Raw genomic sequence first — 136318 nt, 5'->3', positions numbered from 1 at the left:
GGATCTCCACAAGCACCTCAAAATAAAGATGTCACCTTCTTCCTCCAAACCTGTTTCTCCTCCACTGTTACTTAGTAAATGGCACCATCCACCACCCAGTTGTTCATGGATGTTACCCCTGGTTTCCCCTTCCCCTCCAAGCCCCTCACCCCCATCCAGCCAATCAGTAGGGTTCCACTAATTCTACTATGTTGGGTCAAATTGTGTCCCCCTCTCCCCAAAACATATATCCATGTCCTAAACTCCCAGTGCTTTGAATGTGACTTTATTTGGAAACAGGCTCTTTGCAGATACGATCAAAACTGTCCCAAGATGAAAGCATCCTGGACTTTGGATGGGCCCTAGATCCAATGAGTGGGCTCCTTATGTGAGAAAGGAGAGGAGGATGAAGAGGGAGATGTGAGATGCAGGCACGGGGAGACGGCCAGTGAAGATGGAGAGGTACCAGAGTTGTGAGGCTACAAGCCAGGGAACAGCAAGCATTACCAACCCTGTGGCTGACACCTTGCTTTCAGACTTCTCGCTGTGAAAGAATGAATTTCTGTTGTTTTACTCCCCAAGTTTGTAGTAACTTGTTATGGTAGTCCCAGGAAACTGACACATCCACCTTCCAAGTATCTTGAAATCCACCCACATTTCCCCATTATCATTATCCACATCTAGTTCAGGCTGTGAATACAACCTTCTGCCTTGTCTCCAGACTGCTAGTCTCAGCCCATCTTTCTAAAATGCAGGAATTTTACTCCACTGTTGACAATCTGTGAGTGGGTTTGCCAGTGACTTCTGGATTAAGTCTAATCCAGAAGTACAGGATCTATAGTTTACTGCTTACTTGTGTAGCCTTATTTCTCACCTCTTTTCATCCTCACCCTTAATTCTATGCTCCAGGCCCAGTAATAATTTCTTATATTTATGGGATACTCTGTGACAGACACTGTTCTAAGAGCTAAACCTCACAACAGCCCTACAAGATAAGAAGCGGGCTTCTTTCAATGTCTCTGTCTCCCTTACTCTGCCTCTGGGACTCTGAGCATGCTGTTCTCTGCCCACAACACTCTCCCTTTCTCTTCTCTTGCTTTTTGTCCCCTCTCCTCATAATTCACACCTCTATGTAAGGTCTCAGCTTATTCAGCACTTCCTCCATGAAGCAGTCCTTGATCTTCCTAAATCTGGGTTACTTGTCCCACCTCCATTGTCCATATTCCTATTATACCCTCTACTTCCCCTATTGTAATATAAAGTATTAAAATTGTCTATTTACTGGTGTCTTAGCCTGTTTAGGCTGCTATAACAAAACATCACAGACTGAGTAACTTATAAACGATAAAAATTTGTGGCTAGCAGTTCTGCAGGCTGAAAGTCTGGTATCTGGGTGCCAGCATGGTCAGGTGAGGATCCCCTTGCGGGCTGCAGACTTCTCACTGCATCCTCATATGATAGGAGGGGTAAGTAAACTCTCTCTGGGGCCTCTTTTACAAGGGCACCAATCCCATTCATGACCCGGTCATCTCCCAAATGTCCCACTTCCTCATACCATCACCTTGGTATGGATTTGGGCCAGGATTTCAACATATGCATTTTGGAGGAACACAAACATTCATCCCATTCAACAGGCCTATAGCTCAGACTATTATGTTTCCTGTGCAATGAGGCTGTTCAATCTCTTACCATTGTAACCCCAAATCCAGAATCTAGCACAGTGCCTGGCACATAAGAGATGTTCAATCAACATATTTGAGTAAATCAAAGAGGCTTTAATAAAGGCTGTGAGTAGCTTATGTTGCTACTGACATCGGGTAGGAAAAAAATGCACCCCTAGACCTGGTTGCCAAATGTCCCCTTCTTCAGAAATTTGTGCCTCCTGTGCCTTTGCTTAGACCAGTTCTGAAACACTCTTTTCAAAGGAATTTCCTAGACTCGTGAGGCCAGTTAATCCTCACTTCCCTATCACACTTGGTACCTGTCAGACAAAAGGCTCTCCAGGCAGCTGTCCGCTCCCGTTCCACTCCATTCTCCCAAACCTTTCCTTTTCCTGCTCTTGTCCTTTGCTCTGTGTCCTCTGGAACGCCCGTCCGATCATCTATTCAAAGCAATCTCACCCACATTTTCATCTTTGTAAGGAAGTACTCCTTCCACAGCCTGGCCTTAAACAGAAACTTGGTTTCCTTTTAGGAAACTATTCCCTTCCAGCGTGGGTGGAGGTCGTTAATCTGTCTTAGCCACATGGAGAACCTCGGAAATACAATTTCAGAATTATACTGTTCAACCATCTACCTGTCTATTCCTGCTGCTTATGTCATCTACTCAGTAACTAGTTATTCTTTCCCACAGTTAATGGCCTTTTTTTCTGTGTGAGTCCCACCATCATCTGGGATAACGTTTGTCCATTTGGACAGCCCTATCTTCTGTTTCCTTGAATCCTCTCAATCTGATGACCTTTAACATACTACACTTGGTCTATTCTGTGACTATACTTAGCTTTTTCACCAGGAACTGCTCTACTTCTTAAATCCTAAAGGTCAGTATCTTACACTCCTTCAGTTTATTAATCTTCTTGCTAAAAGTCCTGTTTTGCTGCTTTTCTTTTATCAGCTCAGGTGCGTGGCCCAGCTTTTCACGAGCCAACTTTTCACAAATATCCTCAGTCTAAGACCCTTGTTTACCTGGCTCAAATCCAGCCTGGGAACAATACAATCATTTACTTTTCATCCTTGTACCCAGGCTTAAGAGAACTTGTCTGGGCTAGAACTCTTCTGGCCAGAACTATCAATTCATGATGGTTTAGAGACAAGGGGACTCTAATGGAGCTACCAGAGTAGCTCATGTAACCAAACCAGAGGAAGGGCAAGAGAGCAGTCAGGGCTCTGGGTGGGACGGCTGCAACCAGAGACTCCTGCTGCTGGGAGTCATGCTGGCTTGTCGGCTTCTCACGGCAAGAAATAGACCCAAGCATCATATCTGATGCTTCCCATCCCTAGAAAGTTACTAACTTTTCCTTCTTATGCTAGTTCAGCAAATCCCAAGGGAGGGCTCTGAGCCAGCTTAGGTCAGGCGTCCACTCACAGGCCAATCACTTATAACTAGACAAGATACTCGAGTCGGTAGCCTCCATTAGAACTAGATGACAGAGTCAGGGAAGGAACCGCTTTCCACAAGGAAAGGGTAGAGGACCCACAATATAAAAGATGGCCATCTCAGAACTCCTAGAGATATATTAACTGATGCCACTGTGAACGTGTAATGCCAACTTCAGAAGGACTCTCAGAACTGTCTGGTAAGTCTGCTTGTCCCTAAGGACTTTGCTGAATCTCCCCTGTTCTTACACTTCCTCAAAATAGAATTTGAGTTGTTCTGTAATCACACTGGATTAATTTTTCTGAACCCTGTTATGTAATCCATTTGGCCCTGGAGGTTTTACTTAGTTATCAAATTTGATCATTTCTAAGCATTGGTTATTACATAACAGAACAATTAGGGTTGTCTAAAAGGATTTGAAAACAATTGTAAAGATGTTTTGGAAAGATCCTATAACCATGACTTGCTTGAAAAATTTCACTGGACCTCAGCTACGGCCTCTGAATCTCTCACAACTACTACATTCAAAAAAAAAAAAAGTGATGTGGGAGCCTTGGAGAATACAGACACCCCACCTGCTGGCACTAGTCCTTAGCAAGCACTGGATTTCCAATAGGCTGTATGCGCCACAGCCCGTGGCATGGCTACTACGAACAGGAGTCTTATCATCTAAACACCGGGCTTAGAGTAGCACTTACATTGCTGTGCTGTGCTTAGTCACTCAGTCATGTCTGACTCTTTGAGACCCCAAGGACAGTAGCCCAACAGGCTCTTCTGTCCATGGGATTCTCCAGGCAAGAATACTGGAGTGGGTCGCCATGACCTCCTCCAGGGGATCTTCCCGACCCAGAGATCAATCCCAAGTTCCCACACTGCAGGCAGATTCTTCACCTCCTGAGCCACCAGGTGATTTAATTCCAACCCATGACATATTTGTTTTTTGGCAAATGCTAAAAAGCATTAGCTTTTTCTTTTATAATTCATCTAATTTCTAACCTCACATGAACTGTTAAGACGTCAAAGCTGTTAAGTTCCAGCAGTAAGGTTCCTACAGCCCAAAATCCAAGGGGGAAAATGACCAGTAATTTCCTTCAAGCAGCTTCTGGCTTCTTCCTCTGGTTCTGAGCCATCTTTTAACCTACAACTTGTTTGAAGTGGATTGGTCATCCTGTATGGTGACCTTTCTCGTGGCAAGTTAATACATTTAACCTGGCAGTCAAATTTATTCAGCAGTTTGTGTAAACTGATTTCTCAGACCTTCCTCACCAGTGGACAAAGTTTTAAAACTAAGTTCCTGAACCTGTGCTTAGCTGCCTATTAGGCCCAACCCTGCTGTCTACCATTAGACACCATTAATTAAGCAATCCACTAGCTGGTCATATGCAAACTCATAACCAATACAGGTCATGTGGAAATCATTCCTTTTTTTTTTTTGGGTCTATGTCTCTTACAGATTTTGATGATGAAAACTGTTCCTTTGCTAATCAAATTAGGGGCATATATAATGTCTTCACAATTATTACATTTGCAGGTGAGATAAAACTCATTCACTTGGTAAATACTCAGTGAGCATTTCCTATATGCAAGGCTTTATGGTTGGTGTAGTGAGGGACATAAGAAAGTAAAATACATGGTCCCAGGTCCCAATCCAATTGGAATAAAAAATCTTTATAAATAAAAACATCAAATAATCAAGAACTAAATAACAGTTTGAGCTGACGCAAACATCAGATATTCTGATGTGAGTAGAAAGGACAGCAAAACTGAATTTCTAGGAGGGGAGCATCACTGTGGGTTAACATGGTCAGGGACACATCACAGAGAAAGTGAGACATATGCTATACTTGGAAAGGAATAGGAATTGCATGGTGAATTCCATGCCAGAAGAATGGAATGGGCAAAAGCTCTAACTTTAAAGGTTGGTGTGAGTTAGTTTGGCTGGAAGGGAGTTGTGGGAAATCAGATTGCAAAGGTAAGAGGAAGCGAGACTATGCTTGTTGCCAATGACAGATGTTGTATGCAACTGTCAAAATTCCGCTTATATATATATATAATATATATTTCATCTTAAATGTCCCTGTCGTATCAAAAGTACCCATTCTAATGCTAAGACCACAAGCCTGGGACATGGTGGAATACAGTTATCATGGCAACGATACTCTGTTTTTAATGTCAGTGAGGGACTTAGTAAAAAGCTCACATGGCTCCAAATGTATTTAAATGTCCAATGGGTGCTCCCTTTGGAATCCTAGCACAATCCTCAAGAAGGCTAATAATGGAATTAATTATGACTTTCCTGTTTATTGCAATATACTGAGTAACAACCAGGCATTTAGTATACACTTTGGGGGATTTAAAAGATGAATAAATGTGATTTCTGCCCTTCAAGAGCTTACAATAGTATAAAAATAAGATAAACAGTCAAAAAAGTTTAACACTACATATAAAGATGAATAAAAGAAAGATGATATGTGCTAAGAAAGATTAGGGAAGAAATTCTACTTGGCTGAGAAAAAGATAGGCAGAATTTGCTCAGTTGGTAACTGAGGAAAGAACATTTCAGCAAGAGTGAGAAGTATGAAAAGACTTGACGTGGGAAAGCACAGGGAATTTTTGCAGAACTGTGAATAATCCATTTGCTGACTTATCTGTTCATACATTAACAGAAAGCAGATTTCTAGTTTTTTAATTATGATGTGCTGATTTCCACTTGGGTAAGACACTGCACAACAATTGAAGTGGCCTATTCTTTCAACTTTCAAAGTTAGTATTTTTAACAAGCCTCCAGTGTGGTCCTCTTGACCACATGATGAGTAAAACTAAACCTGAGACTTTCATGAGCAACAATGAAAGAGCACACGAGGCACAATATTAATATAGATTAATATCATCTTATTGGCGTATCGTTGCTCATGTGCACCCACGGTTGATTCATGTCGATGGAAGGCAAAAACCACAATACATAAAGTAATTATCCTCCAATTAAAATAAATTAATCAAAAAATATATAGATTAATATTAGACCATTTTGATCAGAAAGTTTCATTTAAATGCCTGAAAAACAGAAGGGTTTTTTCTAGAGCACCTCTAGGGGATTATCACTCAACACTAAAAAGGAATTAGCCACTGATACATGCAACACCACAGATGATTCTCAAAATAATTATGACGAATGGAGGAAACCCTATTTTAAAAAGTAAATACTGCATGATGATCTTTTACATAAAACTCTAGAAAATGCAGACTGACCTACAGACATAGAAAGTTGAGGCTGGGAGCTGGGACGGATGGGAGGGAAGGATTATAGACAGGCCTGAGGAAACTTTCTGGGGTAGTGGGTATGTTCATTGTGATGATGATTCATGGGTGTGCACATGTGTCAGTGGTACATTTTAAATATGAGGAGTTTACTATATGTAAACTATACTTCAATAAAACTGTTTTTAAAAATACACCTCCCTTTGAGGACCATCAACTTCATCTTTTATACCATTCTATATCAAATCTGAGTAAATGGTTAGTGTAATGTTTTAGTAAGATCTATGTATGTGTGTGTTTTAATTTCCAGACCAGATAAGATAATCATGAGAAAAAGGACAAAGGCACTTAAATGATTAGGTATTAACTATTAAATAATTAAATACCTTGCATAAGGTACAATGGTCTACAACATTTATTTCTATAGACTGAAACTGCTCAACTTTATTAGGGAATTAATGCTAGGGAATATTTAAATTCAGAATATAAGTAAATAATGGAATAAACAGTCCAGTTATTACCTCATGCAATAACGTAAAACCAGGCCATTCACTGACAGAAAATTTGATCAACTTCTTCACTTAAGACGCAAAGACAACATTGCCATCTAGCTGTTGAATACTGAGTATACTGCTGAAACATTCTTGACAGTGTTCAATTTCTCTTTCATATAGCTACTTAAGAAACATACAGAAGGCCCCAACCAATTAGATTTCCTTCCTAAGGGTGTGAATGTGACTACCACGATGTGGCTTATGCTGCCCCACTATGGATAAGGCGGGTAGGTGACTGTGTCTCCTCTGACCACCTCATGCTCAAGGCTCTCCTGGGAAAAATTTTATTAAGTACTTTTTGTGTTTAAGGCACTTGACATACAAGGTTCCATTATCTCCAAGATGTATATATAACTCGGAAGTGTTAAGTAAACTGGCTAAGAAGCTTTCAGGATTCAGACCCAAGTGTGTATGAGTCCATGCTTTTTCCACTGTATCATCTGTTCAGTTCAGTCATTCAGTCGTGTCCAACTCTTTGCGACCCCATGGACTGCAGCATGCCAGGCTTCCCTGCCCATCACCAACTCCCAGAGTTTACCCAAACTCATGTCCATTGAGTCAGTGATGCCGTCTAACCATTTCATCCTCTGTGGTCCCCTTCTCCTGCCTTCAATCTTTCCAAGCATCAGGGTCTTTTCCAATGAGTCAGTTCTTCGCATCAGGTGGCCAAAGTATTGGAGTTTCAGCTTCAGCATCAGTCCTTCCAGTGGAATATTCAGGACTGTCCTTTAGGACTGACTGGTTTGATTCCCTTGTAGTCCAAGGGACTCTCAAGAGTCTTCTCCAACACCACAGTTCAAAAGCATCAATTTTTTGGCTCTCAGCTTACTTTATGGTTCAACTCTCACATCCATACATGACTACTGGACCACAGCTTTGACTAGACAGAGCTTTGTTGGCAAAGTAATGTCTCTGCTTTTTAATACGCTGTCTAGGTTGGTCATACCTTTTCTTCCAAGAAGCAAGCATCTTTCAAATTCGTGGCTGCAGTCACTATCTGTAGTGATTTTGGAGCCCAAGAAAATAGTCTGTCACTGTTTCCAGTGTTTCTCCCAATTATTTTCCATGAAGTAATGGGACTGGATGCCATGATCTTAGTTTTTTGAATGGTAAGTTTTAAGCCAGCTTTTTCACTCTCCCCTTTCACTTTCATCAAAAGCTTCTTTAGTTCCTCTTGACTTTCTGCCATAATGGTGGTGTTATCTTCATATCTGAGATTATTGATATTTCTCCCAGCAATTTTGATTCCAGTTTGTACTTCACCCAGCCTGGCATTTTGCATGATGTACTCTGCATATAAGTTAAATAAACAAGGTAACAATATACAGCCTTGATGCACTCCTTTCCCAATGTGGAACCAGTCAGTTACTCCATGTCTGGTTCTAACTGCTGTTTCTTGACCTGCCTACAGGTTTCTCAGGAGATAGGTAAGATGATGGCCTGGTATTCCCATTTCTTTAAAAATTTTCCACAGGTTTGTTGTGATCCACAAAGTCAAAGGCTTTGGCATAGACAATGAAGCAGAAGTAGATGTTTTTTTGGAGCTCTTGCTTTTTCTATGATCCAACGGATGTTGGCATCACTGTATCATACTCTCTCCAAAAGACTGGTGAATGAAATCTTTTTCAAAAGCAGGAAAATAGGGAATTGCATATTATGTAAAGCACAGATACTGATCCTTATACTAAAGAGGGTACAGTCCTATAGAAAAAGTCCAGGGGTCCTGTCCTCTAGAAGATAGCGTGCTGCACGCCAGCCAGAGTGTGGCAAATCCATGGTGGCTTGTTTTAAAACATAAGCAAGTCCAGCAGAGACTAGGCCAAATACTTTCATACTTAACTTTCTGCAGAGTGACCCCTGCAAAGCAGCAGCAATCACCACCACACCACACTCCTACAAAGATAAGGCTAAACACTCCCTGGGACCCTCAGTTAACCAGTTTTGTCCAAAACAACTGGATAAAAAGCTGAGAAACTATAGTTCCATCCCAACTTTTCATTCCTGGTCACTGCTCAAAAGGTAGCCTCCTCACCATCCATCAGCTTCCTATCATTTCTTATCTCCTGACTGCTGCGTACCTGATTGCATGCCCTCTTGACCGCTCATCTCCACCATTCCCACAAAACCCTCCCTTGGCCCTTGGTGTGGGCCTTGGCAACCTACTCTGCAATAAGTAAACTCACCTGTATCTTTACAGCCTTTTTTGAAGACTCTATTTCCTCAACTTCTTTCTCAAAGATACTGTTTCCTTGGCAGTTTCCCCAAGCTGTATGTTCCACAAAGCTCAGAATTGGTATTGCCCTTCTTTGTCCCATAGTCCCTTCTAAAGCATTTCACTTTTCTATAAAAAAAAACTTTCAGTCTTTTGAAGTTTATTCCATCTAATTTTGCTATTCTTTGCCTTGCTTTTGTCCTTCACATCTTAATCTCCAGGTCATTCTCCAGAAAAACATTATACCTGGATTATTTTATTTCTTTAAACTTCAATTCACTGCATGAAACATTTCCTATTTCCATATTTGTGTGGATGGTCTGTTGAACAGCCAAACATCACAGATCAAGGGGTACTTCAACCTCATTCCGTGGGCCGCAGTCTCTGCTTTGCTATGGAGTAGCTCTGAGTGATTTCAGTACCCTAATCCTTCCATCCAAAGTGTCCTCAGTATGCCTGATCCACAAGCTCATCAAGACCTTCATTCCTAAAATACTGCCTTTACTTCCAGGTTATTCTTCATTCCACTTCCTTCCATAACTGGCTTTTATTTGATGCTTCCAATCCCCCTCCATATGCTTCCTTACCTGCTCTCTTCCAATATTTATATTTATAGAACATCGCTGTATTTTGCTGGGCACCAGTGCCCTCAACGCGCTTCCCTTCAACCCTCATCTATCTTCTCTGTACCTCATCCAACTCACAGTTCTCGGTCAGTCCTGTAACATGCCTAGTTCTATGAGCCATTCAGCTAAGGTACTAGAAACAATCAGAAAACTACTATACTTTCATGATTTTCAAAATCAGTTCAGTGGTTAACACTGTTCTTTAATGTTTTTGTCTTTAGTCAGCTGTTTATTCCAAATCATCCCCATCTTCTTTTCAAACCCCTCCCTGGCTTCACTTCCCACTATTCTGTGGAAACTGATTTTGCAAAGTTTGTGAAGGGCTTCCTAACTACAAAATGTAACAAACATTAGAATTGTGAGTTTATGCTCCTTTCATGAGTGGTAATATTTCCTCTCATTTTACTCAGGAAGAGTCACTCTTTGGTTTGAAGTATAATATTGTAGTTGGTGTGAAAGGACAAAATAGACTCAGTTATCTCAGTTTTTAATCATAATACTTTAGCAAGACAGCCTGACAATCTCTAATAATCAATACATCTATAACTTACAGCTCTTGGTCAGGTTACTATGGGTATCTTAGTAACTGCAGTTGTTTCTTTCATTGCATGTAAGTTAAGGAACAAAGGGTGAATTGGTAAATGATCTTAAGGGATAAAGGAGGAACTGGTAAATGATCTTAAACATTGATCTTCACTATCTTAAAAATTCACTTCCCACTGAGTGGAAATCCAAACATAAAAAGGGGTTGTGGGGGAAAGAAGGTTAAGTTTGAAACAAAGCAGTGTCAACGTAAAATATGTTGTATATAGCAAAAAGGATAAACAAATACTGAACAAAAATGCATAGTTTAGAAAATACCCATTTTTTAAAATGGCAGCAACTCTTTCTTCTAAGGCGGTTCTAAATAGCCAAGGCATTTAACCTCAGTAATAGCTCTTTAAGCAAAATAATGTGATCGAGGAATACTGTGTAGTTTATAGTTTGCCTTCAAACGAAAACCTGGGCTCAAGTTCTGCTCTAACATCTAGTTTCGTGAACTTGAACACCTAGTTTATAATGGGAGAAGGAACACGAGGAAAGATGCACACAGGTTCATTGAACCAGCTTTCTACTACGAGCTGGATACTTTAGCCAGTCGTGTAACATCTCTGAGACATGTATCTCCATCCGTGAAGGAAGGAAAGTAACACCGACACATGAGCACTTTGCTCTCCAAGGCCAAACCTGCCTGCCACTCCAGTTACTTCCTGACTTTTGTATTTCAATGCTCTGTGAGGAAAAGGGTGGAAGAAGACCAGTTTTCACTCCAATCCCAAAGGACAATGCCCAAGAATGTTCAAACTACCATACAATGGCGTTCATTTCACACGCTAGCAAGGTCATGCTCAAAATTCTTCAAGCTGGGCTTCAGAATTATGTGAACCAAGAACTTCTGGGTTTAGAAAAGGCAGGGGAACCAGAGGTCAAATTGCCAACACTGGGTGGATCAGAGAAAGCAAGGGAATTCCAGAAAAACATCTATTTCTGCTTCATTGACTATGTGAAAGCCTTTGACTGTGTGGTCACAACAAACTGGAAAATTCTTAAAGAGAGGAGAATACCAGACCACCTTACCTGTCTCCTGAGAAACCTGTAGGCAAGTCAAGAAGCAACAGTGAGAACTGGACATGGAACAACTGATTGGTTCAAAATTGGGAAAGGAGTACATCAGGGCTATATATTGTCACCCTGCTTATATAACTTCTATGCAGAGTACATCATGTGAAATGCCAGGCTGGATGAAGCAGAAGCTGGAATCAAGACTGCCAGGAGAAATATCAACAACCTCAGAAACACAGATGATACCACGCTAATGGCAGAAAGCAACGAACTAAAGAGCCTCTTGATAAGGGTGAGAGAGTGAGAAAGCTGGCTTAGAACTCAACATTCAAAAACCTAAGATCATGGCATCTGGTCTCATCACTTCATGGCAAGTGGAGAAAAAGTGAGAACAGTGACAGATTTTATTTCTTTGGGCTCCAAATCACTGGTGACTGCAGACCTGAAATTAAAAGATGCCTGCTCCTCTGAAGGAAAGCTATGACAATCCTAGACAGTGTATCAAAGACATCATTTTGCCAACAAAGGTCTGTATATTCAAAGCTATGGTTTTTTCAGTAGTCATGTATGGATGTGAGTTGGACCATAAAGGCTGAGCAGCAAAGAATTGATGCTTTCGAATTGTGGTGCTGGAGACTTTTGAGAGTCCCTTGGACTGCAAGGAGATCAAACCAGTCCATCCTAAAGGAGATCAACACTGAATATTCATTGGAAGGACTGATGCTGAAGCTCCAATCCTTTGGCCACCTGATGCGAAGAGCTAACTCACTGGAAAAGACCCTGATGCTGGGAAAGACTGAGGGCAGGAGAAGCAGGCAACAGAGGTTGAGATGGTTAGATGGCATCACCAACTCAATGGACATGAGTTTGAGCAAACTCTGGGGAGATAGAGAAGCACAAGGAAGTCTGGCACGTTACAGTCCATGGAGTGGTAGAGTTGGACGTGACTTAGCAACTCAATAATAAATGAGTACTTTGGAAATAAAAAAGGGCAATAATGTTTTAGATATTACTTGAGTCTCTTTTCTTCTGGAAATTTGTTACACATCCTCCAACTGGGTCTTCCGTGCTGTTTGGGCTTGTCTCTAGCTGTGGCAAGCACGCACTTTTCATTGCGGTGGGTTTTCTTGTTGCAGAGCACAGGCTCTAGGGCTCGTTGGCTTCAGTCGTTGTGGTTCCCAGGTTGTAGAGCACGGACGGGTCAATAGTTGTAGAGCCTGGCTTAGGTGCTCCACAGTATGTGAGATCTTCCCGGACCAGGGACTGAAGCCATGTCTCCTGCATTGGCAGGGGAACTCTTTACCACTGAACCACCAGGGAAGCCCCCTCATCACTCTTAATACATCAGTAGAAGTACTCTTAACCTTCTGGGAAACTAAAGCAGCGTTTGACTATAGGTTTTTTCCCTCTACTTTCTGAGTTAGTATTATCTTAGTATATTTTTGTCCACCCACTTTTATCAGTAGGGAATTAAAAAAATTTTTTTTAACTTTCTAAAAAAGTATCCTACCCAAATGAACAAAAACACCTAATGTTAACATTTTGCCATATTTATCTCAAACATGTTTCTTAAGAAATAAAAGCTATAGGACCCTCACCTTCCCAACATGACTCTCCCTTGTTTAAAGAGAACCACTGTCCCAAATCTGGACAGCGGTTCTGGACAGTTTAAAATTCCCAAACCTGTTTTTAAACTTTTACTTTATGTGAATATTCACATAAACCATACTTAGTAATATCTGGCTTAAAAAATTTAGAAGAAATTTTAAAATTTCTACATACAAGAAATATAATGCCATTTAACTTCCTTTTTGCTTTTGGATCATTACTGTTTTGGAGAGCAATTCTTGATTCACTTAATGCTAGCTTATTTAACTGTAGAGCATTTAATTAAATGAATATACCACAATTTATTCATTTATGTTACATTTTATTTCCAAGTTTCACTATTATAAACAATACTGCAATGAACATCCTTGCACGTATCTCTGGCAAATGTGTGGGAATGTTTACAGGGCATATCTCTATATATCTACAGACACAGAGATCTATATCAAGAGTTAGATCTATAGATACAGGTATCCTATCAGAATAGCTGGTTTATGCACATTTCATTTTAGTAAATGAATATTGCCCTCATAATGATTATACCAATCTATACACTCAAAGACAGGATACCTGTGAGTTCCTCTGTTGTTTTTCAACATCTTGGCCAACGTGTGATATTCAGACTTATTCTAAAATGTTACCAACTAGATGGATGTGAATTATCACATCTTGATTTTGAACTTATTGACCCCAATCCTTGAAAACCTTTGCTTCCTCAAAACTATTATTTTTAAATTCTAGCTTCTTGACCACTAGGTTCTTTTACTAGCTTCTCTTCCTCTACCCCCTTTTCTTATTCTCTTTGAGCAGTTTTGTCAAGTCATACCACTCATAGCTCACTCTTCAAGTCACTTCTCTTGTAAGTTTCAGACTCATACACCTAGCTGCCCACTACACATTATGTCACATGCCTAAAATTCATGTCTGAAAAGACCTCTTTCTTTTCCCCTCAATTTCTTCTTCTCAATTCTTGACTTGTTTAATGATAATGTTAAAGATAGCTGTTTTCTGCCGAAACCCTGGGCATCACTGCTAACTTCCACTTGTTGCTGATGGAGGTCCTATCTGCCTAACATTTCTTGTATTCTTGGCTCGCTTCTTCACGTTAATACTTAACTGTTGCTGTCCTCTCTTCTTTCCAGTTGTTATATTGATCTGAAGCAAGACATATCTGGGCCTGAACACCTATTTTTCTCACTCACAAGCTATGTGACCAGAGGAAAATTATGATTCTCAAGCTGTTAAATGGGAACAATACCTGCCTCATATTTTTTTAAGGTTTAAATGAGCTAACCAGTACAAAATGCTTACTACATAGCCTGGCACAGAGTAGAACTCAGGAGTATTAGCTCAGCTTGAGTCTTCTGATTAGCCTTGGTGCCTCCAATCTCACTCCCTATTCCCACCATCACATTGCTAGTGGAATTTTCTCAAATACTTATCATCTTTCCCTAATTCTTCAATAACTGACCTCTGCTTACACAAAGCCAAATCTAGTCTTTCAGCAGGCCACCTAAGTATCGCTAATTTGAGCTCCAGCCTTATTTCCCAGATTCTGTTTATACTATTTTTCAGTCCCTGAACACATGACCTTGTTTCATGTATCTGAACCTTTAGGCACATGCTATCTTTTGTCTGTATATGAAATTCATCATTATCTTTCCAAGCTCAAGGAACATTCACTGTTAAGCTTTTCCCAGTTTATCCAAACAGAATTGATTACTAATTCCTAGGGGTTTATATATTGCTGCTGTGATCATTTCTTGATTTGCCCGTCTCCTTCACTAGCCTGCGAAAACTGTGAGAGCAACGGCCATGTCATATATCCCCAGTATGAAGCATAGTTTCTGGAGGTGGTAGGTATTTACTAACTACTGAATGGATGAAAGGAAAGACACTGGGACTGGTCTTATTTTGTATCTTCTAAATAATTATAAAAGCAGCATCAAGAAATCTGCCACGTTTACTAACACTAGTAAAAGTTTCCATGAATGTCAGAATGATGGGAGGATGGAGGTGTTACTGGTGGTTGTCTCTAGTGTACGAAAAGGCAAAATAATCTAAAGTGCTAGAAGATGTAAAGTAAAACACAAGGGAAAAAAAAGCATAATTTGAGCCATTAATATCTACTAAAAGATTATAATTTCCTGAGTATACTGGTCCAGTGTACTACAGGAAACAAACAGAGATAATCAAATAGAATGCTGACAAGTAAACAGAAGAGAACATCCTTTTGCAAATACTACTACTTAAAATGAATGTAATGCCTATGAATATTTATAATAAATCCTTATGTGTCAGGCTTTCTGATAACCACTTATATACAATATATTACTTAGTCCTTCCAACAACTATATGAACTAGGAATTCCTAGTATCTTGCCTAAGATACCTGAGCCAGGATTTAAACTTGGTTCTGTCTGATCTAAAAACTTAAGGTGAAGGAAAACCATCCATGTCTATAAACACAAAAATGGCAATGAACAGTATTAGCTTATCTCATTCATCAAAATCTTTAACCAATCAAGAATAAAGTAGATACACATAAGGGCTGGTCTATAAAACAATTCCTATTTCATTATAGAAAACTACTAGGTTGGATAAATTTGGGAGAACTATTCAGAATATTATTTCAACAGCTCTCATAAGCTAGTTTTTAATTTGATATATGACTCTGTAGCACATAAACCTCCTTACCAGGTTCTATACCAATAAGCCATATTTTAATTCTGTCACAGAATCAGGGTTCCTCTCATACCTGAGATTTGTAATAGAAATTCATTCATTTATAGAAATGCAGGGACTTGCCCAGTGGTCCAGGGATTAAGAATCTACCTTTCAATGCAGAGGACAGAGTTTTGATCCCTGGTCAGGGAACTAAGATCCCACACACTGCAGGGCAACTAAGACTGCACACCACAACTAGAGGGCCCACACACTAAAACTACTGAGCCAGCACACTCCAGAGCCCGTGCTCCACAACAAGGGAAGCCTGCATGCCGCAACTAGAGAAAGCCCACTGCCAAGACAAAGACCCAGTGCAGCCAACATTTAAAAATTAAAATAAAAATTTTTTAAAGTTAACTTTCAAGTAAAAGAAAGAAGGAAAACGTAGTCCTTTATGGAAGGAAAAAAAAAAACCCTACATATTTGATTGGAGGTTTAGGTATGTATATTAGGAGTGTATGAATTCTCAGGGAATAATACCACCATCTATCCTTATTTAAACGACTTTGTGCTTTGCTCTGGTATTCATCCATTAGAAAACTCAATCATGCATCTACAGGGATTATTGCTTAAATGAAACCAAGTTACCAGGACATGCAACAAAACTATGTAGAAGTGATTTTTTTTTCCCTTCTTTGAATACCAGCATCTCAGAACAGGAAGATCTCCTGTAGTAGGAAATGGCAACCCAATGCAGTATTCTTGACTGGAAAATCCCATGGACAGAGGAGCCTGGTGGGCTACAGTCCATGGGATCTCAAACAATCAGTCACTACTGAGCGACTAAGTGTATACACACACATCTCAGGTAGAACAGCAGAATGGGGAAAAAGCATGGGCTTTCAAAATAACCCACAAGGTTTCTGACAATTTTTTGACAGAAAGTTCAAATACAAATTCTTCCCCTTAATGTAAGATACTATGAAATATTTTGAACTTCCTCAAAAAAAAAAAAAAAAAAAACAGTATACCTTAAGAATCACTGGGGTAGTCTTGAAAGAAAGAAAATAAAAGACCAATGTCCAGGCCTGGCTCCAGGTAATTTAAATCAGAACTTCAAAGGTGGGCTTGGCCACTGGGATTTGTGGCTTTCAAACAATCCCCCTGGGATTCTAATATACAACCAGGATTAAGTTTTAAAAGATTCAATTGCCAGTCCTAAGCAGATAAGATCAACTAGACCACAATTCCAGTTGTGATGAACACTAGCTATCTATAGGTCAAGTGTCTAGAAATAACCACTGCAGATCTCCACCTAGTGTCTCCTTACTTGTAATGATTAAAAGTGGAGATACTACGACCCATGGGGTCACAGAGTCAGACATGACTGAGCAACTGAACTAACTATGATGCAGGAAACAGAGCCTTAAGGTTAAGTGGTTTGTGTTACCAATCTCCCTACACTGTTTGAAAGAAAGAAAAACTACTGAGGGGCAATCTTTGAAATAACTTAATTCCACTGGACGTGACTGTTACCTGGCTGGTTGGTTGGTTGCTAAAGACATGAAGGATGAGAAGATTCACTGTGAACTAATGACACAATGAGGCAACTGAGAAAGAGGATGGTCCTTCAGTTATCTGCTTCCTACAAGGCCAGTCACAACCACTCCTCTGACAAACTATAGGAAGAAAACAAAAAATTAGATGTGAGAAATTCATTCAACATAAAAATAAAATAAAATGGATCTGTGGTATTCTGAGGAAATCTCTGAAGACCAACAGACAGGGCCAAAGGGAAGAAAAATGGGACTATTCTAAATCAATATATTAAAAAAAATCTTTAAGCCTGTGCAAATGACCTGAAAGTTAATAGTGCTTTATTGCTACTTTCTACTATCTGTAGGCCAATATTCATAGCAAATTTCACAAAGATTTTAATATCAATTATATACTTAGTCACTACCCTAAAATGTACCCAATGTTAATTCTTAAGATTTCATACATTACATTAAAAATGGCTTTACATGAGTTTGAACCAAAGTATTAATCATTTAACATTGTAATTAGATATTTGTCTAAGAAACAAGCATCCTAGCAGGTCACAGAAAAATACTATGAGAAATGGAATGCGTCAGCTAACAGTAGGACTATTCAAAGGCAAATATTAATAGTTCAAAAGAAAGATGAGAAGTGGTTAGCTTAGTTACTCACTATTAAGAAACACCAAGAGTTTTAGAAGAATACTTAAGAAAACCCAGTACCTAGACCAGTTGTGATAAGGCATCAGGCGCTAGACAATGGACTTGATAAACTTGCAGATCAAAGTAAACAAATGGCAGGTTTATCAAAGCTCAATGCTAGAAAACTATGGTAGATTGGAAAGACAGCCAAAAATGGTATGGAGACTTAGACAATTCACAGGCAACTAAATATAGAAGGCAAATTTAATTAGTAGCTGAAAGCAGGCCATGGGATCCAGAATATATTAAAAAAATCTCTTCATTCCTATGTTGTTTCTGAAACTTTATACTTATTGAGGCCAAGTTGAGGATTCAAGCAATAGCAGAATTCTTTATAACACAGATAGGAAATTTCCCATCTTTTCATCACCATCAATTTTTTTTTTCAGTTAAAGAGAACTGTACCAGTTGTATGAAATAAAACAGACTCTTTAGACAGCAAAAAATATGTATTAAAAAAATGTAAGAACTATATTACAGTCTTATTAGATTGCCAAGTATTACTTTTGTTACAAGAAGCCTTGAAAAAAAGTGTATTCTATTTCTTGCACATAGAACCTTTACAAATAGCACTGAGGATTAAAATTCCAAGTTTATCTATAGTTGACAGTTCAGTAAATTCTAATTTAAATAGTACCAATTTTTCTTTCTTTGGCTATAATCCCAAGATGGCACCACTTCAAAGGCCAACTGGGTAAATCAAGACGCTGGACACCTCTCTCCTACAACACACTGTTCCCTTTCCTTCCGCCCTTTTTCCGTCACCACGAGGGAGGGTATGTCCTGATGGAGGCAGCAGTGTTAAATAGGCTGTGTAAGCTAAAGTATGTACCCAATAATCTGCTTTATCAAAGTGAGAGCATTCTTTTCTCCAGAACCTCCTGCACACTACCAACATCCCTCTAGTAGGAGCATACTGAAAGGTGAAAGTGCAATTCAACAAAGAATAACCTTTTCCAAAAATGTTTTATTGCTACAAGTTGTAAGATTTCCAACCATCAAAACTGGAACAGAACTTGAAAGGCTCAGCCCCCTGTGGGGCAGCACGGCCACTTCATGGGAGTTTTTCATGTAGATTTGGCAGTGGATTTAGCAGAGTTCAGATGACAGCAGGATGGTATCAAGAAACCTTGCCTGTAACTTAAGAGGTGGAGCACAAGGTAGAACAAGACTACCTTCCATTGGAAACGTCAGTCTTTCTTTGAACTCTCTTAGTAAGAGTAATTTCAAAGCTTAAGGCTGGTAATTATTAAGACAAATATATACATATCTTGTAAGAAAATCCAACACTTCACTTTCAAACTTTTCCCAAACAGATGCTACACGTGGTAGCTGAAATATTCCTAGAAATGGTGTACAAGAGACTTCCCTGGATTTATCACAACCTACCTGATCTAGACCGCATTTTTCTGGCCTCTTCTTACAGTCACAGCTTTCGTTTCACATAGAGCAATATATCGTGGAGTACAAACAACTCTGTGAAAAACAAGGGAGTGATAAAACCCACAGGAAAGCTATTCACTAGCATCGGGACTACTTTTAGTCATGCTATTAGATCACCTTTATTCTTGTGCATAACAAATCGGTACAGAGAAATGTTGAAAATGCTAAAAACTCAACTATCGAATTAAAGCTGAGGAAAACTAACCTGCTAGTCAGATTTTAGTTTTTAAATGAGAAATGACAAGAGTAGTAAATATAAAGAAAAACAAAAAGAACTTTACTTCTCCTATGTTAATACAGGTCAAGGGACCCTTTCTTTTCAAAAGGGTTGATAACACCAGTTCTTAGCAATAAACATAAGGCACTTGTTTAGATTACAACATCACTGCATTTCCCCCCCTCCCTTTTTTCCTAACCCTGTTTTCCCCCACAGCATCATTTGGAATAGAGTGAATGAGGCAAATGTGAGATGATCCAGTTCATACTATCCAGGGTAAGATAGCACAGTACAATGTTTTAGGGGTGATGTCTGGACATAAAATGAACCTATGTCAGTATCCTCTGAGACCAGACAATGTATCCACTATCAAGTAAACCTGAAAGAAAATAAAATATTTATTTAATAGTTCCAGTAAAATTGGGTTGGAATACAATATACATGTTAGGAATTTAGCTCCTCATGGGTGGCCTCTGCATCAAGAGTTCTTAGTACTTATGAATATTCATTCTAAAACAATCTACATCATTTGAACATTGTCAAGACAAATATAAGAATTTCATTTCAATATACAGTAGAGTTTAAACATAATTCACACACACACCCCCTATTTTATGGCTGGTGCCTCCTCCAAACACCTCATTAGTGGCAGAGGTAGCACTAGTGTTCTTTACCAACAATAAGAACTTCAGTTGCCACTCATAGGAGAAGTTGAAAAAAGTTTGTTTTTTTTTTTGCCATCTGTTAAGATGTTCCTGAGACAGGGCCAGTTAACAAACATAACAAAGCACTAGAGTCCAGTCTGTACTTGTCTTTACACCACTAAATTACTAGACTGGGATGTGGAATGCAGGTCATGTACTATGAAATGCTGAGTTTAGCACAATTGTTCAATCAGTAAAAGGATCATGTCTCCTGAAAATTCCCTTTAGAATATACTTTCTATAAACTAAAAGTACCACAAAAAGGTCAATTATATATACAATCGATTCATTTTACTTAATATCCTTATTTGCTGAGATCTTGCAAATGCAATGAGAATACAGAGCCTCTGGCTAGTTCTCAGTGTTTGGGTTTAAAATTTTAAGGCTCATTTTCTCAAACAAAATAGTAGTTCTCACTTTTCCTTTCAAATTACTAAATATTCATAGTACCTGCTGCCATCCTAGCGCTCAAGGAAATCTTAATGCAGGAACAGCACTATGCTTGCTTAATGGAATTTCCCTGACACCAACACTAAGTCCATTCCAAAAAGTTCCCATCTGAACTAGCCTTACAGCACATTACACTGCCTCTGGCTTGCACCTCTGTTTCCACCTGTGTATTTTCACAGAAGCCCAACACATATTAGTTGAAATATTCACACAACTGTTTTTCAAAACAATTTATTGCATCATATTTGGTACCTTATGTTTGACAACAAAAAGGAAATTACATCTGTAACTGCAGGAAAAAGAAGCTGGTCTGTTATTGAAAAAAAAAAAAGAAGAAAGAAAGAAAGAAATCTTGGGCCCTTTAAAAATTACAAAGTCTTGGGCTTGCCTGAAACAACTGAGCAAGAAATATATTCTTAGAAATGTAGGGCTTCAAGTATTACAAACCTGTGACACTGTGGAAAAATTCCAGAGGTATCTAAACTGCAGCACATTTTTTTCTGCATATCATGAACAAGGCCTGCTGAGGTTTTTAACTATTAGTCTCTTGATCAGTCATAGAATGGTAGTCAGGAGTTCTGCTCTTTAACTTCAAGCCATGGTAGATTTTCTTTTTTCACTCTTGGGTGAAAAGTTCATGCTTGCTAATTAGTTGGTGCCACATCACAGTGCATTTGGTTCTTGCATTACAGTTTTAACAAGTTTGGCCAAAACAATGCTGAAAGGTTTGCATTGTTATTTTAGTTCTTCAAGTTTTAGTTAGAATTGAGATTGTTCCAACTGGTTCCTTCAGTTAAAAACTGTGGTACAAGAACACCAAACTGATCATGTACAGTGAATTTTGGAAACACAACAAGCGTATTGAACACCCTCTAGGTTTTCTTATAATTCTGCTTGGTATCTATATGTCCCAGCTTCTACAACATCAAGCATCTGTTGTAGGCTTCTCTGTAAATAGTGATTCACATTGCATACTTCCTATGGTCATAATCAACCCCGTAACAAAATCAGTTAGATGCTAAAGCCCCAACAACTCTTTGTGCTCAGTGAAAGAATCCAGTGCTAAAACAGCATTTATGCTGTCTGAGATATAGTAAAATCTCACAAGACAAATTTAAAGTAATATTTCTGCCACACACCTGCTTTGTTAGCCATAACAGCCTCCAGATTTTATATAAATTAGTTTAAAAACATGGGTGGGTAGGTAGGAATAGGATAAGGTATCTTTTTTTAACCCCTCAATTTTAGCAGCTTTTAATTTTTTAAGAAACTGAACCTATATCCTGTAATATGTTAGATATTTTATATATACTTTTTCAGCAGGATAAAAAACGTAAAACACTATTTGAAGGCAAGAACATTTACTCTTCTCATTCTGTGTAAGTTAGAGCAATGCAGCAGGTGCGTGACAAAAATATTATACACTAGATATGGTCCAAAGTCATTCCGTTTGCTTGTTTAATGATGTTCAAATTTCATTGGCCAGTTCTTCAGTTTCTGCAGAACTATCTCCATTAACTGTGATCTTCATATCCTCTTCATATCCAGGAGGCATGAAAGCCAAAGCGTAAGGGAAAAGCTTGTGACAATTTGCTCTATAAACTTCAGCAGCTTCTTTACAGTCTCCTAGGCTACCATCACACAAGGCTTCTAATACCTCCATACATGTCTAGAGAAAGAAAAAAGGTCACATTATAATTTGCTTAAAAGAAAAAAAAACTTACTGTGAATTTATTGGACATTTCATTATCAAAAGGTTTCTAAAACAAGAGGCAAAATGTACATATTTAAGATACAGAAAAGTATTTATTCCCACTATGCATTCCATTAGAATTAGTTTCTTCAGAACTGCAAGCTTTACACAAAAGGATGGACATATTAACAGGGTCAGGACTAAGGTGAGATAAGCAAGGGGTGGGGTGCTACATCCAAAGACACTCAACTCTCAGCAAGTAACCTCTGGCAATGTTGCCTCAGCCTACCTGGCCCTGTGCATAAGTGTTGACATTTCCATGCCACTGTCAACGACTATACCTAAGTCTTTAAATTTTTTGGAGGCTCAGAGCCAGATGGCAAAATCAAACATTATTTTTTAACCTTCTATTCAAATTAAAGAGAAGCTTTACGGTATGTCCACTGATGAAGAAGGAAAGAGAGTCTCAGAAACACAAAGGATATACATCCAAGGCAAATTTTTCATGACTACTAATAATTCTTTCAACCAAACCCTTAAGTCGGTCTGCTTATATTTTTAAATGGTTCATGGTGACTTGGCATTTCTCATGCTTTCTTTCTTCACCTTTTCACTTGGAAAATACTACGAAGTTTCCAGATATAAGTAGCCCACAAACTTTGACTGTCTACAGGTACTAATCTAACTGAAAGTGGAAGTGTTAGTTGCTCTGTCCTATGCGACCCCATGGACTGTAGCCAATCAGGCTTCTCTGTCCATGGAATTTTCCAGGCAAGAAATACTGGAGTGGACAGTAGCCATTCCCTTCCCCAGGCATCTTGCTGTATATGTGTGCACACATATAATATCTTAAATAAATTTAAGATAAATTAAGTTTCTGAGATGGAGTTATAATAGTTTGGAGAAGAGTATGCATAAATAACAAAAAAATTAATTGGTGAAAATTATTCTGGGGAAAATAGAAACAAAGAGAGTCAAGTAACTCTTACAGAGAAATAATGAAAAACTCTTTACCTGGAGGTTTCTGTTAGTGAGGGATTCATCAAGTGTCGTTGCCAACTCTATAGCTCGCTTCTGACTAGAAGGATCTAAATAATATACCATTTTGGCAGCTAAATGAGAGGGAAAACGGCAATGTTTTATTTCAAGGTAACACCAGCATTTTATCTTCTATCCATTCAAATATAAAAAGCAAGATCTATGTGCACACAGTGTGGCACTTTACTAGAAAAATGGGAATAGCCATTTGAAATGCTGTTATCTGAAAAAACAAAAAACACAAACCTGATGGAGTAGACCAGAAGCAGTCTAACTCTCCAAACTAAGAGAATGGTTAAGGTAAGAGAGACTATGAAGAAACACCAATACTTCTAATAACATCTGTCTTTGTGTGGTGGGAGCATGGATAGCTCTCTTCTTTCTAGAAGGAACGTAATCTGGGATTGAGGAGAACACTCATGTGTCCGTGTGTTGTGATGGAGAGGCGTGTGGGAGACACCCAGCCCTGACAGGCATGAGCACACTGCTGAAGCACTGCCCGTGGTCCCATCAAGAATGGAGTCTGGCTCGATAGCACAGACTCTCGCCAGATGACCCCTGCTTGTAAGATGGTTTTCAGGTGCTCAGTACTGTCAAGTTTGACAGCTTATATAAGCATGAGAAATGAAAGATGGTTGCATCTAAGTGAATTTTAAGAGCATGCCAATGAGAGAAAAAAATAAAAAGAATGATTCTCCTTCAGTGTATATAATAGATAGCTAAATTCAGTTACACCTGCTTCTTTATAATGCCTATGCAGAACCAGGAGAAACTACTACCCTTGATTCATAGTAATGATTTTATCCAAAACATTTAAAAATATAAAGGAGGTTAAGCTGTCTGTTTCATACGATTAAAACGTGACATACACATTTGCCTCTGCCATACAAAAAGTGTGTAACCTGTCAATGACCCCCTGTAGTAAAAACTGAAGCTGTTTTAGAGGCTGAGATAAGGACAAAATAAACTGATTACCTGATAATCTATGTGGCAATGAATCAGAATTCCTTTTCAGAAAAGTTTCATTAAAGTTCTTTGGATTCGTTGCTCCAAAAAGACGATTCATTTCTTGTTTTAATACTGTTCTAACTGCATCAGGTAAATCTTTACTTTCACACACTGCTGAAGAAATTAAAAACAAACTGTTATTAGGCAGTTAGATATTGATACAATTTGTGGAATTAAGAAATTATCTACCTGATGAGGTCAATGAAACAAAGCAATTATATATACAAAGACGGGATAAACTTACTAATAATCCAACATTTAAAGAAAAGCTAATCTACATAAATTTAAAGAATGTGTTGCTTCAGCAGAATAATCTAATAATTTTCTAAAGGCTAGCAAATATAGTGCAGAAGATTAACAGAATTTCCCTCACCCTATCCCATATTCTTCTGTACCCAAGTAAACCATTACAAATTTATCAGTTAAAAAAAAAAGCCATGGATCTCTATATTCAGTGATTATGTGAACTGAGCTATCACTACGTAATAATTTCCAAACGACCACCAAAGCATTTTCCTGCAAGGAATACACTGTTGTCATCATATGCTTTGGCATTCAGAGATGGAAAAACTGACTCCCAGCCTCTCTGAGCTGAATCCTAGTTTGGTATGGAGAGATAGTCTGGAGCTTTGAGCCAGACTGACATGAGTATGATTTGAGCGTGGACAAATCATAACCTCTCTGAACCTATTCCTTGATCTGTAAAATTAAGGTGATATCTAACCCAGAAGGATCACAGTAAGAAAAAGCTACAAATAAAATGTTACTGTTTAGTCGCTAAGTTGTGGCTGGCTAGCCAGGCTCCTCTCTCCGTGGAATTTTCCAGGCAAGAATACTGAAGTGGATAGCCATTTCCCGCTCCAGGGGATGTTCCCGACAAAGGGATCAAACTATATCAAGCCCATGTCTCCTGCATTGGCAGGTGGATTCTTAGAGCTGAGTCATCTGGGAAGCCCCACAAGTAAAATAGCTAATGACATAACAGATATTCCATATACTGTAGGTACTATTTTTGTCACAGACTGAAGAAAACATAGATTTTCCTTATGATTAGAAACTAGTGTTGTGGCTTTCAAACTCTTGACTACAACCAAGTTTCTGTACTCTGATGAGCATGTTTCCTATAAACATAACTTATTATGGGAAGCGAAAGTTTCACAGAACACTGACTCTTACATTGTGCAGCATATTCTTGTATCTTATACTCTAATTTATTTCTATTTTAAGTTTTCAAATGCTTTCAAATGATAATGACCCACTCAACTTCTTTCATTTTCTCACTAATAGATCACTACTCTAAGTTTAAAAAACACTGAACTTTTGAATAGCAAAAATCCAAGTGAAATATTGTACATGTAGTTAGTAACTAAATAACTGATTGATATGTGCCCTTTGTTGGTTGAACAGCATTTCTTCTATCATTCTATAGAATTGGTTAACTCAAATAAGTGAGCTACTAATTAAAGAATTTAGCTTAATCTCCATTATGCCTGTATTTTCAACTTGGATTTGGCAAATTTATCAATATTTGTCTTGCGGGTGGGGAATGGGCTTAGGAGAAGAGTGAACTGGAAGGAGAAAATCTGTTAAAATAAGTTATAGCCAATTACAATGAATATTATGTCAACAAACAGGTATCTATAAAATTTGTTACTTCTAGTGGCCTCAAGTGGTTTGCCTGAAATGCTTTCAGGACACTTTATATATGCAGACAGGAAAATAATTTATGGCTCATAGCTGGAAACCATACTTTTCATGTTTTTCATCACTTTCATTAACTTGTTTTCCTCAGATTAAAAAAATCTCAGAAAAATCAAAACTGCTATTAAAAAAAATCCCATACAGTTAAAAATACATATATATGAATATATATGTCTTGTGTTTAGGATGTGTCAAAGAGGGAATATTTAAATAACTCCCGACATCGACTAATAGCTATTTCCCTTTTTCTGTATTAATAGTTTATATTAATAAAGCATTCATTTATTTAACAGATTAAAAAAGGAATGTTTCCAAAAACACTTCCTTACTAATTCACAAGTTGTTTCTGGTCAACTAACTCAGTTTTCTCCTCTAATCACTAATCACATAAACTGGAACTGCAATTTCCAGGAAGATATTAATTACAATCAGTCAACCAATCAATTCTGCTGTAGCAAAATTTAGAATGTCCTATGGAAGGAGTAGCCTCAAATGTCCCAGATTTATTAAATAATCTTTTATGGGTGAAGACTAATGGAGGCACAGGGAGTCAATCTAAACATTCTGTGACACTGATAAAAACTAACCAAAAATTACTGACGTCTCAAGAAAGTAAAAAATCTCAGACTATCTAACTGTCTTCCATGATACGTTAAACCTTTTCCAAGGGGCCTATGAGTTGAGTCCTGAGATACCCTAAAATTAAAACAATGTTTGGTTCATGTTATTGGCAGACTGAATAAGTTTAGTTATCACCAACAGTTAAAAGTCACATTAAAGTGGGGGCTGATTCTTAGCAAAAGGAGTTTCCCTGGGTTCCCAGACTAGCCAACATTTTTTTGTTAAAATTGCGGTAGAAAAGGATATTTTGTGTGAGATAATGATTACTTACTACTGGTTACAGTACAACCTACTGATTACTACTCAAAACAGCAAAATAAATAAATGACCATATTAATTAAGCAAGGTTTTTTTTGGAGGAAATACATAAGTACAGATGAGAAATAATCTGCAGAGAAAAGGAAAAAATGAGTTTGTACAAATGAGAGAGGAAAATAATGTTAAGATTCATTACAGATTAAGGTGACCAAAAACTACTAATTTTAAAAACATTTAAGGGAATATAAACATGTAAGCAGGTATCAAAACAAATGAATACCTAAAGTCCTATTTCTACTTAGAACTGACCAGAAATATAATTAAAATTGCCCTAAGTTCTACAACTTAAAAAAAAAAAAAAAAAAATGAAAACTTGGACGAGATACTCTCATTTGCATAATTAAAGGGGGAAGGGGACATCCTATATAGCAAATGACTTCATGGGGCGATTACTACTGACACTAGTGGTGTAACATTCTAAAGATTTGGAAGATGCTCATAACCATGCTAAAGTGAACATTCACTTAGAGAAGCTTCTACAACTGATAAAGGAAGTGTGGAGCCATTGTTTTTTCTTTTTCCTCCATAATTTCTGGAAAGGTGTTACTGTGAGGATTTCTTCATAAAGAAATTGCTACAATATAATTTAATATGACAAATGTGCTCCTGACAAGTTACTTCAAAATCAAGTATTTTTCTCAAGAACCAAGTATATTAATTAGTAAAAGGAACTCAGGGGGTTTACAGTAACAAAGATGCCTAAATTTAGTCAAAATAAGGATTACTTTGTAAATCTCTTCCTGACAATGATATCAGATGAATACCTGAAGCAATGACAATAGCTATCATTAACTCCACTCAATTAATTCTCACTTTTAATGTTAGGACCATTCTTTGTTCTTCTAAAGTTCATAAGCATTTTAATTTTCTGAAACAACTGTTACAAGAAAATGGTTGTATGTTCATTAAGCCACACATTCATTAGTATTTGCTTGTCACTTCCAATTTTTATTTCAAAGGAATATAACTCTAACTCCATTAACTTTATATGTACTGTTTTATTATCTTTCAGGAAAGAACTGACTGTATAAAAATGAATTGTGTATATATATTGAAAATAGCTTGAATGCATTTCATCCTAACTGAAAATGATTTATGGCTGTTATTTCCAGCCTTAACTTTTTGATTCACGATTTCAAAAATTTTTTTTCTTTAATACCAAAAAAAAAGACTAAAAAGAAACTTCCTTATTTTCACTAAATACAGCAATTACTTCTACTTTCTATAATATGACTACATTATTACTTTAGCTTCTCTAACAGGAAATCACTTTTTTGACAAGCATAAATATGATCTAAATAAGGCTTTACCTTTTATTTTTTTTTTACCTTTTCTTGTAAGTCAAAACAATGCTAATTTAGCATTTTCAAAAGAATGATTGGGATACCTAGTTTAATCTCATTATTTTTATATAATGCATGGATTCACATGGAACTGAGTACTTAGTAATGAGACAGCTAATAGTATTTTCAAATTCTGCAGACTGTTCTACTAAACGTTCAATTCTCCTTATCCAGTTACTTAAAAACCAAAACAAAAAAAAACACTACTTGACTATAGAAGTACTTTATTCTAAATTTAAAGCTCTGGTAGTAGAAAGAACAATATGAAGATCTGGGCTCTCATTCCTGTTTCTTTACTAATTATTGGTGTTATCTTAAATAAGTAATTTAGTGTTTTAGTGTCCTAGATTTCTCAACTATGAGGGGTAATTGGCATAATATTCCACCTTTCGTTTTCTAAAATTCTGTAGCTTTACTTCACATTAAAACTTACATATGGATCTTACTGACTAAACATTTGAAAAGGACAACAGTTTGTTTTAAAGTTACTTTTACCCTACATTTACTGACAAAAATTTTATGATTCAAATCATTTTGCTAGAGACAGGTAAACAAGATAATTTGTCAATTTCAAAGAGATTTTTAAATTTTAGAACAATTAACTACGTCACATAATGAAACACGATACAAAATTTCAACTTATTAACCTTTAAGAAACAGAAATAAAGATGATTCTCAAATATCTGGACTGAATGATTCTGTGTCAAAATCAGGTAATACTTCTAGCCTTAAAATAAAGACCTTCACCACAAAGAAAAGACTTTGTTTTTTCCCCAGGATAACTTAATACACAACAGCTTTAAAATGATTTGCGTTTATGATAAACTTGTATAAATCACTTATTCAGTCACTATCAGCTACTGTAGTCAAATACTTAAGTAACAGAAAATTAAAACATACCAGTACTAAAGAGTCGAATCATACATTCATGAAGCCAGGGATGACTAGAATCAATAGCAAATGCTCTCTTTACTGATTGTAGCATCAAAAGAAACTTTTCTATAAAAAGGAAAAAGATATATTTTGATCATTTAATAAAAAGAGATACCCTCCTTTAGAGGACTAATAGTATCTTACAATTAGAAAAACTCATTTAGAGTCAATCACATCTGGACAGCAACATATGACTGAAGCAATTGACTTCCTCAGGTTAGCAACATTAGCTAATATTTTCCACGCAACATTAAGAAAAATCGTTTTATTAAGTATAAAAAATTTAGATAGCACTCAACATTATTTGGACTAATGCCACATAAACAAAAAATTTTTGAAGCCATTTCACTTCTTAATCTCCTTTATGTAGTCAAATAAACAAATTTTTCCTATTACTTAGAAAACTTCATTGTTTATGCTTGAAAGTAACATTGTTTACACCTTTCTTGTGTTTTGCAACATGTGAAATCATTTCCCTTCCACCTCACTGTTCCTCTCCGGTCAATCCCTGGCTTCTCTTCCCCATCAAAGGTAGAGTATTGACCAAGGTTATGTTTTTAATCACCTTCTAATCTTTCCCAATGCTATCTCTTCCCACCCCATCCCCCAAGTTTTCCAAGCTTTAGTAGTGTCTCCACCTGATGGATGGAAAAGTGTGCCCAAATACTCACCACAATTCCAAGTCTCATCCACAGCCGTTTTTGTTAAGACTTCTCTAATACGGTACAATTCTCCAAATATCAAAATCTGAAACCCTAGGCTCCTCTGACAATTCATTTTCCCCTAACCCCTACATTCAGAAAGCTAACAATACGGCTATGTCCTTTATCATTGCCCATTTCAGGCTGTAGCAATAGACTCCAAATGCTGGAGAGTAATTGAGAGGTAGTAGGTAGCAAAGAAGCCAACTCCACAGGATTCAGACTGCCTTTCACTACTGAAAGCAGAACAGCTTTTCTATTTGACACTTCGGGGTTCCATGCAAAAATATTTGTTTAAAAAATATTTGTTTAAAAGAGAGCTGTGTTAACTATTAACAAAACTTTAAAATTATTGGACTATTTATTAAACTAATTTTCCAAATTACAACAGGAGCACTGTGGAAAATATAGAAGAAAGTATTTTAATCACTCAAACTCCATCAAGAGACAATCTCTTTATGTTTTGATCTATTTTCTTCTTAGCTAGTGTTCTATTTTACATACTCATATAAGTATCTTAATAGAGATTAAAATAAACTATAGTTACTTCTGAACCTTATTTTGAAACAAATGTTATATAGTAACCTTTCCCCAACATTTGATAATCATGATTTTTTGAAGGATACTCTACAGAGGTATCATTTTATTCTATCTCTTTTAGCAGGACAGTTACTGTTTGGAGCAGTAACTTTTGTCAGATGTTACTAACCAGTTTCTCTTTCCTTGAATACCTATCACCTTAGTGATACAATTTTTTTTTTTCAATGAACCATTTGGATTCAGTTCAGTTCAGTTCAGTCGCTCAGTCGTGTCCGACTCTTTGTGACCCCATGAATCGCAGCACACCAGGCCTCCCTGTCCATCACCAACTCCCGGAGTTTACTCAAACTCATGGCCATTGAGTCGGTGATGCCACCCAGCCATCTCATCCTCTGTCGTCCCCTTCTTCTTCTGCCCCCCCAATCCCTCCCAGCATCAGGGTCTTTTCCAATGAGTCAACTCTTCGCATGAGGTGGCCAAAGTACTGGAGTTTTAGCTTCAGCATCAGTCCTTCCAATGAACACCCAGGACTTATCTCCTTCAAGATGGACTGGTTGGATCTCCTTGCAGTCCAAGGGACTCTCAAGAGTCTTTTCCAACACCACAGTTCAAAAGCATCAATTCTTCGGCGCTCAGCTTTCTTCACAGTCCAACTCTCACATCCATACGTGACCACTGGAGAAACCATAGCCTTGACTAGATGGACCTTTGTTGGCAAAGTAATGTCTCTGCTTTTTAATATGCTATCTAGGTTGGTCATAACTTTCCTTCCAAGGAGTAAGCATCTTTTAATTTCATGGCTGCAATCACGATCTGCAGTGATTTTGGAGCCCCCCCAAAAATAAAGTCTGACACTGTTTCCACTGTCTCCCCATCTATTTCCCAAGAAGTGATGGGACCAGATGCCATGATCTTAGTTTTCTGAACGTTAAGCTTTAAGCCAACTTTTTCACTCTCCTCTTTCACTTTCATCAAGAGGCTTTTTAGTTCCTCTTCACTTTCTGCCATAAGGGTGGTGTCATCTGCATATCTGAGGTTATTGATATTTCTCCCGGCAATCTTAATTCCAGCTTGTGCTTCTTCCAGCCCAGCGTTTCTCATGATGTACTCGCATATAAGTTCAATAAGCAGGGTGACAATATACAGCCTTGACGTACTCCTTTTCCTATTTGGAACCAGTCTGTTGTTCCATGTCCAGTTCTAACTGGTGCTTCCTGACCTGCAGACAGGTTTCTCAAGAGGCAGGTCAGGGGGTCTGGTATTCCCATCTCCTTCAGAATTTTCCACAGTTTATTGTGATCCACACAGTCAAAGGCTTTGGCATAGTCAATAAAGCAGAAATAGACATTTTTCTGGAACTCTCTTGCTTTTTCGATGATCCAGCAGATACAGGCAATTTGATCTCTGGTTCCTCTGCCTTTTCTAAAACCAGCCTGAACATCTGGAAGTTCTCAGTTCACGTATTGCTGAAGGCTGGCTTGGAGAATTTTGAGCATTACCTTACTAGTGTGTGAGATGAGTGCAATTGTGCGGTAGTTTGAGCATTCTTTGGGATTGCCTTTCTTAGGGATCAGAATGAAAACAGACCTTTTTCAGTCCTGTGGCCACTGCTGAGTTTTCCAAATTTGCTGGCATATTGAGTGCAGCACTTTAACAGCATCATCTTTCAGGATTTGAAATAGCTCAATACCATAAAATCTTCTTAGTATCTACTACATTTAGCCTGTAAGAATTCTAAATGTAGCAACCAAAATCCTCCATCCAACCTTTACCTGGCTTAGGCAACAAAGGCAACCTCAACATTATTTATACACACTTGTTTTCTCTTAATAGATATTCTTCCATTCTATGCATCTTTTCTTTTAGAAGTATGGTCTGTTCTTCAAGATACACCTCAAACATCGCATCTTCTATCTGTAACAATAGCTATTGGTTGACATTATTTACTGCTTATTGTGTACCAGACACTATTCTAAGATCTCTGTGTATTATTTAGTTACTAAATTTTATCCACATATGAGCATGATAATCATTATATTTCACCTTAATTTTAGTTATATATTGTACATCTATTTTTTATTTTAATGCCCTAGGAGAGATCATGACATCACTTAACTTCCCCATAACATACTGTAAAAAGCAGGCATTTCTTTGTGAGGAAGCTGCACTTGCATTTGCCAAAATATCCTACAGTGGTGAGGTCATCAGAATTGGCAACTATATTCTGAGAAATAAAGTGATCAATTTTATCAGAGCCACTATTCCCTAATTGCCTACCTTTCCTAAAGTAAATCTCAAAGGCAAAAAGATGAGTTTCTATCTTGTTCTTCACCAAGTTCTTCAATGGCGTTAAAAATTTAATAGCTTCTTCCAATGGAGTTTCAACCTAACAAAAATAAGAGATATTATACAAATGGAAGCAAGATTTGTCGGGGGTGGGGGGGGGGATGTCAATTTTCTCTTTCTACTCATTAAAAATACTTTTTCAGTAAAAACCACTTACTAGTCAACCAGAAATACACTGCCATATTTTACCCTCCCACAACCTAAAGGAAGGGGATTCTAAACTCCTCATTCACTGAGATAATACATTATCTGTGGATAGAAACTATCCAACAAGTAAAGAAGAAGATAAAACAGAACCAGAACTAGGAAAAGAAAGACAGTAAGAGAAACAGGTAAGATAGCCAAGGGTGGGGGAAAAAAAAGAGAGAGAGAACGGATGTGGAACAGGATGACAAGGGCTAAGAACTATACAGAATATTATGGAATGAGTGAAAGTTGAGTATAATCAAGCTATTAAAAAATAGTACAATATCCACCCTGTGTTGCTTTGTTCCATTCCAAATTCTACAGAAATCCATATTTATTCAAATGCCATACTATAGGTGTGATGTCATTTGAAAAGTTGTATATTTATGGAATGCTGTCTCTATCATCCTTTGAGTACTGAAACAGGACTAGTCTCTGTAGACTGGGTCTGGGACAAGGCATGACACTATATTTGCACTCAGCACCTGGGTCGTTATACTTGCCCTCTCTCATCATTGAGGCAATAACAATGTACTCTCAGTGGAATTCAGATGTGCCATATCTGTCCAACATGACTCTGCCCATACAGTAATCTGTGGTTTCACAAATTTAGATTTAGGCCAAGGAAATTATTTAACAGCATTAAAAACAAAATCAAGTTAAACAGCAAGTGGTGTCTATAGGATTTACCCTGTACTAGTATGTAAAGTTGGAGAAGGCAGTGGCACCCCACTCCAGTACTCTGGCCTGGAAAATCCCATGGACGGAGGAGCCCGGTGGGCTGCAGTCCATGGGGTCGCACAGAGTCGGACACGACTGAAGCGATTTAGCAGCAGCAGCAGTAGCAGTATGTAAAGCACCCAGTCATTATTCAAGGATATAAACTCTAAACCAGAAATCGGTATGTGGCAGTATCACTACTGTGACAGTCAGAGATACCAAGAGACAGAGGAGAAAACAGGGGCCCTCATAAGTACACCTTTCTCACACTGGTGAATATTCTGCTTCTTATTCCCATGACTCTTTTTTTTTAATTAATTTATTTTTTATTGAAGGATAATTGCTTTACAGAATTTTGCTGTTTTCTGTCAAATTTCAACAACTCTATGCTTTAATGAGTTAGAATTTGTGGTATACAGGGGAGAAATGGTTACCAGGGAAAGTAGAGAACTGGAAACTGAAATTACCACCCAGCTATAGCAAGCTTTTCATTCCTTAAGAAGTACAGACTGAAGTGAAGGTCACTGCATTGACCAGGATAATTTACTGGAGAGAGACATGGCTGCTATCATTATAAAACAGAAACAAAAAAGGATATTGTGAAGTTGAATCATTACAAGCATTGGTGGTGGTGATGAAAGTCACTCAGTCATGTCCGACTCTTTGAGACCCCATGGACTATACAGTTCATGGAATTCTCCAGGCCAGAATACCAGAGTGGGTAGCCTTTCCCTTCTCCAGGGGATCTTTCCAACCCAGGGATCAAACCCAGGTCTCCCACATTGCAGGTGGATTCCTTACCAGCTGAGCCACAAGGGAAGCCCATTACAAGCACTACTGTGACTGAAATTGAGTATTTTAATTTAAAAAGAGAAAAGAGAGAAATTAATTCTGTCTGAAACTCTAGTAAATGAAAACATATGCCTCAAAGGAGATGTGGTTTTCTTGTCCCCACATGCCTCTCAAAGGTAAGACTCTGTCAAGTTAAATCTAAATGATAAAATAGTATGTACATAACCAAGACAAAGCTAACTGCATTCTACAGTTACATATATATAATGTAGTAGAGAGTGATATAAACAAAAGCATATAAATAGGGATGATGTTCTACAACCAGTGCTTTAAGATAAAACTACCCTTGAAAATCCCTGAAGTTAAGACACATAGATATAGCTATGAATATACAATATCACTAGTTTGAGTTGTACGTATGAAAACCATATATTTAAGTATCAAAATTGCAATCACTGTAGTAAGACAGTCACACTATGACAGGCACCTAAGAACTGAGACGGCAGTCAGGCCTCTCACATCTCAAACTCAGGTGGGGTCCTAATGTTCACTGAGCAAGTACTGGGTGGAACTGCCAGCATTATGTATACTCTCTTCTGCCTCTCTCATAAAAAACATCACATCCAACCTTGAAGATCTGAATTTGTGTAACTTAAATAGATGTAGAAAAGAATGACACTGTGTTGATGGCACTTAATGCCATTTAAGACAGTTATGAGGGCATTTTCTTCATATGCAATTTTTTAATTTATAAACTGACCTGAAATCTAATCCAAGTAAAATATGTGGTATAGGAGTTATCTCCTTAAATTCCCAACATAGTAACAAAAAGTGTAAAATTAGTTTAAAATTCAAAGTTTCAAAACTAAACACTACAGAGGGACCTCCCTGGCAGTGCAGTGTTAGACTTTCCTTCCAAGGCGGGGGTGCAGATTCAGTCCCTGCTCAGAGTTCAGATCCCACAGGCCTTGCAGCCAAAAGCCCAAAACATAAAACAGAAGCAATAATGTAACAAAGTCAATAAAGACTTTAAAAAATGGTCCACATAAAAAAAAAAAATCTTTAAAAATAACAACTAAAAACGACTGCCTCATGGTAAGTTGGATAAGCAAGCAATACATTCCATCAAGCTTTCAGATTTACACTCAGTTAACTCAATATTAAGTTAATAAACCTATTTTCCTTCTCTCTTTCTTAACTAGAATAACAGCTAATTTAACAATGCTTTTATTTAAATTATCTTGATCTGATGAACTAAATTTATCATTTACTACCTGGAAGAATGATGAAACATAAGATCACCAAAACAAAAAGAAACAAACAAAAAAACCAACTATAGATTACAGACCCAGAATTGGCAGGCAGCTTTTAAAACAGCCTGCGATGCCCCTCCCGATTATGACAGCTTGGTGTAAAATCTGGCCTTGCCACCACTTTGGGGTATGGGTGAGTGTGGATTCTATTAGATGCAGACATCTTGGATGCAGTCATCCTAAAAGAGAAAGGTATTATGTGCCTAACAGGTAAGAACAGTATACACTGAAGAGGAGTCCATGAGACTGGGTGCCTTCCACTAGGCTCCTTCCAAATAAAGGAGTCAAAAGTACTTTCTATAGTGCTTTTGCTGGGAGACTTTACAACCCTCTAGCTACAAATGACTAGACTATAACCTGACATCTGGGCCCAAAGCAGCTATCATAGACTAAACAAAGAAAATGAAACAGTGTATAAGGAGACTAAGTGCAAGAAATCTGCTATTCAGGGTACTCCTTATTAGACAGTAACTAAATACAAACAGATCCCCTCTTTAAACTATAAAGAAAGACATAAAGAGTTACAAGGAAAAAGGTCATTAAGTTATGAGACAGAGAGAAAAATGTAAAGAATGATAGCGGCAGGCAGTCAGTGATGGTGGTAAAAGTGGTAGTTAAGAAATAAGCGGAGGCATAAAGATGGAAGGCCCTGTAAAGTTGGCATTATCCCTAAGAACTCTGCAGTTCTCCATGGGGCCTGAAAGGTGAATTTTCTGTGCTTCTTCACATCCCTGTATAATCTTTCAATAAACTCTCAACAACAATAAAAAGGGATTATCTTTGTTTCTAGAAAGCACAAAATCATTTGTCAATACAGCTTTGTGAAATCCAAGCTACATTTATCAATGGTTCTTAAATAGCAATACTGCTATGAGATATTACTGTCCATCTGCTAGGATATAATTCTAAAAGTATTTTCGAACTCTACTCCTTAGGTATTACAATTTTCCTTAGTTATAAAGCAACCAATGACCAAGGAATTTTTAGTTACTAATAAGGCTAAAACTCAACTCTAGGTTTACTGTTTACTATATTGCTTTAACACAGTAAAGCATGCAGTTACTCGCACTTGGAGGAGGAGGGTGTCAAGGGTCAGAAGAAAACTGCATAGATATGTTACTGATCAAAATGATTTACATGACAACGAATGCCTTGGTTTCAGTCTAACAGTTAAAAATGGCAGATAAGATTTTTGGCTTGGGGAAAATATTTGAGGACTTTAAAGATATCAGGTACAAACAGTGAAGTACAATGTACTGTAAGTTGACAACACAAGTGAGAGAGACATACAGAACTCACTTTTTAAGAAGCTCAATTTAGACTATATAAAAACTTAAATGCTACCACTTTTAACAGACTATATTCTTTACACATACGTTTTCTTGAGTCCTAACATCTTGTCTAGTAGTGATTTTTCCTAGTCCCATTTTATAGTTAAGAAAACCATCAGAGAAATTAGACAAAGTGTCTAAGATACACAGTGACATATAAGAGCTAATTATGTGGTCCCAGATCAGAATGACTCAAAAGCCAAAACTTTCCAATATATCATACACAGTACTCAGAATCATTATTTCAAGTTTTAAATGTGACATACAATCAGAAAAGAGAGAAGTTAGAAGAGAAAGAGGAAAGAGAGAGAGGAAAGAAGGAAAACTAAAAATAAATCTCTTACTCTAAAATCTATCAGAATGGCTGAAAAAGACTCTATAAAGACAATAGCTGGTCATGAAATTTCACTCAGTTGTGCTAAATACTATTTTTAAGTACCTTGGCCAGTTTCTCCGGAATAAGTTCTTCTTTTGGACCTCCAATTTCCTCATCATCATCATCCTTCTTCTTTTTCTGATTTCTCTGCTGCTTTTCTTTTTCTGCATTTTTTTTCTCTTCCTCTATCTGGGCTTTCTTTTGAGCTCTTCTTTGTTTATTACGTAGCTTCTTTAGCTCTTTATCAGACATGTTTGCTGTAAGCAGTGTTAATAAAACCATCAATGTGTTAATCAGATTTATAATGATCAATTACTACTATGTATTAATATTCCCAAACTCCCATTAAAAATGTTTCATATTACACATGTTCATGTGCCTTTAATAATGCTGCATTTGTTAAAGAATATAAACATCTTAAAAAAATTTGTGAAACCAAGAGGAGACCTATTGTGACAACCACAGCAAAGCACAAAAGCATGAGCTCTTCCAGCAAAATTAAACTTCTTGCAGTTCTAAGAATGTAACAAGCAGTTTCAAATCCCTATGGCACTGTATTATGCTTTAGTTATGCCTTCTCTAATCCATCAAACAGTGCTGCCACCATGCCTAAAGTATTCTGCTTGTCATAATATTTTGTCTACACATCTGTTTCTCTTTTAGACTGTGAGTTCCTTGGTGGAAGAGACTTTTGTTTTACTCAAAATCTTCGTGCTGTCAAGGCCTAGCAGCATACCAAAACACACAGAAAACACTCAAATATTTGCTGAAGGAAGAATGAATAACTGTATAGTAAATTTAAAATGTGACATTAAAAATTAACAATTATTCTTTGAGGTACAAGCCACAGAACGTCTTAAATAAAGACTAGAAACCTCTGATAAACATGCTACAATACAGTGGGAAAATTGTATTGTGTAGACTTAAAGCAATAAATCTGAAAGCCACATGTTCAATAGGTATTTGAAAAACACTTGTTGATAATGAGAAATGAAAAAAGTCATTCTAAAATACTCTACCACTGTGGTGATTTTTAAATATGTTCACAAATTCTTCCCTTCAAAAAGTAAAGCCTATTTCCCCTTCCCTTGAATGTGAGCTATACTTAGTGACTAGATTCTAACTAATAGAATGTACTAGAAGTGAATATGCATGACATCCAAGATTAGGAAATACAAGCACTGTGGATTCCTCTTTGCTTTCCCTTGGATCACTCAGAGGAAGCCAGCTGTCATGCTGTAAAGAAACCCAAACCACCTCATGCAAACACCCATGTGGCCAAGAACAGGACTCTGGCCATGAATAAGCCATCCTGGAAGTAAATTCTCCAACCCAGGCCAATCCTTTGATGCCTTGGCTGATATCTTGACATCAAGAAGAGAAAGATGGGTAACAGAAACCTGTTATCAGAAAACTGATATCAATACAACATAGTTTTCAGTATGACTTTATAATAAGCTTTGGGCTTCCCTGGTGGCTCAGAAGTAAAGAGTCCACCTGCCAAAGCAGGAGATGCGGGTTCAATTCCTGGGATGGGAAGATCCCCCTAGAGAAGAAAATGGCAACACACTACAGTATTCTTGCCTTGAAAATCCCATGGACAGAGGAGCTGGGCAGGCTACAGTGCATGGGGTTGCAAACAGTCAGACACAACTTAGCAACTAAACAACAACAATAAATTTTAATATATGTGAGAACAAGACACCATGCCCACAACCCACCAAAATATTTTTTCAGAGCTCAGATCATGATTAAAGTGACATTTCATAGCACTTGTGTTTGTTTTTGTTTAATTTGTGGACAAAGACTTACAGACAAGTGCAAAAGTAAGTCCTCTTTTGCAACCCACAACTCATTGTTCAGTATGAGTTTTGATACAGATGAGAAGGAACATGATCCATAAAATGGGTGTGTACTGATGAGCATGAAGATTGCTTCCAGGGCTATAAAGTTAAATAAGCTTTTAAATTACCAGCTGTCTTGATCCTAGTACTCAGTTTTAATGTTGACATAAAACAAACAAAGATGGGCCCCTCTTTTTAGGCTTTTATCTTCGGAATACAGTGTCTGGAGTTTCCAAAGGTATTGGCATATCCCAATGATCTCTGTCAAGTTCTATGGTGTGATAACTTAGGAATTAATAACATTTGAACTTGATAAGCTTTTAGAAAACTAGACATCCCATCTCCTGACCCTAAACAGGAACCTATAGTGAACTGCTTGAGGAAACTGGATCTTAAAGGTTACAGGTGGCAAACTTTGAAGTGCACTCCACTGAAGATCAGAGAGGCCCAACTAAAACAGCTGTGGCATCACAGCTGTGGATTGAGCAGAGCTTTTTGTAGGGCTGCCTTGAAGATGACGACTTTGGAGGAACTATGGTGACTGGCAGTGGAAAGAATCAGGACGTGTGAAAATCCTTTAAAATTTATTGACTTAAATAACTTTGCCTATGTTATGAATAAAAAGAAACCTTTGTGCAGAAAGTCAGCATGTATTTCTGGCTCGAAGCTTCTCTTAAAAAAAAAAAAAAAAGTGACATTTCAAACATATGGATGACCTATTCAAATAAGCACTATTTCGAACTCAGCAGTGTTTTATTTGGGGATAAAAAAGCCACCCTTCACCTCCCATCACATATAAAAATTATCTCCAGATGATCACACAGCCGAATGTAAAAATAACAAAGCAAACATTACGAGAAAACAAAGAAGACATTTATAAATATGTTATACATTTTGAAGGAGAAAAGCCAAGACCCAGAAGCCACAACAGACTAAAATAGTTTTGCCTTAGAAAAATTAAAACTTTACATAATGAAAGATACCCATCATAAAGAAAGCTAAGACCTAAGCAATAGGAAGAAAACATCTGCAACACATAAATAAGGATTAAGGTCCTGAACACATACAGATCTCCTACAAACCAAGAAGTTTCAAAATAAAATAGGTCAATGATATGAACAGGCAATTCATGTAAGAAACCCAAAAGCAGGACTTCCCTGGTGGTCCAGTGATTAAGAATCTGCCTTGCAATGCAAGGGACTCGGGATACAGGGAACTAAGACCCCACATGCCTCAGAGCAACTGAGCCTGCAGGACACAACTACTGAGCTCTGCGTCACACTCCTGAGGACCCGCACTGTGCAGCGAAGAGCCTGTGCTACAACGGAGACCCAGAGCAGCCAGCTAAATAAATGATTACACACCAGATGTTTCCCCTAAGTAACAAACATGTGAAGGATGAACAATTTTCAATGTGAGCAATAAAATAAAAGACAATCTCAATAAACTGTTGGTGGCAACAAAAACTTTTATGGAAGGCTACGCAATTCTCATAATCTTTGACCTAGTTAATTGCCTCTCCTAACAATCCCTGCTAAATAAATATGTGCACAAAACAATGATGCCTTACAGGACATTTACTTTAGCACTGTAATGGGGACGAGGGAACCCTCATTCCCATTAACAAAATTTAAAATGTTGCAATTAAAAAAAATAAAATAAAATAAAATGTTGTAATTTTAGAACATCGGGAATGATATCATCCCATTTATAGGTTAAAAAAATAAAATGAACAAAACCACCACAAAAACCACCCTGTAACTGTGTAGAACACAGGTACATATGAAACTGAACATGGTAATTGTGCACAAAAGAAACTGAACACTTAATAGGGCTAGCCCTTTGAAAGGAGAAAACCTTCAGGCAGGAGAAAAGTGAAGAGGGAGTTTCACATTTGCTAGGTGTTTTTCTGAGCTGGTTTAACTTTGTATATCCAGAGTTAATTGTGTACTGGGACTTCCCTGGTGGTCCGGTGGTTAGTACTACACACTACCACTGCGGGGGGTATGGGTTCAACCCCTGGTTCCGGAGCTAAGATCTTACATGCCACATGTGTGGCAAAAAAAAAAAAAAGTTAATTGTATATTATTTGCAGAATTCGAAGAAGATGTGGAAGGCAGGAAGAGTAAATAGGAAAGTAAATAAGCAAAGCCAGAGGATCACTGATATCATCTTCAATTATAAACTGTCCTATAGATTCTCACTAGCATTTTCTTTCCAGCTGAAGCAGTAACAACAGAAATTTAAGTTGAAATTTGTGCAAGGGTTTCAATATGTGACCTTACAATCTTCTAAATTGTTCCTAGGTATTGTAAAATAACAAATTAATAAAAGGATCCAAAGATCTTAGCAGGAGGAAGAATACAGAAAGTAACCAACCATAACCTCAGAAGAGGAAGAAACTCAGGACTGAGGAAAAAAATTCTGACAGCTTTTATGCCCCAACTCCTGTAACATTTTTGCCCTCAATAAAGACACAAAATTTTTGGACAATTAATTTTTTATCTTTTTACATGCGTAGGTCACTTTTATTCTGAGATCCTTTCCCAAATAATTATTTTAAGGAAGACTTCTTCCTACACATCCTGATATCTTGCTATTAAAATGGCATGTTAAAAAATGGCTTGGTTTTAATTCTAACCTGGGTATTAATGTTCAAGCAATATTTATATTTTAGTATGTCATGGCTTGTGCTCAGTCGTGCCTCACTGTATTTGCAATCCCACGAACTGTAGCCCACCAAGCTCCTCTGTCTATGGGATTTTCCCAGCAAGAACACTGGAATAGGTTGCCATTTCCTCCTCCAGGGGATATTCTCAACCCAGGGATGAAACCCACATCTCCTGCATTGGCAGGCAGATTCTTTACCACGGAGCCACCATATTAAGTTAAAGCTGAAATCCAACTCCTTAAAAGCTAATGACCTATGGCTGATTCATGTTGATATTTGGCCAATAACAACAAAATTCTGTAAAACAATTATCCTTCCATTAAAAAATAAATTAATTAATATTAAAAAAAGGTAATGATCAGTTACAAATTTTTGCTTAACTTTTAAAGACAATAGTCAATAATATTTTTCTTTTGTTGCTCAGAGAAATTCACAAAACAGCCATCAGCATTTTCTAAAGCATGGATAACACTGTCCCACAACACGCAAATAGAAAGCTCAGGGAAGAGGCTTCCCTGGTGGCTCAGGGGTAAAGACTCTGCCTGCCAATGCAGGAGACACAGGTTCTATCCCTGATCTGAGATGACTCCACATGCCGTGAAGTGGCCAGACCCATGTCCCACAATTACTGGGTTTGTGCTCTACAGCCCCCATGCCGTAACTCCTGAAGCCTGTGAGCCCCAGAGCCCTGCTCCACAAGAGAAGCCACCCCAACAAGAAGCCCATGCAAAGCAACTAGAGAGAGTGGCCCCTCCTCTTCATAACTAGAGAAAAGCCCTTGCAGCAATGAAGACCCAGCACAGCTAAAAATTAAATTATTTTTTTAAAAATCATCTTTCAGAAAAAAAAAGCACAGGAAAAATCTGTTACACAAAAACATAAATATACATATACACACCACAGAAAAAAATAACTCTTTGAATATTATACCTGTATCAGCTTCATGTTCTTTATTCTCATCTGTAAGAGGGCTGTCATGAAGCTTCAAATAGATCTCTATGGCAATTCTTGCAGCCTTGAAGTAAAACGGATGCTGTCGAAGTACATCTTCTAGCTTTAGTAAGTCCACATATGATCTAAGGGTAATCTTCCTCATACAGTATGTATGAAAGTCAAACTGGTCATCAGTGATTTCTATAAAATGCTAACAAAATTATCTTTTTTATTATAGTGAAGTATAGCGACAGCAAAGAAGCTACAAAAATGAAAGGCTTGGAATTACTTGTTTCCAGGGCATGAAAATAAAAATCAGTAAAATTCTAAAATATTAAAAATTACAATAATTCTACTTAAATACTTTACATATCAATTAAGCAAATACAATAGGCCATTACCTAGCATAATTTGTGGCATACATTAGTGACTGAATTACTTGTTGAATGAAAGGAAACACAATGCTTTATTTTTTTCTAGTTATTTTATGTTTATTTGATGAATTCACATTTTAGAATATCAATAAATATCTTTTTTTCACAGAGATGCTTTAAAATATATTTATTCCCTCCTTAATCATATTTAAATAAAGCTACCATCATAAATCCAATAGAATTTATTAGCATACATAATGGTGTAGTGCAATACAGTAGATTTACATGTTAAACATTCAGCTTTTATATTTAAAACAATCTGCAAAGGATTTTAATATGTAGTATTTGTCAATTTTTCTGAGAATACAAATCTGAAATGTTGGTATGTGGGAGAGAAATAGTCAGGAAGTCAGTCAAGCAACCAGAAATTAACACATTTCAACTAACCTCTGGGATTCTCAACTTGTAGTAACAAAAGAAGCATGAATTTATATAAATTATATATATTAAAAAACATTTTAAAAACTGAAAGCCAACTACTAGTCATAGAAATGACTAAAAAGTGAAAGGACTAAGAAAAAAATAAATTTATCAGAAAATGAGAAATTATATAGGTTACAGAAGTACTGTGAAAAGGCTTCAAAGCTTGCATCTAATATTTATCAAGGGCATATGGCACCACCAATCAAACTCACAACCAAGGCATTTCTGGCATAGCTTAATGAGCTTTGTATGTATTAATGAAGAAGCAGCATCAATTTGAAAGAAACATCCAAAAATCAATGAAAACATAGCCAAGATACAAACTTTCCATTAAGTTTTATACATGAATTCTGACACTAAGAGTAGACAATGGAGAAGTCTGCTAAATATGTAATCTATATTATTTTTATTATAAACTCTGAAAAATGTGAATAGCGATTTTTAGCAATCATTTGTTATGCATTAGGAAGTGAGAGGAAAGAAAAAACTAAGAGGATTTCCCCAAACTGTCAATGGGTAACAGAATAAAAGGAGAAGCTTTTAGGCATGTGTTACTTACTCTCTCAATCTCATGGCATTTCTTAAGTGCTTCACCAAATTTATTCATTGCCTTATAAGCTTGGGCACATTCTGTCTGGAACCACATGCACTGCATTTCATTTAAGTTCTCGACCGCTGATGTTCCTTCCTATATGAAAAGCAGACATACTCAAAGACAATTTCTTACCAAATACGTTATTACACCATAGGATTTAATTGATTTGAATTTTCACAACAATTTTCTATTTTTTAAAACCATTCTCAGAGTAAGAGGGAACAGTTAATATGTGAAAGAAATTAGAATTATATTTCTAACCACTAAAAAACCCTCATAAATGATTTAATAAAAAAGATCTACATAATTTGGGATGGAAAGTAATATAACAAAGAGAACAGCAGCACATACTCAATTAACATGAGTATATTCACCCCTAAAAATTTCAACTGAACATATCTCAGTATAAATCAGAGTTGAAAAACCTACTGTACAAACATATTTGAAAAATGATGTGTGTGTGTGCTCAGTCATCTCCACCTCTTTTGTAACACCATGGGCTGTAGCCCACCAGTTCCTCTGTCCCCAGCATTTTCCAGGCAAGAATAACCGGAGTGGGTTGCTATTACCTACTCCAGGGGATCTTCCCAACCCAGGGACCAGAGCCTGGTCTCTTCCATTTTCTGCACTGGCAGGCACATTCTTTACCACCAGTGCCACCTGAGAAATGATGTTTTATAGTAATACTGATTTCAATTTCTTTTGATAAGGCAATTTAATTAAAATCTTGTCTTGATATTAAAAATATCAGAAGTAAACTTTGAAAAATAAACAAGTTATACACGTATTAACTTTTTATTTATAAGCAAACAAACAAACTAGCTCTACAAACCCTTGTAAACTTGGAGCACATTTCTTCAGCCTCTTTTATCAAATTGGCTTTTAGCATGTATTTTGCACACTTGGAGTTGATAAATCTGTCTGCTGTGTCCAAGGCCTGGGCCTCATCCATCCACCTTGCAGCTTCTTTAATATTCCCAGCATGCTAAAGTAAGAGGGCATAAAAACAAAATAAACCTGTCAGTATGCTAATTTTACTATGCAGGTAATTTCTTTCCTGTTCATAAATAACTAAGACACAAATGCTTCCAAAGGTAATCTTCTATCTCTTACAACCCTAATCAATGTAGATGCATACAATCTACTGTAAGTTCTGATACCTTTCTGGCTATGTAGTCTATGAGCTCTCTGACAGTAAAGATATGTTTTAAAAATTTTGTCTACTGTTATAACCTCATTGGCGACGCACTACAACAGTGCCTGGCATATAATGAACACTGAAAAATACTGGTGAATACTGAAAATTAATGGCTGAATCAAGGAAAATAATCAAAACCTTTAGTGAGAACAACATAATTCAATATAAAGGTCATAACAGGCAAAAGGATGGCCAAATTTCTATTCTAAGGAATCGTGGAAACATTACAATTAGGACCACTTGTGGACATTCCACAATGATCCTCATTCTTAATTCACCTAACTTAGTGCATTTGGCAAAGCCACAAAACTAATGAGCATTACCTGGCATTTTAAAAGTGGTTTAAAACATTACTTAATTTCATCCTTTTTTGGTAAATAAATGATTGGTTTAGAACTTCTTCCCCAAGAGCTTCTATTAGTAAATTTCATCTGTATTAAAATTTTTAAAATGATACTGGAACATATGACTAGAGATTCTCAAGCAAGACACAGGAATTGAAGACTCAGAGATAACATGTAGAATTCACAGTAGAAATCTCCAGTTTCATTTCATTAAGATTACCAGATACTGATACACGATCATATTCAGATGTTAAGAGAAACAAACATTTCACAGCAAATTTAATTACTTTTGATTATCGATCTCTGCTAGTTAAAATCAAGAAAATAACCAGATATGTATGTGTGAATGCATGAGAACATATATTATGAACAACCACATACATGAATAACCATGTGTATATTTGTATACATGTGTTGGTATATAGATATAAATAATTGAGCAAACCAGCATGACCATGAAAAGTCTAAAAAGCAATCAGACTGAGAAAGATACTATATTTGTTATTCCATGTGTTCTGAGCTATCCAATACATCATTTTTCTTAGAGCATTTACAATGTAACGTATGTTCTTAAAAATTTATGCCTCATTACCTCATAAGAAAAAAAGCAGAAAATATTTTTACCTTATAGATTTTAGCTTTCACAAGAAAGAGTTCTATCAACGTGGGTGTACTTTCAATAGCAGTATTTATGTATTCCAGAGCAATAGATGGCTGACCAATTTTATCATAATGTTGTGCCAAGTAGTACTGGACCCAAAGTAATGTGGTTGGTGGTTCCTCTTTTCCATCATCTTTAAAGAGTGGGGGAGGAGGTGGAGAAGAATTAGTCATTATCTGTATTAAAGAGACTAGCCACCTCAAAGTGGCTTTATCTTTATTAATAAGGAAAGTAGGTCAAATAGTGTTATTTATGCGTCTAGTTATGAAACTAGCTCTAAATGTATAAGATCTTTGACCAGCACCACACTACCTGCTCTGTATCATTATAGCTCCTAGCACAATGCCATGCTTATCATAAACATGGTAGATAAATGAGATCAAAGCTTTAACAAATTACCTAAAAAGAAAACTGGGGGGTGGGGGATAGAGAAAACAAATTGTACTAGAACTATGGTCAGGATGTTATGTATGAGGGGGGAAAATAAGAATAAAGAGAAAATTTCCATTAATGTAGGGTTAAAAAAAAAGAAAAAGAAAAAAAGAAAGGCATGATTGCTTAACTGGGTTTCTAATGTACCAAACTATACATAAATATACTTGTGATGTGGTTATTTTGAATGCTGCTGATAAGATTCTTACTATATCTTAATCTTATTTTGAATATGCAAAAATGTACACTTTGGGTTAAACTAAAAATTATACCAAAAAATGAGATAAGTAAAAATACTTATTCTGTATTTTAGTTCAGTTTTATTTTTATATACTCACAAGAAAATGTGTAAGTTAAATATACAACCCACACATTTAAAAATGCTTTTTAATACAAATTTCTAATTCTAAAGAACTGTTATTTGCTTTCAAAGAAAGCAACAGATTGCTTATTTTTATCCTAGTAGAAGTAGGATGGCTCAGTGGACAAACAATAGGAGTGGAACTCACCAACTCCCGATCTGATAGATCTGCAACTAAAGTGCTGCATATTCTTGGGCATGTCATTGAACCTCTTCCACATTTGTAAAATATGTAGGAAAATGCTGATAATCAAAGGAACATCATGATGATTAACCAATGAAACCATGGTAACGCCTTCTAAAAAGTACTATTAAAATTAATCTGAGACCTAGAAACAGTGATCAACTCAATAGCAATAAGCACCCCAGGTCCCAAACTGGGTTTTCCCACTGTAGGAAACAGGGCTCCTTGGGAAAAACAACTTATTACAGGTCTGTTATGGGCAAGTATACAAGATGAACTAGAATATTTCTTTATACAAAACTGCAAGGAAGCTATCAACTACTACCCTAGTACGTGAAGGCTGGAACCATTTGAAACTGCAATGATTTAAAACATCAAATATGTTTAAAGCCATGAATTCAAAATAATACCTTTATAACACCTTTGAAGGATGCTACTAATAGTCAATTCACTATTTTGAAATTCATTAGTTCAAACTGGTAACGAACAAAAAAGTAGGACAGGCAAAGGAGAAAAAGCAGCATTTATCTCGCTTTTTCTGTATAACCTGAAATGCTATATTAGCAGATATTAAATATTATAATATTACTAGTTTGTAATTTGTAACAGTTCATGTAACACATTTAATAAACACTTCATGCCTCCTGATCAAAGGACACACCACCACTTGTGGAATAATCTTGCTCATCTCTGTCTTTAAAACAAAAAGGGGGAAAAAAATAAAATTTCATCAAACCTGTAGACAGTCAGACCTGTCCATGTGAAGTTTCTGCAATGATGGAAATGTTCTAGATCTGCCCTGTCCAGTATGGTAGGCATTAGATTTACAAAGCTATTGAGGAGCACTTAGACTACCGTGACTAATTAAATTCATTTAATTAAAAAAAATTTAATAGCCCCATGTGACTAATGACTACCATACTAGACTATATAGCTCTATACTTAACTTACAATGTATAATAAATCCAGAGGACAGAGAAACAGCTTGTTAAGCAACAGCATATGGGTATATTCAGCAAAAACTAGACTAAAGAAAAACTAAACACACACACACACACACAAAACCGATTAATAAATAAACTGCAGGAAAAAAGAAAAAACAGAGGGGAAACTTACAGATTTATTAAAAAAAGTTAAAGAGACATATCAACAAAACTCAAAGTACAGATTTCATCTGGCTCTTCATTCAAATAAACTTCAGAAACAAAGAGAAAAAATATTTTTAAGGTACCTGGAAATGTAAGCATGGACATTTTCCTTTGATATTAAGGAAGCATTAATGTTCAAGTATGGTGATGCTATTATGGTTGTGATCTTTAGAATACTGAAATCTACGTGGATGAAATGATGTGATTTTGGGGATTTGTTTTCTAATAACAAGGGAGTAGAGGGAAACGGGTAAGAAATATAGATGAAATAAGTCTGCCATGAGGTAAAAATCACTTTAGTTGAGCGGTGGGTAAATGGAGGGTCATTATATTATTACATGTAGTTTTGGAGATGTTTTAAGTTCTACATAAAATTTTCAATAAGCTACTGTTATCATGTTCTTATCAAATATTTTCACATAATATACATATTAATGCATCTTAAAGGGAAAAATGTTTAAATATACTAAGCTTATTGACTAAATAATGAACAATACTGACCTTCTGATCAAGAATTTCATAATATAGTAAGATTTTTAAGACTCTTCTAAAACATAAAACTTGAGCACTTACCATTGGGGTTAAATAACCGGCAGCTTTTTAGAGAGGTTTCATAACCTACTACTAATTCTTCTATGATTGCCACCTACAGTACAAACACACAAGCACACTTTAGTAAAAAAAAAAAAAAAAAGAAAGAAAAATTATTATATAGTTACTATGCTTGTGCAAAGCATGTTATTTACTATTAGAGGGCTAAATAAATATTCTAATTCCCTCTCTCTTCTGATTCCACCCCTGGTCTCTCACATATACACCTTTTTATAAATCTCTTAACCTATGGATAAAAATTTAAGACTATACACTTTTGAAGGTGTGCTTTAAGGCAAAACTTTTTTTAAAAACTTACTGACAACTTTTCCTGCCATAAAATAAACGATCAAGCTGAACTAGAAATCAGGAACAGGCTGGACAAAAAGAGGTAATGTTATGGATGGTGTTTTTTTAATCTTGGTTCATTTTTATCTTAATTTACATAAATAATACCCACAGTTAATATCTGCACTTCAGGAATCAAGAATTAAATACTGTGTGAAAAGAGAAATTCCACCAGTAGATGACAGCATCAACTCTCAATTTCATCATCCGGGGAAACCATCAGGAAAACTGAAGCATGGGACAGCAGGTGGGTTTCTGAGATCTAGGAGGAGGAGTGGCTGGCCCAGTTCTGGTTTATCTTGAGTCATGACTATACTACTGACTCATGTCTTTTAAGAGATCTGTGAATACTTTTAATTTATAATTCCCTTCTTTGCTTAATCCATCTATAATGAGTTTATTACTATAGAAGCTCTCTTAAATAACCTCAACTTAACTGACTCAACACATTAACACCAGCTCTCTCCACTGTCTCAGAAAACTGCGGTCACAGCTAGGCTATTCTGAAATGCCCATGTTCTTCTGCTCCCATAAGGTGAGCTACATGCTTACGGAGAGTTTTGTTTTCCCAAGCCTGTTTGAATTAGTTGCATTCATTATCATCATTGCAAAATTTAATTCACTATTACATAAACTTAAGAAATGAGAACAAAACAAAGAACTATTAAGTTGAATGAATACTGTGGAAAGACTCAAAGATAAATTAGGTTGTTTTCTTTTTACCAATCTAGGTTTAAATAAGACAACCATAGAGGGAAAAGTCTAATAATATATATGATTCTACAATCAAGACTGCTTCACAAGTATCACGTTCTCACTCTGCCAAAACTAGAAGAAAAAGACCACATTTTATTAATGTGATTTAAGCAAGGAAAAAAAAAAGTGAAACAGTCACCACTGAGGCCCATATCCCAGACCTCTCAACCAAAGACTGGCAAGTAAGTGCCCTACTGTGCGCTGGCTTCCCTGGTGGCTCAGCTGGTAAAGGATCTGCCTGCAGTGCGGGAGACCTGGGTTCGATCCCTGGGTTGGGAAGATCCCCTGGAGAAGGGAAAGGCTACCCACTCCAGTATTCTGGCCTGGAGAATTCCACGGCCTGTGTAATCCATGGGGTGGCAAAGTCGGACACCAATCAGCGACTGACTTTCACTTACAGGCTTAGACTGTGCTTTAACTATTTAGTATGTTTAATCTGTTCCATCTTTGAAGTGCTGTGTTTTTTTTAATCTAGCCAACATGTCTTGATGTCACTGCACTTAAAATAATCTAAATTAAGATTATAACACACTTTAACAAGCATTTTGAATACTGTATACATAGCTGAAAGAGTAAACTGACTTACTGGGACATTAAACAAACTCTTCTGACAGAATTTTTTTTCTACCAACTAAAAAGGATAAAGATTACTAAGGTAAAACTTAGTTTAGTTTAAAAACAAAAAAATCATTTCTGGATTTCACCATGAGGAGGGAATAGAGTCAATACTGAAGAAATCACTACTGTACCAACTTTTCATACCTGCACTGATTTATTAAAAAGTACACACCAGAAAAAAAAGATAGAAAACAAATAGGTGGTAAATTATTCAGCTAAAGAGAGAAGACGATGAAAAGGAAATAAACAGAAAGCATTTAAACTTTAAGGGCTAGGAAGACTGTTAGCAGATTCACAAAGTGTGTACTATGTGCCTGTACTATGCAATTATCCAAATACTGTGCAAAGAAATCATAGTCAAAAAATAAAACAACCACTGTATTTTGCTTTACCTTTTCTTTATCTTTGTATAACGACCTCAAAGTATTGAAGACTGGTGGACAACCCTTACTGAAGTTCATCCTTAGGAACTTATCCAAACATTCTTTAAACGTCTCACCTTGGAAGAAAAAAATCTTGTTGACTTACATTTACCCAGATAATTTTAACACAGCATACCTTAAAATCTTAATATGCACACTCATATATTTAAAACCAAGGGCAGATATTGTATACCATACTATCATTTTCATTCCTTTGCAATTATTCTCACTTACCAGATAAAAAGTTTAACGGCAGTCTTCTTGGCACTAATCCCCTGGGGTATTTAGTCCAGGCCTCCTCATAAATTTTTAGTCGTTCTAACATATTAGCTGCAGACCAAAAAAAAATTTTTCCCTTATGTAATTGTACATTTTGCTAGAAAATTATAAATTTCTGAAAATATATAAAAATTACCATATTAAACAGAAAATTTGAACATGGGAAAAATCATTCATAATCTAACCACCTAAATATATCAACAATCATTTTGGAATAATTCCTTCTAAAATTTCCATATTTTAAACCTCTATTATATAAAATACATGATTTTCCTTATCCTGTTCTGCTTTAGGCGGCCTTTCAAAGTATGACTCCTCTACTTAGTTCTAAGAAAGGCTCGGTTATTATGTTTCCATAATGGCTTTTCTAATGTTCTCTTCAGCCTCTTCTCTAACGTCTCTCGTTTGATTTCTTTTGGAACTTTGATTTATTATCTATCCTCTATCTTGATTTTTTCATATTTCTTTTATATTTTCTTTTACTTTCAGGTGAGAACTTTCCTTGTTCAATCAATCTTCCACTTCACTAATTTTCCTCAGGTATTGCCTCTCATATTTAATCTATTGAAAATTTTAAGTCACATCAGTAAGTAGGTTTTGTCATTTCCCAGATTCCTATTAGGTCCTTTCTCATAACTGTTCACATTTCATCGCCTCTCTTCATCTTGGATTCTTCTGTGCTCTCTACTCTCCCTTTTGCTGGCACTAATATTTCCATGCTAGTGTTACTACAGAGAATGACATTCTTTGTTACAAGGTTTCTCTCACATTTATCAATGTACCAGGAATAGTTCACTATCAGTTGTGTAGGAAATTTTGCTTTAAATTGTATCATCCTGGATAAGGACTCTGCCTTTTTGCAGACAGCATATTTCGGGGACTTGTCCTCACAAGTGGGTCCCATTCATGCGAAAGAATGGTTGGGGGGAAGAGTCTCTGAACGAAGTTTATTTGTGTCCTTCTTCTCACATAGGAAAGAAACAGTGCTTCCCTTTCAGTCTGGTGACATTCACTTGCCCTGGCAGGTCACACTCTGTTTCCTTTAGGGAAACAGCTCCATTTCTATAAGTTAGCATTTTCCTTTCATATTTCTGACACTGCTATTCATTTGTGAACTTTTGAAACTTGTTTCCAAAACTCTTTTTACAACTATTTCTATGAATTTGTAGTAGAAGAGAGGTTTTAGAAAACACCTCGCCTGCCATATTAAATGGAAGTTCACAAATGTACTTTTGTATTCAGATTTTGAACCAATTCTTAACCAGTTTTGCTAGTCGGCATTTTCAATGAATTAACACAATGTATGTTAACAAAAGATGCAATTAAAGCTTAGAAAGTAAGTTTTAATCAGTGTTACCTGGCTTGAGTGCCTTTTCCAAGCCTTTGTAATAGGCCCAGTTTTCAGGATTTCTCTCTTGCAATCCTCTGTAAACATCAGCTGCATCTTCCAAACGACATAACTGTAACAGAAGTTCCCCTGATTAAAAAAAAAAAAAAAAAATTGAATTAACTAAGTATGTTTAACTTTTCCTCAAACTTTCTCCTAAAACCTCTTCAATATTGGGAGGTGGGTTCTCAACTCCCTTCAATGAGACTATTTACAACGTTACAGTATTCTCTCCTGTTTTTAAAAGTTCCTATGTAGAAATGTTATCCTCTTCACAGCCTCAATTTATTCAGGTGTATGTCTAACTCCAGGCTACTTTCTCAAATTCACTGAACACAGTCACTAAGCCATCATCTACTCAATTATTCCTGACAACATACAGACAATTACAAAATCTAAATCGATGCCCAGTCCGTTACCCTAACCTTATGATGTCTTACCCAGCTATGAAATGATTCTGCTCTAGCAGCCCAAATCACGGCCACATTGTGTCTCTTCCAACTACCGAGTTTACTCTCTTTTTCATCTACCAAATATATTTCCTGCTTTAAGCTTAATTGTCTTGACTTTCTTCCCATCTCACCAATCCTACCCTTCAATCTTAAGAGAAAAACTGTTCTGCTTCTTCAGGCCTTTCAGCAACCTTTAGGACGACACTGCTCGTCTTCCCTGGGCCAGTGTCATCCCTGAATGATATTAGCAGCCCCGAATATGATCACTAATCTCAAAGCCTAGGCTGCCTGGTTTACCAGTTTTACGGTCTGTGTGACCCCGTCACTCACCTGCTGCACACCTTCTCATAAACGCAGCTGCCAGATGGAGGCACTGGGGCACTGGTTTCACTAGAAACATGTCAGCTCCAAACTCACATAAGCCTCAAGCACTGCTCAAGAATCCTTTTTCCTACCTTAATGGGCTCCCATTCACCAAAGGTGGTATTTTCAAGCCAAGACTGCACTCTTGCACCTTTTTTTACTATCAGATAATAAAAATGAGCACTTACTGAGTGTGAAAATGACTTTTCAAACGTTTCACAAGCATTAACTAATTCAATTCTCAAAGCTCCATGAGATAGGCTACCATTATTTGTGTCATTTTAAAACAAAGAAAATAAGTAAATGTGTCAAGGGTCTTTCAGACAGTTAACTGTTACAGAGTCAGGATTTGGACCCAAGCAATTTGGCTAAAGTAACCCATATTCTTAATGTCTCTATCCTGAGTGGTTCTCACAAGGTGCATTTCTGTCATCCAGGAGACATTTAGCAATGCCAGAGGCATTTTCAGCGTCACAATAAGGGAAGCGGGTGCTACAGTATCTGATATACAGTATCTGATATAAGCTACCGATACTGCTAAATATTATGCAACATATCTCCAACATCTTGGTCCCAAAATGTCAACAATACCAAAGTTAACAGTCTGCTCCACACTGACCAAAAGACTACTTTACTAAAAACAAAATAATATCCTGCAACCTTTCTCCCATAGGCCACACCCATCCATATTTCCTTCTCATAATCTTTACCCACCTTTTCCTTGTAGAAGGAACTGATGGTATAACAATTAACAACGAAATTTTCTGCCTAACTATGCCACTCACCCACTCCAGGAAATTCCTAAATTATCCTGACCACCTATCACTAACATCAATGCCTTTATTACTGGAATGCCCAATGATTGATGATTCTACTTTTAGTTCCCTTCTATTCTCTTTATATTCCCTGTCCCCACCACTTGACTCACCATAGATATTCAAAACCTTTTGTGGAATGAACTGATAGCTCTGTTTCCTATTTCACTGGGAAAATGAAAGCAAGAACTCCCAAATTATCCATCACACTGACACACCTACTTGCCCATACACCCCACCATCTCTAATTACTGTGGATGAACTATTCATTTTGTTATCTAAGGCTAACCCTTCAATTTATCCACTAGATCACATCCCCTCTACTGTATCAAATATTCATCTCATTATCTGGTGAGTACAATAAATACGATCTGCAAAAATCTTTTGATTCTGCAACCCTTCCCCCCAGCACTACCCTGGATGTGCTTCCTATACAGCAAAACTACTTGTTTGAGTCATTTATGCATCCTATCCTCAATTCCTCTACTTATATCTCATTGAAATCTACTTGACCTGTTTGGGGTTTTACTACCCTCCTTCCCAATGTTCAGAAAGTCCTTTTGGTAAGGTCACAGTGACTTCCAAATTGCTAAAATCCATAGGTCAATTCTGAGTCATAGCTCAATTCTGAGCTTGATCTGTCATTCTTCCTCACTAATAAAGTTATCAAAAGAGTAAAATAAAACAATGTACTTAAGAGTATTTTGAACAACGTCATGTATTTCCATAAAGAACCTGAGGCCCAATCTTGCCCCTCATCATATAGCTGGTTGGTAGACAATGAAGGAAGTGAGACTAGTTTTTTAATCTTATCATCTTTCCAATTAGTCAGAAACCTCCTCCTTTATAACTAATAGACTGCTCAGGAATGATCAACTCATGTGAAAGAGGCTGTCTTGGATCTAGAGTTCACAAATGAGTTCCAGGCGCCTTGGACTTGCATTTTTTTTCTTGCCAGTAGCATTATTCTCTGCTGAAAAGTTCATCAGAACAATGGCTATATCCACTCTGCACACAGACATCACACTTCTCCAGTGTTCAACTTCAAAGGGAGTCAGAGAAATTTGAAACCAACAAACTTCAGCTGCCTGGTCTAACGAAGGCAAAGCAACATTTCAGATGGCAAGTCTTAGAAAGTACTCAATTACTTGTTGTTTTTGTTTTCCATAATCAGTTCCTAAAACTGATTAAAAACTGATTTAAAAACTGTAGTTTTTAAAACTACAAAGACTCCTTTTTCACAGCCCTCTAATAAATGGTAACACTGGAGATCTTTATTTAAGGATCTACCCATCCTCCTATCATAATCCACACATACAAACCTGAGTTTCTAGGTCATGTTTTCTGTATTCAGAAAGATATTCGGGTAAACCATAAAGAAGCCTAGGAATGTCCCACAAGCATCTTTAGTGAAGTCTGATTTATCAATATATATTACCGACAATAAAGAAGTCTGTTCTACACATTCAATTTTGCTAATAAGCAGTTTCTAAGAAACTTAATCCTGTCTTTTAAAATTGAGCAACTGCCTCCTGTATTTCAATCAAACTGTAATATTTTCAGATCAGATACTTAAATAAACAATACTGCACTGAGTCACTTCATTCAACAATTTATTGTTCACCATTATTTTTTCCTATAACAACATCTGTTTAAATGTTTATTTTTTAAAAAAAATGTTTATTTTCCTACATTACAAATTATCTGAAGTGCATGAGTAAGAAATAGATTTTGTCATCAAAGAGCTGTATTATATGCAACGATTTTTCAGTCTTGTTCTTTGTCATAGTTAAACATCAGAAAAAATTACACTCTTAAAAAAAAAAATACCTTTGGTTTCTTCTACAGCAAGTTTATCACAAATCTGCTTTTCATAGGTACAAAGATGTTCCAGAGCTTCTCTATAGAGACCTGCTTCCCGAAGAACTTGATTCTGATATAAAAGGAGTTCACTATATTCATAATCCACTTTATCAGGGGATGTCTACATATGAATACAAGGAATACTAACAGTGAGAATTTTATTTTCATATTAAAAAATTTTTCACACACTTAAATACATACAAGAAGTCAAAGGATAATAAACGATTGATAAAACTCATTTTTAAAAATTCCTAAATATCTCTCTAGGAAGCAACTAAAACTGACAATATTAACTTAAAACCCACTGAATAAAATAAGAATCCATAAGTCCTTACATATAATAAGTAAATAGGGGAGAACGGAAAGCTTACTAAAAGTAGAATGTGAAATAAATCTAGAAGGAATAAGACAGAAAAATCACCAGTTTGCAACTATCATAGGAACAGCTTATCCAGGCAAGAATCATAATCAATGAATTTTGCTAAAACTAGTGGTAAAAGTCTGATGAGGAAGAGACTACTCATAAAGCCTCACATTATTTATTAAATACAAAGAGAAAAAAAATAACTGGTTTATAGTGAAGAAACCTGACATCACCACCTTAAGCAAGAAATCAAACGGATGAGACAGCACATGGCTTTTCATGTGGTAAACTGAGAGGGGCGCAACACCACTCCTGCAGTCTCCTGCAAAAATGCGTAAGAGCATCTAACACTGAGGAAACATCAAAGAAGTCCAAACTGATGAAGATTCTACAGAAGCACCGCCACGACTCTTCAAAAACACAATGTCATGAAATAAAAGAAAGCCTTCGAAACTTCCAGATTAAAAGAGACTATAGAAAAATGATAATTAAATGTAAGGTATGATTCTAAATTGAATCATGGAAATGAGGGGAAAAAAAAATCCTAGAAAGGATATAAATAGGCCAGTTAGTAAATATTGAATATCAGTTGTGGATTAGATAGTAACAGTCTACCAATGTTAAATTTCCTAATTTCTTGATAATTTATACAATACTATCTATAGAGTTGAGAACTATAGAGTTATTCTTAGGAAATACCACACAAAAGCATTTTAGGAGTAAAAGAGCATGGTGTCTACAATTACTCTTGAATGTTTTAGGAAAAAATAGCTAAGTACATATAGACTATAAACTAAATGTATCAAATATTAACAATTAGTTAATGTGAGTGAACTTCTATTATGTTCTTCATACTACTCTCGCAACTGTTCTGTAAATTTGAAACTATTTCAAATAAAAAGATAGTAAATCTATAACACTTCTTTGTTTTAGTTATACTAAGAATCAGACCTAGTTTACTAGGTCTAACTTCTGGTTATTACCTGCTGTGTTTTCCTAAATTCTTCTAAAATCTTTGCTGCCATTTCATAATCTTCTAATAAATGGTAAGCAATAGCATAACCAATCCATGATGCTCTCTGTGCAGGTCGAAGTTGAAGTAACTGATACCTCGTTTCCTTTAGGGGAAAAAGAACACTTTTTCTTAGGTTTACAAAAAAAGTAAATGCTCCTTAAAGATCATATTAACTTACAACAGTAACGCAATGATGGAAATAATAATAAAAAATAGTTGTAAACATCCATATTGTGCAGCTTTATGGAAGCATAAAAATATTTAAGAAGCACAATGAAGCTTCCAAGATAATCTTAGAAATAATTTTTTTAAAAGTTAAGACATAAGACATGGTACCCTTTATTACTTATTCACCTACTTTCTCTGAGAAGAAAGAAGGGAAAAGATAGTGCAAAGGTAAAAAGTTTTTTAAATGCAGTGCCCAACTACTGAGTTAAGATCTACAGGAAGCAACTCAGTAGGTACTTCATGGAAGAAAAAAAAAGAGGAACTAAATAAATCTGATTTAATAGACTGATTTTTAAGGGTTAAAATATAGCTATAGTGGTGATCATTTTGTAATGTATAAAAATATCAAAACACTATGTTGTGCACCAAGAACTAATATGGGCAGTTAAACTTCAAAAAAAAGCCAAATAACCAATTAACGAAACTCACAGAAAAAGAAATCAGATTTGTGGCTACCAGAGGTGCGAAGGGGGTAGGATGGGGTACTGCATGAAGGTGGTAAAAAGGTACACACATCCAATTCCAAGATAAAACTAAGTTCTAGGGATGTAGTGTACAAAATGATTATATAATTAACATTTCTGTAGGCTATATGTAAAAACTGCTATGAAAGTAAACCTTAGGAGTTCTCATCATCAGGAAAAAATATATTTTTTTTCTTTTTGTATTATTTTATACCTATATAACATGATGCATGTTCACTAAGCTTGTGGTAACATTTCATGATGTAAATCAAATCATTATGATGTACACCTAAAATGTATGCAATACTGCACATTAATTGTATTTGAGTAAAATTGAAAGGAAAAAAATCTCCCCTCACCAATGTAGCTACAAAAACAGAATGTTAGCCTCTATGTAGGTAAAAAGAACAAACGTGTGTGTGTGTGTGTTAATTTTTCACTAAATTAACTCAATCTTGTACAGTAATCCAACTCTGCTTCACAGTAAAGTAACTTTTAAATCTGCTTAGTCCAGTTACAAACACAACCACTATGGGAGGAAGGAGGCAAATTCAATTAATTTTTTTTAATGGAAAATTTTGTTATCAAAAAGTACTCAAAAAAGCTTTAAATACGTTAACAGTATTTCCTCATTAGAATAAAAAAAATTCTCTACTTACCCTGTAACCCTCAAGATCTCGCATTTGAATCTGTAATAAAGAAAGGTCCCTTAAGATTTGAAGATTGTCTTTATCCCATTTTAGCGCATTTCTGTAACACTTAATGGCTTCATCATATTTCTTGTCTGACCTCTGGAGAAGGCCATAAACATGCCAACCTAAAGGATTTAGTTAAGGATACAACCTACAAGTCAAGAAATAATATTCCAATAATATTCTCCAGGAAACTCAGAAAGTTACAGCTGTTTATAAAATTACAAGCTTAAAAAAGAGAAAATATAAAGATAGTAGTAGTTTGATACAACAAAAACAATACAGCTTCTCAAGACAAAGAAAACAGGTCTAGCCTGCCTTACTTTAAATAAGTTAATTTAATCTTACTATGTTTCCTTAATTATAAAATGTAAATAAAGAAAGAGTCCATACAGCAAAGCATAGCAGTTTGGTGACAAAACAGAATAACATGTATAAAGTGCTCAGTGGCTGACCCAAAATAAATGGCTCAATAGATATTAAGAACTATCTATTTTTGAAAGAGAACAGGTATTCATGACATAGCATGACAAACATTAAAATTTCATAAGTCTAGTAAGGAATACAGGTAAGTAAAATTACAGTAGGTCATACAACTGTACTACAAAGGGGGAAAATATGTACATAATCCCACTCTCCTAATACAGGTCTTTTTTCACTTTAGATTTTGATTATTGCAAATCACCCAACCTCCTGCAGTCTCTCTGCTTTCACTCTCACTTGCCAGAGTAACCTATCTAAAATACACACAGTCAAAAGAAAAAGTCTACTTCCCTTTGCAGAAACTTAATATTTCTCTCAGATCAGGTTTAAACTTCTCAATCTGACAACTTTTACAGCAAGAACCCTTAACAGAGTCAGTAAATGCAGAATGTCGAGGGTGACATGTATAACTAAAAATACACATATAACGTTATAAATTTTATTTGAAAAATGATCTTTGCTTTTATAATACAAATCTCGGTTGGAATGTGGCTTTAAAAGCCTGAGATATACTACCCTTCAAAATCTGGCCCCCATAACCTATTTTCTCCTTTAGCCCACCCCAACTTCAACAACAATACCCTATTGTTTGAGGACTTGTTCAACTCTCTTGAGCATTGAGATGCCTTTTCACCCGTCTAATCTTCACCAGTGGCTCAGTGGTAAAGAATCTGCCTGCCAATGCAGGAGACACAGGAGATGTGGAAAGATGCCCAAGAGGAAGAAATGGCAACCCACTCCAGTATTCTTGCCTGGCAAATCCCACGGACAGCGAAGCCTAGTGGGCTACAGGCCACAGGGTCGCAAAGAGTTGGACACGACTGAACACACAAGCACACACGAATCATCACCTTCTAAAAATCTATCCTCAGAATGTTTAACACTGCTAACAATTTAAAGAAATTTATGTTCATCAAGAGGAACAGAATTATATAAAACATGGTAAGTCAATAGAGAACACTACACCAATATTAAAAATGATGAAAAGATACCTACAACAGCCTTATTGATTAACCCTTTGCTTACCTTTAGTTTCTGGTTATTCCTAACTCACTTCTGCCTTACTGGATTAGCGACAATTTCTGAACAAGCTTTAACATTTTATGTAATACTTAGAAGTGTTAAGCTTCTATCAAATATCTTCCTGCACTAGGTTGTAAGATCCTTGAGAGCAAAATCCATTCCTTTTCTTACTTTATATTATTCCAGGGGTTGGTAAACACTTGAAAATTTGTTGTTTCAGCACTTAAAACTGTTAGCCAACAAAACAGGTAAAGAAATATTTGTTTAAAACTATTTACAAAATAGCAACCCACAATTTTGTCTCTATCTTCCCTTAGACATTTGTACTTGTTCTGACTCTCACACTTCCCTTAATGAAGTAAAATTTATCTCATACAGTACTTAGCATTATCAGGGACTATGTTAAGCATCATTAAATCTTTACAAGACCACAGTGAAGTGGGTATGATTATTCTCATTTTACACATGAGGAAACTATGCCCTAAGATCACAGTTAAAAAGAAGCCAAGTTGAGATTCAAGCCTAAGTGAAGCATACTCCAAACCCTGGGCTTAATAAGTACATTATACTTGACTTCTAACATGCCTTATCGTATATCCTTCTCTAAATTCATGCTATGATGAAATTGGCAGGGTGCCTCTTTTTTAAGTGTGGGAAGAGCTTTCATAGATATTAAAATAGGCAAATCCCGTTTATCTGTAAATAGATACAATGTTAGGCCATGGAAGGTATACAAAAATGTTTCCTGAATGAAAGCAACTGATGATACTCTACTGAAGAAAGAATCATCTCTTCTTGAGTTACACAGTAAGAGAGATCTAACACTTCTGACTCTCAAATTGCTGCCTAAACTCAAGCCATCCCAATTCAACCGTTAAATATATCTCAAAAAGGATACACACATGACTCTTCAAGTCATTTCTCAAACCTCTCCGAACCAATTCATAAGCTTCTTCCTTTTTCCCCAAACAGTTCAATGTTAATCCTTTCATAGCCAGAGTTTCTATTTAAAAAAAAAAAAAAAGAAAGAAGAAACTTAAAGATAACCACCAACAACAAAAAAGGTACTGTAATCTCAAAAACAAATGCTACATTATTTTAAGTATTTAAAACTTCAAGATTATTGAGAAAATGTCCAGGCTTTTACAGAATTAAAATAATTTTTTAAATTGACAAATGAAGTAACTACACATTTCTATAATATAGGCCTCCCTAGAATTGTTTTTTATATAAAAAGATACAAAAATGCATGAATATCTGGTAATGTATATGGTAACAAGACAAAATTATTTTCCATGGGATGACCTAATTAAAACATTCCTTTAAAGTATGGGAAAGTTAAATCCTGTAACAGACTCTGTGAACCCAAGTTACACAGAAATTAAATTCACTGTTAAATGATTAAAATAGATGCATCAATTATCTACATTTCTGATTTTTGCCATTTTAAAACGATTCTTTGGGATCACTATTAAAAATACAAACTAAAGATGTCAGACATCCATCATTCACAATCCAAAGAGTTGAGGAAAATACTAATTTTTAGAAAGGGAAAAACAATACTTCTAATTTTACAATGTATATTTTATGAAGCACAAATGAGTATAAAATATTCATCATGGTTAATCTGCCTAACTTTTAGGACTACAAATTAAAATGTACAGAAAAATTAATTAGGGATAAAAGATAAGGATTAAAGATAGAAAGGAAGAATCAATATTTATAGTAAAATAGAAATAAAGAAATGGGAAAAAAAAAGAAAGAAAAAAGTATGTACTAATCATCATAAATCTGTATAAATTCAAGGAAAAAAGAAGCAAACAAACCAAGTTTGTTTGCATATTTGGCAATTAGCCAAATTAGCAAGGTACCGTAGAAAGTAACACTTTGTTGTTAAACAGATAAAAATCTATTCTTTAAAAAAAAAATCTGTTCTTGTAAGAAACTCCTTCAAGTGTTTTAATGAAAATGTAGGTTGTAAGTTTAGAATAAATCATAACTTACTGCTGTTAAAACTATTGCAATTAAATTATGACACTTCATATGCAACCTGATTTCAGATGTGTTCAAATATGCGGGGAAAGTGCACTTTAGAAACAATGAAAGCTGGTTCTACGCTGTACTCAAACTCTGGTGTCTATACCACTAAAAGCTACATTACTGTTATGCATACTTTTGGAAAGAATATAAAACAACCTAATATCCAACTGGCTAGCAAAATTATGTATATATATAGATATAGGCCATGCGGCATGGCACACAGGATCTGAGTTTCCTGATAAGGGACTGAACCTGTGCCCCCTGCAATGAAAGCAGAGTCAACCACTGGATGTTCAGGAAGTCCCAAGCAAAACTGTTTTTTAAGAAGGAAACGGAGAAAGAAAATTTTACATACTCAATACCCACTGCTTTCTGTCTTTAAACAATGTTATTATTATAATGAAAGTATGCAAGAGTAAAGAAAGCTAACAGAGAATTATTACTCTCTCTCTTCAATACCAAGAAAACATTATCAACCTAACAAAGAACCATGTTTCCTAACTGTACAAATCAGACCTATAAAAGTTTACTGTTCCTTTGTCTCTTCAAAAGTTTGGCTACAAGCTCTGCCTTTGCCCTACAAACTTCTCACTGTCCAATCTTCTACCCTCACACAGGCTAAAGCTACATAAACTTTCAAAATATGTATAAATCATGTCTTAAAACATGACTGTCTTCAAAAGCTAAGATACAATGCCCTAAATAAGAAGATGCTGGTTCATGAGCAAAGGCCCAAATGGACACTTTCTGAATAAATTTATTCTAAGGAATAAAATTTCTTCAGCTCAATCAAAGTTGTCAAGCAAAATTTTCTTGTAACCATTTTAAATAAACTTACTTATTAAACTTAAATTAGTATATTTGTTTTACTAGGTTCTTTTGCCTTTCCTGTGGTGCTAATATTCAAAGCAGGAATAAATCAGAACTCAAGTAGATCATGTTATCACTGTCTCAACAATAAACTCAAACTATTAGTATTAAATATCTTCCCACAGGCATAAAGATAAGGTCCATTCTCTCTGGAAAATAGTCTTGGCAGCTGGGAGTAACAAAACCCAAATAAGTGAAATCAGACAAGTAAGCAGAACCTTACCTACTTATGCTTACATGCAAGTGTACTACATTTACACTTACCTCCATGCTCAGCAAATTTGGGATTAGAGAGGATTTGTTTACAGAATTTCAATCCATTTCTGTACTGTTTATGTTCATAACACCTCTGTCAAAATAAAAAAGAAAAATTTAAGTTTAGTAAAAAAATGTAAACAACTTTAAATTTGGTGCTAAACTTTTGATTCTGTTAAACAGAACAAAATGATGTCATGTTACTTCTATATTCTAAATTTCACAAAAATGCCAATTACACACACACACACACACACACACACACACACACACACACATGGAACTCCCTGGTGGCCTAGTAATTTGGATTTGGCACTTTCACTGCAGTAGCCTGGGTTTAATCCCTGGTTGGGAAACTGAGATCCTACAAGTCACATTCCACATTCAAAATTAAAAAAAAAAAAAAAAAAAGAGCCATATTGAGCAACCAACATTTTTTTTAAAAATATAGACAGTTCAAATACAGAAAGTAAAAGTTAGACAAAGCGACAGAACACACATTAGAAAAAATAAGACAAGCAGTAGCGGACTTCAAAAGGTCCAACAAGTGTTAATATAATGTGAAAATTGGGGGGAGAGGTGTAGAAATTATATTTTAAAATAACATTTTCTTTTTAACTGAAGGAAAAAAGCCTCTGAAGTCACAAGACACAAACAAGTGCATGCAAATTAAAGGGGGAAAAAGACACACGTCATAATGAAAATTCAAAGCCAAGAAATAAAGGTCCTTAAAAACTTCCAGAGAGAAAAAAAACAAGTCACATAAAAAGAATATGTAATCAGAATAGCACTGAAGGTTTATTCTAAAGTAAAAATGGTATACTGTTGAAAGTTATAAAATATCTACACATAGTCTTCAAAATTCAGAATTCCTTACCCAGCTGATTGTCAATCAAGTATGTAAGTAAAATGACATTTGAAGGCTTCTCAGAAAGTTAAAATTTTATCTTTGCACTCTTCCTTAGGAAGTTATTAAAAGTAATCAAAACAAAACAAAAAGATAATGTGGGACTTAGTAAATAAATAATCTAATGTAGAAAAAAGAACCACCACTCAAAAATGAAACAGGATGCCAGAGGCCACCATGGAATAGGTTTCTAGCAAGGTCAAAAATGGAACCTGTGTACTTCATAATATGGAAAATATTATTTATAAGCACATGACAGAACACAGGTATATTTGGGGAAAGTGACCAATGAGTCTATAGAAAACCAACTGAATAAGTAAGATAGATTTTAACTCCAGGAGAAATAAAGGCTTATATAAGAAATTATGGTCTCAGTGTAATATTTGGCTCAATAATAAATAATACACATATAATTATAGAAATGTAAATATTTAGTTCTGGTTTATCAAAATACTGTGATATAAGTACAATGACTGAGGAAAAGACGAGTGAGCAAATGTGGTAATGAAGTTCCAAGTTCTCCTTTTCTATAAATGTATCAACATGGGCTTTCATAACAGTAATTTTTAAAGCACTGTATTCACTACAGAAAATCTCTGCACCTTAAAGATATGATAATTTATGTCAGAATTTACTGTCCTAAGTTTAAACAAATTTTACTCTTAATTTTTGAAACAATACACTCAAAATCTGGCTGAGATAGTTAATGCAAATGATAATAATCACAGGAAAAGAATGTGTAGAAACAAAAATGTAAAATTTTACATTCAGCACCAAGAAATCAACTGGCTAAAGCTCAATGCAAAAGCCTACCACAGAGCTGTTCTACAGTCACTATGTACTCACCATCTCTATTTTATTGTTCACATCTCAAACCTAATATACAGTCCAAAACACAACTCATTTCCACCCCTCAGAATTCACCACGTCTTTACCATCTCAAGAGATGCATTTCCTTCAACTCAACCTCATTCAGATGACAAAACAGGAAACCTAATTATCCTCTGTGCTTTCATCCCTGACACTTCCATCTTCTAATAGATTCATCAGTCCTAGTTTCTCTGCAATAGCTTCCTAACTCTCTGCTTCTCCCACAATCAACAGGCAAAATGATCTGAGGGATACAAGGGAGGGGAGGGCAGAAGCAGTAACTTAACCATATACAGCCAAAGAAACAGAAGACTAAGCAACTAAATTTAGTGTTCCTATTTACTCAGCAGAAAGCCTAAAACAATGTTTTTCTTATAATAATAGTAAAAGTCATTAAAGGAAGCTAATTAAAAGCGACACTCATGACTTGTCACTGTTTTCCAGGAACTACACATCAAGGGCTTCCCCGGTGGCTCAGTGGTCAAGAATCCTCCTGTCAATGCAGGAGACAAGGGTTCCATTCCTGGGTCGGGAAGGTCCCCTGAAGAAGAAAAGGGCAACCTACTCCAGTATTCTTACCTGAGAAATCCCATGGTCAGAGGAGGCTTGTGGGCTAACAGCCCATGGGGTCACAAAGAGTTGGAAAAGACATAGCGACTAAACAACAAGAACATACATACAAAGAACAATTTAAGTACACTGTTCTTAAAGGCTTCAATTAGCTTTCTACAATTTTATCTCTGTAAAAATGTAGTAAGAGAACTTCCACTTTTGGCCATAGTGAAGTAAACAACAAAATGAGACAAAACCTATAAAATAACTGTTGTCAGACCCTGGACAACAGGCAGCATGGGCTACGAACCATTGAGGCGGGGGAGGGACATGATACACTTGGTAATGTCACTGCTTTACAGATCACAGCACAGGAAGACGGATCTGAAACAGAGCTCGTGACAGTCCAGAGATGAAGAGACAAAAACTGAAGTTCAGGGAGGCTGAGGTGTTCTGTGAGACAGAGTACTGAAAATGATGGAACTATTCAGAAAAAAGACGTCCAAAAATCTGCATGGGGACCTTCATGCATCTGTTGCCGGAAATTACAAACCAAGTTAGGGGCAAAATACCTAGAGAAGTACTGGAGGTCTTAACAGTTGAGACCCTCTCTGAGTCAGTCCCAGTTGAGAGCTCTCTGCACCACATATAGAAATTTTATTAATGTTAAGTATTATTAAAGCCAAAAGCTGTCATCTTCTAACAGATCTTCCAATCAACAAATGCAACTTTTACCTCATCTTTTGCTTCTTTGCTTACTCACAGCGTGTATGAGTGCATGCGTACCTGTGTGCTAAGTCAATGTGGTCATGTCTGATTCTGTGCAACCCTATGGACTATAGCCTGCCAGGCTCCTCTGTCCATGGGATTTCCCAGGTCAGAATATTGGAGTGAGTAGCCATACTGGAAGATCCAGGGGATCTTCCCGACCCAAGGACTGAACCTGTGTCTCCTGCACTGCAGGCCGACTGAATCGCCAGGGAAGCCAAAAAGGCAATAAAAATGCCAAAAATAAGGTGACAAAAATGAACACACATAAAACAATTAACCAACTGGAAAATTCCCTCAAATAACTGAGTCTGTCAAATGAAAATTAAAAACCAAAGTTTATTTGAATATGAGATGCTATAGTACTTAGCTTTTTATTTTATCACACTTCAGAACAGTAATTATGTTTCAGTTCCTAATGATTATGTTCCTAATTAATGAAATTTGGTAGTCTTCCATACTGAAATTATACTAACCCAATTATCTTCTGTCAATGTGACCTGTAAAAATAATTAAAGATGGCATACCCTTCAGTGTGCATTTAAGGGAACAGACTTCAATCTATTTTTTTTCTAAAAAGCACTACTCCTACCAGGTCATTCATTACAAATGAGAGTAGCAGTCTCACAGTTTACTGGAAAAAGTAACAACAGATATTCAACTTACTTTATCCCAGAAATATTCCTAAAAAACTCTGCTTTTGCCCAAGGATAAACTCTAATGGCATACAGGGTTTACAAGAAAAACAGAAAGAGTGCATCATATTTCATTCAATAATTTCTTTCCTCCAAACATAAGGCCAGATATATGCATAATTCAGCTTTAATATAAGTGCCTGTCTAATCAAAATCCAATCTTATAAAAGCAGTCTTAAAATATAATAGTATAATTATAAGGTGTCCTTTTCTGAACCATTTAAAAGATGTAAATGAAAAAAAAAAAATAGCAATTTGCTTGTTTTTGCAACTCCCATGTAACACTATCACTAAAGTACATTCTACAGAACCATGGAAATAAATTTACCACAATAAGATTCTTTCTTTTTTTAAACCATAAGATTTTTAATATTGTTTTAACCAAACTTGTAGACTTAAATTTTTTAGAGAATTTATTTAGGGAAAAAGAGACTGAAAATACTACACAGTATATTGTGAGCAAAGATTTCACATCAGTTCAGTTAAAACAAGCTTTGTAAAATGACATAGCGGCAGACGTATTAAGTCTTCACAGTAAAATCATCAAACTAAATAAAAATACATGTACAAAAAAAAAAATACATGTCCACAATCCTGTCTCTGAAATTCTTGTATATGTAGAGTTCTTGAAATTTCAGAATTATGAATAAGGGTCTCCCTTAGCATGCAATGAATGCCACAGTATTCTATTCTTCACTTGGCTTCTATTAATTCAAAATTAAACATAGTAGTATCAAAATATTAGAACACTACTGTAGACTGTTAGTTTTCCTTAGCAACTAAATTTTAAAATATCAACACTGCTACAGAAACAGTAAAGCGCAACAGGACATAATTAAAATAGAATGAACTGTTCAAATCCCACGTGCTGAATGTTGGCAACATACCCTGAGACTCCTGCTTCTAAATGTATAGGAATAACTGATACAGCTAGCTGATGCTCCTGCCAAGCATGAAACTGGTTAAGTAAATAAATAACTATTTTCAGCCAGTGAACAAGGGCCAACACAGGATTGTGCACTTTCAGAAGGGAAACAAGGTAAATCTCAAGAAAGTTTTTTTTTTTTTTGCCTAGAGGCATTTTCCAGACTGTAAAATAGAGAGGAAGAACAAAAACAGAACATGGCAGTCTTACTGATCTAAGCCGGTATCGGAGTTAGAAACTGCCTGAAAAGATGAAATTTACAGAGCAAGGTATCATCAAAAAGAACTGTACAGATATGAAGTTTTAGAAATTTGCACCAGTCTTGGTCAAATATTAAATTGGTCAGGTACACTGCAGAATTCTACTCAAGTTGGCAAAGACTAACTACCAAGTAGCATGAACTAAATAGCTACTGATGCTTATATATGGCTGGAAGACATCTGAGTGCCAAACAGGTTTCATTAAATACTCAAAACCTTAGGAATAAGGATAATCTAGGCTCATTTTTATTAAAGCTTAAAAATAAGAACAAGCTGATGCACAAGCAAATTAACCACTTGCCAAAACAAAACTTTATTACAAAAGAACAAGATCCAGACACTTAATATCCTAGTGTCCATAATATACATTATGAAAAAACAGGAATCATTAGAAAAGTGAAGAAACAGGAAATTGTGACCCTGACCTACAGAAAAAAAAAAATCAATCAACAGAAACAGATTCAGAAATAATGGCAGAAGTAGCAGGCAGACTTTAAAAGTTACCGTTATGTATTATTAAAAGATTGAAAGGAAAATCATGAACATAATCAGAAAACAAACAGGAAATCTCAATAGAGAAATGGAATTATTAAGGAATGGAAATTGTACAATAGAAAAATACAGCATTGAAAATGAAAAGTTAATGATATGGGCTTAAAATACTAAACACTGCAGTGAGCCTGAAACTGGTGCAGTGAACAAAACCATGAGAGAGAACGTCAGTGGCTGCATGAACTTGAAAACATACAAGAGAAACAATCCAAGATGGGAGATGAAAGAGCAAAGTGAGGGAGAGGACACAGAGCTCCTACCTACAGCACAACATCCAGTGGTCGAATAGCCTAACACATACATGTAACAGGAGTCAGAGAAGAGGACAGAAAAACTAGAGTGGGAAAAATATCAAAAATGGCAAATTTGATGAAAACTCTAAACCCACAGATCCAAGAATCTCAACAAACTCCAACCAGGATGAATTAAAAGAAAAAAAAAAGAAAAGAACAAAACAAAATAAAAAGCCAAAAAAAAAAAAAAGAGGCACATCACAATCCTAATGCTAAAAAATAAGGACAAAAGAGAAAATTATGAAAGTAGTCAGGAAAAAAACCTGTATTCTAAAAGATCTTCAATTATCATCTCAGCTTCTACCTTAAGAAATTAGAAACATAAGAGCAAATTAAACTCAAAGTAAGCAGAAAAAACAAGTAAAAAGAACAGAATGAATGAAACAGGAAAAAAGAAAAAGAAAATCAGTGAAACCAAATGCTGGTTCTTTGAGAAGATCAATAAAATTGATAAACTTCTAGCCAAATATGGGCATGATCACAGAAGTATGCAGCAGAGCAAAATAAGGAGAACCCCAGCTTTCCAGTCAGAGGGTGAGACAAAGAGTCAAGGAAACAAAATATCAGAAACATCACAAAGGAGGAGGAACTGGGGAAAGCAATCTCATAAAGATGTTTATGAATTCCAGGGTTCATAAACATGCATGGATCTGATCACAACACTTTGACAACACAAGACTTTGAGAACTGAACAAATAGCTACATCATGCAGGCCTCAGACCAGCTACTGGATGGCACACAAGCAGGACAGAGCCACACAGTCTACAAAGATTTTAAAAACTGAACTGATGTAAGAACTACAGTCCACAGACATAGTTGGGGCTTACAGCCTGAATCTAATCAGATTTGCTGAAACAAAATTAACATTCTCCAAAGGATTTAAAACAAGACCCAAGGTCTGATACTAATATTCAGAACATCCAGGATAAAATCCAACATTATGTGGCATTTGAAGAAACAGGAAAATCTCAACTTGCATAGGGGGGAGAAAAAAATCAACCACACATATACAGAGACTTCTATTCAAGACTTTAAATTAGCTATTATGAAAATGTTGGAAGAAGTTAACTTCACGCGAACCCTTTGCAACATCTTAGAGGAGATAAGGACAGAACTCACTGTATGGACCCAATACTAGAATGGAGATAACAATGGAAAGAATCATTGTAGGGGAAAAATAGACCAATAAAATGTATCTAATCTGGATAACAGAAAAAAGTTTTAAAAACTGGTAGTGATTTAGTTGCTCAGTTGTGTTCAACTCTTGCGCCCCCATGGACTATAGCCCACCAGGTTCCTCTGTCCATGGAATGTCTCAGGTAAGAATACAGCGAGTGGGTTGCCCTGCCCTTCCTTCTCCAGGGGATCGTCCCAACTCAGGGATCCATACCTGCTTCTCCTGGATTGCAAGTAGTCTCCTGCACTGCAAGCAGATTCTTTACCACTGAGCCACCAGGAAAGAGCAGAACCTGTTTGCCAAGAATCCCAGAAGGAAACCCTCTAGGTGTCCCGGCACTGTCCATCAGCACCTTGGCTCAGCTGAGGCACTGATATCAATAGATCAGAGCATCTGAAAGTCACAACTTGAAGATTTTTTTGTCATAATATGGAAACGAAAGGAGTATGTCAAGGCTGGGAAAGGAGTACGTCAAGGTTGCATATTTCACTTATATGCAAAGTACATCATGCAAAATGCCAGGCTGGATAAGGCTCAAGCGGAATCAAGATTGCTGGAAGAAATATTAATAACCTCAGACATGAAGATGACACCACCCTTATGGCTGAAAGTAAAGAGGAACTAAAGAGCCTCCTGATGAAGGTGAAAGAGGAGAGTGAAAAAGCTGGCTCAAGATTCAAAAAACTAAGATCATTGCATCCGGTTCCATCACTTCATGGCAAATAAACGGGAAAAAAATGGAAACTGACAGACTTTATTTTATTTCTTTCCAAAATCACCGCGGACGGTGACTGCAGCCATGAAATTAAAAGATGCTTGCTTCTTGGAAGCAAAGCTATGATAAACCTAGACAGCATATTAAAAAGCAGACACATTACATTGCTAGCAAAGGTCAGTATAGTCAAAGTTATGGTTTTTCTAGTAGTCATGTATGGATGTGAGAGTTGGAGCACAAAGAAGGCTGAGTACTGAAGAGATGATGTTTTCGAACTATGGTGTTGGAGAAGACTCTTAAGAGTCGCTTGGACTGCAAGATCAAACCAGTCAAACCCTAAAGGAAATCAGTCCTTGAATATTTATTGGAAGGACTGATGCTGAAGCTGAAGGTCCAATACTTTGGCCACCTGATGCGAAGACTCTGATGCTGGGCAAGATTGAAGGCAGGAGGAGAAGGGGGATGGAGGATGAGATGGTTGGATGGCATCACAGGCTCAATGGACATGAATTTGAGCAAGCTCTGGGAGATGGTGAAGGACAGAGAAGCCTGGCATGCTGCAGTCCACGAGGTCGCAAAGAGCTGGATGTGACTGAGCAACTGAACAACAACAAGAAAATCATTTCACTGACCCTTGTAAAAACTTATTTCTAATTTTGCTAATAAGAATATGGAGGGTAAGAAATCTCCACAACAGCTGGCTATTTATATACATAAAATAGTTGGATAAGCTGTGAAAAGTCCAGACCTATTGCTGAAAGGAAGTTCATCCTCTTTTTCCAAACGCTTGTTATAGGAAAAAAAGGTTCCCTAAGATGTAGGAATGTGACATGGCAAATAAAAGAATCTAGGCTATTTATGTTAATAGAAAATAGTGATTTAGGTGATTTAAAATAGAAGATTTAAGCGTATATGTAACACAAATATATAATATATATATTTAGATTTGGCATTAACATTACATAGTGCAAGTGCAAGTCACTCAGTTGTGTCTGACTCTTTGCGACCCCATGGACTATACAAACCATGGAATTCTCCAGGCCAGAATATTGGAGTGCGTAGCCCTTCCCTTCTCGAGGGGCTCTTCCTTACTCTGGGATCGAACCCAGGTCTCCTGCATTTCAGGCGGATTCTTTACCAGCTGAACCACAAGGGAAGCATTACATAAGGTTAGCATTAATCTTCTTTAGCATTAAATATACCTTTCCATCGTTTTCTTCATTGCAAATTTTTTCAAAATTGATTAAAATGAATGCAGCCTCAAATCAAGCTAAATGATAAAAGCAAAATTTAGCTTTAAAATTAAGTCAGCCATCTGAAATGATGCCTCGGATTTGACAAAATAATCCAGGGGGTAGGGGTCACAGATGAAAAAGAATGCAGGGAATCGTTGTTTTCATATGCTTGAAATTTTCACAACTGAAAAGTTAAAAAGAAAACAAACCTTAGATATGCTAAAAACAACTCAGGAAACATTTATTTATTAACTTAATAAGAGCCTGGCTGGCACTTAGCACTGCCAGTGTCCAGTAACTATTAGCACAAAAGTATGGAGAAAGGGCACCTACAGTCTATGCACTCAAGAGCTATGGCTATTTAACATTTTAATTAGTTAATATTAAATAAAATTTTAAAAATTTCAGCAAAGCTCCTCAGCTACACTAACCACATCTCAGGTGTTCAGTCACATGTGACTAATGGCTAGTCAGTTCAGTTCAGTTGCTCGGTCGTGTCTGACTCTTTGCGACCCCATGAACCGCAGCACCCCAGGTCTCCCTGTCCATCACCAACTCCCGGAGTCCACCCAAACCCATGTCCATTGAGTCGGTGATGCCATCCAACCATCTCATCCTCTGTCATCCCCTTCTCCTCCTGCCCTCAATCTTTCCCAGCATCAGGGTCTTTTCAAATGAGTCAGCTCTTCGCATCAGGTGGCCAAAGTATTGGAATTTCAGCTTCAATATCAGTCCTTCCAATGAACATCCAGGAATAATCTGCTTTAGGACGGAATGGTTGGATCTCTTTGTAGTCCAAGGGACTCTCAAGAGTCTTCTCCAACACCACGGTTCAAAAGCATCAATTCTTCTGTGCTCAGCTTTCTTTATGGTCCAACTCTCACATCCATACATGACTACTGGGAAAACCATAGCCTTGACTAGACAGACCTTTGTGGACAATGTCTCCGCTTTTTAATATGCTATCTAGGTTGGTCATAACTTTCCTTCCAAGGAGTAAGCGTCTTTTACCTTCATGGCTGCAATCACCATCTGCAATGATTTTGGAGCCCACAAAAATGAAGTCTGTCACTCTTTCTACTGTTTTCCCATCTATTTGCCATGAAGTGATGGGACCAGATGCCATGATCTTAGTTTTCCCAATGTTGAGCTTTAAGCCAACTTTTTCACTCTCCTCTTTTACATTCATCAAGAGGCTCTTTAGTTCTTCTTCACTTTCTGCCATAAGGGTGGTGTCATCTGCATATCTGAGGTTATTGATATTTCTCCCGGCAATCTTGATTCCAGCTTGTGCTTCATCCAGCCCAGCATTTCTCATGATGTAGTCTGCACATAAGTTAAATAAGCAGGGTGACAATATACAGCCTTGATGTACTCCTTTCCCTATTTGGAACCAGTCTGTTGTTTCACGCCCAGTTCTAACTGTTGCTTCCTGACCTGCAGACAGGTTTCTCAAGAGGCAGGTCAGGTGGTCTGGTATTCCCATCTCCTTCAGAATTTTCCACAGTTCATTGTGATCCACACAGTCAAAGGCTTTGGCATAGTCAATAAAAGAGAAATAGATATTTCTCTGAAACTCTCTTGCTTTCTTGATGATCCAGCGGATGTTGGCAATTTGATCTCTGGTTCCTCTGCCTTTTCTGAAACCAGCTTGAACATGTGGAAGTTCACAGTTCACGTACTGCTGAAGCCGGGCTTGGAGAATTTTGAGCATTACTTTACTAGCATGTGAGATGAATGCAATTGTTCCGTAATTTGAGCATTCTTTAGCAGTGCCTTTCTTTGGGATTGGAATGAAAACTGACCTTTTCCAGTCCTGTGGCCACTCCTGAGTTTTCCAAATGTGCTGACATACTGAGTGCAGCACTTTATTTTTTTTTTGAGTGCAGCACTTTAACAGCATCATCAAATAGCTCAGCTGGAATCCCATCACCTCCACTAGCTTTGTTCGTAGTGATGCTTCCTAAGGCCTACTTGACTTCACATTCCAGAATATCTGGCTCTAGGTGAGTGTGAGTGATCACACCATCGTGATTATCTGGGTCCTGAAGATCTTTTTTGTTAGACTAATGGCTAACATAGTAATTCAGATATAGAACATTTCCATCGCAAAAAATTCTATTGGACAACACTGCTCTAGAGTCCCGAGTTCAATTCTTAGCACTTAACAGTTCTGTATCACTGGCTTAATTAAATTCATTAGTGCTTCAACTGTGTCACCTGCAAAATGTGGACATTAACAACCTTGCAGGGTTAAGGTGAGAAATACAAGTGTATACAAAGAATCTGAGTAAGCACTCAATAAAATGTTTATATAAAGAACAATATCAGTTCTAGCTCACAATATATATTTAGACCCAACAAAATTTGATTACAGAGAAACATGAAAGCAGAAATTGAATTAAAATACACAATCAAGAGGAACAACATCTCTATTCTGAGGTGACGTTAATGTTCTATCAACACCTCTTAAAAGGGGCATAGGCTGCAAGGGTTTCTGATCCGTCAAAACTAAAAGAACAGTATGCTCAAGACAACTAATAGAACAATACACTTAAATACCTGTGCATTTTACTGTAGGTAAAAGTGTGTGTTAGTCACTCAGTCATGTCCAACTCTTTGTGACCCCATGGACTACAGCCTGCCAGGCTCCTCTGTCCATGAAATTCTCCAGGCAAGAACACTGGAGTGGGTTGCCATTCCCTCCTCAGGGGATCTTCCCAACATAGGGATCGAACCTGGGTCTCCTGCACTGCAGGCAGACTCACTGTAGGTAAGTATACTTCAACTTTTTTAATGTTTTTAATCTCTGAAAAACTGCCTTTATCCTCCCTTTCCTTTAATTCTTTTAGTTGGAGCTTCCATTCACAGACAATATGCTATCCTTCTCATATCCTACAGTTTTTGTCAAACTATTATAATCATGAAAACAAACTTAAGGATAATTTCTTCCCCTCCTGGTTTTATACTTTTTAAAAAAATAATCTTGTCCTACTTCTGTAATAAATGTCATCTAACACAAGTGGTCACAGAACTCTTGCTGGTACCAGCTCACTCTACTGAAATGTTGTATAGTTATATTGAGCCAAACTCTATCTCCCTCTAATTTCTGTTTTACTAATTCTAGCCCTTAAGAGTTCAGTTTTCTCTCATTCAAGCTAAACATCTTTGTTCTTTTAGCTGTTTCTCACATGAAAGTTTTAAGTCCTTTGACATTTTGTGGCATCCTCTAAGGTGGATACAATATTGTTCCCAAACCTGTATATTTTATTAAAACCAGTAAAATTTTTAAGAAATTAATTTAAATGGGGTAGCTTAATTTAAAAAAAAAACAAAACACTTTTTAAAACTCCGTCAGTATTTCACAAAACAGAAAGTACTTCAAAAATCCAGAGTAACAAGTACACCGTCTCAGAATAGAAATAAAAGGTCTGTGAAAATTTTGCACCAGTATTTTTGCAGTATGTCAGCATTAGGGAGTCATCATTGGTCTGCATCACTCCAAGTTTTGGGTCTAGAAATTAAAATTACAGATAAGGTCTTACTAGCAGCAGAATTGAATGTGACAATCATCATCTGCTCTCTAGATACTATAACCCTGTTAATGCATTGTGAAACATGCCAGACTTCCCTTACCTTTCTTTTTTTCCCCATCAGCATTAAATTATGTCACTTGACAAAAGAAAATTCAATGAAATTTTAGAATTCCTGCTTAATATGAGTAGAACTCTGCTATGAATGTGAGTGTTTAGGGACAGGACAAAATTCAATAATAATTCCAGGTATATACATATGATTAAGAGCCAGCTATTTAATTGTTCAGTTGCTAAGTTGTGTCCGACTCTTTGCAATCCCATGAACTGCAGCACACCAAGTTTCCCTGTCCTTCAGTATCTCCTGGAGTTTGCTCAAACTCATGTCCTTTGAGTCAGTGATGCCATCCACCCTTCTCCTCCTCTGGTGCCTCCTTCTCCCCTTGCCCTCAATCCTTCCCAGCGTCAGTGTCTTTTCCAGTGAGTCGGCTCTTCACATCAGGAGGCCAAAAGCACTGGAGCTTCAGCTTCAGTATCCGTCCTTCCAATGAGTATTCAGGGTTGATTTCCTTTAGGATTCACTGGTTTGATCTTGCAGTCCAAGGGACTCTCAAGAGTCTTCTCCAACACCACAATTCAAAAGCATCAATCAGCACTCAGACTTCTTTACAGTCCAACTCTCACATCCATACATGACTACTGAAAAAACCATAGCTCTTTAATAGAACCTAATTATTTCAATGATAAAAAATCCCAACGAGCTTAAGGAAAACAATAGAGTGGTCATGGGGACACAGAGAAGTACAAGCGATTACTCAATTATATAAACATAAAATATAAATTATTTTAAAGCAAACACTACTATTTTCCAGCATAACACATAAAAACAGAAATGAATTATTTATAGGATAATGACTGGCCCCTAATTTCTAAACATTATAGAAGTCCTCATAAAAACCATACAGGCCAAGGAAGATGGCAAATAAAATCACCCAGAGCATTACAGGAAGATGAGACAACTAAAAGCTAACTTATGTATAAGTGCATAGACATTCAGGACCAGAAGCTCCAAGTTTCAAAAGATGTCCAAAAGAAGAATCAGGCAGGGTCCCAGTGGTCACTGAATCTGGGTTATATTAACTAGGATTCACCAAAGTCAGAAGTCCAAAGAAAGGACTGAGAGCAGTGACTACCGGGAGTCACAATACAGAGGCTCAAAAAGTCTGCAGGACCGAAGGTGACAGTTTTAGTAAGGCACAGCTTTGGAGGAGAAGGAGACACCTTGAAAGGAGAAAGTGTCACTTGAAAGCTTGATGGAGAGGGCAGCACCGAAGAAAGAGGCCCTACTAAGTCAATACAGAACAATGGGAGACAGGGAACTTATTTTATTTTTATTTACTTATTTTTAATAGCTTGATAGTTTCTGTTGTTTAGGCTGTGGTTGGTCTTCACTGCAGCACGTGGGTTTCTTTAGTTGTGGCGAATGGGTTTAGTTGCCCTGTGGCATGTGGGATCTTAGTTCCCTGACCAGGTCCTTGATCTGAGTCCCCTGCACTGGAAGGCAAATTCTTTACCACTGGACCACCAGGGAAGTCCCGAGGGGACTTATTTTATTTTTATTTACTTATTTTTATTACTTATTTTTAATAGCTTGATAGTTTCTGTTGTTTAGGCTGTGGTTGGTCTTCACTGCAGCACGTGGGTTTCTTTAGTTGTGGCGAATGGGTTTAGTTGCCCTGTGGCATGTGGGATCTTAGTTCCCTGACCAGTTCCCTGATCTGAGTCCCCTGCACTGGAGGGCAAATTCTTTACCACTGGACCACCAAGGAAGTCCCGAGGGGACTTATTTTAAAAACTGCATTTGACTGTAGCAACAAAGAGGGTATTCCTGAACTAAGAGACTGAAGAAACCACCCAACCTCACCCAAAAATAAAATTGTCTGTATTGCTGGTACAGTAAAACCCATCACAAATAACCTGAAGAGGAAAAAATGAACTCAGCATCCATACCAAATTACTTACAAAGAATTTTTAAAAGTGAAAAATTTGGGCAGATGAAAACACACCAAGAACTATAGCAATAAAACTGAGGAAAGATGTAACACTTCATCACACATCAGAAATAATTAAAAAACAGATGCAGACATAAAAGAACATCTCAAATCAAATACTCAAAATTTTAAACAGTGAGTAAAAAGTTTAAAAAACAGGAACAAAGTGAATTTAAAATAGAAAAAATCCCACAAAACCATCTCAGAAATGAAGACTAAATTATAAGATATACAATATAAAAGAACTGAAGGGAAACAATATAAAAGAGATGCAAAGATCCAATAAGCAAAGGTCATGGAAGAATGAAACAGCTGAACTAATATTTGAACTAATATTCAAAACTACAATTACTGACTCAAAGAAAACATAAATCTACACTCTGAAAACACATACCAGGGAAAATTTATCTAGAATAGTCAACACAGAGACATAACTAAGTAAAATAATTCAACTTTACAGATAAAGGAAAACTCACATCTTCAAAAAAGACCACATCATCAACAAAGAAAAGAAAACCAGGTTGGCAGCAGCAACATATAAACAAGACAATGGCAGGGCAATCATTTTTAAGAAATCGAAGAACATGTGAGTCAAGCTATCCTTCAAATATCAAGACTGTAGAAAAACACTTCTAACATCTAAGCCCTTAAAAGGTTTCCACAAGCACAGGTGAGGAATCTCTATTAGACAGTAAGTTTCATCCAACCAAGAGATGATAAAACTTCAGAAAAAGGTCAGTCACTTAAATATTAACTCTATTTATAGAATTAAATCTAAAACAAAGGTACTGATGAGAGTAGAATATACATAAAATGGCATGTTTTCACAAAGTAATAAAGTCAGAGGAAAAGAGACAAAAAATTGAGTAGAATAAGTTCATTCACACATTAATAATCACAGCATAAAATTCCCTACCCTCCACACCCCTAAATAAGAAAAAAGAGAACTAAAAGTATTTTATTTTTTTCTGGCCGCACCTGCAGCTTGAGGGATCAAACCTGGACCCAGAGGGTAAAACAGTCGACTCTGAACTGCCAAGGAGTGGAGTCCAGAGTCAGCTGGACCTGCCAGGGAATTCTTAGGAATTTTTCAAAGTATAAACATAAAAGTAACTCACTAAAAAATATAAACCTCCTTAAATACCAAAAAGTATACAAAACAAAATAAAAATATTTTTTAAAAAATTACAAAATGAGTAACATAAAACCATGATAAGGTCAATTAAGTGAAAAACGTAACATCTTTAACAGACTGCTGCTGCTGCTAAATCACTTCAGTCGTGTCCGACTCTGTGTGACCCCATAGACGGCAGCCCACCAGGCTCCCCCGTCCCTGGGATTCTCCAGGCAAGAACACTGGAATGGGCTGCCATTGCCTTCTCCACTTTAACAGACTACACCTATATTATACATTTACTAACACATATGCTTTAGCACTTACCAAGGACTTTTAACATATCTCACTACCTGACCAGTAAAGTAAGGCAGAAAAATACTGTTTTTCTCTTTTTACTCAAATTTACAAACTAAGGCTTAAAAAGCATAAAAGATAAAGTAAAGCATAGTCAGGATTAAAACCCATCATCTTAAAACACAAACTGAAAAAACATGTAATATTTTATTTCTGTTTTAAAAGTGTTACTTAGTCACCCCTTTTCAAAAATCTTTAAAAGGAATTAGCCTGAAACTTTTGATATTCTGGGTACAAAGCTTCTTCGAACAAAGAAAATGTCTGAAGAAGTTTAAGTCTATTTAATGGCAGTGGCAACTAAGTTGGCAACGAATGTGACACTGTCTCAGGAACTAGACGCAAGACGTTCTGGTTTAGTAAATGACACACAGCAGAGTGAAGGAAGAGCTGCTGAGACCAGGCTGTGTGATCTCTAAGTTCACGTTTGGCCACTTCCAGTGGAATACTAGTTTTGAAAACATATATTTGCTCCAACACGATTGATACTTAGGGGCATTTTGAGCACACTAAATTTGAAGTCTGCTTCTGTAGGATTTGTCTACCAGAAATACTAGGTGAATCAGAAAACTGCACTCAGCTAAAATGAGCTGAATAGGCACGCAGAGCACTGACACACACCTCAGACATCCAAGCCCCCTCAGTTCACCCTGTGGGTTACAAGTCACACCCAGCCACCTCTGGTGTTACAACTTTCTCTGAGTTTTAAGGTAATGCTCCTTCCATCACTTCACAGTAATTCACCAGCTGCAATCCTTGACACCCACTTCCACAAGCAAACTTCCAAAAGGCAGTATTTGTATTGCAGTATTTACGTATCTGTTAGCCATTTTACATATGTAAAACTGCTTTCAGTTTTATTAGGTTCTTACCTTGGTTTCTAATTTGTTACCAATGAAGTTTTTAATTGTTGTGGCCCAACTCCATTTTTCCCACAAGCTCTGTGGGTTATTACCTGATTTTGGTCAGCAATTGCATAATGCACTGACTTTCAAGAACTTATGTCCTAATATAGAACAACTGACTGTATATAAAGCAATTAGAAATATCCTTTAAACAATGCAATCATAAGTATTGTTTACACTTATTACAATTTCTTCAAGAGTAAAACAAGATTTATATCAGCTAATATTGGGGCGGGGGGGGGGGGGGGCGGCGGGGCAGGAAGCCTAGCACAGAATCTAGCTCAAAATAGATGAGCAATAAATGCCAAGTTACTACATTTTCCCTTTCTTAAAGATTCTGACTTAGGTCCAAAGCACTGATAACCAAAGGTGAAAAACAGGATACCGTATTAAGTGAAAGCCATTAACACAGGAGAAAGTTTTTTTTCTTAAATCAGAACTACCACCATGTGTGGAAGTACACAACCAACTTCAGGGACTTTTCTCCCCCTAGGTCTGTATTCGTTAAAGCAAACTTTCATTTCTCCTTTCACACACTATCAGATAAAACACCTCTTAAAAATTACAGAGAAATGTTCAACTATTTCCTCTAAAAAAAAAAATAATCTTTAAAATTATCACCAGCTTCAAACAAGATTGTAATTATCCCAGAAGGTTTTAGGTGAAATTTCAAAGGATCTCAACTGAAAATGTGTTCATATTATTATACTTATTAAAGAAAATCTCAAAAAAAAAAAAGAAAGAAAGAAAATCTCAGTGGAATACAGCATATAAGGTAACAAAAACACTAACATCACCATCATTTATTTCTATATTGCAATTTACATTTTACTTTTAAATAGCCAAAAAGATTGCTTTTATTAATCTATAATGGATTAATTCCATAATGATGGAATTATTTTAGTTTCAAATTAAGTAGTGAAAATACAATTCATACCTTCCTTACCCAAAGCAGGGGGGCGGGGAATCACATGCAACAAATCAAACTAGCTTTATTGTCCTTGTTTTTAAGTTACAATTTTAATACAAGTTTGTACAGCATGCATCTTAAAACAGCTTAAATGTAATGTACTGCTGACATGCCAGGGAAATTCCCAGAAGTCAAGACTAAGGTTTTCCTTCCCTTCATATTCTACTATATGCACTAAGAACCATCGCTTTTGAACCTGTTCTTACCATCAACACCAGCAACTGACATTATTTCTGAGATCATTTTCCACTAAGAATCTTAAGTTCCTCCCTCTCAGTAGGGCTACTGCCTACTGAGAGCAGAGTTGTGTTAACATTAGATGTGAATGCTGACAGTTGGCCAGGCTCACTGATTAAATGGCTTGCTCTGCTACACCAGCTTGCCAGCAAGCCTTTCTCAAATTCCAAGAATTTGATTTTTAAGTTTTCTAAAAAACACCTACAAAGCAACTCTAAATTACAAATGTTCCCCCTTCAAACACTTTATATTCCTATCTCATAATATCATATACACTGGTCCTCACCCCTGACTTTATCAGAATCAGTTTTAGAGCTTTAAGAAACTACAGATGACTGACCCAACAGGGTCCATATGATAAATATGCTCATTTAATCCAGGTACCATTTTTCCTCCAACGCTAACGTAACCAAAAAAGAAACAATAAAAATTTTCTCTTATGCTTTTGTGATGGGATAAAGGCCATGTAAACAAACCTAATACTATGATTCATTCATAAATACAACTTCCAAGGCCTTACCAAGTAATACAGGTTCTGCCTGATATCCTACAATTACCTCATATAATACTGTATCTACAATGCCAAGGCCCAGGTTAACTCCCTTCTCCAAAAACCTTTACGCAAGCACAACATTCAAAGATAAAGATTTCTCTCTCTTGCCCTGTAGTCACTGTCTTCATGCCCACTTCATCCAAAAATATGTACTGATTAACAAAGTCCCTATTCTCACAAAACCTACATCTTAATTGTAGAAGACATGTGATAAATTACTTGTATATATATGTGTATGTGTATATATACACACACATACATCAGATATGTCAAATAATAAGGAGAAAAATAAAGCAAGGAAGAAAATACAGAGATGAGTTGAAGAGGGCTTTAGGTCAAGGAATGCCACAATATAACATTTAGAGAAAATCTGAGCAGAATTCTATCAATAAAAGGAGTAAGAGAAGAAATGAGCCATGCAGGTATCTGGAGGACAAAATTCTGAACAAACAGCCTCTGTGTATGATCCCTTCTATAACCTAGCTTTTTATGTCCAAAAGCACTTTTATGAACAAAGAAAATAAATTTGAATCAATGCTTTCTAAGAAATGCATTATCAGAGGCAGAAATATTAAAGGAAATAAGAATGCCCACTAAACAAAGAGATCCCTTCTGTTAAAGCCAGTTGGCCACTAGCTCTCCTGTCCATCAAACAGAGCACCACATCTGCCTCTGTGGAAACTGCTTTTAACCAGTCTTCAAAGTTAACAGCTGGAATGGCAACTCTTTATCATCAAATAACTTAGTTTGTATAATCCCCAGTAAAGGTTCAAGACTGCAAGGCTTTGAGATACTCACAGAATCGAACATTAAATTCACGTTCCTATTAGCTTTTGTCTGCTTTTCCACACATATAATGTTGTGCATTACAATCGAAAACTAAAATGTAGTCATTCATTTTTTTTTAAACCAGAATACTCTATTCCCAAAATACCTGCACAAACAAGTATTGTAATCTACTCTCTTAACCCCAAAGCATCATTTCTTAAATATTTCATGTTTCTAACACAATAAAGCATTTAAAAATACATATGCTCTGTCAGTTTACATAAAGACAAATACTTATGTGTTTGTTCACCCTACACCCATTCCAGTAAGAATTTAGGATAGAAAGTTAAAAGAAAACAAATTAGTGAATCTGCAACATTATCAGTTTTTTCTTCTCATAAGATTTTTTAGACTTTTTATTAGAAGCATTAAAAAATAAAAAAACTTTAAATGTTGTGCCTTATAAGGTAGTGTTTATTAAGAATATAGCTATATTTACATTATAGCAAAACTGCATTTCGTTTTCTAATTCACCTTTCAACAAATTCATTCTAGTTCAAATGTTTGATTACCTACTGTATACAGAAGAAAGGGGACTTCAGAGCAGCTAAAACTTTGTATCAATTTTTTGTTTTCATTATATTCTAAACATATACAGTACAGGCAAAAATATATTAAAACCAATTTCAGGGTTACTATCCACACTCAATTGCAAAACTATTATAGTCACACAAATTAAAGTCAGTTGACCTTCCCATGTGCACATGGAAATCTCCTTGTTAACAATTCCTAATTTTAATTCCATGTGCAACTCAATCCAACCTACATATCATTAACTGTAGAAACAGCACTTTTTCCAAAAGCAATAACTAAAATGAAATAATTTACCTACAATATTTTAGGTACCCACAACATGTGTAGCCACCAACAATTATTAAAACTCCTTTTAATAAAGAACGAGGTGGGTGTGGATAAGTGCCCTGAAAAGAATTTCATTCCTTACACTAGCTGTTAACCTTAATCTCAGTGTGTTCCTTAATAAACATGTCCCTATCTTGAGATGCTTTGAGACTAGAGAAGGATTCTACAGGTGCACTGTCCACTGTGACTAATTGAATTTAAGTTAATTAAAATTAATAATTCAGTTCCTCAATCACACTAGCTATATTTCAAGTGTACAACAGCCACAAATGGTCAATGGCTATGATAATAGACAAAACAGGTACAGAACATTTCTATCATCACAGGAAGTTCCACTGTGCAATACAAAGAGTAAGTTTCCAATAAATTGCAAATATTATCACCATGCTATGCTAACTTCTCTTTCCACTTTTCTAGGAAAGAAAAATTTTATCCATTAGACTTTTAACTAACCACATAAATCATTCAGGCTATAGTCCAAGAATAGATTAATGCTGTACTTATTTTAAGTACTTCCAACTTAAGATTTTTTTTCTTACAGTTCACACTAACATCTAAAGAGAACAGACAATAGAGCAAAGGCACCAACAGTCACCAAACCAGCTTCACTCAAGGTATCAGGGTATGTCCCACTCCTTTTCAAGTGGGCTAAAATCTACAAAGGTGTGGCTCTCACTCTACCCAGGCAATCTCATTATTCCTATGCTTAAACTATATCCCAAGAAAGTCATGTAAAGATCTGGTAATGCCCCTCAAACTATTTAGATAAACAAATAGCATCATGAGTAGGCAAATACACATTTTCTAATAACTTAGTTTTCCAAACTGTTAAAATGGTATGTAATTACAACAACAAAACACCTCTGGCAAACACAAATAACTCTTCTTTAAACTCCCACATAATATTACATTAAATTCATCACCTGCTCTTTCTATAGACAAATTAAGACATATTTTGCAGACATTTTGACCAACTCATGGCAAGGCCTTAGCATTTCAGAACACAGCAGAGTAATATGGGGGGGAAAGATGGGCCAAATATGCAACAAAATTGAATTTCAGATACCAACTAGACTAGAACAAGCCAGGAAAATCCACTACAGAAATTCTGAAATTTTTTTACACACCGACGTGTAAACCAGGTTTCTTTTGAAAATTAAGGCAAAAACTTACTTCATTATTTTGAAATCAGTGTTTCAAATTTCTTAAAAATACAAACCAATTTCATTCTTATATAACTTTACTACGAACAAGCAGGATACAACTAACAAAGCACTAGCTGAAAAACTGAATGCTAATGGAAGGATTTAACAGTTACTAACCTAGCAACACTTGATTACAAGGTAGATTATGTGAACTTCTGGGGGGAAGGAGGCAGAGGTTGAAATCAAAAGCAGTAACTACTACAAGTACTGAAGTAGCAGAAACAACTTTGCAAGAGCAAATACTAACCATACTTCAGTTAATAATGTTTTCTTCATTTTTAATGTAAGAGAACAATAAGGATATTATATTCCCTTTCATTTAATGATTTTTACATTTCCTCTGCATACACTTTATAACAAGAAGCCCTTTAGCGCCTTGATTTTAGCAATGAATTTAAGGGACTTCCTCCACTATCACCAGCAAATATTTCTTTTTTTTTAAGTTTAAGATGTTTAATCAAAAATTGTTATGCTATGAATGGTAAAGCAAACTGAGGTACATCCACAATGTAGAATTCTACTCAGCCATTAAAAGGAACAAACTATTGATACACTCAACAATCTGGATGAATCTCAAGGGAATCTGGTTACACACACACACACACACACACACACACACACACACACACACACACACACACACACACACACACACACACACACACACACACACAGGCTAATCCTAAAAAGTCATGTACAGTATGACTCTTTTCAGTAAACATTCTTCAAATGACCAAATTATAAAAACAGAGAACACATCAGTGGTGGTTGCCAGCGTCTCAGGTTAGAGGAGATGGGAGGAACAGGAGAGGGTGCGGTTCTAAAAGGGCAACAGAGGGATCCTTGTGCTCACGGAACTGTTCTGTAGGTTGACTGTAGTGATGGTTATGTAATCTACACGTGTGGCAACACTGCAAAGAACTAAATATACACACAAATTAGTACAAGTAAAATGGAGAAATCTGAATAAGACTGGCAGATTGTATCAACGTTATGATATTGAACTATGGCTTTGCAAAGCATTAGCAGTGGGGAAACTGGATAAAGGGTACAAGGTAATCTCTCTGTATTATTTTTTTAAATTATGTGCAACTCTACAGTCAACCTCAAAATAAGTTTGTTTTTTTTTAAGTGCTTCCCTAACAATTAGGAAAATTTAATAAACTGGATATTAGACAATATTAGGGAGTAATTATTGTTATTATGGTTATACAAAACGATATCCTTACTCTAAAAGGATGCTTGCTGAAGCATGTAGGGATGAAGATCAGGCCAGCAATTTCCTTTTAACTTTTGTATATGTGTAAGGACAGAGAAAAAGCAAATCTGGCAAAACGTTAAATGTTTACAGAATTTACAGGGGCTCCTTGTACTCATCTCAACTTTTCAACTTGAATTTTTTCAAAGTAGAGCTGGGGAGGAAGATTAACGACAAACTACTATACTAAAACTACATCACAGTCGAACCTACACACCAATTATTCCTTTAAAAGATACAAAAATAAACTTCTGGTGAAATAGTGATACAGTCCTACACTCCATTTAGTCTAAAAACCAAAAAATTGGCAATAAGGATTTCAAGGTAACTAAGAGTTACACCGTATTGGATGTGACTTTCTTACATTTCCATACTTAATGACTAAACCTATAGGCATATGGATGTTCTTGTAAAATCAAAGTTAGTTCAACATGTGTCTAGAAAACCCGGGTCCTTGGAGCTGTTATACTTTTCAAACAAACGAAATACATTTAAATCGCAAAAGGAAAACACTAACACTTCCGAACACACACTCCAAATTTAAGTCTTAAGTTTGGTTGCTGCTCAGTCTCTCAGTCGTGCCCGACTCTTGGCGACCCCATCGATTTCAGCTCGACAGGCTGCAGCGTGGCAGCTTGGTAAACGTAGTTAATTCTTTCAAAGAAATGTATGCATGAAAGCGGCAACCCACTCAACAAAACCGTGCTACAGAGTGTTAATTATAGCACCTAAGCTACAAGACATTCTACAACGTAAACAGTCCCTCCAAACACCATCTTATTAATATACCAAAAAAACAATGCAAACTGCACCTATCTGAAATGCAGGAAATTATCGAGCCTGAGCTACCGTCAAAAACATCCATTTCAAAAGTTCCTATATTCTCTTTTCTCTAATTTCTTGCATCCGTGTTAACACACTTCAGTCTGCAAGAAACCCTTGTCTAGAACTTCTCAACTAAAAGCTCTCAACTTTTCACTTCCTACCGGACCGCCCCCTCGCAATGGGCCCCACCTCCAAGGAGGGTGATGGGGTGGGGCTGTTTCCCGCTCGGAAACTAAGAAATAAATGTCTCTTCCCTACTCCAGAAAGGAGGGAACGAGAGAGGCCGAGAAGCTGGAGACGCAAGCATCCCTACTGCCTACAAGGGTAGTCGTTTAGAAAGCTTCCTCTCCCCTTCTGAACGCCTTTCTTCCTTCCCTCCTCCCAGGTCAATCAGGGACCCCGAGTCGGGCGGGGACAGGTGAATCCCAAGAGGAGAGGAAGAGGGAGGGACTGACCATGGAGGGAGAGCCGCGCTTGGGCAATGAATGAGCGGTGCGGCATCCGCACCACCTGTTCCTTCCAAGGGTGCCACCCTGGCCTGCCGGCAGCGTTCCCACACCAGCCGGGCCGCCGCTCCTGCCCCTGTCGCCCGTTTCTCTGCTGAAGGCAGGCCTCTCCTCCCTTCGCTCGGGACGAATGAGAACCGGTCGTCTAGAAGCTGGGAGCAAGGGGCCTACTCCGGAACCACGGCCTTCGGAGCGTGGGGACCGGGAGGAGGAAACCTGCGGTCCCGGGCGCGCAAGCCGAAGAGGGAACCCCAAGGAAGGGACGAAGGAGTGCATTCGGCCTGACTAGGAGTACGAAGGCGGGGTCCCGGGCGGGGGTGGCCCGGTGCCCGGTGGGCCGAGGTTAGGGGTGACAGGCCCGTGTACCGGCTAAATCCTCCTCTCTGCCTGCCCGGAGCCTCACACTTACCAGGATCCGCTTGAAGAGCGCGTTCTCCTTGGGCGGGAGGCTCACGGCCGGCATCGTTCCGGCTCCTCCCGCTGCTCCCGCCACCGCCCGGCTCGGTCAGCCTGTTTGTCCGACCGCCGCCGCCGCCGTCGTCCTGGCTGCTTCAGCCTTGATTGCCCGGATCCACCGCCGCCACCAGGCCTCAGGTGTCACCGCGTCGCCCAACCCCGACACCCCCTTCCCCTCGTAGTCTTTTTTTTTTTTCCTTTCTCACTTAACACTGCCGCCGCCTCGCCCCCCCACGGGTCTCCGTCGGCGGTTCACGTGGTAACTGAACAGACCGACAGAGGCAGCCAAAATGGCGGACGCCGAGGGCTTTCCCACCCGGGTCACACCTACTAGCGCGCAGGCGCGATGACCTCCTTTCCCCACCTCCTCTGTCCTGGAGCTTGCTGGGAAACCTGGAGGCCGTCAGGCCCGCGGAGGCCTCAAGGGTCGCGCCAGGCCCCGCCTATCCTTTCGGTTTCTCGTCTTGGAGGCGCCGGGGAAGCCTGGGGAGAGTGACCGGCTGCGGTTCCGACCGCCTCAGCATCGCGTCTCCACTGCTAATTGCTAGATTGGCCTTTCATTCATTGGGTAGGCTCTCCCAGTCTGTCTGATCAGAGTTTGAGCCTGAAGTGCTAAAATGCGGGTGTTCAAGAAGCGCTGTGTTTGATCGTGGACAAAGTGCCTGGTTGAGCAGCAGAGGCGGAGGAGACTTGTAAACTGATACAGAGAGGATGGAGCTTAATGGAGTCTGAAAAGCGTGAAAGAGTTAACCGATTAAATGGGCCTGGCTGGGGCATCCAGGATTTACTTTGTTACTTTAAGAGGACCCTGGAAAGGTAGTCAGCCTTGCATTGCCAAAGAAACGTCTGAAGGTTAAAGTGTGTGTTTTTATTTTATCAGCGAGTTCATGCAATGCAGTGTTGAGTCACCTTGGGGTAGTGAAGAATTCAAGGTCACTGACTCCCTTGCAGCTGGCTTCAAGCAAGTGCTTAATACTCTGACTGCCCGTCACTAGAAATCCTTAAATCTTAGGAAGCCGAAGAGTATCCGGCAAGGATACTAGAGAACTGCTGCAGTAAGCAAGGTCAGACTGGCTACTGAATAGAGCCTCTTCGAAGTCATGTCACTAAAAATCGACAGTGAAACTATTTTAAAAGTGGCATTCTATCAATGACCACAAATTTTCACATCATATGAACAATTTTTATCTTTGATTGTTTTTTATTATCTCTCTCCAGATCCTGAATTCCATCAGTGGTAGCATTCTTTACATCGAGTCGTTAAATAAGACTCCCAGTAGCTTTGCTCTTTTAATCATAGTTACACAGATATTTTGCTGGTTTTGGCTTGCTCTTTAATGCGCCATGGAAGGTGTGAGTTGAGTAAGATGTTCTCCTGTGGAAAAATCTGGGACTAATACTTGGGTTTTCTGACTGTTATCTCAAATGCCCTCTCCTTTTGCATGGGTCACCAATAAGATCGTTGCAGTCAAATTGCAGAATTTCTTGAAATTCTGTGATCTCTTTAAAAGTTTCATTAAGAAAATTCTGAGTATAAGAAACAGTGTTTGAGTTTTGAAATATGACCAGTTTTTTTAACTTTAGTTTTAAAAGAAAAAAAAACTAAGAACTAATTTAGAATTTATAAAAAACAGTTTTTATTTAGTGATAACCTTCAAACTTCACACCCCCCCCAACAGGTTTTTCAACTATATGAACTATTAAAAAGTAGAAAAATTGTGTAACTTAAGGTGATAATTTTAGCTTAGTTTCTCACTCAGGTTTCCAAATCTCTAGCTTCATATCCGAAAGTACTTTTAGCAATGTTATTTGCTATATTTTTCGGAGTACTTTTAGCAATATTATTTGCTATATTTTTCTAAATTTCTCCTGTAAATAATCTGTTTTCACCATGAGGGAAGAAAGTTTCTGATCTTTGAAACACCAGAAGCTGACTAACTGAATAGATGAGCCAGCGATATAGTTTGGCAAATATGTTCCTTTTGGCTGATGACAAATAACAATATTTAAGACTCAGTGAATACTAGTCTGATTCAACATTTATGTGAGTTACATCCTAGTTCAAATGCACCTACTGATAGTTGGACCACACAGTCCGTGATTTATAGCCTGAACTCAATAAAATGTCTACTCTGATAGATCACCACTATTTGACAAATAGAAATCCCATTTAACAGGTTATGCTCTGAATGACAGCTATGTAGGGAGTTAACATATCCAAGGTTAGATGTGAGGTGGTGATGATGATGATAATGGTTAGTTCATTCATCTTACCCCATGTATTTGCATGTCACTTTTGTGATAAGTCAACCATAACCAGATGGCTCAGTGGTAAAGAATCTGCCTGCAATGCAAGAGCCGCAGGTTTGATCTTGGGTGGGGAAGATCCCCAGGAAAAGGAAATGGCAACCCACTCCAGTATTTTTGCCTGGGAAATCCCATGAAGAGAGGAGTCTGTTGGGCTCCTGTCCGTGGGGTTGCAAAAGAGTGACTAAACAACTAAGTCATTAACACTAAACACAAACTAAACACTAAGTCATGACTTAGTGACTAAACAACAACAACCATAAATATATAACTTTGCAAACTTTAATTCTACAGAAGGGAAATGTGGAGTGAAATTCCTGTCTTCAGATATGTAACGTGTTCTCTATTGACACTTTTATATCTTTATATATTTAAATTTTATAGAAGGAAACATAAAAGAAATATATGTATTTGCCACTTAACATTTACAAAATATTAACATTCTGTGATTGCTTCTTTCTATGTTTTTTTTTTTTTTATTTGTTTGCTTCCTTCTTTTAAATAAAAGCTTTCAGATACTCCTTCCGTCCCTCTCTAGATTCTGAATTTGATATCGAGTACTCTCATGCTTCATAAATCAATAAACATATTGTTGTTGTTTGGTCACTAAGTCATGTCTGACTCTTCACAACCCCATGGACTACAGCATGCCAGGGTTCCCTGTTCTTCACTATCTCCCGGAGTTTGGTCAAATTTATGTCCATTGAGTCATTGATGCTATCTAACTATCTCATCCTCTGCTGCCCCTTTCTCCTTTTGCCTTCAATCTTTCCCAGGATGAGTCTTCTCTTTCGCATCAGGTGGCCAAAGTATTGGAGCTTCAGCTTCAGGATAGTCCTTCCAATGACAACTGCTCATGGTTGATTTCCTTTAGGATTGACTGGTTTGATCTCCTTGCTATCCAGTTCAGTTAGGTCGTGTCCGACTCTTTGCGACCCCATGGACTGCAGCACCCTAGGCCTCCCTGTCCATCACCAGCTCCTGGAGTTTACTCAAATGCATGTCCGTTGAGTCAGTGATGCCATCCAACTATCTCATCCTCTGTCGTCCCCTTCTCCCGCCTTCAATCTTTCCCAGCATCAGGGTCTTTTCCAATGACTCAGTTTTTCACATCAGGTGGCTAAAGGATTGAAACTTCAGCTTCAGCATCAGTCCCTCCAATAAATATTTAGGACTGATTTCCTTTAGGACGGACTGGTTGGATCTCCTTGCTGTCCAAGGGACTCTCAGGAGTCTTCTCCAACACCACAGTTCAAAAGCATCAGTTCTTTGGCACTCAGCTTTCATTGTAATCCAACTCTCACATCCATACATGACTACTGGAAAAACCATAGCTTTGACTAGACGAACCTTCATTGACAAAGTAATGTGTCTGCTTTTTAATATGCTGTCTAGATTGGTCATAACTTTTCTTCCAAGGAGCAGGTGTCTTTTAATTTCATGGCTGCAGTCACCATCTGCAGTGATTTTGGAGCCCCCAAAAATAAAGTCTGTCACTGTTTCCATTGTCTCCCCGTCTATTTGCCATGAAGTGGTGGGACCAGATGCCATGATTTTAGTTTTCTGAATGTTGGGTTTTAAGCCAACTTTTTCACTCTCCTCTTTCACCTCCATCAAGAGGCTCTTTAGTTCCTCTTTACTTTCTGCTATAAAGATGGTGTCATCTTGATACCTGAGGTTATAAATATTTCTCCCTGCAATCTTGATTCCAACTTGAGCTTCATCCAGCCCAGCATTTCTCATGATGTACTCTGCAAAGTTAAATAAACAGAGTGACAACATATATACAGCCTTGTCGTACTTGTCAGTAAACGTGTAGGAAGTACTTTTATTTTTCTGTACTGTGTTCAGTCCTTGCTTTACTTTAAGCCTCCCTAGGATATGTGAGTTGAGTAAAAATATCTGGGACTAAAAATTTGGTTTTCCAGCAACACAGATAGACCTGGAGATTATCATACTAAGTGAAATAAGTCAGACAGAGAAAGACAAATATATGATATTGCTTATATACCGAATCTAAAAAGAAAAAAAAGGATACTAATGAATTTATTTACAAAACAGACTCACAGACTTAGAGAACAAAATTATGATTACAAGGGGGAAGTGAGAGGGGAAGGGATCGACTGGCAGTCTGGGATTGACATGTACACATTACTATATTTAAAATAGATAACCAACAGGGGCCTACTTTATAGCACAGGAAACTCTGCCAAATATTCTGTAACAACCCAAATGGGAAAAGAATTTGATAAACTATAGATACATATATATGTAAAAACAAAATCATGATTTTTTGTTTTTAAGCTTCTAACTCTAATCCTTCCCTTTTGCCTGGGTCATGAGTAAGGTGTTAGCATTCAAATTCTGGAGCTGCTTAAATGAATGTCATGTAGCAGCTTCTACCAAAATATAGCTATTAGATCCTGGATAGAACTGCTTCATCAGGATTCTTTTCAAGATGGAGTTTCACCTACAGCCGCCTACTCCAAGTGTAGGGTTCCATCAGCTCTAACACGCTGAGAGAAATGTGCTTATACTTCATCACTTTCCCAAAATATACACTAGTAAAAGGATACAGGGGAAAAGAAGAAAACAGCCTTTTTCCAATAGCAGGAATGAAATTTAGTAATTTGCCTAATTGTGTGTGTGTGTGTGTGTGTGTGTGTGTGTGTGTGTGTGCGCTAAGTCACTCAGTCATGGCTGTTTACGCTCTGACTACATGTAGCTTCTGTTCCAACTTGTTGGAGTCTAGCAAAAGCTGTGTCAGGACAAGCTTCCAAGGGATGGTGTAGAAAGGATATACAACTGACAGGTTGCTGACTGGACAAGAAGCCAAGAATTTGAGAACCAACAACTGACTCAGCATGTTAGTCGGTTGGTTTGCTTACTTGAGCATGAGCCCAGGAGGCTCAAACTAGGTTATAAACTATAAAGTGACCTACAGTGTAGCAATCTATTTAGCCACCAGTTGAATGTAAAAAGGAATCAGAAAACATCAAACAACTATTGTACTCTTTGGTCAATAATTTTTGGTTAAAAAAATTGTCAATAACATTTCTAAAAAATATATATAGAAGGAAAAAGAAATTTGCTAGCATTTATTTTGCTTTTACAGAGAAGGCAATGGCACCCCACTCCAGTACTCTTGCCTGGAAAATCCCATGGACGGAGGAGCCTGTTAGGCTGCGGTCCATGGGGTCGCTGGGAGTCGGACATGACTGAGCTACTTCCCTTTCACTTTTCACTTTCATGCGCTGGAGAAGGCAATGGCAACCCACTCCAGTGTTCTTGCCTGGAGAATCCCAGGGATGGGGGAGCCTGGTGGGCTGCCGTCTATGGGGTCGCAAAGAGTCTGACACGACTGAAGTGACACAGCAGCAGCAGCATTTTGCTTTTAACATGAACCTACATGACATTATGTTTAAAAGATTAAAGTATTAAAGTTTATTATTTCTTGTTAGTTCAGTCACTCAGTCATGTCCAACTCTTTGCAACCCATGGACTGCAGCATGCCAGGCTTCCCTGTCCATCACCAACTCCCAGAGCTTGCTCAAACTTATGTCCATTAAGACAGTGATGCCATCCAACCTTCTCATCTTCTGCGTCCCCTTCTCCTCCTGCCTTCAACCTTCAGCTTCAGCATCAGTCCCTCCAATAAATATTCAGGACTGATTTCCTTTAGGATGGACTGGTTGGATCTCCTTGCAGTCCAAGGAACTCTCAAGTCTTCTCCAACACCACAGTTTAAAAACATCAATTCTTCAGCTCTCAGCCCTCTTTATAGTCCAACTCTCACAATCATTCATGACCACTGGAAAAACCATACTTTGACTAGACGGACCTTTGTTGGCAAAGTAATATTTCTGCTTTTTAACATACTGTCTAGGTTTGTCATAACTTTTCTTCCAAAGAGCAGGCATTTTTTAATTTCATGGCTGCAGTCACCATCTGCAGTGATTCTGGAGCCCAAGAAAAAAACAGTCTGTCACTTTTTCCATTGTTTCCCCATCTATTTGCTACGAAGTGACAGGACCGGATGCCCTGATCTTAGTTTTTTGAATGTTGAGTTTTTCTTTTTTTTTTTTCCTGAATGTTGAGTTTTAAGCCAGCTTTTTCACTCTCCTCTTTCACTTTCATCAAGAGGCTCTTTAGTTCTTCACTTTCTGCCATAAGGGTAGTGTTATCTGCATATCTGAGGTTATCGATATTTCTCCAGGCAATCTTGATTCCTGCTTGTGCTTCATTCAGCCCAGCATTTCTCTGCATATATACTCTGCATATAAGTTAAATTTTCCACAGTTTGTTGTGATCTACACAGTCAAAGTCTTTGGCATAGTCAATAAAACAACAGTAGATGTTTTTCTGGAACTTTTGGTTTTTCTATGATCCAACGGATGTTGGCAATTTAATCTCTGGTTCCTCTGCCTTTTCTAAATTATTTCTTTTACCTGTACATATTTTTACACGGTCTTCAAACATCAGTTTGAATTGAGAGCTAAATGCATTAAAAATTTTGGTTCAAATGTAAAAGATAAAACCTATTGGTCAGTGTACTAGGTATCAAAGAGATCAGCAAAAGCAAGTTGTTTACAACGATCAGATATGCTCTAAGCTTCCCAGGGACCTACAGCGTAGGTGTTCTGTTACAGATATAAAACGGAGGCACAGAGGTTAATTTGCTTCAACATCATTTAGAATGGCTCTTTGAACTTGGTGCTTTGAGCCTGCTCTGCAGCTCTTGGCCTTAGGGAACTGTTTAAACCTGTTGGGTGGGGTAAGGAGGATAGATCTGGAGTCTAAAAACCTCAGTCCAAGAGTCCCTGTTTCCCCAAATGTGTGATCTTGAACTGGTCAGGGCACTTCTAAAATATTAAGATTCTCTTTTCCTCACAGGGTTGTGAGGATTTACTATGCTGCTGCGTATAAACAAACTCTGGGAACTGTACGAGGTCCTCTCAAATGTAAGGTATAATAATAGGTCACCTTGGATGAATAGCTTGTCTTTGAGCTTCATCTATAAATTGAGAATAACCACAGCATGTTATGTGACTGTTGTGAAGGTGAAATGAGACCATGCATATGATGGATGCATATAAATCATATGATGGATTAATGCACAGTTCCTGGAACACCAAAATCAATCAAACTGATACTATTCAACATACCTTCATTTTCAGTTTTCTGGTTCACTTAGGAAGATTTTGGTAAATCCCTAGGGTGGGGATCTGAAATAAACTTTCAGAGCACAGAGAAGTGGTTAAACTACCTTCTCCCGTACTCTTTCCCGTCTTGCAATCATCTCCTTCCTAACCCCACTTTACAGACAGAACTGAGGACAAGGGTCTAAGGGTACCTGGCCTTAACTGCAATTCTCAGGGTTAGGCAGGCGCCCAGGCAGCGTGGCCGCCGAGCCGCGCAGTTCCGCGCCGCCACCCGCCAGGGGGCGCTCGGCCCGACATCGGCCCCGGGAGCTGCGCGGCTGGAGGAGGCGGAGCCCAGGAAGCCAGGCAAGATGGCGCCGTCCGCGTTGCTGCGCCCATTCTGGAAGCTGCTGGCCCCGGCTAGGTTCCCGATTGTGTGTAAGTGTCCTTCCTCGAGCAGGCCGGCCAGAGCTTCCAGCCTGCCGCTCCCAGGGTGAGCCCAGCCCTGCGAGGGCAGGAGGGGACTGCGCCCGGGCTTGTCAGTGACCTTCGCCGCCCTCGTCCCGGAGCCCACCCCTGCCTCCATCCGCTACTCTTGGCTCCTCATCACCCGCCGCCCACCCTGCTCCCAGTGCCGCCGAACTCTCTGGGTCTGTGCGAGTGGACTTAAGAGCCCCTCCTCCTGCAGGCGGGGGAAAGGGAAACCCTTCCGTGGGCGCTTCCGAGTCGTCTGAGGGTTCGCAAAAGCCAGTGTAGAGGGTTTGAAGGCGTCCTGGACGACGGAGGCCCAGGGAGAGTTACTCGACCTCTCTGAACCTCTCCGTGGCTGTTCCAATGAGGAAGTAGAAGGGGGAATGAAATGTGATTACATGCATTTAAATGTCAGGTTTGTTCCTACAAGGCGGTAAGTTACAGATTTGGAGACCCTTTCTGTCCCCTTTCAGCTTCATCGCGGTCAAAGTTCTACATCCGGGAACCGCCGCATGGCAGCCCTAACTGGCCGAAGGTTGGATTGACCTTGGGCACCTCCGCTTTTTTGTGGATCTATGTGAGTACTTCCTCCCTTCAGTTGCGCTACTCCAACTGGAGAGGACAGACACCAGTGTGAGAGTGAATGTTACGGAGCAACTCTCCCATACGATAGGATATTTATATAGCTTGCTAAATAGCTATTTCTCCATGAGGGAAATCCTAAGGACTAAAAAAATGTTAAGATTTCAGGCATGTACACACTACTATATTTAAAGTAGGTAACCAGCAAGAACCTACTCTATAGCATGGAGAACTCGGCTCAGTATTCTATAATAGCCTAAATAGGAAAAGAATTTGACAAAGAATAGATACTTGTATGAGTATAACTGAATCACTTTGTTGTACCCCTGTAACACATCATTGTTAATCAAATATAAAACAAAAATTTTTAAAGTGTAACCAGGATGAAACTTATACCATTGTTCTTTTGCATGGTTTTGTGCATGGCAGTTTTACTACATATTATATATCCTTTATTTCTTAATGAAGGTGGAGACAGATTGAGGTTTTATGAAGGCACTTTTCTTCAGATGCCATAGGGACAGATCGTTAGTGAAAAAGAAGGGGGCAACAGAGGATGAGATGATTGTATGGCATCACCAACTGAGTGGATTTGAATTTGAGCAAACTCTGGAAGATAGTGAAGGACAGGGGAGCCTCGCATGCTGCAGTCCATGGGGTCTCAAAGAGTCAGACATAGCAACTGAACAACTAATACAAGTTAAATCCCATTAAATTTATTAGACATAAGATTTTGACAGTGTAAATACATTGTTGGAAATTATACCTTTTTGTTTACTGTATGCCAAATGTTCTACCTATGAAAACTTACTTAATCTTTTCTAAATACAACACTATGTGGTAGTACTATTATTATTGACCTTTTATGGATGAAGAAAACACTTGGAGATATTAATTTGCTGAACCCATTTCTCCGTAAGTACAGAGCTACACTGTAGACCACTCTGAAATAGTGTCTCTCTATAGATAAGTTTTTTTAAAGTTGACTTACAGTATTGATGCTCTGTTAGCATTTAACTTTTTTGTTTTGTGGCTAATGGTTTTGAAATTTCTCCATTGCTGCCCACCTTCAACTCCTACACCTGTTATTTGGGATTTTTTTTCATTAAAGTGGTTCAGCTTTATGACACAGAAAGGAGTAAAAGATACTGAAAGTCACTTACAACTTAATAATGGTAACTAATCCTTTTTTAATGGAGAAGGAAATGGCAACCCATTCCTGTTTTCTTGCCTAGGAAATGCCATGAACAGAGGAGCCTGGCTGGGCTACAGACCATAGGGTCAGACAGGACTTAGTGACTGAACAACAGCAGCAATCCTTTTTAAACAATGTTTGCTATAATGTAATTTTGTATGTTCTTAAAGTTTTCCTAAAAATGAAACATGTTGCTGAGAGCTCTGATTGATAATGAATCTTTGCAACAAGTGTCACCCGGTGTTAAGGCATTGTTCCAGTTGCATAATCCCTCAGACAGTTGTTCTAAGAAAGCGGCTGCCCTCCATGACATCTAATTAACATGTGTATAATTGGGGAGTGCAGGTTGGTCATTCACTCACAGTATGAAACTTCTAAGGTTAGGAGTGTAATACACATTCTCCAACCTCATTTAATAACCGAGTTCTGCTTTGGCATGTTGATTTGGCCCCTCTGTGGTAAGGCATTCCAGTCCATTAGTTACCCACTGAATAATTTATTTGCAGAAGCTGGTTTTAAACTCTGGAGGGTTGCCTTCTCAAATTAGTATGTCAGATTGTGGTGAACAAGTATGTATCATTGTTTTTTGGACTTTTTTATCCCTTAACCTTTTATTTCTAACTAGAATAGTTGTAATTCTTTTAATCTGTCCTCATTTCTCTTGTGAAATATAAATATCAACTGTTGGTTTCCTTCTTTTAAGTTGCCAGGAAAATTACATTTCTGATTTTAACTGTTACCTACTTCTAGCTCATCAAACAACATAATGAAGATGTTTTAGAGTATAAAAGAAGAAATGGGTTGGAATAAACTTTTGAAATACTAAAATAGTAAGTATACAATTTTATAGGATGAACAGATTAACAAATATAGGATGAACAAATTAACTTGCATCAAGTTAATTTGACCTCTTTAAATAATGTGTTTTGCTTGTTATTTTATCAGGTTTATACTTTTCAGCACTTATATTCCTATCTTTGAAAAATGTATGAATTTTTAATACCTGGTTCAAATATCTCTTACCATAGTCATTTTTAACCACTACGCTTTGACTGCCCTCAAAGGAAGTTGTGCTTAAGAGTGAAACCAAAATCATATTTTCTTAAATCTAATAGTGCTGTACACAGTGCCTTTCTAGCATTTAGAACAAGTTATCATTGCTTGTGTATGTATTTCTTAATATATCTTTGTCATATACCACACTTGAGTGTAAAATTCAAGTAAAACAGGGCATTCAGTTGTTAAAAAAAATTTTTTAACTGCATACTGATTTTGTTATGATTATCACTACAGCTAATACCTAGTTGGACAATTCATAATAAAACCTAGCTACATATATGGGTGCTATATTTCTGAAAATCCTTTTAAAGAAATCCTGTATTGGTCCTTTTGTAAAAGGAAAAAATCACTCTTCTAAATCTCAGCTTTCATGGATTAGGTTGATTAAACTAAATAACTTAGATCTGCCGGATAATAAAATAGTAATCACTAATGTACTTATCACCTTGCCCATTTCACTGCTTCAGTCAACCAGTCAAGATAAATATGAAATAGGTATTTAAATTGAAGTAAAAAAAAAAAACAAAAAAAATAAATTGAAGTCAGATGCTTCTGTTACTCCTGTAGTTGGGATGAAAAAAAAAATGTTTTTTGCTAAAAGATAAAAATGAGGAGTTGATATTCTTTGTGGATTTGGTTTTTAGACTTCCCCTGCTGCTATAAGATAAATTATTCAAAATGGCTAATTTTAATATTTTTTCTGCTAGTTAATGCTATAGCTTTCTTTTCTTTTTTTCATTATAGGTATGTTCCATATAGTGATTATAGCAGTTCCTCTGGATTCATGAAATCTGTTGAGTTGTAAACGTGAGAGAAGGAATTACGTGTGAATATATGTCAAGTCAGCATTTGTGTTTTACATGTTTAAATTAAAAAATACTTCTGTATTCTTCAGATTATGTATATTGTGACAATGTATAGAATATCAATTCTAAGGAAAATTATTAAATGTATTTTAATGTGGAAAGTACCATCTGATAATAGGGTCAATGATAATTAAGGACACATTGGTAAGAAAACTTTTTAAGGATATAGATTTTTAAAAAACCACGGCTGGAGGATTTACTCCTTATATCAACTTTTAATTTCTAATCAAAACATTTATTCTTTAGTGATCAGGGTGGTAGAGCTACTCCTATTCTATTGTCTAAAATACAAAAGAACCCAAATACTGTTTTCTTCTGGAGGAGAAAGTGAAGGTGAATCCTCTCAAAAGAGTTTCTTCTGACTCTATTTCCTTGAGTTTGGATGGTTTTCATTTGGGTAACAGTGTTTACACCTATATGGCCACACTGTTTGTGGCCTCTTTTTGCTAACATGAATTTCATCCAGTGAATAGCAGACTAATTCAAAAAAAGGTGAGGAAGAAAGGGTTAGTGGAAGTTAATAGACACAAATTAACAAACACCTCATTTATCCCTCATTAGAACCCTTTCTTATGAATCAGTTAAAACTTCTTTATATGCCATTTCATTAATTTAAACATTTAAATGCACTATACATTTAAATTATCATTTATATCTCCATTCTGATGTTAAATAGAAAGTTTCATTGGCTTTGTGTGTGTTTCGGGCTCTGGCCAGCACTTATTCTGGGAGATTGATGGCCCGATGTCTTTGGAAGTCACTTCCAAACATAAATTCACAGTTAAATTATTTCAGAATAAGTATTTAATCCAAGTTCAGTGAAAGACCAAATATAATAGTACCAATTAGCATTTGTCAGTTCAGAGTTTTAATTGGTAGAAGTGGAAAGGACCTTAGGGGTCATATAGACCAATTTCATAATTTTACATGTGCAAAAACCAGAGGTAAAAAGTTATTTGCCCAGCATCAATGGAAAGTAGAATAATGGATCCTAAAAGATGACCATGTCCTATTCCCTGAAGTTTGTATATATGTTAGGTTATATGGCAAAGGTGAATTAAAGTGGCATATGGAATTAAATTTGCTAATCAGACATACAGATAGATTATCCTGGATTATCTGGCTGTGCCCGATGTAATCACAAGGGTCCTTATAAGTGGAAGAGGGAGGCACCAGAGTGTGTCAGAGTAATGTGATTGGAGAAGGATTCAGTCTGCTGTGGTTAGCTTTGAAAAGGGAAGAGAGCCACGGAATGGAGAAGGCAAAGAACTTATCCCCTGGAGCCTCCAGAAAGGAACTCAGCCTTGCTGACACCTTAATTTTAGCCCAGTGAGACCCATGTTGGATTTCTCACCTACAGAAATATAAGATGATAAATTTTTGTTGTTTTAAACCACTTAGCTTGTTAACAGCAGCAGTAGGAAACTATTATTGTCACATGGTATTGGACCAAGAAGTCAGGTCCCAGCTCCCAATTCAAAGAACTTTAAATGAAACACTTAAAATTCACATCCCTAAAGGAAACAAAAAACTCTAAGACACTTTAAATTCTGGAAGCTGATAGCCTTAGTTGGAAGTAAAATACAGCTTTAATAAGCAGGATCTACTGTACATCAGGCCTTGAAAATATTGCTTCCCTGTGTGGACTTTGATCTTGATTGTGCCAGTGTAACCACATGGAGAGCCATCATGAAGACTGGGGCTGTCCAAAAGAATCTTCTGCAGCGATGGAAATGTTCTATCTGTTCTAACCAGGGCAGTAGCCCCTACGTCCATGTGACTATTGAGTGTTTATTTCATTTTAATTCTTTTAAATAGCCACACGGGGCTGGTGGCTGCAGTGTCGGACAGTAGAGGTGCGGATTCTGAGTAACACCTCCTAGAATTGTGCCACATAGGGACACTGGTAGAAGATGGTTTCTAAACTGTTGAAACCTAACTCAAATTATATTAAACTAAAAAAGAGGCTACAGAATGACTCTAAGACCCCTTTAACAGGGACACACCTGTGCCCAGGAATAATTGAGGCCTGGAACTCAAATGTCATCAAGACTTTTGGTCTTGGCTCTGCTCTCTGTATATCTGCTTTGTTGCCTTTGCATACAGACCATCTCCTCCCCAAGTCACATTCTAAAGAGAAGGCCACAATCAATAGCCCCTGGGTATACACCTCAGTTTGAGAGAGAAGCCAAACCGAACAAGAATCATTTTGATACTAAATACCTAAGAGAAACGGCCAAATGACAGTTCCTTTAGCAATAACATAAAAACTTCCATAAAGAAGATGCAGGCAAAATCATATGTCCAATGCTGTCAAGTTTTTTCAGTCAGAATCAGATTTTTTTTTTCAGATTTAGTATCTGTGAGATAGTCATTTAAATTATTTTCTTAAGTTGCAGTAGGAAAAAAACAAGCTTTATGAGCTTAGTTTTAAGAAGTTGTGGGTTATATTTTGGCCCCAAAAAGATAAGTGAAGTCCTGACCCCCAGTATATCAGAATGTTCCCTTACTTGGACATAGGAGATTTGCAGATGAGTGTACTGGAGTAGCGTGTGTGCTTAGTTGTAGCCGCCAGGCTCCTCTGTCCATGGAATTTTTCAGGCAGGAATATTGGAGTGGATTGCCATTTCCTTATCTGGGGGACCCTACCACTCAGGGATTGAACCCATGTTTCCTGTGTCTCCTGCATTGCAGGAGGATCCTTTATCCACTGAGCCATCGGGGAAGCCCTTTGTAAAATGGATCCTTAGTCCAATATGACTGATGCATTTCTAAGAAGAAAAGAGGCAGAGAAGAGAACCTTAAATGAGGGAGGCAGAGATTGGAGTGATGCGTCTGCAAAGCAAGGATGACTGGTAAACATCAGAAGCTGCAAGAGGCAAGAGAGGATTCTTGCCTACAAGTTTCATGCCTTGATTTCAGACTTGTAACCTCCAGAAATGTGAGAATAAATTTCGTTGTTTTAAACCATTCAAGTTTGTAGTAATTTGTTTTGGTAGCCTTAGGAAAATAATATGGAAATGGTAGCAAATGTCATGTTTCTTTTACTACAGAAGAGAAAGTGAATAGATGAGAGGAGTGCTGAGGAACCTCCAAAAATAATTAAATTACCATCTTGATTACCCTTTCTCCATTTTGTTGAAATATTTTAGGCCATTAAAAGGGTGCTTATCAGCACCTTCTCAATTGCTTGCCAATTTGTCTTCCTAGATACTTTTTAAAAAAATATTTGGCTGCACAGGAGTCTTAGTTGTGGTATGCAGCATCTTTAGTTGCAGCAGGTGAGATCTAGTTCCCTGACCAGGGATTGAACCTGTCCCCCACCCCCTGCTTTGGGACCACAGAAGTCCACCACCAGGGAAGTCCCCCTATATTCTAAATTGTTTCACCTTATATCCATTTTGATCTGTTGAAAGTACAAGTTATAGCCTGCTACTGCTGCTAAGTCACTTCAGTCGTGTCGGACTCTTGTGCAACCCCATAGACAGCAGCCCAGCAGGCTGCTCTGTCCCTGGGATTTTCCAGGCACGAATACTGGAGTGGGTTGCCATTTCCTTCTCCAATGCATGAAAGTGAAAAGTGAAAGTGAAGTCGCTCAGTCATGTCCAACTCTTAGCGACCCCATGGACTGTAGCCTATCAGGGTCCTCTATCCATGGGATTCTCCAGGCAAGAGTACTGGAGTGGGTTGCCATTGCCTTCTCTGAGTTATAGCCTAGGGATTTAATATTAAGAAAAACAAAGCTGTTTGTAGCTTTCTATGGAGTCTAGGAAGTCACTCAGTCTCTGAAAATTGACTTTAATTATATGGAACTTAAGCCTTGAATAAGTATTAATATTATCAGTAGAGGACTCTTAGAATATGTTTTCAAAATTAATATTGTCTTTGTCAACAATCACAATTAGGTGGAAATCATTAGACAAATCAAGTTAACTCCAGCCCTCGATTCTTGTTTTCCCAACAAGACCAAGAAAAAATGTCAAGGATATGCTCAAGGGCAGCATTATAAACAGTGTGACTAACAACTGGGAAACTTGTCTGAGCCTTACAGAGTCATCTGTAGCAAAGACCTACTGTTAAAATTCTCTTGGGGTTCTGGAGAAATGGCTTGCTATAGAATGAATTTGACAACCCACAGGCATGTCCTCTCTTGAGAAGTATTTCATCAAGATGTGAAAAGAGGTTGGCATTGAAATGGAAAGCCACATATCCTACAAGAGCAGTAGAGTAGGTAGCAGATTCCCTTTGATCCAAGAGGCACAGGCTTAAAGCTAAGATGAAAAGGGATCTGGAGAGGTGGCACTGTATTTCACAGCTCTTGCCTCTCTGAGTTAGGACGGACACGGTAAACTCCCCACCAGACTTTACCTTATGATGAGATGGTGGAATATAATGGATCCTGTCACATGCCCACTGAGCGCCTTCAGAACATTGTAAGGGAAACGAGCTTCAGTTCAGACTGGAAGTCAGAATCTAGCACTGCCTCCCCAACTAGCTGAGCACGTTTTATACCTAATGTGCGTTTGCGCTTCCAAAAACCCTATGAGTCAAGGAATTACCCACATTTTACTCAGACCAGTAAATTAGAACAGGTATGTGACTCCCAAACTCAGACTCAACAACAGTGTTATACTACCTTGATTTTTTTCATGTGTAATACAAGGATAATCAACATTCCTCCGCCTACTCCTTAGGCTGTGTACAGGACAAAGCACAAAGACAGATGTGAGAACATGTTGGGAAAAATTTTAAAGCCCTATATACATGTGATCTAGTAGCTCAGCTGGTAAAGAATCCGCCTGCAACACAAGAGACCCTGGTTCGATTCCTGGGTGGGGAAGTTCCCCTGAAGACAGGATAGATGACTCACTCCAGTATTCTTGGGCTTCCCTGGTGGCTCAGACATTAAAAAGATCTGCCTGCAATGTAGGACACCTGGGCTTCCCTGGGTTGGGAAGATACACTGGAGGAGAGCATAGCAATCCACTCCAGTATTCTTGCCTGGAGAATTCCCATGGACAGAGGAGCCTGGCAAGCTACAGTCCATTGGGTTGCAAAGAGACACGACTGAGCAACTGAGCAGAACACAGCACATACATGTGAGTTATTTTTGTATTTGAAATAGTTGGTTTGCATTGTTTAAACCAGTTTGGCTCTAACCAGTGCTCTTCTTTTACATTTATTATTGATACCTGGTCAGAGATATCTTTGTGATCATTGACCCCCATTAACGGGAGGCTTGGCAGCCACTGCTGAGAAAAAATGTTGCTTCCATGTCTCTGTAACCTGAAACTGTGAGCGGTACCAGAAATCATATCTTGTTCTTTGAAGAACGCGCTGGAACACCAGCGGTCAGATACTCGGTGAATATTTGTGCAATAGATTATAAGCAATCCTCAGCATCTAGAACATGCATGTTGTAGGCATTCTGAAGATCCTGAAAGACAGTGTGAGTGACTGACAGCAGCAGGCTGCTGTGGACCCTGGGGATGATCTAGAGAAGCTCAGTCTATACTGAGACCCTGAGGCTACATCGGAATTCCAAAGGGAGAGGTCTAGAACGGTGTTCTGGGAGCCATTATCATTTACATATGTTTACTCAGAAAGAATCCCGTTTTAGGGGAACTGCCAGTACACTAAATACCAGTATAATGTACACACTAGTTCTTTTTTTTTTTTTGACTGTGTCACCCCTCTTGCAATATCTGAGTTCTCTGACCCTGGATTGAACCCAGGCCCCCGACAATGAAAGAGCCTAGTCCTAACCACTGGACTGCCAGGGAATTCCCTGGCATTCTTTTTTCTCCCCCTACATTAGTTTATTTAAATGCATTTACTGCCTTTGACTATTTCCTCTCCCTGGCAACTTTCAAAATTCAGACCTAAGTAGGCGAAAGAAAGAATGAGCTGTAGTGGTAGACAGATTTTTTTTTAAATCAAGCAGCACCAAATTGAAAATGGTTAGGAGCTCTCCCCACTGATTTGATTCTATTTGTCAGTCTGTTGTATCTGCTGGCAGTTCATTGTAGGATGTGTGCTTGATGCTGGCCAAAGGTAGCAAGTGTACTAATCTGCATTTTGTTATATTTCAGGACTACCTAACTTCTTGGTGAAAGGTCTGGGTCTAGCCCCATCTTCCAGGCTTGCAAGTCTAAATTAGACCTCTCATTAACAGCTTACCTAATTGTTCTTAAGATTTAGTTAATAGAAATAACTCATTATTCTGAGCATCAAAAAATAAAAAAACCAGTTCTGATCATTGGCTTGTACTCGTTAAATAAGAGTATATTAAATATTATTAGAATTGGATTAAAACTAGAACCTCTGAGGAATGTTTAGTTATTTGCAAAGGAAATGAGCAAATATTTTGCCTGTAATATGCCAAGAGAACTTGGAACTAGAAGGACGATGTTGATGTCCTTAAAAAAGAAAGTCACCACCTGGTTTTTTGCTAAATGGAATAATTGCCACCTTCCTCAGAGGGGTGAAATGAAAATTAAAGGAGAAAATTATGTGAAAGTGGTTTGTAAACTGTCAAATACCAAACGTGCATAAGGGGTTATTACAGTAGGAAATGGTCCCTTTCAAAGGTTGATCATTTCAGGGAAGTCCCAAAGATTAATCATTTAAGAAATGTTATAAGCATAAATTACTAGTTTCCATATTCAAACTATGCATATTCTTGAAGACATGAGGAAAGTAATTGAAATTTGGAGGAAAAGTCTAATTAGTGTTACTAATTGATTTGGAAATACTAGTTTCACATTCCGGAGAAGGAAATGGCAACCCACTCCAGTGTTCTTGCCTGGAGAAACCCGTGGACTGAGGAGCCTGGTGGGCTGCTGTCCAAGGGGTCGCACAGTCGGACACGACTGAAGCGACTTAGCAGCAGCAGCAGCAGTTTCACATCCCATAGGGGAATATGCAGCACTTTTGGAGATTATATTTAAAAGTCATTGTAATAATGAATTGCCTAGAGATTCAGCCATTACCTGGGAATTTTCTTAGGATTCTGAACATTACCCAGAGTACCAGTGGAATGCTGAGGCTGTCTCTCTCTTTGATTCGTCTCCTGGGAGCTTGCAGCTACCCTTTCCACTCCTAGGAAAGCTAGTGGAGTATATGAGATAAAGTGGGTTCCGATTTCATGTGGCATGATCAATCATGTCTGTCTTATTCCAGATGCGAGGTCCGAAACATTTCCAGTCCACTCCGAGTGGAAGATAAGGCAGCGGGCAGTGGGCAGGCAGATGACGGCGACTTCACGGTTCCCTATCCTTATTCTGAGAGGCCGCAGTCAGCTGAGTTCTCAGGCCCAGGAGAAAGCAACAGAGTCTGGAGATTGGGTTGTGGGAGGATGGTGCAGAAGACCAGCCGCTTTGCACGTCCCCAGAGACCGCCCGGGCGGGGCGGGCAGGGGTCGGCGCCCCTCCCCGGGGCGGGGCTCGCAACCCCGCAGCCGGCTCTGGGCTAGAGAGGCTGCTTCGCTGCTAGCTGCTGGCGCGATGTACCTCCGCCGGGCGGTCTCCAAGACCCTGGCGCTCCCACTGAGGGCGCCCCCAGGCCCCGCGCCGGTCCGGAAAGACGGTGAGTCCCAGGTGCAGACCGGGGATCCTCTCCCGGGATCCAAGCCTGAGGACAGGTGCCCCGCGCACAGATTGCGCGGGCGCCCCCAGTACCGGTCTGCCCTTGGTGGGTCAGATCCATCCCCGGGCAGCAGAAGCCTGAGGTTGATGGGGGAGAGATGGGGGAGAATGGCCGGGAAATCTCCCCGAAATTCTTGGAGATCTTGGAAGTAGGGAACGTTTCCAGCGCGGACTTCTGAATCCGGACTAGATTTCATGAGTTCGAATCTTGATCTTGGGCAAGTGATTTAACTTCATTTTCCTCAACTGGTAAATGGACAACACTTGTTGTGAGTTTTAATGAATTATTATGTAGTTAAAAGCGCTTGGAAAACTACCTGGCTAACGTAGGCATTAGCTTCCCACTGGTATTGACACAGGGACCAAGGCGTTCTCCATCTTTACGAGGAAGCAGAGGTACTGGTGGGCAGATGGTCACAGATCTGCGGGCCAGGCGGGTTGCAGTGTCGGTCCAGTGTCGGGCCAGGCAGTGTCGGTCCAGTAGAAATTGGGTAACTGCTCTTGAGAAATAAACTCCAGACTTGGCCAGGACTCGGCCCGCGCGGGCCGTGGCATCCCCGCCGGGGAAGCGGCTTCGTCGCACCTTCCTTGGGGGCTGCAGAGAAAACGAGCTCACCAGCTGTTCGACGGCGTCGCCCCTGGATCTTCACCCGCAGATTTTCTAAAACATGGGGAAAGGGACATATTCCCTAGAAGTGAAGTGGCAGTGCGAGTTGGAAGCTTATTAAATAAAAATTGACACGTACGAAAGCGCCTAGCACAGGGCCCGGGACATCGCAGATGCTTAAGTGTGAGCCCTGAGAGCATCGTTCCCCAGCAGCCGGCGACCCTGGGCCCAGGTTGGCGCTCCCGGAGAACTTCTGCCCCGGCCGGCTCATTCCTAGTCCCCATCCATCTCCCCTGTCTTTTCTGTCCCTGATTGGGGCGCCGGCTCTTAGACAACCTCGTGGAAAATTCTTAGTTCTCCCTTCACTTTGCCTCTCTCCTACGGCTTTAGCATAGTTCGTGCGTTGGAGTCGGGGAGAGGGGAAACAGAAAGACTCCGGCGGAAAATTCCATGGCCCATTTCCACCACCCCCCACCCCACTTTGATTAAGCCTGTGGTGGTGATTAGTGATGGAGGGAAGCAAGGTCTGCCTAACTAGCATTATTTTTCCTCTTAAAATGCTCCTGGGAAGAAATTGCCTCCATTAACAGAAATAAGACTTCGTTTTCCTTGATCTTTATGCAGAGTGAGATAGAGCAGGTTTTTCGCTGGTGAAATAAAAGGAAACCATTCATTTGAAATTTCTGAAGATAACGGGGCTGTTGTGATGGGGGGTGGGGGGAGATAGATGAGCCCCCTGATGGTGGCCTTTGGCGTTATCTCACCGCAGCCCCCACTGGCCACACGGACAAGCATATATGTCTTTTTTTTTTTTTTTGGTAGCTACACATATTTCAAATAATTATTTGGGGCAAAAGAAAAGCATCTGTAAGATTCTAAATAGGTTAGCAATATTGGTTGTAGCAGTACTACAAAAAAAGATCAGTACTTTTTCTCATTTTCACCTAATGCTTTTTTGATTTATTTAAGTATTTTCAGAACTGTTATCGACTGAAAATTTGGCTTTGGTCGTGAGCATTAACCTTTTATTGGTTCTTTCAGCTTTGATGAAAAATGTAATTGATTCAGTTTATTGAAGGATAAAATTTTTATTGTGCCTCATCAAATTTTGTTCTCTGGTTTTTGCTCTTAAAAATGTAAAATTTTAATGAGTAAATAAATTAGGTTTATAGTAAATCACTGGAAAAACTCAGAAAGGCAAAATAAAAGTCGCTGATAAATCCTATCACTTAGTGAATACCACTATTTATTTGTATTTTAGTATACACAGTGTTCCACACCTTTTTTTCTCCTTGCATTTTTTTCTTTTGTACATAGCTTCCACAAATCTGGGATAGTCCTCTAAAGATTACTTTGCTGTAACTTTTCACTTAACATATTGTAAATATTTTCTCATATAGTCCTCTGCAAAAATTAAAATATTTATGTTTCACATTATGAATATGCTAAAATTTTTCTAATCCTTACTGAATATTTATTTTCCATTTTACTGCTTATTTGAATATCTTTGTCATAATTGTATTTGTATTTGTCTGTACTTAAACGTTCATAATTTTCTCTGTTTTTTCCTATTAAAAAAACCTTTATGTTATTTATGCCTGGTTGCTGACTATGAAAGCTACATATTCCCTATTTAATAACAGATGTATTTTTAAACCAACAAAAGCTCCACTAGAAGTCAAAGACATAACTTCTTACCATAGCCTCTCCGGGCACATTTGTGAAAAAAAAAAGTTTTTTTTCTAAGCCATGATCATTTATATCCAAACTAAGAACATGTATACAAAATCTTTCCAGTTTTGCTACTACAGAGATTTGTAGTTTGTGAAGATGTCTTGATATTTGCTTTCTGCAAATCAGAGCTTCTTCCTGGTCCCTACACCCTTATTCTCTGTGCCAGGTCACATCAAAATACTGCATTTTCCTCATCACACAGGTCTCATGCTTTTGCACATGCTCTGCCTTCTGCCTCCAGCGCCATTTTCCCTCCCCTTATTTATCTGACAAACTCCTCCTTTCCCTCAAAGCTAGGTCATGTCTCTTCAACTGTGACAGTTACACTGAGCCGGCTAGCTGAGGTCTTTCACTGCGTTTTCATGCTGTTGTTGCTTCGGCTTTCATATTTCATCCATTACATCATTTGCCATGCTGCACTGCAGCTATTTGCCTACAATTACTTGTCTCTACATCTTTTCCTTCTTTTTTGAGGGTAGGGACCTTGTGTGTTGTGCTTACAGTCATATTTTTTTTAAAGATTATTTAATTAATTTATTTATTTTTGGCTGTGCCTCAAGGCATGTGGGATCCTAGTTCCCCAACCAGGGATTGAACCCACACTTTATGCATTGCGAGTGCAGGGTCTTAACCACTGGACTGCCAGAGAGGTCCCTTCAGTTATAGTCTTAATGCTTCTAACAATGCCAAACACATTATAACTGTCCAACTGTTTGTCAAATGAGTAATAAAGGTCTCTACTTTTTTTTCTTTTTTTCTTTATTTTTAATCTTTAAAATAGAGAATTTTGGCTTTAAGCTTCTTCTAGCTTTGAGTTTATTTTAAAAAATTTCAATTCCACAGCATATGGTATATACAAATTCTAGCACTACACAGTTAATATATTTAAGTAGAGTAGTATAGTACCTTATCTATTTCTATTAGTTTGTACAAAATTGCCCTTCTGTTTTAGATATGAACTTATTGGCAACATTTGTCTTTGAAAGGTTTATATCTGCCCATCTTTAAAGGTTTTATATTAGAAGAATTAAAGTTTCTTTCTATGCCTACATTTGTGTTATAGATTTATAGAAACATGTAGGATTTCAACATAAGTTTTTATTTAACACATAAATTTTAAGCACAAATTATTAAATTCATTTTAAAAAATAAACTTTTCCATTGAATGCTGTGGTGTGGTATATATAATATATTTTTTTTAAGTTTGGTATATTTAATAAATGGATTTCTTTTGCTAACCCGTATTTCCTTTGACTGTTAAAATTGTTTAGTGCTTTTATCATTTCTCCTTACTCACGCCTGCATTCCTCCTAAGAAAAGCATGATGCTGAGCATCAGGATGACAGGTTTCATAAGTAATTATCAAATCAGATTGAGAAAAATGTCAAGTGGAATTACTGCCCTACCTTGTAATACTGTATTCCTTTAAGCTAAAATCAGTTGATGTTAATATAGTCCATGCTCACTGAGGGGAAAAAATTTTTTTATGTAATCACTTAAAATAGTTTTGCCCATGGTGGAGCTAACTGTGTTTAAACTTGTTTTCTTAGCATCTCTTCGCTGGATATCATCTAACAAATTCCCTGGATCATCTGGATCAAATATGATCTATTATCTGGTTGTAGGTGTCACAGTCAGTGCTGGTGGATATTATGTAAGTGATTAAATAACCTTGGTGTTCAGGAATCCATATATTTCACAACATGTGGTAAAACTCAAAGCAATGTCAAGATCAGGACCTAGGAGTAATTGAATATACAAGATTATGAAAAAAGAATTTAAGTATAAAATGCTTAATACCGCTAAGTATGAATGACTTCCAGTAAAAAACAATGTTATTATAAATACTAGTAGTACTAATAGCTGACATTTGAGACCATATTTCAGACTCATGGTTCATTTAATAATTACAACAATTCTTTAAGGTAAGTACTATTAATGACATTCAACAAGAACTGTTTTGAGAGAGAAACTTTTAAAAAAATTAATAGACTTTATTTTAAAGACGAGTTTTAGGTTTACAGAAAAATAAGCAGGAAGTGCAGAGAATTCCCCCCTTACCTCTCTGACCGCCTTTTCCTTATCAACAACCTCCCTTTAGTGAGCTACAGTTTCTTACAACTGATGAGTCAATACTGATACATTGTTATTAACTAAAGTCTGCAATTTACATAAGAGTACACTCTTAGTGTTGTACATTATATGGATTTTGACAAAGATATAATGACACGTATTCACCATAATGCCTTCCCTGGTGGCTCAGTGGTAAAGAATCCGCTTGCAATGCAGAAGTCTCAGGAGAGGCAGACGCCATCCCTGGGTCGGGAAGATCCCCTGGAGCAGAGCATGGCAACCGACTCCAGTATTCTTGCCTGGAGAATCCCCATGGACAGAGGAGCCTGGTGGGCTACAGTCCACAGTGTCGCAAAGAGTCGGACAGGACTGAAGCAACTTAGCATGCGCACATGTACATTCACCATTTCAGTAGCATACAGTCTCACTACCCTAAAAATCCTCTGTGCTCCAAGCAGTCATTCTTCCTTCTTTCCCCACCATCCTTTTATTGTCTCCATATTTTTTATTAGCTTTATATTTTTTTATTAAAAAGTAATATTTATCCATATTTTTTTAAAAAATTCAAATACCCACATATATAACATCAAAAGAATGTCTTCCTGCCTGGTTTCCCTTATTCACTCCCTGCACGTAATCACTATAAAACAGTGCTTTTAATAGTATGATTTTGAAGCTAAAAAAAAAAAACTGAAACAGGGAATTCCCTGGCAGTCCAGTGGTTAGAACTCAGCACTTTCAGAGATGTGGGCACAGTTCAATCCTTGGTCAGGGAACTAAGATCCTGAAAACTGTGTGGTGTGGCTAAAATAATAATAATAATAATCCTATTAAATTGAATCATTCCTCATTTTCTTTCTAAATTGAAATCTAATCTTTATTATAAATAAGAGTAGAATAAGTGTTATTCTTCAGAAACCATAAGACTACACAATCACTACATTTTGGTTTGACACTACAGAAATATACATAAAAGGGATTTTTAGTCTTAATTATGAGCAGTTTATAGGACTATGAAGACAATGAAACCAAAACGCATATTTTAATCTTCAGGAATTTGAAAGCCTCAAGAATCTAGTAAAGTTCAAAGATGTCATTTTTATTATTGTCCTCCTCTAATCGGCTTTCCCTCTTACCTAGATTTCTTTGCTTTTACCATCTTTCCACTGCTTAATATTGAATTCACTGCCCAGGGCCACTCTAGTCAGATATAGGCCACTGGATAAAACAGATTAAACTAGGTCATGTGATTATGTGGGAAGCTGGAAGACTGAATTTCATCTGGACATCACCACATCCCTAATTATGCTTACTAGTGCCAGACATGAACCTCTCCAGGCCACTAAATTTTTCTTTGCAAAAGCAGGAGTAAACTGGACAGTTAGAAACTGGCTACTTGTGAGAGCTCTTTCTGAGCTTGTTCTCTGACAGTGGGAGTGGAAATTGGACAAGGCGATGATATCCAAGTCCCTTTCCACCTCTAAGATTATATAGTTTTAATTTTGAATGCTGGAAGCCTTAATTCCCAAGAGTCTTAGGCTACTTTCCAGAGGAAATACAGAATGTGAGGCACTCCAAAAACCCGTATTCTTATAATATTATTCTATTATACTAGAATAATATTATTCTATATTATTCTAATATAGAATAATAAATTCTATATTAGATTTAATCCAAACTGAATCTACAGATGTTCTGTAGCCAAGAACACTTTTTCATTTCCAAGTAAAATCTTCTACAACAAGAACCTCTTAAAATCTGAGAAAGGCCCAGGTCACTTCAATTTTTTGAGAGTCCAGCTATATTTTTAAAAAGTTATTTATTTACTCCTGGCCACCCAAGCAGCATATGGAATCTTAGTTCCTCAACCAGAGATTGAATCTGCACTCCCTGCATTGGAAACGCAGCATCTTAACCACTGGGCCACCAGGGAAGTCCAATGTCTGGGTATCTTAAAAAACAAAATGCCAGACTGGGTTTTAAAAGCTGCGGTAGATTTTAAATGCTCACATTTAATGTATAATGTCATTTGGAAATTATTTCCAAAGTCTAACTCTGAGACCCTCTCTTTTAATCGATCTTTCTTCTACTCTGCTTGATTATGTTAGATTTTACAAAGCTAGATCCTCTAGGTTACACATGAGTGTGAGTTATTCTTAAATCTCTTTGATTCTGCTTGAACAGCTCAATTGTGTTTTAGCCCCTTGAACAATAAGACTAATGTCCTTGGGATGTTGTCGCTGGAATAGCCATTTCAGGGCCGTGAACTTGGGCACAGGTTCAGCTTTACGGTACTGAGAAGTGACTCAGCATACTAGTCCTGTAAGCCGTCAGGATCTCCCACCCCACTGGGAAAATATTCCTTGCTTTTATACAAATATGTTGACTCTCTTTCCTGCTGATCCTGTTTGCTCTGTGTATTTCTTTCTTTCTTTTTTTTTTTTTTTGCTCTGTGTATTTCAAAGCCCGATGGTTCACGTCAGAATTCACCAAACCCTGAGGGTTGCTTAAGGGCCACGTTTACATCATTTTCACCATGAGCTTATCCAGTTTCCATTTTCATAGTCTAACTTGAACATGCCAAGAAATAGTTTGTAATTTGCATAGGAAAACTTTTAATGAGATTAATGATTTACGATTATTAGAAATTTAGGAAATGCTACATATAAATTTGTTTATGTTGTTTAGTTGTGCAGACTCTTTTGCAACCCGCCAGGCTCCCCCTGTTCATGGGATTTTCCAGGCAAGAATACTGAAGTGGGTTGCCATTTCCTTTTCCAGGGAATCTTCCCAACCCAGGAATCGAACCCATGTCTCCTGCACTACAGGCAGATTCTTTACCACTGAGCCACCTGGGAAGCCCCACATATAAATATACAATTTTTAAAATGTATCATCCTACCACTAAGAGAGAAATCTCTACTAACATTTTTTAAGCTGAGATAATACAAATAATATTATCTAACTAGTGAGATTTTCATTTTTAAAATATCATTGTCTAATATGAATACAGGCCAGAGATTACTGCTTGAATTGGAAATAAAAAGACATCTGTATGTTGTATCTAAGGTTCAGATAGCTTTATTCCCAATTCTGTTTTGCAAGTAACCTATGGCAGGTCATATTTCTGCTTTTAATGACTAACCCTAGAAATCTTCACTGGGGTCTACAAAGCTGTCATTTTGGAAGATTTTTTGAAAACTTCTTATTGTGAGAGAATTGAGTTTCATATGCAGTTATAATAACTAATAGCAAGACAGCTTATATACCTTTCACCTCATTTCCCCTGTGCCAACATCTCTCCTAACTGTAATACAATATCACAGCCAGGAGACTGACATTGATATGATCTGTAGACCTTATCAGATTCCACCAGCTTTACATGCACTTGTGCATGTGTTTGTGTATGTGTGTGTGAACACTTAACTGCATGTATTTAGTCCTAAGCAATTTTATCACGTGTGTTTACCATCACAGTCAAGAGACAAAACTATTCTGTCATCACAAGGATCCCCAGTGTTGTCTCTTGTAATTGTGCTTCCTTCCCTCCTGCTCTCTTCTCCCTTCCTTTTACTTCCTGGCAACCACTAACCTATCCTCTATTTCTATATTTCTTGTCATTTCAAAAATGTTACCCACCCCTCAAATAACATTAAGTAGATGGAATCTGAATGTATGTAACCTTTTGAGACTGGTTTTTTTCACTCAGCATGATTTGCCTGGAGATTCATCCAAATGGTTTCCTGTACCTACAGTTCACTCCTTTTATCTATAGTTCATCCCCTTTATGGCAGAGCAGTATCCCATGCCATGGGCGCACGACAGCCTGTGTAACCAACCAACCTACGTAGGACTTCTGGACTGCTTCCAATTTTTTGGCTATTACGATTAAAGCTACCATGAACATGTGTGTTCTGGTTTTTGAGTGCACATAAATTTCTGCTTCTCTGAGATGAATGCCAGGGGATATTTTTTAATGCCTATCAAAATATTTTTACTTTAGCATAATTTATTATTTTCTTCTTTGTCTTATCTACTTTGTGTGTTTTCAGTTCTCTTTGACCTCTCTCAGAGCATTTCTTTCTTTTCTTTTTAAAATTTAATTTGGCTGTGAGGCATATGGATTCTTCACTCCCCCAGCAGGGATAGAACGTACAGCCCCTGCATTGGAAGGGTGCAGCCTTAACCAGTGGACAACCAAGGAAATCCCTCTTTATTTTTAGAAAGCATTCTACTTAATGACAAAGATTTCCAAAGGGTAAATAAAAAAATAGATGGTGTGTATTGGTTTTTCCTGTTTGAACTGTAAACTTGGCATGGTGAACCTTCTTGCTCAAGAAATAAATTTAAGCACACATTCACTTGCAGACTTACAAGAGAGTCACATCAGGGAAGGCCAAACGCAGTGATCATGTAACAGATTTGAAAGAAAAAACCAAAGCGGAGTTACATCCACCTCAAGGTAAAGTGAATTCACTATTTTCTTTTTCCTTGATTTTCATCATCATAGTCTAGCGATGAACACTATTTGATTTTGGCTTCTTTACTTAGTCCCAAATGGCGTAGGTAGGAGTTTGTTCAAAAAGGAAAAGTCCAAAAAAAAAAAAAAAAAGAAAAGGAAAAGTCCAACCAAAGTCTAAAGACGTTTTGGATGAGTGCACTTGGTAAATGAAAACATTGTACATTTAAACCGCTGACCAGCATCTTTGACTTCTTTGTGTGATGACATTACTCTTCCCCTACTCAGGCTTCCATTCATGCAGGCATGAACTTGACCTTTCATTTCTCTCTTTATTTTTTTAAGTCACGAAACTCATTTTGTTTCAATTTTGGCTAAGAACATCTGTGTGCAGTGACATTAGAGTCAGTTATCTACACTGAGTCCCTCAGTTCAGATTGATAAAATGGCAATTAGTAAGAAGAGAAACTTCATATTTTCATCCTGATGTATACTTTTTGCCTTAAAGTGCTTGCTTTATACCATACTTTCTTTCATTTCAGCTATAATGTCATTATTATCAAATACTATGATCGCTATTAAGAGACAAAGGAAAATAGCTTCTCATGGACCAGTTTTAACCTTTTTGTCATGAGAACAATAAGAGAATATCATTAATAAACATACTGAATATAATCATGAGATGGTTGTCTGTAATAATTATAAAATGTTATAAAAATTATAACATTTCCTTGGTTTTAACCCTTTTCATATATATTATTTTAGTTAATCCTCCCAATAGCTTTGTTAGGCAGATATTATTAATATCCCCATTTTACAGGAGACAAAACTGAGGTTGAGGGAGGATTAGTAACTCTTCAAAGTCATCAGTTAGTTGGTTATTTTCCCGTGCTATTTCACATGACACATGGCCTGTTTATTTTCATGACCTGTATTTGAATAAATAATACGTGTAAATTATTATTTTTTAAAGTTCAAGAGTTTCCAAAGGGTTTGCAAAATAGGAGATCCTCCATTTTTCCTCTCCAGAGGCAACCAGTAACACCAGTTTCTTTGTGTCCCCCTGGAGAGTCTTTACAAATATAACTATTTAGGTTTAATCTTACTCTCCTTTTGTCCTAATACAAATAGTACCATACCTGTACACTGCTCTTTTCCACTTAACAGACTACCTTGAAGACCATTTCATATCAGTACTTATTGATTTGTCTCAGTTTTTAATTTTTATATTTTTATTAAAAAAAACTTTTTGGCGGCAAGGCGGAACATGTGGTACCTTATTTCCCTGACCAGGGATGGAACCCACACCCTTGGTAGTGGAAGTACAGAGTCCTAACCATTGGGCTGCCAGGGAATTGCCCGACTCAGCTTTTAAGATGACTGTAGAGTGTCCACTGTATTCCCATGCCCTTTAACACTTTTTTTAATGGACTAAATTTTAAAGGTGAAAAAGAGAACCTTGTGGGTGCCGAGGAAGCCAGTTTAGAAGCCCCTGAAGTATCTTCAGCGGAAGCTTCTCCGGTGGTTACTGAAGATATTCCCGATGCTCCAGCTGTGGTCGTAGAAGAGGCGCCCCCCTGTCCAGATGACGCCGAGGCTGCTCCTGCGGAGACCAAGGTGGTCGGCGCTGAGTCTCGGCCAGAGGCGACAGGCGCGGCGACAGGGGAGACCGCAGAGGAAACGACCGCAGAGGTCACGAGCGCAGCTCCGGAGGAAGCTGCTGCCGTGGATCGTGATGAAGGTACAACAGAGAACGAAGGCTCTGGTGAACGTGCTGAACTGGAAGAAAATTCTCCAGCTGAGTCAGAATCCTCTGCCGGGGAGGATTTACAGGAAGAAGCCTGTGCTAGTTCTGAGGCCGCCTCAGCCCAAGGTTAATCCCATGCTGATTGACACCTCGGCAAAAAAATGCCATAGAGGGGCTGATAGGTGTCTTTGTAGTTTTAGTAACCTTAGATTAAAAAACAACAACAACAACAAAGGCTTCTTTTCTGGAAGATGGTATTGTGCCTTGAGGATTTTTGTTTTAGTTATCTACTGATCGATTTCAGAATGGAGAGATTTGAGATTTACATGTCTGAATAGTTTTCTGCTCTCTGGGATCAGAGTATGACATGGCAGTAAAGAGCTTAAAGAGTTTCATCTGTGAATTTAAATTTTATGTGACAGAGATTGAGCTATCTTTACAACCTTCATTCACATTAGTTTTGCTATAACTGCCTTTCTTTAATGTATGTAAATCTAGGTTCTTGAGTTTTAATTTGAACTCTAAATAAATCTGGAAAATCTTTAGTGCTTCTATTATTATTCACTCACATTTATATGTATGAATAGTATATATTAACATGCATACATATAACATCACATGAACACTGCAGTGTTATCAAAGAAAACATAATCTACGGAAAACTCTGTGTATGGCAATATGTGTAACCTTTCTCCCATCTATGTTACATGGGGGCTGTGCCGATATTTTCCATATTAGCTTAGTTCTCTTTGAGCAATGTTTATTGAGGACTTACACTTCATGCTAGGGATCATTCATTCATTTCCATATTCAGCAAGTATTAACGGAGGACGTATAACTTACCAGGCACTGTTTAAGTGCTGAGATGAAAAAAAAAGCAAAAATTCCTGCCCTTCCCAGCTCATGTCCTAGGGTATATATGTTAATAAATGCTCTGTGCTATGCTTAATCGCTCAGTCGTGTTCCTCTCTTTGTGACCCCATGGATTGTAGCCCACCAGGCTCCTCTGTCCGTGGGGATTCTCTAGGCAAAAATACTGGAATGGGTTGCCATGCCCTCCTCCAGGGGGTCTTCCCAGCCCGAGGATCAAACCCAGGTCAACAGATAATAAATAGTAAGCAAGATAAATAAGAAAACTCTAAACAGATATAAATAATAAACAAGATAAATATAGTCTGTTAGATACTGATAAGTATTTGGAAAAAAGTAATGAAAGTAAAGGAATCCTACATGTTGGTTTAGGGGTGGGAGTTGTCATTTTATGTAGTGCAGCCAGAGAAGACCTTACTGAGAAGCTGTCTTGTGAGTAAAAACCTGAAGGATGTAGAAGGGACCTTGTCATGAGGGTATGGGAGGGTAGAGAGCAGCAGAAAAATATTCCAGATGAGAAGACTAAAAGGATCTGAAGCATGAATGTGTTAAAGAATTTGAGGAATTGCAAGGTGGCCAATGTGTGGCTGCTGCTAAGTCGCTTCAGTCATGTCCAACTCTGTGCGACCCCATAGACGGCAGCCTACCAGGCTCCCCCATCCCTGGGATTCTCCAGGCAAGAACACTGGAGTGGGTTGCCATTTCCTTCTCCAATGCATGAAAGTGAAAAGTGAAAGTGAAGTTGCTCAGTCGTGTCCGACTCTTTATGACCCCATGGACTGCAGCCCACCAGGCTCCTCCGTCCATGGGATTTTCCAGGCAAGAGTGCTAGAGTGGGTTGCCATTGCCTTCTCCGAATGTGTGGCTAAGGTGGAATAAAAAAAGAGTAGTGAAGATGATTTCAAAGAGAAAGAATGGTTATGCAGGGCTGGGCTAGATCACTCAGAATCTAGTACAGTTTTGGCTACCCAAGTAAGTTGGAAAGTTGCAGTGGATGCTCTTGATGCTCTGACTAGACCCCTTTAACTGGGCCGGTACATACACTCCCTGCCGCTGTGAGTGTTACACACACCCTGCCCTAACCTCACCTCCAGTGGCTCACAGCGATGACTGACTACCACGCTGGTACAAAAGGTGGGACCGACACCCTGGGACAACTCAGAGCTCCCCAGGGGCTCAGGTTGAAGCTGGTTTCCAGCTGAGATTACATCATTGCTTGGCTTTTTCTCCTGTTACATTTTGCTTGCCTCCCTCCTGTTCTCCTGAGAGCGCTCCTTTAATAAATCACCTGCCTCCAAATTCCTGTTTCAAGCTGTTGCCAAGAAATCCACCTAAGGTAATTGTACCAAGTGTCCTAGGAAGCAGACCCTAAGAATAGGGCTCTGGAATTTTATTACTCGCCAGCTCGATAGCAATAAGGACCCCATCACTGGCAGTGGGTGGAAGACTGTTAGTTCCTGGCCTTCTGTAACAGTGTGGTTGCTAAGATGTTCACTCAAGGTAAAGTAGGGTAGACTGTAGGTGGAAGGTGGTATACTGGCTGATTTAATCCCTTTGGAATTTGAGAGGTACCAAGAAATAATAACTAGGACTTGATCATTGCAGAGCAACATTTCATTCTGAAGTACAAAATGTATCTGGGGTTTGTTTTGAATTTGCCTCAACACCAATTCTGCATTAGACTTGTAAGTCTAAGGCCTATGCGCAATGAAGGGATGCTGTTTCACTCAACATTCTGTAAAATGGAGCAGAAATACTACCCAGTACCACTCTTACAACCTCAAAATACACACAAAAATGCATTCTTCTTCAATCTTTTGGTTAGGACGGTTTCTGCTGCAAATAAACAGAAACCAATTCAAACTGAGTAAACAACAGAGATAGTTACTATCTAACCAGCTCTCCAGAGGTCAGGCAGCTGCCAGGTTGGTTTACTCTGTGGCTCAGCTGTCAAGAACCAGGTTATTTCTATTATTCTGCTCTACTATCAAGAATGTTTTGGTTTTATCCTTGGTCGGCTTTCCTCGTAATCACAGGATGAATCACCGGAATTCTAGGTATTTTATTCAGCCACAATAATGTCCACTCAGAGTCTTTCAAGAACAAGATTTCCTCATCTTAAAAAATATATTTCTTTTTAATGTTATGTTGTGGAAATCTTCAGACCAAAAAATGCAGAGAGAGCAGTATAAGAAATCTTCATGTGCTCTCACTCAGATTTACCAGCTATCAAGTCTCGGCAAATCTTGTATTCGTATTCTCACCCACTTAATCTTCTACCACTACCACAGCCTGTATGTCAAATAATAATAACAATTATTATTATTATAACAATAATAATAACTAATTATCTATCAGAAAGCAAATTTCCTCAAATGCCTCATTAAGGATTTTCTCCCCACCTTCTATTTGTTTTTTGGCTCAGAATCTGAAGTCCACAAATTGCAATTGGTTAACATATCCTTAAGTCTTTTTTCTATAGGTTCCCCCTTCATCGCCCTTTTGTTTCTCTTTGTCATTTTTTTTTTTTTTTAATAAACTGAGTCCTTTAATCTGTAGAATGACCAGATGATTCACAGTCTGGGTTTTGCTTATTGCCACTACATGTATTTTTTTTGGTTTTATTTTCACATGTTCTTCTCCCTTGTACTGCCTGTAAGGTGGTGTTTAGACATATAGAGGTTTGATCAGATTTAGGCTTATTGTTTGGACAGGAATACCTCATAGGTATTCACACTTCCATCAGGGCTTACAATATATAATTGTTTTTTCTTTTTGATGAAGTCATCCATCCATTTTTGGAATCACCCATTATTTCACTAACAGTTGTAAAATGGTGATATTGTCATTTTATCATTACATATTAGCAGAACTACTTCTATAATGGAGAACTTCACCAACTCTTTGATCATACTGAGGTAGATTTCATATAGGAAAGATGGATTAAATACTTGGGTCTTTTTTTTTTTTCTTATTTTTTTGGTGTGGACTATTTTTTAAGTCTTTATTGAATTTGTTACAGTATTGCTTCTGTCATGTTTTGGGGTTTTTTTCGCCCCAGGAATTGTGGGCTCTTAGCTACCTAACCTGGAGAAGGAAATGGCAACCCACTCCAGTATTCTTGCCTAGAGAATCCCAGAGACGGAGGAGCTTGGTGGGCTGCCGTCTAGGGGGTCGCACAGAGTTGGACACGACTAAAGCGACTTAGCAGCAGCAGCAGCAGCTACCTAACTATGGATCTTGAACCAGCATCACCTTCATTGGAAAGCGAAGTTTTAACCACTGTACCACCAGGGAAGTCCTGGATTTTTCTTTTTATTTCCAAGTTTCAAAACATGATGGCTCCCCAGCATGCTCCATAAGTGACCAATATGTTATTTTTTATGATCATTATGAACTCAGCAATTTAAACAAATTATATGCTTTAATCAGTTGGAGTTATTATCCTTATTAATACTCAGATTTCCCATCCTTGACAAATGGGAGAGTCTTAAATGGGCTTCCTGATTTTTTTTGACTCAAAACTAGTAGTCTTGGATAGCTTCTTTGCTTTCTGTATATAGGCTATAAAAATCCTATCCCAAACCTGGAATCAGCTATTTCTTTAAGAAGCCTTGCTTTTTTTTTTTTTTTTTTTAAGAAGCCTTGCTTCTTTTTTAATGTGATTGTAGTATTTAAGGATTTAAGTATTGAAACTACAATCTAGGTGACCAAGCGATGTCCATTGCTACTGGGTTGGTCACTGTATCTGTATCTAGGCCTTTAAGTAGACATAGTCATGTCATTTCACATTCCCCCAAACAGCACTCTATGTGAATACTTGTTTCCCGTGAGAGTATATTGTCAAATGTCCAGATTTTTGCTCACATGATGGATAAAAAATATCCAAGTTTGGGTTTAATTTGCATTTCCTTTATTAACTGTAAGATTGAACATTTTTTCATTTGTTTAAGAACCATGTACATTTCTTTTGTGCAAACTATTTGTTCATATCTCTAGTATATTTTCTATAGTGTTGTTAATCCTTTTTTTATTTTTAGAAGCCCTTTATGTATGGCAACCCACTCCAGTACTCTTGCCTAGAGAATCCCATGGACAGAGGAGCCTGGTGGGCTGCTGTCTATGGGGTCGCACAGAGTCGAACAGGACTGAAGCGACTTAGCATGCATGGAACAGAGATAGTAAACTTTTGTCTATGATGTAGACAAAAATATAAATATTTTTTCAAGCTTGTCATTAGTCTTTTTCATTTGCTTACAATGTTTTTGTAATATAAGAGATTTTTAGTTTTTATGTAATCAAATTGATTAATCTTTTTCTGTATTGTTTCTGAATTTTGAGCTATGATTAGTGTAGCAGATTGGGGGAAAAAAGTAGCTACACATTCTTCCCTTGTATGCACACTCCTGTGAAGTGTGACTTTACATCTCTTCCTGTCAAGAGATGGGGACTATTTTTTTACCTCCTTGAATTTAGGCTTGCCTTGTACTTTGCTTGGTAGAATGCTGAGGAAGTGACCTCATGAGATTCTCCCTCTGTTGGATCTCTGGGACCACTGAGTGGAAAAGCCTGGACTAGTCCATGAGGATGAGAGACCATGTGGAGAGAGAGGCCCCATCTATCACTGGTGCCAGCCCCAGATCTGTGAGTGAGGTCCCCCTAGATCAGCATGCCTAACTGCTGCAATTGTGAGTGAGGCAGGCAAAACCAGATAAGAACCACCCAGCTGAACACAGACCAAACTGCTGGTCCTCAAAATTGTGAGCAAAAAAAAATGGCTGTGTGTTAAGCCATGAATCTGGAGCAGTTTAAGCAGAGGTGTAGTTAAGATATTAGGAAATAAAATTTTGAATTTGGTGCAGCCCAGCTTTCATATGTTGCATTTCACATTCCTTAACCAGGATGAAGAAAGAACTAGCTGTGCCCAGCAGATACAGAATTGATCTGGCTTAGCCTCCTGGCCAGCTGTTGCCTTTTCTGAATTTTTTTTTAGAACTACTAAATGCCAAATGTGACTGTACATAGAGGATTTTTTTTTTCTTTTAAAACTCAATATTTATTGAAAATAATCTTTTCAAGACTAACAGCAACCTATATTTTATTAACTTTTTTTGACTTTAACAACCTGTGTAATGAAAGTTTAACAATGGTATTCTATAATCAGCATTTTAACGATCAGACCATTGACTGATTTTAATAGAACAAAAAGATGCATTTAAAGAAAAAGTCAAAATGGGAGAAATATAGAGTGTGGGGCCTAAAATGGAAAACCCATTGCAAAAGATAAAAATTGGCATCAAAATCAGACAACCAAGCTACTTCTCTTTGATGAAGAGAGAGATATAAAGGAAGAGTAAGTTTAGGAAAATGTAATACACATTCTAATCAATGACATGCTCATGAAATTTAAATATTAGTTTAACTGTTGAAAGAAATGTATGGAGCAGTCTTGAACAGTGGATCTGAGGTAACTACTCGGTCCAGTTTTTCAAAATGTGAATTTTCTATTACAAAGTACAGTGTATTCCACAGCCAGCTTTTGAGAATTGAAGCTGAATTCAAAGAAGATTAGTTTCTGGATGTGTTAGTAGTTTCTGTGCCAAGTATTAGTCCTGTCAGAGAGCATCTGTTGACCAGAGGCAACACTGTCCTTTATAATAAAGCACATCATACAATGTTTTCCCTCTGTTAAAAATTTCTCTAAAGAAATTTCTAGGAAAAAAATGTATTTATTTTAACTTTGGGGGTAAGTTTTTAGTGAATAAGCTGGAGGAATTTAGAAAGTTAAGCATTATTATTTGACTTTTTCACATGGATATATAATTTTAAATATTCATTGCCCTATTAGTGATTAAGCTTAACCTTAAAAACTTAAGCTTTATTTTCTGAGATTAAGTCATATGGAGTGCTTTCTAGGTTGTAGGAGGAGAATAAAGAGAAAATTAGCATTTAGGAGGAATTCCCTAGTGGTCCAGTGGTTAGGACTCTGAGCTTTCACTGCTGAGGGTGAGTGTTAAGTCCCTGGTTGCAGAATTAAGATACCACAAGACAGGCAATGTGAACACGACAATAAAAACAAATAGAATGACCAATTAAACTGATTATTAAAACTCATATTTAGATGATAATTGATTGAATTAATACTGCAGTGATTTTTATATGGAACTTTCAATGAGGAAAATAATATATTTTATAAGAACTCGAAGAGTAGCAAAATATGCTGAAATTAAGCTTTTTTACAAATTTATCACCATCACATCTCTAACTCCTCCCAGTCCATTTCATCTCCAAACTCTCTTGAAACTGTCACCTTAGTTCAATTCCTTATACCTGCAGCCTCTTAGCAAATCTCCATATTGGTCAGTTCACTGTTATTTTTCTAAAATGGTTAGTTGATCATGTTATCTCCCAATTTAAACTCTTCGCTAGCCCACTAATATCTGATTGAAGACATTTGAATTTGTGATTACTTTGAAGTCAAAATTCTTATTTTATAGTATGATGTTTAGGGCCCTCCACAAACCACAACTATTCAATCTCTCTTCAATCTTATTTTTTTGTCTTTACTCCTATTTTCCTACAGCTTCCAGCCACCTCCCCTCTCCCATGACCCAAACAGCCTCAATGATTTAGCAGTATCGTTGCTTGAACTTGCTATCTTGTATTTTGCCTCAAAGAACTGGTACACATGGTTCACTCCAAATGGAAAGACTCTCCCAATCCCTCAGCTGGCTCAACTTCTTTCTGATTAGTCAGTTCAAACATTATCTGCTCTGCAACACTTTTCCTCACCTGACTGAGCTGAAACCACCACACCTTCTTCTGTGTCAGTCTATACCTCACTCTGTGGCTTCCCAGGTGGCACTGGTGGTAAAAAAAAAAACCCACCTGCCAACACAGGGAAGATCCCCTGAGGAGGGCATGGCAACTCACTCCAATATTCTTGCCTGGAGAATACCATGGACAGAGGAGCCTGGTGAACTATGATCCATAGGGTGGCAAAGAGTCAGACACAAATGAAGCTACATAGCATGCATGTACATACCTCACTCTATTATTGCACTTATCATTTTGTTTTTCAGTCATTTGTTTATATTTTGGAACCTCTGACGAGACTGGAAGTTGCCTGTGATGAAAGACCATATTAAGGCCCTCAATAAGTGTTTGGTGAATGAAATCATGATGCTCACAGAGTTTGGCCTGTTTTGTAGAGTTGCCTCTGTGAAACTGCTGATCTTTGGCCATTCTTGACCTACCAAAAGGCATTTTTTATAAAATTCAACCTAAATATATTCCAAGAGGTAAATCTTGAGAAAAGTTCAGATTACCAATGTTATTAAAATATTTATAATTTTGATTGTAAACCCAGAATTTTCTCAGATTATTTGGAAAATCAACTGAAGAAATCCCCAGTTGTAAATACATATATGTATATATATATATATTTTACTTTTTTATTTTTGGTAAAGAAATCAGCCTATATTTTTCTTCTTTTAGTACCAAGCCCACTTTTCATTTTGAATGGAATTTTCATCCCATTTGTACCTTTTTTTTTTTTTTTAAAGAAAACATTACTTCATAGATATCTTGCTAAGGTTTCCATCCAGACCTTTTCCTTCCTGCCTTTCTTGACAGTCTAGAGAGAGCAAGCACAGGCTTTTGGTTCAGTGGTGCTCTGGGAAGACTTTTCAGCTTTGGAACAAGCATTACCATGTTAATCAATTTACATGAGAACTGTAGCTGCAGGCAGATTCCAGTGCAATTACATGTGCCACCTCACATTACTTTAGCTTCACTGTTCCTGAAGAGATTGTTTCCCAAGTATTTCAACGTGACTCCACAACAATGACTGTCTCTGTCCTGAAGGGGAAAAGTTGAACAGAAATGCCCAATATCTTCATATTATTCCTTAAAATTCATTCAAAAATCAAGTCAGTATAATAAATTTGATCTGGGAACTTATAAAAGTTTTTGTAAAAACATTTCTCTTCCAACAAAAACTCACTTCAAAAGATTCATCCATGAAAACAATAGTAGTGAAGCAGAGTTCATCTGACCCTTTTTTACCTCTTGGCTATTTTGGTTACTGTAGTATTTTTTGCTTCTCTCTGAAAGTCAATTTCCTCATAACTCAGCATTAATTGGAAGCAGAACTTCTCATGCTCTTAGTGCACGCAACTGGCCATCATCTGGACTGTGTGGATTATATTTGTATGGATGAGTTCTGTCTAGTCAAGTTTCCATAGCTTTCAATGTAATATAAATATATGGCTAAAAATGTATGGTGAAAAATGAAGGTAGTTGTGTGATTGTTTACTAGATATAAAAACTTATAAAGCTATAGCAATGAAAGTATTAATAGTTGGTATAGCTGAATAGTGGAGAAGGAAATGATGATCCTCTCTAGAATGACTGAGTGACTAACAGCAATAGCTAAAGAGATGAACAAACAGCAGTGAAAAAGAATAGGCAACTGAGAAATAAGCCCACACATATCTGAATAGGAGTATTATGCTTGGTTTGAAATCACTGAGGAAATGATGAACTCTTTAGTAAGTGGTACAGGGACTACTGAGTATCCATATGGAAAAATAAAATAAAACTAGCTTATCTCACAACACACACTCAAAAAAGTCCAGATTGATTAACAATTTAAAAGTGAGAAGAAAAATTCTATAATTTTTGTAAGGAAATATTTCTTTGACTTCAGAAAAGAGAAGGATCCCTCAAGACACAAAATTACAAAGCAGAAGAAAAAGACTGATACATTTGATTACATTAATAAAACCTCTATACAATAAAAATAACCACAATGAAAGCGAAAAGATAAGCCACAAGATATAAAACCTTCAGAGATATAAGAATCTAGGCTATTTCAAGAATTTCTACCAATAAAAAGAAAAAGAGAAACATCCTCAGCAGTAATTCACAAAGAATAAGAATTCATAGATGGAAGAAGCTGAATGGCTAATATATATACAAATAGATTCTCAACTTTATGGGTAACCAATAAAAAAGCAAACAAAAGCAATAATATGCAAAAAATGCATACTATCAAATTTGTAAAAACTTCAAAAATCTAATAGTACCAGTTCAGTTCAGTTCAGTCGCTCAGTCATGTCTGACTCTTTGTGACCCCATGGACTGCAGCACATTAGGCCTCCCTGCCCATCACCAACTCCCGGAGTTTACACAAATTCATGTCCATTGAGTCAGTGATGCCATCCAACCATCTCATCCTCTGTCGTCCCCTTATCCTCCCGCCTTCAATCTTTCCCAGCATCAGGGTCTTTTCAAATGAGTCAGTTCTTTGCATCAGGTGGCCAAAGTATTGGAGTTTCAGCTTTAGCATCAGCCCTTTCAATGAATATTCAGGACTGATTTCCTTTAGGATGGACTGGTTGGATCTCCTTGCTGTCCAAGGGACTCTCAAGAGTCTTCTCCAACACCACAGTTCAAAAGCATCAATTCTTCAGCGCTCAGCTTTCTTTAAAGTCCAACTCTCACATCCACACATGACCACTGGAAAAACTATAGCTTTGACTAGAAAGACCTTTAATGGCAAAGTAATGTCTCTGCTTTTAAATAAACTGTCTAGGTTGGTCATAACTTTTCTTCCAAAGAGCAAGCATCTTTTTTTTTTTTTTTAACGTCCTAAATTGTTTATTAGATAAGAACTTTACCAACATTACGTATATTAGCGGCAGCGGTGGAGCTGGAGAGTATTGAGCCTTCTCCAAGCCGCACAACGAGAGCCGACAGTGTGGCGGAACTTGTGGCCCTTGCCCAGGCCGCAGCTCTTTCTGCCTGCAGACGTCAGCCCCCACATCTCCCTGTGCTTGTGGACTGGTTTGGTGATCCACTGGGTGTTAGGGTTTCTTCTGATAGCTTTATGGAATGGATCAATGAGGATAACCTCAAAGAATTTGTATGTAGCATCTTCACCATCCCAATAGGAATTCAGGACCCTCAGGGCCCCACAGTGGCTGCCAGCGCACCCCTCCGCAACCGACTGCAGGCTTCGAGCAAACTTGAGCTGGTTGACACATGGTGGACAGGCTTGCCGTAGGTGGCACCCTCAGGAACGGGGCGTTTGCGGCCCCCGCGGCGCCCACGGATCCGGTCTATGACATAGCCTTGCTTGGCCTTGTAGCCCAGCCTGCGCGCCTTGTCTGGCCTGGCGGGGCGCGGGGCGCGGGGCGCGGGGCAGCGCCGAGAGCTGGCGGTCCTGCCAGCAGCGCGCCCGCAGCAGGAAGCGCATCACGTCCGACTGCTTCTTCCTCCACAGCTCCTGGATGGACTTGTAGGCGCCCATGTCGGCTCACCCTGATGGCTGCCGCCTGACGGAAAGGCAACAAGCATCTTTTAATTTCACGGCTGTAGTCACCATCTGCAGTGGTTTTGGAGCCCCCCAAAATAGTCTGCCACTGTTGCCATTGTTTCCCCATTTATTTGCCATGAAATGATGGGACCAGATGCCATGATCTTAGTTTTCTGAATGTTGAGTTTTAAGCCAACTTTTTCACTCTCCTCTTTCACTTTCATCAAAAGGCTCTTTAGTTCTTCTTCACTTTCTGCCATAAGGGTGGTGTCATCTGCATATCTGAGGTTATTGATATTTCTCCCGGCAATCTTGATTCCAGCTTGTGCTTCATCCAGCTCAGCATTTCTCATGATGTACTCTGCATATAAGTTAAATAAGCAGGGTAACAATATACAGCCTTGACGTACTCCTTTGCCAATTTGGAAACAGTCTGTTGTTTCATATCCAGTTCTAACTGTTGCTTCTTGACCTGCATACAAATTTCTCAGGAGGCAGGTTGGGTGGTCCGGTATTCACATCTCTTTCAGAAATTTCTACAGTTTGTTGTGATCCACACAGTCAAAGGCTTTGGCATAGTCATTAAAGCAGAAATATATGTTTTTCTGGAACTCTTTTGCTTTTTTGATGATCCAGTGGATGTTGGCAATTAGATCTATGGTACCTCTGCCTTTTCTAAATCCAGTTTGAACATCTGGAAGTTCATAGTTCACATTCTGTTGAAGCCTGGCTTGGAGAATTTTGAGCATTACTTTGCTAGCGTGTGAGATGAGTACAACTGTGTGATAGTTTGAGCATTCTTTGGCATTGCTTTTCTTTGGGATTGGAATGAAAACTGACCTTTTTAAAAAAAAAAAAAGAAAAGAAAACTGATCTTTTCCAGTCCTGTGGCCATTGTTGAGTTTTCCAAATTTGCTGGCATATTGAGTGCAGCACTTTCACAGCATCATCTTTTAGGATTTGAAATAGCTCAACTGGAATTCCATCACCTCCACTAGCTTTGTTCATAGTGATCCTTCCTAAGGCGCACTTGACTTCACATTCCAGGATGTCTGGCTCTAGATGAGTGATCACACCATCATGATTATCTGGGTACCAGGGGATGTGTTTAAATATTCAATGTTTATTGGCAGATCCAATTTGAAAAGGAATTTGGCAAAATCGCGCAGAGTCCGACACGACTGAAGTGACTTAGCAGTAGCAGCAGTAGCAGTAAAGATGAAGATACCCTGTGACCCAACAATTCCATTTTTAGGAATGTTTCTAGAAATGGAAACTCTCACATGTGCTCTTGGTGATATGTACCAGAATGGTCAGAGAAACACTGTAATAGTGAATAAAATAAAAATAATCTAAATGAATTTCAATAGAAAATGGAAAAATGATTTTGTTCATTGGTATAATTGTTTCCTGGAAAATTGAGATTCTGGGTGGATATTCAATCTGTTTGAGTTCCTTATTCATTTTTCTACTTGGTTACAAAGAGGAATACCCTTATCTATTAAATACACCTTATAATCAATTATATATCCCACATTAATAAGAAAAAGTTTAGGGAGTTCCCTGGTTGCCCTGTGGTTAGGATTTCACTGCGGTGGCCAGGGTTCAATCCCTGGTTGGGGAACTGAGATCCCACTGGCCATGTGGCTTAGCAGGGGTAAAAAAGTTCAGTGTTTTACATTAGCAGTCAGGTGACAGTGATTAAATATGACAAAGGTATTGAGCAGCAGCAACCTCCTATGCAAATGTAATTTGTAAAGTAAACAAACAATTTTTTGCAGCAAATATTTCAGCAAACATAATTACTTACTCAAATAAACCTTTAACAATGTTTTTGGCCATTTTTAGTTAACAAACTTAGAAAAGCTATTTTCTGTTGATAGGATAGAAAAAAAAATTGTATAAAAAAATGTATAGATTTCACTTAAATTTTTGGTAACTGGTATGCAAATACAGTATTAATCCTTACATTTCTTTCCAAAGAAAGAATACATTGTTAACATGGTTCTTGAAGTTCTCAAAATCTCCTTTCACTGGGTTCTTAATATTTTCTACTAAGTGCCATTGAAATTAATGATTTATTATTTCAACTTCTAGTCAATAATGAATTTAAAAAATGGAGGATTATACATTTATATAAGCAGAAAAGCACTGAGGTGAGTGGGAAGAATGTGGATAGTACATAGCAATGAAAATGAAAGAAATAAAATTATATATATCAACATGAATAAATCTCAAAAATATAATGTTGAATGGAAAATGCGAGTTGTCTGTAATGTATAATTGTTTAAGTTGCTAAGTTGTGTGACTCTTTGCGACCCCATGGACTGTAGCCCACAAGGCCCCTCTGCCCATGGGATTTCCCAGGCAAGAATACTGTAGTGGGTTGTCATTTCCTTCTCCAGGAAATCTTCCCCACCCAGGGATCTAACCCATGTCTCCTGCATTGACAGGTGGAATCTTTACCACTGTGCCACCAGGGAAAATGTGAGAATTAATACAGAGAAATGTAGAAGCAGGTAGAAAGAAAAGGCAATACTTACAGATTTATGAGCAAGTTTATTGAATATAAACTCTTTTAGTACTTTAAACCATCCACTCAAAGTTAATCATTCACTACAGTGACTTCAGTCAGCTGTCATTTTAAAGAATGAATATTATATTTCTTTAACAGGGAAAAGAAGTATGGTAATGAGTAGTCATTCAATTATAATGTAATTGACTCCTACTTAAAACATCTTAGAACTTAGGAGAAGTCATAGAGGAAATCCTTTTCTGCCTCCCTACACGAGTCCCAGGGAACTCTGTAGGAGACACAGAAAACATGAATAAATTGCATTTCTCTATCACCTTCTCCACTCTCAGAAAAAATAAAACCAGGGACTTCAGTGTCTAGGACTCCATGCTTCCAATGCCAGGGGTAGGGAGGTGGCAACAAGTTTGATCCTTGGTTAGGAAACTAAGATCTCACATGCCACCCTGCATAGCCAAAAAATAACAATAAAATTTTTTTAAAAAGATAAAACCAGCTAGGCACTTCCCCAGTCACTTTTGGCTTGGAAGCAGAGCTGCAAGTGACAGCCAAAATGCTCTCCCCAGGCAAAAGAGGCAGATAAGAAGCTGTCTTCTCTCCTCCTTTGGACTCCTGTCATGTAGGAGGTGAGAGAGAATCCTGGTATGGGCCCAGGTACGAATGATAAATGACTCAGTGGAAGGTGAGTTGAATCATGGTGTATGATGGTATGGATAAAGGCATTATAGCTGGGTTTTTTTTTTTTTTTCCTCTTTGAGATTTTAAGGATTACCTATTACTTGCTTTTTTCTCCCTTTGGCAAGTTTTAATTTTACAAAAATTCCTTTCCTCCGAAGGGTTTGAAAATATTTGATTTTCTTCCAGGCATTTTATTGAAGCAATTTCCTGCTTTATTTTTTAAAAAATGTAAAACATGGAATGGGGATCTACCTGACTTTAGAACCAATCATGCTTATTTAAGGCCTTATCCAAAGTATCCCAAGAAATCTACATGCTTACCATCTTTCATAATTGGTTGAAAAAGTTAAAAAAAAAAAAAGTCTGTTACTTGATGCCCTACAATAAATATGGAAAATGATTCCAGTTTCATTTTGAGGCTGCCCAAGTTATAGGACTGAACACTTTGCTATGATTCCTTTCTGGAATCTGTTACAGGTTCTATGATTTGCTGAGTGATCAAAGACCTGTGATCATGCCCCTCTGCATAACCTCTCAACTGGAAATTTAAGAACAGTTTTTCCCCTTAGCCATAGGTGTTGCAGATGAGAGGCTAGATTCTCATTTTTTGTGGTCAACAGGAAATTGGGAATGGGCCATCCAGAGCTTGGAAAAGAAAGAAATGATCCAGATTGTCCAGAGCAGTTGTTTAGTCCCTAAGTCATGTCCGACTCTTTGCGACCCCATGGACAATATATAGACCACCAGTCTCCTCTGTCCGTGGATTTCCTTCTGCAGGGGATCTTCCTGACCCAGGGATTGAATCCCAGGGATTCAATCTCAACCCAGGGATTGAGTCTCCTGCATCTCCTGCATTTGGCAGGCAGATTCTTTACTATTCCACCACCTGGGAAGTCTTATATATATATATATATATATATAAATTAATTAAATAAAATATTTGGGATTTGCAGGTGATTGCTGTAGGGGGCACTGCTACTGTCTAATTAGGGTGTATGCCCCAGTAGGCTGGATGAGTTTCAGTGCTACCTAGAGCACTAAACTGGTGGATATAAGGTTATATACCTTAGTCATCACAGAGCAAGGACTTGGACACAATCATTGCTTTTCTGGTCCTTTTCCACAGTTAATGCTGTCTTCAGGCCTAAATCATTCCCATGTTTTCACATGAACCAAAAAAAAAAAACTAACGTAGGTGTTACATAACCAGAACACTAGTACCTAGAGGCAATGCTTTTTGCCATTAGTCAAATATTTTATTTGTCTCAGTTAACCCATCTGGACTGTTTTGTACTATTTTTCAACCACAGAAAGTTTCACTGTATTTTAAGGCAATAGAACATAAGACAATTATGATATTCTTGGGCATTTCGTTGGTTCAGAAGTGAGAAATACAAAATAAGGCATTTTATTAGATGATTTGGATTTAAATTTTCATTTTTCGGGGGGAATAATACTTACATCTACAGCCTAACCATTAAATTCTAATTATGACCCATTTAAGAGATAATTTTTTTAAAAAAATCATTATTTGAAAGGTATTTTCTGATATTCTTTCCATCTCTCCCCACTCCCCTATTTAAAAACCCCAAAATCTTAAGCAAGATTACAACTGGACCATGCAAAGGATGGTTTCTGTTTCTGAAATCTGGTTACTTCTGTCTAGAACCAAGTCAAAAGTCCCTCTCTTGGGAAAGAGTCAAAGTTTTTGGAGGCCACACAGGAGCAGGGAGGGAGTTAAACCACTCCTGAGCACCAGTGGGATGACAGGGCAACCTCACTCTTGACTTGCTAGAATGAGCTAGTAAAAAGTTTTCCTTTAGATGAAATCATGCTTTAGATGAAATCACTGATTCCAGACCTTGCCTACCCTTCACTGTGGCCTCCAGGGTCCTTGCCTACCTGCCAGGATAGCTGTTGTGCTGAAACTCAGATAGAATCACAAGTCAAGGGCCTGGCTGGGTGCTCACTCATACATTCTTTCTTTCATTCATTCATCTTTACGTAAGTCACTGTTGAGTACCTGCTACATGGCAGACACTGCTCTAAACAGACACTAAAACAGACAAAAATCCTTGTCTTCAACAGACTTTTATTCAAAGGTACATTTCTAGTAGCTCTGGTGTCCTGCTTTCTGTTTCCATGGTTACTGATATAGGTGTCTGCAAGTATGGCTGGGGTTCAGTGTTTCTTCCAGGTACTTTACTACACGCTAGCAAAGTCATGCTCAAAATTCTCCAGGCCAGGCTTCAAAGTACATGAACCGTGAACTTCCAGATGTTCAAGCTGGATTTAGAAAAGGCAGAGGAACCAGAGATCAAATTGCCAACATCCACTGGATCATAGAAAAAGCAAAAGAGTTCCAGAAAAACATCTGCTTTATTGACTACACCAAAACCTTTGACTGTGTGGATCACAACAAACTGGAAAATTCTTAAGGAGATGGGGATACCAGACCACCTTACCTGCCTTCTGAGAAATCTGTATGCAAGTCAAGAAGCAACAGTTAGAACCGGATGTGGAACAATGGACTGGTTCCAAATTGGGAAAGGAGTATGTTAAGGCTGTATATTTTCACCCTGCTTATTTAATTTATATGCATAGTATTACATTATGCAAAATGCCAAACTGGATGAATCACAAGTTGGAATCAAGATTGCTAGGAGAAATATCAATAACCTCAGATATGCAGATGACACCACCCTTATGGCAGAAAGCAAAGAGGAACTAAAGAGCCTCTTGATGAAAGTGAAAGAGGAGAGAGAAAAAGTTGGCTAAAAACAAAACATTCATAAAACTAAGAACATGGCATCCGGTCCCATCACTTCATGACAAATAGATGGGGAAACAGTGACAGACTTTGTTTTCTTGGGTTTCAAAATCACAGCAGATGGTGACTGCAACCATGAAATTTAAAAATGCTTGCTCCTTGAAAGAAAAGCTATGACAAACCTAGACAGCATATTAAAAAAGCAGAGACATTACTTTTCTGACAAAGGTCTGTCTAATCAAAGCTATCATTTTTCCAGTAGTCATGTATGGATATGAGAATTGGACCATAAAAAAAGCTGAGCACCGAAGAATTGATGCTTTTGAACCGCGGTGTTGGAGAAGACTCTTGAGAGTTCCTTGGACTGCAAGGAGATCCAACCATTCCATCCTAAAGGAAATCAGTCCTGAATATTCATTGAAAGAACTTATGCTGAAGCTAAGCTCCAATACTTTGGCCACCTGATATGAAGAGCTGACTCAC

The 136318-nt window shown here is 37.7% G+C and overlaps 3 protein-coding genes, 1 non-coding gene and 1 pseudogene across 6 annotated transcripts; 3 read left to right on the top strand and 2 right to left on the bottom strand.

The window, feature by feature from the left end:
- Window positions 1–20870: 20870 nt before the first annotated feature.
- NAA15 (N-alpha-acetyltransferase 15, NatA auxiliary subunit) lies at window positions 20871–89064 on the bottom strand. Of its 2 annotated transcripts, none has more exons than XM_061142379.1 (20): window positions 88730–89064; window positions 64181–64265; window positions 61905–62009; window positions 59468–59625; window positions 58085–58219; window positions 56705–56858; window positions 53215–53334; window positions 51813–51908; window positions 51549–51655; window positions 49417–49489; window positions 46682–46851; window positions 45348–45500; window positions 44480–44608; window positions 43061–43274; window positions 37679–37872; window positions 32829–32937; window positions 29278–29376; window positions 24362–24505; window positions 23363–23460; window positions 20871–22324 (listed from the first exon to the last, which is right to left on the bottom strand). In XM_061142379.1, the coding sequence occupies exons 1-20, from the start codon at window positions 88781–88783 to the stop codon at window positions 22124–22126; spliced, it is 2598 nt and encodes an 865-aa protein (XP_060998362.1). In that variant the 5' UTR covers window positions 88784–89064; the 3' UTR covers window positions 20871–22123. The 2 variants fall into 2 exon arrangements, with proteins under 2 accessions (XP_060998362.1, XP_060998361.1); XM_061142378.1 differs by having other exon boundaries at window positions 24362–24508; window positions 88730–89063.
- Window positions 39384–39510, top strand: LOC133058185 (small nucleolar RNA SNORA40). The gene has a single exon (XR_009693291.1). It is a non-coding gene; the product is annotated as a small nucleolar RNA SNORA40 (small nucleolar RNA).
- Window positions 89065–96556: 7492 nt separating the features above from the next.
- On the top strand, window positions 96557–103367 carry NDUFC1 (NADH:ubiquinone oxidoreductase subunit C1). 2 transcript variants are annotated; one of them, XM_061142377.1, is made up of 4 exons: window positions 96557–96662; window positions 97169–97272; window positions 99223–99302; window positions 100276–103367. In XM_061142377.1, the coding sequence occupies exons 1-3, from the start codon at window positions 96596–96598 to the stop codon at window positions 99280–99282; spliced, it is 231 nt and encodes a 76-aa protein (XP_060998360.1). In that variant the 5' UTR covers window positions 96557–96595; the 3' UTR covers window positions 99283–99302; window positions 100276–103367. The 2 variants fall into 2 exon arrangements, with proteins under 2 accessions (XP_060998360.1, XP_060998359.1); XM_061142376.1 differs by lacking the exon at window positions 99223–99302 and having other exon boundaries at window positions 103092–103367.
- Window positions 103368–107511: 4144 nt separating this feature from the next.
- On the top strand, window positions 107512–119208 carry MGARP (mitochondria localized glutamic acid rich protein). The gene is made up of 4 exons (XM_061140897.1): window positions 107512–107984; window positions 111935–112038; window positions 116826–116919; window positions 118361–119208. Exons 1-4 carry the CDS (start codon window positions 107552–107554, stop codon window positions 118792–118794), a joined length of 1065 nt encoding a protein of 354 aa, XP_060996880.1. The 5' UTR covers window positions 107512–107551; the 3' UTR covers window positions 118795–119208.
- Window positions 119209–129230: 10022 nt separating this feature from the next.
- LOC133055795 (large ribosomal subunit protein eL15-like) lies at window positions 129231–129880 on the bottom strand (annotated as a pseudogene).
- Between the last annotated feature and the right edge of the window lie 6438 nt (window positions 129881–136318).

The sequence above is a fragment of the Dama dama genome, chromosome 5 (assembly GCF_033118175.1).
Source record: "Dama dama isolate Ldn47 chromosome 5, ASM3311817v1, whole genome shotgun sequence".
Classification (NCBI taxonomy): domain Eukaryota; kingdom Metazoa; phylum Chordata; class Mammalia; order Artiodactyla; family Cervidae; genus Dama; species Dama dama.
Note: the sequence above shows the minus strand (reverse complement) of the source record. Positions and strands in the feature narration are given on the sequence as shown.

What these genes read in the sequence shown, in the direction of transcription:
- NAA15 (XM_061142378.1), bottom strand. Translation starts at nt 88,783, where the DNA reads ATGCCGGCCGTGAGCCTCCCGCCCAAGGAGAACGCGCTCTTCAAGCGG. An exon ending in AATTTAGGAAAACACAGCAG is followed by an intron (nt 56,859 to 58,084) that starts GTAATAACCAGA and finishes ATTCATATGTAG; the next exon opens with ACATCCCCTGATAAAGTGGA. An exon ending in GGAAAAGGCACTCAAGCCAG is followed by an intron (nt 51,909 to 53,214) that starts GTAACACTGATT and finishes TTTGGTCTGCAG; the next exon opens with CTAATATGTTAGAACGACTA.
- NDUFC1 (XM_061142376.1), top strand. Translation starts at nt 96,596, where the DNA reads ATGGCGCCGTCCGCGTTGCTGCGCCCATTCTGGAAGCTGCTGGCCCCG. An exon ending in GGCTAGGTTCCCGATTGTGT is followed by an intron (nt 96,663 to 97,168) that starts GTAAGTGTCCTT and finishes GTCCCCTTTCAG; the next exon opens with CTTCATCGCGGTCAAAGTTC. An exon ending in CCGCTTTTTTGTGGATCTAT is followed by an intron (nt 97,273 to 103,091) that starts GTGAGTACTTCC and finishes CCTGCATTGCAG; the next exon opens with GAGGATCCTTTATCCACTGA.
- MGARP (XM_061140897.1), top strand. Translation starts at nt 107,552, where the DNA reads ATGATCAATCATGTCTGTCTTATTCCAGATGCGAGGTCCGAAACATTT. An exon ending in CGCGCCGGTCCGGAAAGACG is followed by an intron (nt 107,985 to 111,934) that starts GTGAGTCCCAGG and finishes TTGTTTTCTTAG; the next exon opens with CATCTCTTCGCTGGATATCA. An exon ending in GGAGTTACATCCACCTCAAG is followed by an intron (nt 116,920 to 118,360) that starts GTAAAGTGAATT and finishes TAAATTTTAAAG; the next exon opens with GTGAAAAAGAGAACCTTGTG.